Raw genomic sequence first — 144,179 nt, forward strand, 5'->3', positions numbered from 1 at the left:
AGAATGCGCTTCCATGTCTTACTTCAACATCTTTATTGCTTTTGTTCCACAGATAGGAGTCATTAAACTACAGTAACTTAAGCCAAGGGAGAGGGGGAAGGGATTTTGCTGAGGCAACATAGGTATGTAGGCTTTCTGGCAGGAAGACATTAGGGGAAAGGCCATAGCTCAGTGGCAGAGCAGCTGCTTTACATGCAGAACGTCCCAGGTTCAATCCCCACATCTCCAGGTAGAGCTGGAAGAGAACACTGCCTGAAACCCTGGAGAGTGATGGTCAATCAGTGCAGATGATATTGCACTAGACAGATCAATGGAATGACTCCATATGAGGCAGCTTCTTATGTACAAACGTACCTTGGAAGTCGAACGGAATCCATTCCGGAAGTCTGTTTGACTTCCAAAACATTTGGAAACCAAGGCGCAGCTTCTGATTGGCTGCAGGAAGCTCCTGCAGCCAACCAGAAGCCATGGAAGCTGCATTGGATGTTTGGGTTCCAAAGAACGTTCGCAAACACTCACTTTAGGGTTTGCGGCGTTCCGGAGCCAAAACGTTTGAATTGCAAGGTGTTTGGGATCCAAGGTATGACTGTACATAGAAAAAAGAGGGGAGCTGTTCTAAATTGTCCCACTTAGAGAGATATCCATTGTCTCTCCACTATCTTATTGAGTATGAGGGGAGTGACTGTATAGCTTTCCTCTTTTGCTTCCCTTTTCTCTGCCATACTTTCTTCTATAAATTCTAGTCTGTCACAGTTTCTAATTTATACTTCTTCAATTTTGAGTATATGTTGAACACGCTTACGGTTCTATAGGGCCCCACAGTCACCATGAGACACACACCACACACACACTTTGCCTATACAGGTTTCCCCATTCACTTCATACGAGACATAAGCTCCAGATGTATACACAGAAGTGTCTCCTTCATGGCAGTGAATTGGGAAGTGCTTTAGGTGTGAAGAGCTTCTTGTCTGTCCTCTATTTTATTCTGTGAACTGCCTGAGATCTTATGATGAAGGGCAGTATATAAATCAAGAAGAAGAAGAAGAAGAAGAAGAAGAAGAAGAAGAAGAAGAAGAAGAAGAAGAAGAAGAAGAAGAAGAAGAACAACAACAACAACAACAACAACAACAACAACAACAACAACAGCTTTGCCATGCCAAATGTTCTTAAAGCCAATGAATGGCATTGGGGCGGGTATGACTTTGGCTGCTATTCAACTGTTTTACGCAGAGGAGGCTGACTAAAATGAATGAACATGACTAAGGGAGGTCCATTCATTTCAATAGGTCAACTCTGAGTAAAATTTAGTTGACTACCACCCAAGGGGACCAACTTCACCAAGAACTGCTGGCTACTACGGCCTCATGTAAGAATTCATATAAGGAAATGGATGATGGGGATGGGGAACCCGTAGCTGTTCAGATATTGTTGAACTCCAACTCCCAGGTATCCTTGGCCATTGGCCATGCTGCCCAGGGCTGATGGGAATTGGAGTCTGGCAACATCTGGAAGGCCACAGATGTTCCTCGACCTGATCATAGCATTCTGGTGCGCAGCACTCTTGTATATAGAGTTAAATCTCTGCTATCTTCCCAGCCCTGCTGCACCCCTGCTAGACAAAGCCCACATTACCTTTTCCCTGTTAAGAAGGGAATGCAGTTATCCTTTTTGCAGCAGCTCTGCCTGTGGCATGTGTATTGTGCTACCTTGCAGCCCACCGTGCCCTCCCAGGGAAGGAAATGGGGCTTTAATGAGACTCAGCTGTGCTCAGATCACGGACTCCTTGAATTAGTTCTGCTTTAGCATCAAAGGCACGATAAACAGGAGGCCAGGCGCTGCAGGCCGTTATCACTACAGTACCTAGAATCTCACCCGGGGCTTACATAGTCTGTCCCCTTTGAAGGAAAATTCAATGTAACTTCCCATAATCTCAGAGCTCTTTGGTATTGTCAGCGAGACATATCTCAAGGGTGGTAAATGTTCCTTTCTATACTCTGGCAGGCTAATGCCTTTATGACTCCCATACTTAAGGCAATAGAAGGAGTCTAAAAGAAAAGTCTAATATAACCTTGAATATTAGTAGGTCCTCTCCAGCTCAAGGTTATGGCTACAACTAGTGGCCAAGGATGGTGAACAGGTGACTCCTAAGAGTGATGGAAGAGTATGGCGGGGGGAGGCTTTGCAAGCAACCTAATTAACCACTAGTGAGGTACATGTTTACGGTTGTATCCTGTGCTCACAGAACAGGACTTTCCCTTCTTCTCCTCCCACTCAAAATCAACCCAGAATGTTCCCCAGCCCTCTGGAGCAAATTTGGAAGGTGTATAGGGAACAGGAGAAGGCGGCAAAATTCAGCCGCACACATGGAAGTCTGTTGTTTGAATGTGACCACAGCACTGAATACAATCCTTAGTTATATCACCAGTGCTTTTTTCTGATGGGATGCAGGTGTACGCATACCCCTAAACACTTTGTGGATCTAACTTTGGCCTCATTAAGGGGTAGCATTTCAATATGAGTAGGAAATTGAGAGTACCCCTAAACATTTTATTTTAGAAAAAAGCACTGTATATCACTGCCTAGTGCCTACTCTTTATATAGTGCACTAGCACAACACCTAATCATATAGAAATCAAAGTGGCAATTGGGTAAAAGTAAAACTGAATTTCGAAGGGTATCTGCGTTTTAGTTTGAATGTTGGTTCAAGAAATGAGAATTGTTGAAATATGAACGAAATCAAATTCCTCCTCCATCCCTACTTTAAAATGCAGGAATCTCAACTAAAGCATCCAAGACAGATGGCCATCCAACCTCTACTTAAAAACATCCAATGAAGGGAGTCCATTCCACTGTCAAACAGCTCTGACTGTCAGAAAGTTCTTCCTGATGTTCAGTCGGAATCTCCTTTCTTGTAACTTGAAGCCATTGGTTCAGCTCCTACCCTCCAGAGCAGGAGAAAACAAGTTTGCTTCATCTTCCATATGACAGTCCTTGAGATATTTGAAGACAGCTACCATATCTCCTCTCAGTCTCCTCTTATCCAGGCTAAACATACCTCTGCTTTTAATATTAATTTTTTACTATCCTCAGTCTTTATATTTTGGGGGGAGGAGTTTCTCTCTCTCTCTCTCTCTCTCTCTCTGGTGATTTCTTTTTAATACAGCATTTTGATTTACAGGAAACTTCACAGGGGCTACTTTCTTAAGGGAACAATAGCTTTCCTTAGGGGACAGGAGCCTTGGCAGAATATTCTGTTCCAGCGTTTTCAAGAATTATTAGTTGGCTGGAATTCCTGTCCATAATTTAAATAACACATTCTGTATTTTTGAAAGGCCACCATGACTTCTCCCTTGAAATAATAAAATAGCCAGAGGGTGAAACCCCCTCTTTCCCTTTCTTTAATTCATTCATTCTCCCAACTTCAGAATGATAAATATTTTTTCTCTCTCTTTCTGGTCTGTCAGCCACATGGTGCAGTTTAGGGAATAGCCTCCTCCTCCTCCTCCTCCTCCTCCTCCTCCTCACAGCCACAATTCTCCCAGCCTGGTCTGTGCATCTAAATAGGGTCAAGCCAAAATCAACAGCACATTTCATGAAAAACACAATTCTTGTTTCAGTAATTGTGTGGGTAGGAGTCCTGCAGAAAGGGGGGGGGGATATCCACCCATTCACAATTAGGGCACAAAGCTTTGCTCTCACTCTGATTTGGCTTCATTATATTATTGTGCCGACCAACTTTTGTAACAATGTGGCATCATCATATCGAGTCCCTACCACTTCGGGATTGTCTTGGAGAGGTGTCCCCGAGTATTAGTTTTTAAATGGTACTCAGTGTGCTAATCAGGGAAAGAAGCCATTGCAAAGAGGTGGCAAGAAATGGTAAGCAAAGGGCGAAACTTTTGCCTCAACCTTCCCTTTCACCTTGGCCATATTCATAGGTAAAAATCCCATGCAGTCTGCTGCTTTTGTATTTAGGATTCTTTTGGGACATGGCAAATATTTTACATTGTCTGCTAGATTTCCATTACCGGCCTGTCTCATTAAATGCCAGGGACAGAGAAGACAGAGAAGAGGGAGTGTTCATTCAGATACACATGGTGTGCATGACCATCTGCAGGACTTTTTCCAGCACGGGAGGGAGCAAAGTAAATACTCCAAATAAATGAATAAATCAGCAAACAAAAACCAAAAACAAATGTTTGCTGGAGTAGGTAAGTATCTCACTAAACAAGGGGAAAACAAATGCATATCCCCTCGTATCTCAGGTTCGACAACTGCTGTAAACTCTTTCCTTTTTAACAATGAAAGCTGGGAATATGTGCATTATGGTTCATCCAGGGATGAGCCACTGCCCCCCCTCCCTTGCCCTTTGTAGGTATCAGTGCTCCTGCATCAGCAACCATCTCCACCACCATAGCTAAAGGATGCACTAAAAGAAGCACTGGGGGCAAGAGATATCTTGAAGACCCTTTGTCTGCCTTGGGGACAAGATAATGTAATAAAAGACATGCAGTGGTTCTTCTGCTTCAGAAACACACTAGTATGTAACAGCCTTATTTATTTTCTGTAACTCAAGTCAGGTATGAAGGTTGAAATCCACACCAACATTAGTTACTGACTTCTATTTCCTTCTTTGCTTCCAAAGACTACTTTAAAAGTCCTTCAGTGAGAAGGGTTCATTTTAGATAACCTTTAGAGGTTCCAGTTCCAAGGACCAGCTTTATGATAAGTCTTTCTACTGCCACTTCTGCGAAGGTCTGTGAGGTATTTACTGGTGGTCCTTGGAAAGCTGTGAGATCACATGGTGTTGGCTTTGTTCCCTGTTTCCAGCTGCTTAATTGCATTAAAAGCAGCTAAAAATATAGTACATTCTTTCCTAACATTGCTTTTCTGTGTAAGCAATTGCTGAGAGTCACCGCAAACATATTGCAAATTGGACGGGAGGAGGTCCATGCTATTGTGGAGAAAGTGTCCCACTCCACCTAGAAAAGCATAAGAAGAATTCAAGATGACTTTCACTATTATTTATGGTCTGTCCTCTAAACATTCTCAAGGATATCTTTCTCAATTCACTCATATTACCATTGTAATTAACAAGTAGCAAAATATCCTTAGTTCCTCAGTGGTGTCTCAGATTGCATTCTGTGGGTGGGGAAATGTGATACTTGGCTCCAGAAATTGTCACAGGCGCTTGTCAGTGGCTGCCCAATCACACTGGTGTGTGCATCTGTGGAACTGACCATTGTTTCTTCCTTATTGTTGGAGGAGTCAGTTTTCTCAGGTGTGGATTGTGATGTGGAAACCTAACGACTATGGGTAGGATCCAAGTCTACCCCTCTTTTTCCACTGAGCCACCCATGTTAGCTTTCCCCCAACTCCAACCCACCTTCTTTGCCTGCAGGTTTTTGTATCCTCATGAAATGTGGAGGGTTGCATATGGTGGTTGAGATGCAGGTCCTTGCCATGCCTTAGTGAGTGCCTCCTCATTTATTTTTTCCTGCTCTACTCTGATACAATGACTGAACCATGCTTCATGTTCCATCTTTGAGACAGGAATATTAGGATGAGTACTTACAGCAGGCATTCTCAGTTGTGGCACCGTAGAAATGCTTTTCTCCAGACAGCCTTCTGAAGATAACACGTTCTGTTTTTTAAAGATTACTATCCAAGGCTCTTACTCACTTTGCTGCAGCTTTTCTGTTACTACTAGTAGTAATAGTAGTCAGTAGTAGTCAATTACTAGTAGTAGTAACCCACCCACCCTGACTAGAGTGGTAGGCAGACAATTCAAAATACGACACAGCACAAAATCAATGAATATAATTTTTTTAACAAACCACAGCCAGGTGTCAATTTTTAAAATCCATCGTCTTCATAGCCTTGATAGAAGATAAATGTCTTAACTTGACTTTAAAAAACAAAGGGAGTTAGAGATCCTGGGTGCCATAAAAGATGCTGTTCAACTTTATTTTAATATAATTTGTCCCTTTCTTAAAAATGCAATTGTCTTTTTTAAACTCTGCATTGCCTTGAGCACTTTCTGGAACAAGTAACTAACAACCATTTAAAATGAATGCAATCATGGACAGAGTCACTGACAGTCCCAATTATACACCCAAATGCCTGCAGTTCCATGATGTGCTATTTTGAGGCAAACTTTTGCATCTGGCTTTGACATGTGTGTTGCATGTGTCACAGTCTGACGCACAGCTACATAGTGCAATGCGACTCCTTTATTCTGAAATACCACAATATCTATTGTCAGCTTTAGAATTGCTGAATTGGCCACTGTTTCTGATTGTTTCATCAATACATTGATAAGCCTGTATTGCTTAGAATTATTTACAAAACATGCCACTTTCTGGCTCACAGCTGAGTAAGTAAACTGCATCCACTGAAAGATTTAAGAAAAAGAGAGATACAAAACCTCACTGTGCTAGTCTTGATCCATGGGCTGTGCCCAGGGCTGGCCCAACACTTTTTGGCACCTGAGGTAAGCTGTGCCACCAGCACTCCCCAGATCCAAGCCCACGCCCTGGCAGGGTGGGAGGAGACCAGCAGCAATTCTGTGAGTGTGGCCCCTTTCTCCGAGAGTCTTGGTGGAAAGGCGGTGTTCCATGAGGCATTGCTACTGCTCCCACTGGCTTTGGTTTTTGGCTGCATCTTTTGTTTACTTGAAGCCAAGTCTGGATCAGGATCTCCCTGTGGCATATGCTACCTGAGGCAGGTTACTTCATACTGCTAGGGCAGCAAGCTAGCTGCAGGGCTGCAGGGCAGACATGACCACATGACATGCCTTTTTAGCCACCTGAGGCAGCTGCCTCATTCCGCCTCATGGTAAGATCCAGTCCTGGCATTACCTGCTGAAAATCACCCTACTGCTATTTGCCCCTGTAGCTGATTTTTGTGCAGCAATTTATTCAACTAGCAGCTTTGGGGGAGGCTGAATTCCAGCATCAGAATGGTGCGAGTCCTCTTGCACAATAGTCTCAGCACGAATTCACACACATATCCCTCATGTGAGCGTAAAAAGAGGAGGAGCACTAGATTCAAAGATGTGGCTAACATAATATTAGAGATGCTAGAACAGAGGTACCCCAGCTGTGGTCTGCAGACCATCAGTGGTCTGTGAGCTTCATATAGGTGGTCTGCAGCATGTCTGTGAAGAATAGAAAGAGCAGCAGCAAGGGGTGTGTTATGTACTGAAGTTCTCACCCTAGGCCAGCAGGGAGATACTGTATATAGTTATGCAAATGAAGGATCGAAAGTGACGTTCAGTGATTGGATAGTTTTAGAAAGTTGCAACCGTTACCTTGTTCTGGAGCTCTATATAAGCAGGCTGACTGAGCTCTTCAGTTCACTTCTGTTCCAGCTTACAAATAAATTAAGTTAATGCTTTGGAGAAATCGCTGTCGTCTGATATGTTCACCCACAACATAACAGGGTGCAGTGGGTGCTCTGTCATTCTTAGAACCTGGTGCTCCTCTCAGAAGGTGAGCAGGACAGACTGGAAGTGACAGGGGAGGGAGGCACTTGAAATCAGTGGAGAGGCTTAGCAGCAAAGTTAATGGGAGGCTAGAATAAGAAGCTTAATTCATGGATATACATTTCTATGGAATTCAAATTGTAATGCAATAGAATAGAATATATATCATGTCGCATCTTGCAAAGCATGTTGCAATAGCCTACAACAGGCAGGGAAAATATCATTAAGTGCTCCACCAGGACCCTCAGCAAATTTCAAGTTGTCCATACAAGAGAAAGGGTGGGAACAACTATAGTGGGAGACGTTTTGTCCCTTTGTGTACATCTCTTGATTTCTTGCTCTCTGCTTGATGGATCACAATCGAAGAAGTAAACTGGCTCCTTTAGAAAACATTGTATTTGTTATCAAGGTGTCATCTCTGATGCTTGATCGATGGCAACTTATTAGCATACGTTGATATCTTAACTAGTTAATGCTTCAGTCAGCAAATGATGCACATGCATGTGAACCAAACCTTGAAGCTGCAACCACCAAGTGATGGACATGGATGTTTTAAGCCCATAACATTACCCTCTCCACCCATGTGATCTAACATTTAGAAAGGGCAATCGGTTGAGAGCTGCACAGAATAGGAAAGTGCAGCACAATTCCTGTCCAGAGGGCTTGTGATCTGCTAGGGGCCTCAGGAGTTCACACTGCTTGCATTATACCACAGATCCAGTTCTAGGTTCTGAGCAGCTTTCCCCACATAATACTCCACAACAACTCTCATCAGCTTCAGGCCGCATGGTGAAGATTATAGGATTTAAAGCCTGAAATAACTGGAGGACACCAGATGGGCAAAGACTGTATTAGAACATATAACAGATTCAGAAAATGTTCTAACCACGCACCCCATCACACCAGCATAAAGATAATGCATAAAAGGGAATTGTGATGAATTGTGGTTGTTTTGTAAAATGGCCTTCCCACCGCTGAGAAATAAATCCATATTTTTGTATAAATGCATGCTTGTTGCAGCGAATGCAAAACAGAAAGAAGACCCTGGCAGCCTGGATTGTGCTGCCTGTGGGGATCGCAGCAGGATTCTCAGTTCTAGACAGCTATTAAATGTCAAAATGTTGTCTTGATTTTAACAACTCTGAACATCATCCTATGCTGCATTCTTTTGGAATGAATAAATAGAGCATTAAAACCAGACAATTTTCTGTGGTTAGTCTATAACCCATCTGTCCTTTCCCCATTTCAGCTTTGTTGCTAATGTGTATGGCTCTCAGCTGCTGCTGCTGCTGCTGCTGCTGCTGCGGAATACGATGGAAGATTCCGTATAGTTAACAGGCCTTGTCTACTGAGATTTTTCTTGAGGAACTATTTTGAGGTAATTCTGTGAGAGGATGAATGCTCTTCAGGGACCGAGTTCAGGTTAATCAAGGATAAAGCAACAGGCTACATTTCCCCCTCATGTTTGAGGTTTTATTTTCTAAAACCTGTTTGAATTGTCCTCTCTCATTCCCTATCATTAAAATAAAAAAGGAAGAAAGGGTAGGATTCAACTACAGAGTGCCCTACTCAGAGTAGATCAGAGTAGATAGTAGGTCTATTAAATTCAACGGGCCTACTCTGAGTAGGACTAGCATTGGCTATGATCCCAAATTTGCTGCACAAAGCCTTGTTCCAACATTCTCTAAAGGGGTTATGTATGGGGGGTGAGCTTGCTCACTCCATCATCATTCTCACATCTTCACATCAGTTTCTGATTTTTTAAAAGAAGTCCTTCTGAAAATTAATTAGCATTTCAGTGTGATTCTTCTACCATGCACAGTTTTGCAAAGCAGGATGCCCTCATATAATGTGTCTTATGCTATTTTCACTGATATGGGCATTTATATGGGCACTTCAACTTAGTACAGTATACATTACATAACAAGTGAAGAGGATTACAAAATTCAGAGACGTGCAAATTTCAAAGGTTGGCTGTGTTTTATCTTTCTTTTGGGAGAGTTCTGCACAATTAGGCAGGCTCGCCTTTAAATCTGGAATAAATCAGATTTAGCTGGTATACTTGTTGGGTCCTATGGAAATCTGTGGTCATTCATCATGTACTTCCGTCCTGTTGATTTCAACAGGAATGTCACTGCATTTTGCAGAATTGCAAGCTAGTTGGCTTCCTTTTCCCCATTAGTATCTCTGATGCCTCCAGACTGTCCCTATTTTCAGGTGAGACTCAGTCACATCCAAGCAAATTCAGGCTGCACAATTAAAGCAGACGATTATTTAGCCAGCAAGATGACATCACAGCATCACATAGAAGGCCTTCTCAGTAGTGGCACCCTCCCTGTGGAAAGCCCTCCTTTCAGATGTCGAGGTTGTTAAGAACTACATAATTTTTAGAAGACATCTGAAGGCAGCCCTGTATCAGGAAGTTTTAATATTTGATGCTTTATTGTGTTTTAAATATTCTGTAGGCTTCCCAGAATGACTGGGGAAACCCACTCAAATGTGTGGGGTATAGATAATAAAATTATTAGTATTATTATTAGTCAGCCTTATTTAACCACGTAGTAACATTACAGAGAGCGAAGAAATCCTTGCACTGACCACACTATGAAAGGAAGAAAGAAGATTGAACATATCAACTTAGTTGCCTTGGCAACATGACCCCCGCTCCACAGAGTCAGGGTGATGCAAGTACTTCCTTTGCCTTAAGTATGTGACCACATGGTCCGGTCTGGTTGTCTTTGTGATGCTGTGATGTCATAATTCTTTTTCTTCTTGCTGCAAACATTGGATGATGTCCAACACTGGTAATACTCAGAGGAGATTCATTGAAATCAGTGGACTTGAGTAATAAGCCAATTAATTTGAATGAGGCCCATCTGCACTATACAATGGTAACTTGAGATGTGAACGGGATCCGTTCCAGGGCCCCGTTTACATCCCGAAGTGAACGTAACCCGTGTCCACACATCTGCGCATGCGCGGGTCATGCTTCTGCACATACGCATGACATCATTTTGATGGTCTGCGCATGTGCGCACGGCGAAACCCGGAAGTAACACGCTCCATTACTTTTAGGTCACCGCGGAGCACAACCCAAAATGCTTAATCCAAAGCGTATTCATACCGAGGTATGACTGTACATTTAAAACAGTATCATACCACTACAAGTAGTCATGCCCACCCCCCAAATCCTGAGATTCCTCCTCCTAAGGAGGAGACTCCTATTCTCCTCACAATCAGTCCCTCTTCCCAGGGAACTCATGAAATAAGCAACATTTCCCAGAATGCTTTGGGGGGAAGCCATGACTGTTTGGCATGGTACTGCTTTTAATTTACAGTGCAGATTGGCCCAGACTCTACTCTGCATATAATTAGCTGGATATCACCCACCGATTGTTATATTCCTGCATGCCCCCTGTAAAAATCATCCCAAATGAGGGGATTTCTTAGGTGCTTCAAAAATGATTGCAAAAATCAGCCCCCTGTTTTGAATCAGATTTAGTAATTGAATGACTACTGAACTATTGACTGCTTGTGATATTTTATATTTAAAAGTTCCAAAATCAAAACCACTGAGGTGTGCCAATCATTCTAAAATATTCCAGATTTGAATTATAATTTAAAACGATCTCATTCAGAATGTGAATCCAAAGTTTGCTTGACAGTTTCTCATTCACAAAACTTATTAGTGAACCAAAGGTACGTTTTTGGCTAAACTCCTCAAATAATATAACCAGCAGAGTCAAGCGATCAAAGATTCTAGGCTGAATCTTGATCGGATTTAAAGCACACACAATGGGAGCAACCTCCTAAGTTTAGGTACCTTGGGATGTCATCAGATATGCATTCATAGCAGACACAATCCTTTGTCATATTAGCATTTTTTGAAAAGAATTCAATATGGATATGAAGCACAATCAGGAGAGATGTAGCGACTTTTTTGGTAAACAAAGCTTTGCATAAGATCATGCTCTGAAATTACCCAGTACAGATGTCTGCCGTCTGTGCTTACCCTGGGGGTATCTCTGATGACAGTCTGCACTGGCAGGAGGAGAATGCGACAACACTCTGGGCTCAATATGCTGTTTGTTTCCTGCTTCGTTCACCAAGGAGTCAATGTCACTTCCAATCCACTTGGAGAGCACCAGGCCTTGCTGGAAAGCAACACTTAGTCCTTCAGGCAAAGGCAGAGACTTTGACAGTTTTGATGGAGGCCTTACGAGAGCTGAGCCCAACCAAGGAGAGGGAAACAGATCCTGCCTCTTCACAGGGAGGCTGCTACAGGTCCAAAGTGTAGCCAACAAAAGACAAGCAGCGTGTGGTCCAGATAGTTGGTGTTTCCTATCTCTTACCATTCTCATTTCATAGAATCATAGAACTGTAGAGTTGCTATCTCTCTCACTGTAGTTTGTTGCATAATAATGTCAGCAGAATTTTATTTTTATTTTATTTTTTAGTGTAATGAAAAGTGGGGCGCCACCTCTTTTTTGGGGCACAATTTGGCAGCTGCAAAACAGACAAATCAACAGGTGGGACTTTTTTCCTGAAAAAGCTCCACCTATGGATTTTGGTTGTTTCTTGCTATTATGCACTTGTTAAAAGCACATCACCCCTGCACATAAGAAGACATAAAGACTGTTTAAATGGCCTGCTAAAAGCTCAAACAGAGGTAGTAAGTTGTGGACTCAACAGCTTGGCTAAACATTCCTAAAACTTGATCAGTTTGCCAGTTTGACTTCTGAATTTCATAATCAATAACTGCAGAGATTGACCCTGCTCCTCCACCATTCCGATTCTCTGTATTTCTTTCCCTGCATTTCCTCTTGTGCCTGAGAGTAAGTTTGAAAGCAAGGTAAGGAAACTGTCTGCAGACAAACGCCGGCTCCCTCAGCCAGTAAAGTGAGATGAGCACCGTCCGCGACTGGACTTAAGAGTCAGGGGCCCCTTTACCTTTACCTTTTTAAGGATAACTACTGAGCTACTTTGGGGACGCGGGTGGCACTGTGGGTTAAACCACAGAGCCTAGGACTTGCCAATCAGAAGGTTGGCAGTTCGAATCCCCGCAATGGGGTGGGCTCCCGTTGCTTGGTCCCAGCTCCTGCCAGCCTAGCAGTTCGAAAGCACGTCAGAGTGCAAGTAGATAAATAGATACCGCTCTGGCGGGAAGGTAAACAGCGTTTCCGTGTGCTGCTCTGGTTCACCAGAAGCGGCTTAGTCATGCTGGCCACATGACCGATGTCTGCAGACAAACACCGGCTCCCTCAGCCTATAGAGCGAGATGAGCGCGCAACCCCAGAGTTGGTCACGACTGGACCTAATGGTCAGGGGTCCCTTTACCTTTTACTGAGCTACTTAACTATGCCCTTGAGATAGATCCCATGATACCCTGGGAATCTTTCCGAACACACATTATAGGCATAACACCCTTAACAGTATTACAGACTATAGCATCTGCATACAAGGGCAGTGATATTATACTGCAGCCTTTCCCAAGTCGGTGTCTTCCAGATGGCTTGGTCTACAACTCCCATCTGCCCCAGCTCTTGTGGCCAATGGTCAGGGATGGTGGGAGGTGTAGCCTCATACATCAGGAGAGTGGCAGGTTGGGAAGGCTGCCAGAATGTACTGTTGCAGGATTGGGAATTGGACAAGAGAGGTATAAAAGAACTGGTAGGATTGCTAGAGATGACTTGTCTTTAATAGCCCTGGCAAGTGTCTTTCTCCATGTCTTTGGGAAATTTCAGGTAAATGGCCAGGCAATATTCTGCAAAGTGGAAGTCATTTAGAAAAATGGACCTCTCTTTCCACTGCAAACAACAACCCCACTTCTTCTGGAGATGATGTCATCAATTTGTCGGGGGGGCGGGGAAGAATTGCAGTCTGAGAGAGGCACTGGTGTGGTTTTTTGACTCTATAGGCTTGCAGTGTTTTGGGGTGCTGGCTGTTTCTCCAGAAATCTGTTTTCGTAGCAGTAGACTTGTTGGATGTCTGTTGGAGTGCTCCGGCAGTGCACAACCTGGAAATTAATTCAAATGTTACTAAAAGCCATAAGCCTCATCTAGGGATGGGGAAGAAATTAGTTCAGTTTACATTTTAATGCAAACTGACCTAATTCTTACTTCCCAGACCAACAAATGAACTGAAACACAGATAACCTTTGAAATTTGCACCTCCAGATTTTATGATGAGGTTGTCCAGCTGAAAGTATGCGCAAAAATGCAGACATTGGTCAAAACAAGATACAAAGCTACATTATATTAGGCAAAATTGCTTGCAAAAGTCTGCATAAAAGGCAAATTTATTTACAAAAGTGCATATATTGGGAGAATTAATGTGAAATGCATTAATTTTCATTCTGGCTTTGGAATGAAGAATTTATAAATCGATGAGGAAATGGGGCAAACAACTTAAGGCTGGGGAAAATGAGAAACGGACAAATTCACCTATCCCTAGCTTCCCTGATGTACTTGCAAAGGAAACCAGATCTGAGGAAATTCTGTACCCCTTGGGGTAAGTGTAACAGCACCATTTTTAAGTGCTGCAGTATTGAAATAACTTTCCAAATTACCATTGATTTGTGAATATATTTACAATCTGTTTAATTCTGCGCAACCAATAAATCTCAATCACCAGCCTAAAATGGTTCTGAACCCGAGAAAGGGAGGACACTCTGGCATTGAAGGTCTTCTTTGGTTGAGCACTTTTCATGGACCAGCTTAATTTCTGTAGCGTTTTCCTTTCTCAAGTCTTCCTGGTTATTGTTTATTTTCTGTCAGCGATTGACTTTTGCCATCCATCTGGGATAAGAAGCAGATGTACTCTGTCCAACACACACATGAAATGTGACTGATCCTGGGTTGTTTCAGGTCCAAACAGAAAACACTAATGTCCTTCAATGCCACTACAGGAAAATAACGTTCCAGTAACATGGATTTCTCTAGAGACCCAAAGCTTACCGATTACTACATGATATCAGAGTTCCTCTGAGGCGGCACCATGTGACCTCTGACAAAACCAAATCAGGCTGCTGTTGTTATTGCTACTATCAAATAGGAGTGCAACTCATGACCCACCAAGCTAAACACAGATCACCTGCCAGGCCCACTAGAGACTTGAGGAGTGTGCTGGGGCTGTGTACACACTTCAGCCTTCGAAGCTCTGTGGTTTGGGGTTTTCTTAAAACACTTTTGTAGACATTGCTTTGCAAGTGTCCATACCTGCACACTATGCAAATCAGTTGTTAAATCATTGCCATCTGTACACACAAAAGGTGTGTCATCTATGGCTAGCACACACTCCTTACTTTGCTCCCTTTCATTCAATGTCCATTGCACTTCTTTAAAAAAAATCCTGCAAATTTATTGATATACTGGAAGTCCAGTAGCACAGGCTGTACAGGCTGTTGCACCCAGAGGCTTCCTTCCCTTGCACCATGTGGGCAACTTCATGACTACATTTCTCCTTGCAGTGGGAGGGGCAAGGCACTCTGGGTTGTATCCAAGTAGCATCTACTCAGATTAGACCCACTGAAATGAATGGTCCTGAGATAGCCATGTCTGTTAATTCTCAGAGTATGACCTACTTTTGATACAACCCTCTCTGTGTGTCCAAATGCTTCCTTCCCTTGTACCATTCAGGCAACTTTATGATTCCCTATCGCTTTTATTTTGGCACTTCAAGTGTGCTCAGAGGCTGCCTCTTCCAGCACTAGACACAGGTAGTTACTGACAGCTGGTCGCTGAAGAATAGATGCTTTGGAATTATGGTGCTGGAGGAGACTCTTGAGAGTCCCATGGACTGCAAGAAGATCAAACCTATCCATTCTTAAGGAAATCAGCCCTGAGTGCTCACTGGAAGGACAGGACAGATTGTGAAGCTGAGGCTCCAATACTTTGGCCACCTCATGAGAAGAGAAGACTCCCTGGAAAAGACCCTGATGTTGGAAAAGATGGAGGGCACAAGGAGAAGGGGACGGCAGAGGACGAGATGATTGGACAGTGTTCTCGAATCTACCAGCACTGCGGGAGGCAGTGGAAGACAGGAGTGCCTGGCGTGCTCTGGTCCATGGGGTCACGAAGAGTCAGACACGACTAAACACCTAAACAACAACAACATATCTGTTTATTGCAAAGCACTCATGATATGGTATGCTCAGAATCTCCCCGCCCTGGCATCAGGCATCAGGGAACATCACACAGTGTGGTTTATTGAATGAGGAGTGCAAAAAAAGGGATTTCAGACTTCCCATGTATCTGCTCCCTGTTATGCCAATTACTTCTGCTCACGACTCATTGTGGTTTCTTACAGGGCAACTTACAGCTACATTTTGTTAAAAGGCAACACACAAAATAGACCTGCCTCAAATCTGTCATGCTGCCACCACTAGCAGTCAGATAATGGGTTTTCTGGTGTAAACAAGTTTATAGTGATTGAGTCCTTAAGATGATCAAAGCTTTGGGATTTTGATAAACTGGAGAGATTACTTAAATAGCAATACTAAATAATGCTGTGGTAGAAGCCAATACCATTCCAATTATGTTTCTACCCTTATTTTTAAAAGCATAAACACTTAATGGAGGCAGTTTCTGCCTCTCCTTTTAAAGAGTGAAACGTTAGTGAAAACTCTCCCAAAATTCGAAATGTCCAGTACTGTATATTGACAGACATGAGAAAAAATATTTTACAAAAACTGACTTGATTATCTCTGAGGTAATCTGGAAAATCGAGTAGCTTAGATGGCTCTCAGGTTAATCTGTGGTGGTGGGGGGGCGGGAGCTACACAAGTACAACTCAGCAACATCATAAGACCCTCCCCAGAGGAGGCAATCTCAGTTTCCACACAAGGCAAGAGGTGCCTCCGAATGTGTGAGATGGCTTAGAACCGCTCTACTAAAATGCGCTTTCCAAACACCATATACCAACCATGTGGAGATGATAATGTGTGTACAATGACCAAAAAAGGTTTCTGCTAACGACTGCAAATGCACTTTATGAATGGGCATGTACACAACCCAGGACTGGGGGTGGGGGGTGGGGACCATGCTCAGATATCTTGTCAAGCACCTGGAAGACCATAACAGATAGCTGGCAAGCTTGCGATGGTCTAGCCTATGACACGAATGTCGTCTGTTTCTAGGAGTGACTCAGGCTCTTCCTCTCCTCTTTTTCCCATTCAATTGCCATTCTTAAGAATATTTTCCCCCTCCCGCCATAAAGCACATACAGATGTTGTGTGTCTGCCACAATCAGTAGGCTCAGGTGAGTAATGGGGAATGGCAGTCCTTGGCATGTACTTGTTTGCCTTACTGCAATTTCCCCATAATTGCACTTCCTAGCTTTTCAGCATCTGTGAAAGATCAGTTTGTGACACAGCAAAATCGGCCTCACACTTCTCTCTCCCCCTCTGTATTTGGAGGAGAGTGTCCTCCCTTTGGCTTATACAATTTAAATGCGGGTGCAGGAGGCAAGGGGAGAGAAAGCTCATCTTTTATGCATAGGGCTTAAATCTGAATTTTAAAGTCTAGCAAGAACTCAGCCCTTGAAGCTCACATGGGTCTTAGGCAGCTTAATTGCTCCAGTCTAGAGATGAATGAGCACACAAAAGAATGTGCAAAGGGCATAAAGGGGAGGACATCTTTCAAGGTCAAAGTGTGGGCTTCAGTGCAAAGAGATGCAAAAATCATTCATACAGGTAAAATGTCCGTGGGGGATTTCCCTTACAGGTAATGCTTAATCTTCAGTTTCTGGAATCTTTGCTTGAGATGCAACAAGCTATAGGCTCTACAGGAACATTTGATGAAAATCAAGATAACAACAGTGCAGACATAGGCCAAAATCCATTGAATATGAGAAGATGTGAGAGGCACACAAAAACAGTTTCCAGCAAAGCATGTTTCTGCCGAAATCTGGGCTGCAGTTGCCACCTGCTTATGGTTTTTATGGGCTGTTCTTATGTCGGGACCTCTGTCCATAATAATTAGGAAACACATTGTGAACAGAGCTTGTCCATAGTTCCTGTGAAGGCAGAATCGTGTATCTGATCATACTTTAATCAGTGGCTGTCTTGAATTACGAGCTTTTGTTGCCTACAGAACACACCTGCAGACCATCGCTATGCTTTTTTTAAAAAAAGAAGTGATAAAAGTAAGTTACTCTGCAGAGATGGGAATGTCCAGCACTGGTATTCTGAAGACTGAAATAATTTGCAGTACATAAGGGGCTGGATATCAACTGCCAGCTTTCCAATTCTGTATTTTAAATGTAAAATCGAACAATGTTAAGTAATACACAATTTCTTTCTAAAAATATATTGATATCCCCCTTTCCTCCAAGGAATTTATGGAGGACTATATGGTTCTGTTCTCTTACACATACCCCACCCCCATTTTATCCTTACAACAACCCTGTGAGGTAGGTTAGGCTTAAATATACGGACTGGCCAACGATAACCCAATGGGCTTCAAGGCTGAGTGGGGATTTGAACCTAGTTCTGCCCAGGCCTAGTCTAAACACCACACCAGCCTAGCTCTCCGTTACAGTCGTTGTACCTAGTTACTATAACTCATTTGATTAGAGTTGATGGATGAATCTACATGTTTTCCATTCTGCATCACTTTCACATATTTTTACCCAGAATTCCATTCCATTTCTACAATAATATGATTTCCCCCCCAAAAAATCAAAATATCTATTTTAATATGTATGAAAATGTATATTTTCTCTCAAGACACTATTTAAAGGCATATACAGTACTATTAAATTATCTAATGAGAGTGTAGTGTATAAAATTAATCAGCAGTAGTAGTAATCAGGGGTTTTTTTCAGTTGGAACTCACCAGAACTGAGTTCCTGCACCTCTCAGGTGGGCGCCATTGCAATTATAAGAGAACAAGAGAGGCATTCATCTTTTTTCTGGAAAAATAGCACTGGCAGCAATAACATGTAAACTGCTTTTAATCCATTTTTTTAAAATGGCGCTTACATGGAAATCCATAAGCTTTTATTTAAAAAACCTCAGATGCCTTTCTAGAATTAATTTTATGTAACAAAATTTATATACCATTTGATTCTACATGGAACCTCTAAGTGGTTTACAAAAAACAAAAGAAGCATTAAAATTGTCAACAAAGTTTACTTTTGTTATGAAGGATGTGCTTAGTGGGACGTGCAATCTAAGCATGTTTGTTTGTTTATATATTTTCGTCCCACACCTTGCATCAAATAAGTTATTCCAAGTGACTTCCATCCCATAATAGATATAGCAAATAATAAAACATCTATTGAAGGCTTATTTTGTCAGGATTCATCCAACCTGACATCTTCCTGGAAGCAGAGCAAGGGAAACTGGGCCCTCTAGCAGATCTCCACACTGCCAATGATCCTGAGGAACTGTCAGACCATCGTTCCCTGGCTCTGGGGGTCCACATATCAGCTGCCTGGGATCATGGCTATCTCTCAGAGCCTCCCCCCACTCATCTCCCACAGGTCCACAAGAACAGTTGGTGTGTTGGGTTAACTGCACTTGAGATCCTTGGAAGGAAGAGGAAGTGCACGGAAACAGTGGCTCAGGTCAGGGCCTGACTGAGAGCATGAAAAGGGTGTAGCTTCCAAATCCTATGTTAGTTGAGCTGCTTCTCTCAGCATTTGCATCTATAAAAACATTTTAACCCACCTCTCTCCCTACACACACATACAATTGGCTTCTCACAAATATGCTTTAACACTTCTATCGCCAAATTAGCCAACTTCTTGCTGGTCACTTTAATCAGCCAGGAAGAACAGGCAGCAAGCAAACAAGTGGTGATCTTTAACCCTCCAAAGAACCTGTCTACAGACTGCACTAGTTGAAAATTACTTGTATGAATCTGACAAGATGGATCTATGATTTCACCTAAAACTGACTGCAGGTCAATTCAGAATAAGTGTGATCAATTTTGTCTGCAAAGTGTCTACTCATTGCAGGCATTCTAGGTCTCTCCTACAACTCCTTCAGATGTAGAAGGTAAAAGGCCTCTCACTATTTGGAACAGCTCCCCTGGGCAGCATTTCACAGGTGTAATTGTGGTAAGAGTACAACATCTTATCTGCCCCAGAGTAAAACCTTAATGTGTGCTCTAGTCTAGTTGGATCTAGTCATCATCCATGCAATTTCATCACTTTCAGTTCCACAGAAAACTATGGATTTGACTAAGTTCAAATAAGTTGGAAAAGCCTTCTTAGAAGCAATTATTTCACCACTCATTCAATTCTTCTATGCCAGAGGTTGGCCAGGCTTCATAGAGAGTTGTGGGCTGAAGGAAATTTCACTAAAGCCACGAGGAACCCTTCTGGATCCACTAGTTTCTGGATACAGATTTTCCTCATACTATCTCAGCAGAGATTTGGAATGCCAACAAGCCTCCAGCCTATCTGTCCCAAACTCTCCCATCAAGATGTCATATCTTCCTGTCTACTACAAATGCCAAACTTTAAGAATATGAGATAGCCACATTAGTCTGTAAAGCAGCAAAGAGCCTTGTAGGAGAGGCTCATTGGAGATGAACTCCTTAGCTTTTAAGGTGCCATTAAATTCTTCCTTATTCCACATACCCATCAAATATGGTTTGCTATCATGCAGGAGATTCCTTGAAATGGCTTCTTAATGCACCATTTCCAGAAAGTGTCACTGTTGCTTGGTACAAACTTCCCAGTGGCATTCCTATTACATGAATGAAAGAGCGAGGGAGGAGAGGGAGATAATTGTTCCAATTATGCCCTAGATTCCTGCTAAGCTACTTGGTCCGTAGTCCGGTACTAACACGAGACAGTGGTCCACCGCTTTAATCTTATTCCTTCAAACCCCACCAGATTGATTTGCACGGCAACAGACAGAATCCTGAGCCAGCCAAAAGTCACCTGGAAGCAATCTCTCTTAAACCCAGCTCCTTAAAAGCTATAGTCATTCACTTTGATAGTCCCAAATTGCATCTCTTAAGATTTTTTTTTTCCAGAAGACCAGCAAATGGTAAATTGACCCCTGCTAGCCTAACAAAAGGAGACGCGGTGCCTCTCAGGCTATCAAAATGATATTATTCAGTCGCAGAACTTCAGCTTAGAGCAGTCAGCTCCGAAAGGTGATCTGGAGAAGTATAACGAACTTCACACAAAATAAACGTGATGGGTTTTGCTGCGCTTTGCTTTTGCTCTCTTTGATGCTCAAGAAACAGCAATTTTGTTCAAAAAAAAATCCCAGGAAACTGTAATTTTGTTCAAAAAAAGTTCCCAAATTTATGACTGGAGTAAATTAGGCAAATCACAGAAATGCATATTTACTTAATTTGTGTTTTTAACTAAACACAGAAGAGTGCTTATAGATGCAAATATTAGTGTAAGAGGCATTCCCTATGATGCCTTCAGTGCAGCAGAGAAACCCCTACATGGTTCATGGCAGATAGGAAAGGGCAGAAGTAGCTGTGGGGTGGGGTGGGGCTGGAGTCACTACACTAGCTTCCCAGCAGGTTGGTCCCTGCTACTTCTTGGGAAGGACAGGAGAGGAGAGGAACCAGGCAGCAGGGAGGTCAGTGTTGTGGAAATTGTGAGAGGTGACAATTGCAGCTGTTTTGAGCTCTATCCTAAAGATGAGCAGGCAACAATAAGACTGACTGTTGTAGTCTCGGGTATGGTACATGTTTTGATTAGGAGGAGTTGAATTCAAATCTCTGAAGTTTGCTCATGGTGCTGTTAATATGATTAAACTTATTAGAACTGATAGGCTTACTATGGTGTCAGTGGTCAGTATTGTTCAGCACTTGATGAGGCACCAGAACTCCCAAAATTGCTTCTGGATAGTAGGGGCTCAGTCTGCTGTTTGACTACCTGCTTGAGTACCTCTCTTCACTACTATCACCAGTTCCCTCTTTGGTCCTTTCTCTCTGTGGGACTCAACTACTCTTAGTGCTGATGGTTGCTGCTGCTGTTCCTGTTCCTCCTCATTGGTTCTAATGTGTATCATTCCTTTCTACCGTTGTTGAGATTTAGACCATTGAGTCAAAAATGTTAAACTGTCATTCAAAAATGTTGTTTCAGTTAATTGCACACTGAAATGTAGAATGCCTGTATGTATATTTTTGAAGGGTTTAACACTGGAAAATTCCATTGTGGTATACTAAAACTAGAAGAGAGCTTTCTAAGCTTCTAGCTGGGTTAACAATTAACTGTTGATGTTCTCTGTTCTTTCATGTGAGTGTTTAACCTTTGATCATATGAGTAAAGTATTCAGTTGCAGATCTCCATTTTGAAGGGTTTTTGTTCCTAGGCACAGTCAGAGAAGGATGTACTAATGAAGTCTCTTCATGAATGCAGCCTGCAATGCCAGCTAATGGAGTCTGTGTGGAGAGAGAGGCCTTTGAATCTAGGCATGTTTGGAGTCCTATAATATTCCTAAGAAAATGCTGAGCCTATGCTTTGACAAACACATGTCTTATGGAACTATTTGGATGCATCATTGATTGTTTTTGTACCTGCTTTGAAGAAGTTCTGGTTAGTATAACTTTGAATAATAATTTGTCTAGCTTTGAATAATAATTTGAATAAAAAATTGTCTGGACAATTTTTATTCCAAAAGGAGTCAGTTTTTATGCTTCCAATTGCTTTGAGCGGCACAATATTAATATCTGCAATAGTGTCAACTCTAAAGCAAATCTTGTGCATTAAAACCAAGTAAATAGATGGATCACACAGTTTCCAGTACAAATTGCTATCACCTCAGATCTGGTGGGAACCACAAAAACAATGACAGTGAGTTGAGTTGAGTTGAGTTGAGTTGAGTTGAGTTGAGTTGAGCTGAACTGAGAGCTTAAGCTCAGAGATCGAAAACAGTGATGAGAGATGAAATGTACATCTGAAGACTGGTAGTGAAAAGTGATCACAAGCTCTTACTTGTGAAGCATGATGTTTGTGTGTGTGTGTGTGTGTGTGAGAGAGAGAGAGAGAGAGAGAGAGAGAGAGAGAGAGAGAGCGCTTTGATGAAGCTCACTCTTTTGCTCACTTTTAACAAACTTCAGCACCCTGCCTACTCTCCACATTTGTCAATCTCAAGGCTAGCCAACTTCCTTTAGCCAATGAATTTTTAAGGAGAACATTTACCAAGGCATGTTAGTAAATATTCACACCAAAACTCAGGATAACATTATTTCTGACATTTACCCCAACATTTCAAGAACCACCAAATCTCTCCAACAAATAATCCAGCATTCATTTACATTCTACTCTGTGTTTACTTGGAAACTGAAACACTAGTTCATCTTCTTAACGATTTGTGAGCTTCCTGTAATTTTAGAATACTGCTTGTCCCCAAAGAGTGGCACTTATACATTAAATTGGGCAAGATGTGTTGCTGATTCCCTGGCAGGAGGTGGGGGGGGGGTGAGAACATACCTCCCCACTGCTAAAGTATTTTCTAGGAAATAACTTCAATGGAACTTTCTTTTAAGTGTGCCTGTGGAGTATTGCAGCTGAAGTTATTGTACACTACTGTGATGTAAATCACAGACATTTTGACAAGCTCGATCACCCACCAAATGGATCGGGTAATTGTCCTGGGGCTGGATTGTGGAGGAATGGGCACCAGCATTTTTCTGTGTGCACCAGATTTAACAAAATGACCTGATAGAGCTGAAGAAAGCCTATCCAAGGACATAAGAAATAAAGCAGGGAGGGGGCAGATGTACTGGAGTAGCTGTGTTTCAGAGAAAAAACTAGGAGGGCACTGATCCAGGAATTAATGGTTACATCTCTCCCCAGATTTCAAATTTGCTGATTTCTTTGCAGTTCTTATGGCCCTGAGTCATTTCCTGTACAACACAGAATAAAGTAGCACAATGTAATTGTTATACACAAATTGGAGAAGGTCCCAAGCTGCATATTTCTGTTCCATATTTAAACACCGAATGGTTCAGATTCATGATTGGCTAAGGCCAGTTTCTCTTACAGAGACACTTGATTTCTTCAACTGGATTTGAGCAAAGGAAATGTGACTTGTTATTTGTTACACCCCCAAGCCAAACCCCAGTCCCAGTGAATCCCCCCGCTGTCTTTGTTCCCGGTTGTTGTAAATTTCACAAGCTCCATTTTGTCATTATGAATGGTAATTACATCACTGCAGTGCAAAGAGCACAAGTTCTGTGTTGCTGTTATATCTAATTGCTGCAATAAAATTTAGGACTGTTATTGTGTATTTTTCATACGCATAACTTGTCCACAGGCACGTTTTGGTAATTAAATCAATATAAGCTCTAAAATACTAAAGCAGAATTTAATTCAAGAAACATGATCAACATTCTTTATCAAACAATTATTTCATTAGCATGGAGAACCAAAATGATATCCCCTTATCTAAAGTATAGGATAGTACTTGATGGATAGCTGTAAAATAACTGTGAATTTTGGTGTCTTCTACCAAGGCTGGATTGTATTTATGTGAGATAAGTCCTGTGATTAATGATCTGACCAGGAATTGTGGGGGAGTTGGGTTCATTTGTACTACAGCAGTGATCAGCAGATGGTATCCTTTCAAAGGGAAAGGACCATAACTTAGTGGTAAATAATCTGCTTTCCGGACAGAAGGTCTCAGGTTCAACCTCATCCATCTCCAGGTACACCTAGGACAGACTCCTGTCTGAAGATCTGGAGAGAAGCTGCCAGTCATTGTACAAAATACTGAGGTAGAGGGACCAATGGTCAGATTCAGTAAGAGGAAATGTACTACACTGCCGATGAAAACACTACCATCAGAAAAAGCACCCCTCTGATGAGAAATCAAGATAACAAACTTTTTTTTAAATAAAAGAATGGAAATGGTTTATTGAATATTTACAGCTAAACTGTAAACAGATAAGAACATTGGCAGGATTATCATAATAACCTGCAGTTTCATAAGAGTATATATTTAAGTAGATGAATAAATGAACAAATTAAGTTAATTTGGATATGCAGAAGATATTGAAAATAAATTAAAGGAACTGCAGAAAGAGGGGGAAGGAAGTTTTGAAATGTTAAAATGACTGTAAAATTATTGAAATGTATAAACCTGAGCATCGTAAATACAATTTTAAAACAAGAAAAAGAAAAGGCATCCCTCTGTCCTTTGCTGGTTGGATAGCTAGTACCATGGGAGATTTATGGCCATATTTCTTGCAGGTGTGAGATCTTTTCTAGATCCATTACCCCTAGTTTTTCTGAATGCTGATCACACAGAACTATCAAATGCCTCTCCATGAAGCATGAGGCCTCTGCACTGTGCTGTAAATTGGGTTCTATCTACCAGCAGGTCCTCGGCCTCTGGTAAGTAATGTGAGGTAGAGATGCTGTGGGTGGGGGCCAGACTTTCAGAATAAACCACTGCAGTATAATCAGTGGCATTTGGATCCTAAATAACAATATTTTTGCCTTGTGCGACTGGCCCTGGGCTAGTGGTCATAGTGGCCAATCATAGTGGAAGGGGTTCACCCATCTTCAAAAGCGACAGGCCTCAGGAGAGAGTCTGGCACTCACTTGGCTACGTGTGAAGCAACAGAGGAGACTGAGCCCCAAGTGAGTACAGTGGTACCTCGGATTACAGACGCGTCAGGTTACAGACACTTTAGGTTACAGACTCTGCTAACCCAGAAATAGTACCTTGTGTTAAGAACTTTGCTTCAGGATGTGAACAGAAATTGTGCGGCAGCAGCGGGAGGCCCCATTAGCTGAAGTGGTGTCTCAGGTTAAGAACAGTTTCAGGTTAAGAACGGACCTCCGAAATGAATTAAGTTCTTCACCCGAGGTACCACTGTATCTGTGAGGTGTCTGTGTGTTTCTTCTATCGGCAAATCTGAGTGGCTTGCAACATTGTATCTTTTAACATTTCCTTAAAAAGCAAATTGTATTGATTTCCTCTGTCTAGCTTGGGAGTGATTACTTAGTTAATCTACAATGTGCACTGCTCCAGAATCTTTAAAAAAGTAAACAAACAATGATAAAGGCTGCTATACACACTGCCCTCCTTTTATACCAGATGGAATAAGTTCCAAGTATTGAAATCTGTATGTGCATTATTTCTTAGAAGCGGCTTGGTATCAGATAAATGAACAAAGAATTGCTATAAACTCAACAAATCAGTGACATCTGGTGCATTCCCAAAAGCTCCAGAAAGCTATTCCTCCATTTGACTTAAAAAAAACAAAACTACTTGTTTATTACTTTAATATATGTCAGTTCAAACCTCCACTCTTCCCCTAAGCTCCACACTCAGTTTGCCTTCCCAAATAGCTTTGTCTACTCAGGCTCTGCCTGTCCCACACTGTAGCTCCTTTGGTATCTGTGAGGAAGATTTGTAAATAAGCATAAATTAAAACATGTAGCAAGGAATGCGTATCACTCTGTTATTTGCATGTTTGATTCATGCTCAGAGAGTTGCCAAAAGTATCAGTGCGGAAAAAATGCTTAATTGGGTATGAATGAAATCTCAGAAAAAAGGAAATGCACCAATCCACAGTTTGCTTACATACCTTTAATCAGCATTTGATCACTGCTCTAGATCAGGGAATAGCGTACAACCCCTAATAATGGACCAAGAGAGCTGAGGAAAGTCTCTGCAAGGGTTAACAACCAGCTACCTTCAGCATCCCATGGATAAGTCAGTTCTTCAGTCTATTGCCTATAAGTGTCCCTCTAATGTAGATCATGCTTGCCCTCAAAGCTGATCATGGCTATTGTTGTTTTCAGAAGTTACCCTCAGTCAGTGCATAGGGACTTCCTCCCCACTGTCTTAAACCCAACTGATTCCCAGCATTCGTATGATGAGAGTGAAACATGTGGTCTGTACTAGCAGTCACTTCTCAGGAAAGAGATATTGGGATTATGGTGGGTAGCTCAATGAAAATGTTGGCTCAGAGTGGGGCAGCTGTGGGGAAAAGGTGAATTTCATGTTAGAGATCATGAGAAAAGGGACAAAAAATAAAACTGTCAATATCATAATGCTGCTGTTAGAATCTATGATGGGCCTACACTTGGAATACTGTGCACAGTTCTGATCTCAACAAGGATACTGTGTCACATATATATATAAATAAATTATATATAAATAATTTTTTATTAAATTTTATGTTTTACAATTTAGAATACTCATTTAAACATCCTTCAAATATCAATGACTTCCCTTCTTCTCTTTCCAATCTTCTCTAAACGTTTGTTCTTCTTGTTCTCTTATTCCATATGTTAAGTCTGCAACTTGTGCATATTCCATCAGCTTAAGTTGCCATTCTTCTTTAGTTGGGATCTTGCTTGTTTTCCAGATACTGCTTCCAGTTTTGGGTACCGCAGCTTAAGAAGAATATTGACTTGACAAGCTGGAATGTGTGCAGAGGAGGGCAACCAAGATGATCAAGGGTCTGGAAAACAAGCCCTATGAGGAATGATTGAGAGAATTGCATATGTTTAGCTTGGATAAGAGGGGATATGATAGTGATCTTCAATTATCTAAAGGGTTATCACATGGAAGATGGAGCAAGCTTGTTTTCTCCCACTCCGAAGGGTAGGGCCTGAACCAAAGACTTCAAGTTACAAGAAAGGAGATTCCGACTAAACAGCAAGAACAGCAAGAGCTGTTCAACAGTGGAACAGACTCACAGGAGAAGTGGTGGCTTCTCCTTCCTTGGGGTTTTAAGCAGAGGTTGGGTGGCCATCTATCATGGATGATCTAGTTAAGATTCCTGCATTGCAAAGGCTTGGATTAGATGACCCTTGGGTCTCTTCCATGATTCTGCGATTGCATAATGGTACAGAAAAGGGCAACCAAAATAATCAAGGGCTGGAGCAATTCCCCTATTGTGATGGGATGATGAGCTGCTTGTGCGTAAAATGCAAGTCCCTCAGAGTTTGATCAGGTTTTCAAACCTCTGCCTGTGACGGAGCCCCTCCGGCATGGCTGCGTCAATCGCTAGTAGTATCCGAAAGTGGTTGCTTTCGGAATCGTTTCCAACATAAAAGCTCTTTAACGGAAACACGTCTTCTGGACTCTCGGCGTGACAGTTTCCGGCGAGGAGTGGGTGTCCCTATAGGAGGTCCTGAGACCTCCCCACTGTTTTCGCTGGAAGCGTCTCTGAGCCATCCCTCCGACTCACTTTCCCTTGGAGTTCTTGCTCGCCCTCTACTGGTTCCCTCTTCCGCTGCTACTTCTCTCTCAACCTCAATGAGCCTTTGCACCTCCGGTTCTTCCGATGGCAGTTCCCTGACATCCACCTCCCCTCCAGGGCCCCCTTCACCCTCTCCCGTCTCCTCCCCTACGGGCGGTGAGGAGGTAAAACCCCTGAAAGAACCTCCCTCATCTTCCGAAGTCTCGAACACTTCCCTCCACTTGTTGCTGTCCCTGGTCTCTCGGTACTCTTCGTCATCGGAGTCCACTCCCTCTTCCAACTCCGACTCCGCGAACCCTTCCAGTTCCTCTTCCTCGTCGGTGGTGCCGAAATACTCCCTCCTAAACCTTGCTACCGGCTGAGGTTTCCTCGGGAATCTTTGGTGGAACGTTTCTATTAAAACCTCGTCATTGACTTCCTCTGCAGTCACCCAGGTGTTTTCTGACTCCGGTTCCCCTTCCCACGCCACCAAATACTCCACCTGATTTCCCTTCCACCTGGAATCGAGGATTTCCGCTACATGGTTGCGGCGTTCCCTCTCTTCCAAGGCTGGTCCCCTGACGTGCTCCCCTTCACATCCCCCCCTGTATGGTGACAGTAACGACCTGTGGAACACTGGGTGCAATTTCATGTGGTTGGGTAACCGGAGTTTGAAAGCCACCGGGTTGACCTGCTGAATGACCTCAAAGGGTCCCAATCTTCTGGGCCTCAATTTCTTACAACCCCCTTTGAACGGCAACCCTTGGGTTGACAGCCACACTTGATCCCCCACCCTTATGGTTTCACCTTCCCTTCTGTTCTTGTCTGCCTGCTTCTTATATTGTGCCTTGGCCCTTTCTAAGTTGAGCTGGAGCTGATGATGGATCGCTTCCATCTCTTCTACAAAATGTTCAGCCGCTGGGACGCTCCATCTCTCCCCTCCTTCCCCTGGAAATGCCCTGGGGTGACACCCGTAATTAGCCAAAAAGGGGCTCATCCCTGTGGACACATTCTCCGCATTATTGTAGGCAAATTCTGCCAGCGCCAACTTTTCGACCCAATCGTTCTCTCTGTCATTGACATAACACCTCAGATATTGTTGAAGAATGCCATTTGCTCTTTCCGCCTGCCCGTTGGTTTCAGGGTGCTGGGCAGTTGAAAAATTGACTTCCACGTGCAGCAAGCTCATGAGCTTCCTCCAGAACCTGGAAGTAAATTGTTTGCCGCGGTCTGAGATCACCCTCAAGGGAGCCCCGTGCAACCTAAAGATGTGTTCTACAAACAACTTCGCTGTTTCTTCCGCTGTGACTGCATGTGAGCATGCTACAAAGTGGCACATCTTAGTTAACAGGTCTACTACTACCATGATGGCTGTTTTCCCCTTGGACTTCGGCAGATCCGTCATAAAATCTATTGATACCGCTTCCCAAGGCCGTTCTGGTGTGGGTAATGGTTCTAATAACCCTGCCGGCGCCCTTCTTTCCCCTTTGGCTCGCTGACATTGGTCACACCCTCTTACATACTCCCTTACATCTTCCCTCACCTTGGGCCACCAAAATTCCCTGGTAACCAACCACATGGTCTTGTGTTGCCCAAAATGTCCCGCCGTGGGGCTATCGTGCAACTGCTTGAGTACTCTCCCCCTCAATTCACCTTCGGGTATATACAGTGCCCCTTTGTAATACAATGCCCCATTTCTTTCCTCAAAACCTCCGGGGCTCTCGCCCTCCCCCCTGAGACCTCTGAGCTTATCCTGGGCATATTCATCATTTTCCGTTTCCTCTACCAGTTCTCGTTGCCCCACCAGCGCCGCCCCACCAGCGCCGCCCCACACACCCAGCGATCGCCCCCTCCCCCTCCCAATACTCTGGTTTGCGTGAGAGCGCGTCCGCCCTGACGTTTTCTGGGCCTGGCACATAACAAATTTCAAAGTGGAATTTGGAGAATTCCTGTGCCCATCTCACTTGTCGTTGGTTGAGCACTCGAGCTGTTCTCCAATACTCTAAATTCTTGTGGTCGGTGCACACTTGCACCTTGTGTTGTGCCCCAATTAATAAATGTCTCCACCTCCGGAACGCTTCGTGAATGGCAAGTAGTTCCCTGTCATACACCGTGTAGTTCCTCTCGGATTTATTCAGCTTCCGCGAGAAGAAGGCACACGGTCTCCACTCCGACGTACTCCTCCCCGGTTGAAGAAGTACCGCCCCTACCGCCCGGTCGGACGCATCGGTTTCCACTCTCATGGGTTTTCGTAAATCCACATGCAGAAGTTGTTCTTCCGAGGCGAAAGCCCTTTTCAGTTCTTCAAATGCTCGCTCCGCCTCTGCCGTCCAAACAAATTTCTTCTTGCTGCTGAGGCAGTCGGTGATGGGCGCCGTCAAGTGGGCAAAGTTCTTGATGAACTTCCGATAAAAGTTCCCAAACCCCAAGAATCTTTGCACATCCTTCTTGGTCTTCGGTGTCTTCCATTCCAGTACCGCTTGGACCTTGCCTGGATCCATGGCCAATCCCTTGTCTGACAAGCGGTACCCCAGGAATTCCACCTCCTTGGTATGAAACTGGCACTTCTCCAGTTTCACCCACAGCTGGTTGGCTTGCAGCCTGCCCAACACTTCTCGAACGTCCCTCACATGCTGCTTCTCATCTTCCGAATACACCAACACGTCGTCTAAAAAGGCCACACAATTCTTGTAGAGCAAAGGTCCCAGAACGTGGTTAATAAAAGCTTGAAAGCACGCGGAGCCTCCTTGTAGACCGAAGGGCATAACGAGGTATTCAAAGGCTCCCAAAGGGGTGAACATGGTGGTCTTCCATTCATCCCCCTTCCTTATGCGTATCAGATTGTACGCCCCCCGCAGGTCCAGCTTTGTAAAAATCTTTCCCTTCCTTACCCTGGTCAAAATGTCATCAATTCGGGGCATAGGGAAAGCCAGGGGTTCCGACACTGCATTCAGGGCCCTAAAGTCACACACAAGTCTCGGCTTATCTGTTTTTTTTTTGTCCACAAAAAACACTGGGCTGCCCCCCACCGCTCGGGACTCTCTGATGAAACCTCGCTTCAGGTTTTTGTCAATGAACTCCCTCAGCTCCTGCATCTCCCTGTCTGACATGGCGTACAGCTTGCCCACTGGGAGTTGGGCCCCAGGGAGTAGGTTGATTTGACAGTCAAAGGGTCTATGCGGTGGCAGTTTGTCTGCTTCCCTTTCGCTGAATACGTTGCTCAGATCTGCGTATTGCGGAGGCACCTTCCCTTTGTCCATTACTTCCATCCCGGCTAGGGTGACTCTGGCCCCTCCCGGAACCTTCCCCTGCTTGCAGTGTTCTAGGCAATGCGCTGACCCAAAGGAGACCACCCTCTGATGCCAGCCCACTAGCGGATCGTGTAGCGCCAGCCAGCTCATCCCCAAAATGATGGGAGCTCCTCCCAAGGTGGCCACATTAAACGCTATCCGTTCGGTGTGCCTTGCCACCCTCATTATCATCGGGACAGTCTGTTGGCTAACTTCTCCCCCCAACAGCTCTCTGCCGTCAATTGTAGTCACCTGCAAGGGGTTACTTAAAGGGATGGTCTGTATCTGGTGCTCAGCTGCAAACTCCTTACTCATGAAATTACAGGAGCTGCCTGAATCCAAAAGCGCCTTGATCTTTAGTGGGTGTCCGTTTGGCAGTTCTAGTAACACCTCTATCACTAAAGCAGGTCTGGGAGGTTCCGGCGTGGGCACTTTCACTGCTCTTTGGCCTGGCTGTTGTGCCCCGACGGTGGCAGCCAGGCGTTGGCTTTTACTTGCTCCTTGCTTTCCTCTTCCTTTTCCCCAACTGCTCCTGCCATCCCTTGCCATTCCTTTCTTTGTGGGCAGACTCTGGCAAAGTGCCCTGGCTGTTGGCAGAGATAACATCTCTTGGCGCTCTTTCCCTCCTTCTTCCGCCCTTCACTGGGATTTGAAACTGCGCGCGCCCGCGCTGTTCCAACTTCCATCGGCTCTGCCGGCGGGAAAGGTGGCTCTGGAATGTCTGGAATGCGGAGCTCCCTCCAACGGTCTCCTTTCCCTTCCCGCTTTTCCAAAGCCCTCGCCTCCTGGCGCGCTCCTATGGACAGCGCAGATTTGGTCAGCTGATCCATAGACTCCGCCCTGGGCCCCCGGGAAAGTTCATCTTTGACGGCCGAAGAAAGCCCCTCTTCGAAAAGCATCTGGATGGGTTCCGCCGATAGGTCCCACCCCAATTTATGAATCAGCATAGTAAACTCAGTCCAGTACTCACGGACAGATCGGCTTCCCTGCTGGCAAGCCATTAACTGCCTTCGCACCACCCCCTGCTCAATGTCGCTGGAAAACATCAGGTCCATGGCACGAAAAAACTTCCTCGTGTCCTTTAGGATCTCATTATTCGCTGCCATCAGGGGTCTAACCCAGTCCTTCGCCCCCGATTCGAGATGGCCAATTACAAAAGCCACTCGCGATTCCTCGTCGGGGAAGTCATCAAACTGCAGGTTGAGAGCGTATTGCATCTCTGTTCTAAAGGCATGATAGTTCCTGGGATCCCCCCCGAATTTCTGCACCAATCCTGGCACCTTTCTGGCAAGCGGGGTGGTTTTCTCCTTTCCCTTTTCTGCATCCTGAGCCCTCCTCTCCTCAAGCCTCGCCGTTTGCAGCGCCAGCTGGATCTCCAACGCCCTGTACCTTTCTTCCAGGCTTGGACCCCCTCCAGCTGCTCCTGCTCCTCCGGTTCCGGCTGGGTTGCTCATGATGCCTCTCCCTGCACAAGCTGGCTTTCGGAGACTTTCGGATTGCTGTGATGGGATGATGAGCTGCTTGTGCGTAAAATGCAAGTCCCTCAGAGTTTGATCAGGTTTTCAAACCTCTGCCTGTGACGGAGCCCCTCCGGCATGGCTGCGTCAATCGCTAGTAGTATCCGAAAGTGGTTGCTTTCGGAATCGTTTCCAACATAAAAGCTCTTTAACGGAAACACGTCTTCTGGACTCTCGGCGTGACAGTTTCCGGCGAGGAGTGGGTGTCCCTATAGGAGGTCCTGAGACCTCCCCACTGTTTTCGCTGGAAGCGTCTCTGAGCCATCCCTCCGACTCACTTTCCCTTGGAGTTCTTGCTCGCCCTCTACTGGTTCCCTCTTCCGCTGCTACTTCTCTCTCAACCTCAATGAGCCTTTGCACCTCCGGTTCTTCCGATGGCAGTTCCCTGACACCTATGATGAAAAATTACATTTGGGACTTTTTAGTTTAGGGGGGAATGGCAAGTAATGGGGTGGGGGAGACATCATAGAGGTGTATAAAATTAAGCATGGCACAGAATGGCTAGAGCAAAGTTCTCCCTTGTCCCTCATAATACTGGAAATGTGGCCGTCCAATGAAACTGAATATTGGAAGATTCAGGACAGATAAAAGGAAGTCCTTATTTACACAGCACATAGCTGAACTATGGGAATTTGCTAATGCAGGATGTAATGATGGGCACCAACTTGGATGGCTTTAAAAGGAGAGATTGGACAAATTCATTAGGGATAAGGCTATGAATAGTACTCGGAATCCCAAAACATCATTTTTTGGGCCCAGTGCAACCCAGTACACAGACCACCTCCCACATACACACTGTGATTCCTATTGAATACACATAGTTTCATGAGTCATGAAAGAAAAGTTTCTATTTTAATTCTGTACATCTTCTACATTTCTGAACTTAGACCATTGCCTACACAGGGGCTTTGTACCATACTCCAAAACACCTCCCTTTTCGCTATTTTTGCTTAACATAACATCCAGCCAGAATAAGAGGTTCACAAAGCTTGTTGGCAATTCTGTAACTTGTTTTGGTCCTAATTAAGGTATTATTCTGTTGATGTTTTATTCTAGTGTTCCAATGCAGCTGCAAACATTTTGTAAATAAATCGATTCACTTTGAAGCTTTCTTTTCTCTCTCTCCTTTTTCATTGCAAAATCATAAATTATTTCCCATAAGTAAATTTCTCATGCACAGTCACACTGGATGGACAAAGGTGGCTTAGCTGTTCTTAATCCTATAGACTAAAGTTTTTGATGAGTGCTAATTTGCCAAAACTGCTTTCAGCTTCTAGTCACCAGTAGTATGCAATAATAATAATAATAATAAAATCCATGGGGCCATGCATACTTTCACTGAAAATTAGTTGCAGTTGGTAGGCTTTAAGTTGTTGTTTTTGTTGTTGCTTGTGTAAATCTCATTTTGTAAGGTCAGTGGGGATAGTTCACATTCATTTCCAAAGGAGACTTAAAGGGGTTTTGTTTTACTGATCTGATACTTTCACAAGGAAACTTCTGTATGAATTAGATATGTAGGAGTCTTGCCCAGTTTCTCGGGCTCTAGTATCATATTTTCATACTGAGCAGGATGTAAAATAAATGTGATTGGTTGCTTTGATCTACAATTCCACCTCATTTTTCCTCTCATAGTAAAGGGGTGGCAGCCAGGTGCCCTCCCCTCCCCCTCCCCAATCTGCAGACCCAACTAATGCATATCCTCATACACACCAAGCTTGCAGGCAACTGGTTGGCCACTATGGCTAACAGGATGCTGGTCCAGTACATCTTATAAATGGGAAGCCCACATGGATAGGCCCTTCTTTTGAGAGGTCATGACTCACACTCAGTGTGTGAACAGGGTGGGGCCCAGGGATGCGTGACATCAAGGGTGCAGCCAGGAGGTGCAGTTCTGCACTTATGTATGAAGGGCACCTTGTGAAAAGAGCTTGCATTACTCCCACAAGGGAGGGAAAACTGAAGCTGGAATGAAGTGCCACCTAAGGAATCCATGGCAGATTGAGGCTGGGAACCAGACCTCTGGACTCTGTTGCATTACCTCCCCTTCCATCCTTTCTTTTAACCCTCACCAAAGTAAAGAATGAATTAAGGCAAATCCATGCGAGAGAATTCGATTGGACCCTGTGCTGCTTACTTCTGAGTAAGCATGCGTAGGATGCTGCTGCCAGACTCACATGGATGCATGTTTTCCAATGGCAACAGGGCAAATGTAAGTCAGATGTAGGCCCCCAGCCTTTTCAAGGTGACACAAACGAGTTAATTTTCATTGTATCCTGGGGCTAATTGGAAACAGCCCGCATCCCTTGTAAAACATTAAGTCGGAGGGCAAGTGATAATTGTTCACCTGCTGCATGGAGCTGTAAGAGCCTGCACTAACTAGCAGAAGAGAGGAGGGGGTGTCATATCCCTGATCCTATCGCAGCTGGACTTTCTGTGCCTGCCGCTGCAGTGCTTTGACTTTCTCAGAACATTACACTGCCCAGCATCAACGACAATTCATCAAGGGGAAGTGATTGAACTTCACTTGGATTCTAGAACTATGCTTCCCTCCCTAGGAAGAAGAAGCAGGAAAGAGCGATGAAGGACGCTTTGTGTTTCTTATAATCTTAAGTCTTTGTGGGATGTATAGAGAGCACCCATGTTAAAAATAAGTAAATGCCTCCTAAGGTGGGCCAGGTCTCCTGCTTTACAGAGGACATTCCTCTATTTGAATGGCTGTTGGTGGCCCAGTCCTTTATTTGAAGGTGTCCTGATAACAAAATGAATTTCAATAGGGACAAATGTAAGGTTCTGCACTTGGACAGGAAGAACCAGAGGCACAGATATAAGATGGGGGACACCTGGCTTACTAGCAGTACATGTGAAAAGGCTCTAGGGGTCTTGGTGGACCACAAGCTTAACATGAGTCAACAGTGTCATGCAGCAGCAAAAAAAAAAGCTAATTCTATTCTAGGCTGCATCAAGAGAAGTACAGTGTCCAGATCAAGGGAAGTAATAGTATCACTCTAGTCAGTCAGTCACTCTTAGTCAGACCATACTTGGAATACTGTGTCCAGTTCTGGGCACCACAATTGAAGAATGATGTTGACAAGCTGGAATGTGTGCAGAGGAGGGCAACCAAGATGATCAAGGGTCTGAAAACAAAGCCTTATGAGGAGCGCTTGAAGGAGCTGGGTATGTTGAGACTTTTCCTGCTGTCTCTACATTCCTTGATATCTCTGGAGGGTGGGGGCAACCCTAAGAGGTTGTGATTCCTGCCATAAGGTAGGATGAAACATCAACTGCAGCAATAAAATTGATAGCACATTTGCAAAGCTAAGCAGGGTCTGACATGGTTTCAAATTGGATGGGGGACCACGTGTTGAGTTTCCTGCATTGTAGAGGGTTGGACTAGATAACCCTTGGTGTCCCTTCCAACTCTACAATTCTATGATTCAGAGTAAGCTTCTTCCCTCTGATGAGACAAAACAGAACTACTGATTTCCTGTAGCATTAAAAAAATGGCAGCTGCTATCAGGGCGGCCACATTAGTGTGGCTGAGCTGGTGAGGGATCACAAACGGAGCCTGACAGAGCAACTGAAGCAAAGCAGCCCTTGACACTGGAGAACTCATTGGGGAGATTCTGGTGCAATCAGGGAAGTTCATCCATTGCGGGCGGCACACTGTTAAATAGTCACATTCCATCCCTGAGGCAAGCACATTCTGTCCACATCTTCCCCTCCTCCAAATTCTTCATTAAACCTTCGTTGTTTCCAATCTACCTGATGCTGTAATCCTTAGCTATTGCTGGTATTCACTGGTATTCTGCCAAGGCCAAAAACATTGCCAGCATTCAACAAGATGTCTGCCAGGGAGCTGCAGCTCATCTGAAGGGAAATCATATATAAAAAATAAATCTAGTGGGTTGTTTCTATAATTACAGCAGAGCACGGGTAGGGGGTAGACTTTTTTCTTTTCTTTTGTAATTACAGCAGAATGTCACTCAGCTGCAAATCCATGCAGGGCTACAAAGGGAGAATTGTTACCTCTGCCTCTCACCCCCTGTTTTATACAACATACGTATTAACAGCAGAAATCCCTTTGCTTAAAATACAATGAAGTAACTTCAAAGGAGGGGGGGGGTTCCAGCTACCCCATGAGTCTGTCCCTGAGAATCATGTTCAGCCAAGGGATGGAAGAGGATTTTGTTCGATACACATTTTTAAAAATCTACTTCACACCTACTGGGCGAATGCATGGATTGGAACGTAATTATATTTCAGATTCTGCACTTTTCCAAAATTCACACTTGATGGGTATGTGGCTACAGGAAAGAGGCTGTGAGAAAAATCATGGGAGAGGTGTTTCTAGGACTAAGATAAAGCTGTGAAGCTCCCTTGTTAGTTCTGCTACTGGATGCTGCATGCTGCTTAAGTAGTCTTGCCCTATTTATAGTATTGAAATGTGTGGGGGTGTTGTTGTTTTTGCATGTTATATTTTCTATTATTTTGCCGTGTTTGCATGAAATTGTTTTTGTAGTGTTTCTTTGTTGTAAGCCAATTTGAGTGTGATTTTTTGGGTGGAAAAGCAGCATACAAATAAAATGAATGAATGAAATAAAAACAGAAGGTAGTACCTGTTTGTTGTACTGAGAAGACTGCTAAAGTTTTTTGAGAAGAATTAAAAAGGAGAAACCAACTGCAACAATTGCTCTTAAAATCTGATGCTATTTTGCAACTTAACTGGATTTTTGCTTAATCATTGGACCTTACTTAAACCCACTGCCACTGTACAGACACAGCACTTCAGATTTCAGTTTTGCATGTGCTCATTCATGAATCAATCCTGTTTTCATATCAATCTGAGATTTATAAAAAAAAAACTGTACAAAAATCCATATTTAAATACATATGTGTTTTTAATCAATATATGTACTTTTTCACCTATTATGGTACTTTTTATTAGGAAAGAACTGCATCGTAACATTTGGGAAAGTGCAGAATCTGAAATATAATTATGTTCCAATCCATGCATTCGTCCAGTAGGTGTGAAGTAGATTTTTAAAAATGTGTATCAAACAAAATCCTCTTCCATCCCTTGTCTGAATGTGATTCTCAGGGACAGACTCATATGTTTTCCTGCTGCCTTTCATCACAATACCACCTTGGGTGTGTTGGCTGTGCTGGAGGAGGACAGTGCAAAGGTCAAGATGGGCAGATAGGGTGGCCTTACGGCTCAGGATGACCCCCGTTGGCTGAACGGATGAAGCAGCTGGAGATGCTTTTTTGTAACCTTTGTGCCCTGCAGCAAACTGGTCTATGGGCACAAAGCTCTCTATTTCTGTCAGGAAGAGTGACCCTTACTCACTTGCCTTTTTGCTCTCATTTGTTGCAGTTCCTTTCTTTTATCAGATTAACTATAATGAGCGGAATCAAAATCACATGGAGAGGGAAGGAAACACTCCAAACTCTGGACACTGACTTTCAGTAAAGATGAGAGACGTTTATGAAACAAAACAGAACTATTTATTTCTTCATTTTTGCAGAGTTGGGCAAAGCACACACATGCGCAAGGGTCTGACTGGAGGCTAGGGAGGACATGTGGCTGCCAGCAACCCATCTCTCTTTCCACATGTCTCCCTGGTAGCATCTAGTAAAATATCATGAGTCCATCATCATCAGCTCTGCAAAGCTGCAGCCAATGAATTGGACTGTGGGTGAGAATTCTGAATGGGATAATGTCACATCACACATTTTGTTTCCTAGATACTGCTTGGGAGGTGCGCAGGGAGACTATAGGTCAGCAGGAGCATTACATGCTCCTATAAGCCTGTGGTGCATATGCGCCACAGGCGTCCTTCGTTTTCATTTCTGTTTGCTCGGTATTCCTATCTGCATTACAAACAAATTTCTCACACTTGGTGGGTATGTGTGGGCATGTGGTTCTGTGGGTGCAGCCGTGGATGAGTGGGGGGTTACACACAGATCCCAATTCTAGAGTGTAGCTGGATGTATCAGTGTGCATGTGTTCACCCATATGCCCGTTCCATCTGTTTCTGGATTAATATGCCATTATTAAATATCCAAATTTAAATACTTGTTTTGGGATATAGTTTCCCTTAAAAACTGCATTTTAACTCAAACGTTTTTTATTTTGTTTTCTATATTGATTTAACCATGAACTGTGTACAACATTCAAAGAAATGTGGAATACCATGGAGAGCTGCATTCCTATCCATCAGTTTGTCTGAGTAGTACAGATTCAAGACAGTTGACTGCCAAGCCTGTGCTTGCCCTGCCCACCCTAGTCCTGGCAAGTGACAATACCAGAAGGGCAGCTCAGTGGCAGCAGCAGCACCTCATGCACTGCAACAGACTTAGGGAGTAAAGACAATGACCTCTCTCTCTCTCCCCCTGTCTTCCCAGGGAGTGCTGGGCAGGATTTGACTAAACTATTGTTGCATGGAATGAAGTCTGCTCACACAACAGGACTCCCCCCTTCCTAAATCAGCTTTGGTGAGTTGAAGGAAAGCCCAGAAAAGGTTTGTGGGGGCCATGGGGAGTCACATGGGGAGACCTCATTCAATACACACATACCCCACTAAAGTGAATTCCACAAATTGTCTCTCTGTGTGTGCATCGGAGTGTGGTGCATGCACTGTGTGTTGTAAATGTCAGTTTTGTAATTACGTGAAATTTTGTTCTTAAAGAAATCAATACAGTGCTCCCCATGGACTACTAACCTGTCAGAACCAGTCAAGAGGACTGAAGAATAAGTGAGAACTAAAGGACAAACCAGGACTACAGGACAACTAAGGATACAGAAACACACCAGAGCTCAGGAAGCCTTTGTTGCTCAAGACCCCTTGTACTACTTTCTGTCCAGCAGCTAGCCTTGGCAGATGGGGCAGTCCAAAGCCTGAGGGTACTTCATGGAGAAGTTGCTACCTGCGGTTTCAGTGGATCACCGCATGGGGCAACTGTGGACAGATACTGGCAGCTCCTGTGACCAAGTAGCTGGAGTGAATGAGAGCCCATCATGTGAGTTACTTCGGGGTAGAGAGGAAGCAACATAATTGTGGGATAATCCTTATTGGTGTGGGAAACCCATCAAGATCAGGAAGAATAATTAACCACAGCTCATCAGCTTCAACCATGGTGATATGTTGCTCTGTTTATATACATCGTGCCTGTAGAATCAGGTCTAGTGGCCAGGCTGGCTGGGTCCTGATATTTTTTTCTCCATCCCATTGCTTATGGTAGTAAACACATGTGCAAATGCCTTTGCATTTAAGACATATTTGCAGATCTTCATGCGCAGCCCATAAAATGTGGCATGGTGCAGGGTGGGGAGATAAGCTTTCTGCAGTATTCTCAGAAACTTCTGTCTAATGTCTGGTTGCAGATATACTTGGCAATGTGAGTGTAATGGGGAGGTGTATCAGAAAGGCCCTTACTCTCCTTTCCAACTATGGACACCCTGTCATATTAATTGCATCCATACCCTACGAGGCTGATCTCAGAGATGTTCACAGGTGCATCCTTTCTAAGAGCACACAGTGGAGGCACTCTAAAGAGATCAGGACCAGATGTGGAGTGGCAGGCACTTCCTCCACAGGAAATGTGCCCTCAGGTACAGCCCAGGCAAGGGAAACCCAGGACTGTTTAGAAAAGGATGAGCCAAGATGCCTGTGTCATGTATAACTTTCTTGGTTATCACTCTTCCCCATTGCTCTTCCACACTCTGCTTCTGCATTCCTTCAGTTTAGCCTTCTCAAAGCCTTTGCTATTCAGATCACTTTCTTTCCTTGGTAAGATAATGCAATTCCCTCATTGGTTTGATCAACCTACTTCAGATCTCACCCATTTTTGACCCTTATGTGTCAAGGTATCTTGGTGGTGGTAACAGTCACTGGCACAGTGGTGTAAAGGTAAAGGTAAAGGGACCCCTGACCATTAGGTCCAGTTGCGGACAACTCTGGGGTTGCGGCGCTCTGGGGTTGGCTGAGGGAGCTGGCGTACAGCTTCTGGGTCATGTGGCCAGCATGACTAAGCCACTTCTGGCAAACCAGAGCAGCGCACGGAAACGCCATTTACCTTCCTGCCGGAGCGGTACCTATTTATCTACTTGCACTTTGATGTGCTTTCGAACTGCTAGGTTGGCAGGAGCAGGGACCGAGCAACGGGAGCTCACCCCATTGCAGGGATTCGAACCGCCGACCTTCTGATCGGCAAGTCCTAGGCTCTGTGGTTTAACCCACAGCGCCATCCACGTCCCGAGCACAGTGGTGTAGGCGAGACTAAATGCCTTTCCTGGCATCCCAGTGCCGTGTGTTGCTGCCAGTTACTGATGGAGGAGGGCAGAAAAGGCTCCACTGAGACACTCACACCATTCCAAGCTCCCTGATGCCTTGCCCTCATCTCTCCTGGTAACTAGCAGTGACACACAGCACTGAGAAGCCAGGGGAGCAATGCAGCCTCATCCATTCCACCATGCCAGCTACTGCTTCATGACAACTTTGGCAAGATTTTTCTGCTACTTAGATTTTCAATTTCCCCACTGCTTGGTTTTGGACCCTGCGCAGAGGAGAAAGATCAAGCTTTAGAAAACTTTCTTCTTTTCTGGGCCCATGCAAAGTTTTTCTTGAAGCTCAAGCTGAAATAAGTTCCCGATATCCTAGCACGCTGCAGGGAAGCTAGAACACTAGTGCTAGAATGGGGAAGTGCATGTGCTTCAAGGGATGCCCTAAGGCAGGAGTAGCCAATATGGTGCCCTCATGGGCATAGCCAGGATTTTTGTTTGGGGGGGGCACTGGCTGGACTCCAGTTCCCACCATCTCTCATGCCAACTGGGCCTGAAGGGAGTTGGAAGCCAACAACACATGAAGGGCACCACATTTGTTACCCTTCTATTAAAAGAGAGGCAGAAGCCCAAAGAGGGCAACTAAACACATCTCTTGAGAATGTGTTTAGGAGAAGCAGAATGAGAAACTGGGCATGCTTGGATGTGATGTGTCAGAATGAGCCAGACTTTCCTCAGAGAGGCACATATAGCAAGCAGGCTGCGAGAAGTGTAAGTATAGGCAGCCCTGGGGAGCCACATACACAAAATTGTTCACTGCATATACGGAAAAGTTTGCAGACATTTCCCCCCAAGTTCATCAAGATCCAAAGAAAATGAATGCACATCTTCAAAGAATCATCAGGTGAGGAGGAGAGCTTTTACACTGGCATGCAGAGACCAGAAGAAGTTACAATTTCCTTAGAAACAAAGGGAAGAGAAGAAAGACCAATTCGATGATGGCGTACAGGTAGATGTGGCCTGTGGTTCAAAAACTCAAGAGTAAGTCTAGCAGGAATGTAAGCAGAAGTTACAGAGTGATCAAACTGGTGGTTAAACAGCAGAGTCTGCGGTGTCTGAGAAATATGGTATATTCACACATATTTACATCTAAATTCTTCAATGGAGGGAGTGCACAACATTACATCCAAAGAGTATCTCTCATTGCTCCTCTTGTAGCTTCAGCAAGCTTGGGTCCAACACAGCAGCCAATCGTGGCCCCTGATTTCTGAGTGCAGCTCCTATCTACTTCCTTTTTCCCAGCAGCCTTTGCAGAAAACAATTCCTCCCCTTCCACTTCTAGCTTCCCCCCTGTCACCATGGCAACCTCCATTTCAAAAGCTTCCTCCTTTTTTCTGTGGTGACATCATGCCCTCTGTAATTAGTGCTTTTTTCTAAAAAAATGTTTAGGTACTCTCATTTTGACTCAAGAAAATCACCATTTTATAGTTCAAATTGGGGAAAATAAATACAGTAAATGAACAAAAGTACAAAAATTCACAAAATGTTTAGGGGTATGTGTACCCCCTCCCCCCAAAAAAGCACTGCCTGTAATACTGGTGGCTTCTCCCTTCCTTGTCTGATGCTGAATGTCTCACCTTTTGTCAGGGTAACGACTTTGCTATCACTTGCCTTGTTCTTGGATGGTATCTCTCTAAGTTCAGCTTGACTTCAAACCCCACATTTACTGGTTTCAGAAATTATGGGGATAACCCGACACTCATGAATTTTAGGGGATCCTTGCCCCCTAGATGCCCATAACAGTAACAATGGATTTTAAACTACCTTTCTCCATTAAGAAACAGGAAGGAAGTCAAGATGAAATTTTAAGAAGATCTAAAGAAGATAGATTGAGTGACATTCATTCAATCTTCCTTTTCTCTCGCTAGACATAGATTAACAAAAAGAAAGCCCTGTGTGGCGCCCGGAAGGAACTGAATCAAAACTGAAGCACTGTTGCTCAGACAATCCTATCCCTGTTCATCTGCAGAGCGTGAAAATGTATAGCTAGAGCAAATCAATTCTGCTTCACATCCCTTTCCCGTATAAAACGTGGAGATCCGCTTCAGTGTTACATAAACAGCATCCTGCAATTGCATTCTTAAGGCAAATATTATGCCTTGAGTGCTCTGCTAGGGGAAGGGTCTCCATATAAACTAATTACGAGGGGCAAGCCACTTCCTAGAGAGGAAGCAGAATAGTACATTTATCTAAGGGGGCAATTTGCTGTCTGTCTGCTGATTGTTGCACAGACATTGCATACAACAAATGCTGCCATCTATCACTTCTATGCCGTGTAGAGCTGGGGTGATTTATAGTTGGGTGTATATAAATTTTCTTGCTTTAAAAAAACATTTCTTAACCAAGTTATGAAAAAGTAAATTGCATTTGGGAATTAGGAAATGAAATGAAATTTCAGAGAAATGATCATGGGTGGAGTGTGGGCTTGTGTCCTGCTTATCATACTTTCAAAGCAGTTGAGAGCTTCTGCGATTGTGCTTTTTAAATAGAAGAGGTTATGGGGAACCACGAGAGGAATAATGGGTTTTCCTACGACACTTTCTCTCTCATTGTACAAATCCTCTCCAGGGGTCTGTCCTCAATTGCAGTACAGGAGGTGTGCAGTTAAGGTTGCGGTCACAGCTGACCAAGTGCTCCAGTCGCTCTTGCCGCTACCCTGATCCACGCCATCTGGGAATAGCAGCTCTGTGAACTCCTAATAAGTCTTAGTAGCCTTAACAAACTATAGTTCCCAGTACAGTATTATTTAAGGGAAGCCATGGCTATTAAAGGGGCAAAAGCATGTTTTAAATATGCACCGTGGGTGAGACCCTTCCTTGTCATAGCTGTCAAATTTTCCCTTTTCTTGCAAGGAATACTATTCGGAATACTGTAAGGGAATTTCCCTATAGAAAAGGGAAACGTTGACAGCTATGTTCCTTGTTCCTGACATATTACCTCTGTCTGCACTTAACTTGCCTATGGGAATCCACTTTGAAAACTCACCTAGATGAAGCCACTGCATATGAAGGAAACAGACCAGGAGCTTCTATTCCAGAAGAAACCTCATACATGACCAATAATGTCATAATGTATGCATTTCTTCAAAATTGTTTGGTGCAAATAAACCAAAATGAAAAGTTCTTTTTACTTTTCCGGCTTTTCGAAAGGCTATTATGGGCTGGGGAAAATTGTTTGGCACACCCTGCAGGAGGGAAAAACTAGGCCGTGAGCTTGTTCTTGGGCCTGGTTAGTGTCTCTGTGCTCAAAACAAAACAGGAAGCCATGATCGCTCCACACACCAGGCAATTCTCTGGCTGGCTCAGGAACATTGGGTCTGGTTTGATATGTGATCTTCAGGGATTTCCCCTTCCAGGCTCCAAACCAGAGTGGTTCATGTCAGGCCTAGGGAGATTATCAAATGCAGAGCAGCGGGAAATCCATCCTCCAAGACTGAGACATGTTAGATTTCGTTTGTATATTTCATTTTCATGTCTCTTCCTCTTTCCCTCATCAAAACAGACAATCTAATATGCAAAGATTAAAATCAGTTGAAATATCTGCAGTTCCCACATCGCTGTTCATATCATCACGGCACACTTCAGTAAAAGCCAATGTGCTGGAATGTGATGAGAGAAATTTTGTTCAGGCTGCTGGGAAGTCATCTGCATTCATTTGCCCTCTAACTAAAAAAGAAAATTATTAGACATTTGTATTTTATCTAGTTCATATGTAAGCCCAAGCTCTAGGACCTTTATCCATTTGTCTTATGCCTTTCAACTTACTAATAAAATCAGTTGGGTAAGTACATTTCTCTCCCTCACACCACCACCAAAACGGTGGAGAACAAAGCAGTATGTGAGGCATTATGGGAAAATAAAATGGTGCCACCCAGGAGTGGCTTTCAAAATCACCACACACACAAATGTACAAATAAGAAAAAAGACCAAAAAAAACCCTTTTAAAATATTTAAACAAATGAATAATTGAATGAGTGTGATTTTTAAAAGTGAATTAAGACCACTGTGGTCTTTAATAACGACGATGAATTGAGTAACAGAACAAAATCTCACACACACTTATACTGCTTTCCTCCAAGTAACCTTGTGAACGCATTTCAGTTGTGCATTGTAATATCCTAGTGCATCACACATTCTTTTACACATGATTGTCCCTGGCACCGTGGCAGTTCGTTCTCCCTTTTCTAATTTTCTCTTGTTTGGATAGGTGATTTGGATCTGCCCAGCGCCACAACTGTTCTGCACCTGCTCCTCATGTTCAGCGCCTTTCAGCTGCTGCCTCAAAATCCCATTGGCCAGGAGAATCAGCCTCTGAAAGACAATCTGGTTGACCCGATGTGAGAGGGATTTTGCTGGTGTTAAGACACTCCATGAGAAGGGAGGGTTGGTTTGGGCTCCCCCTTCTTTCCCGCTCCTATCTTTCTGATAGAGAGCAAAGGTAGAAAAATGTTCCTTTTAGTGACACTTCATTAGCTTGTTCCCTCTCAACAAAACTAATGACTTGAGGCTTAGTTTAATTATTGCTGTGTTTGTCCAAAAACCCTCCTTGTATCAACTTGGTGATAATGCTTGGTAACGGCCCCCAAGCCGTGCAAATACAAAATTCAAGCAAAATAACAACAATAATGCAGCTTGCAACAGATGGGGCAGGGCAAATGAAGAATCCCAGTGTTGGAGAGTGAAAGAACAATATTAACAATAAATTACATGAACCAGTAGGGGGAGATAGAAAAGCAACATGTCCATCCTTTCTCCTTTAGGAAGTACTTGTTGGTAAAGTAGATTATTTCCTGCGGCACTCATCTCGCTTTATTGGCCGAGGGAGCCGGCGGATAGCTTCTGGGTCATGTGGCCAGCATGACTAAGCTGCTTCTGGCGAACCAGAGCAGCGCACAGAAACGCCATTTACCTTCCTGCCGGAGCTGTACCTATTTATCTGCTTGCACTTTGACTTGCTTTTAAACTGCTAGGTTGGCAGGAGCAGGGACCGAGCAACGGGAGCTCACCCCGTCGCGGGGATTTGAACCACCGACCCTCTGATCGGCAAGCCCTAGGCTCTGTGGTTTAACCCACAGCACCACCCGCGTCCCATCATCATCATATCAGGTGTCTAAACAGAGGAGATAGCAATGACAAAAAGTCTTCTTAGAAGTTCCTACCTATTTTTTAAAAATTGCTTTAGTCATTTGAATTAGGCAAAAACAGCTCCTTGGAATGACATAGAATGGCAGAAAATGCCTTAATCCATGGAGATTACTCCAAATCTGGACGATGCTACTGGTTTCACCTATCTTTGGCCAAAGAGCATAAACTAAGTGTAATGTCGGGTTGCCACTGCATTGGTAGTTTATGGTCCGAATCCGGGAAATACATGCAAATGTCTTAAAGTTTCCCTTTATTGCAAAGCAGTCTCCAGTGGTGTGTATGTACCTTGGCCTACTGTACTTGTGCTTCTGCGAATGTTCGTTGAAAAGTGGGCAGGAATCAGAAGCTGAATTGTAACAAGTATAAGTGAAGTCATGGGAATAGCATAAATCGGTAGAGGAGGAGGAAAGAGAAGGTTTTGAGAAATATTTATGTTGTGATCACACTCTCTTTTGCTTTCTAGCCCAGAAATCGGTCGTTTTTCAAATCCTGCTGCTAATCTCAGCTTTCATTTTAAAACTGTGTTCTACTGTACTACCAAGTAGCAGGGAGATTTTCAGAATTGCCCTAGAGAAACAATTAGGGATATTTTTCTTCCATATATCACAGCTGCTGAAGTGTTACATACCATATTTTCTTTTTCTTCTAGTGTCTTTCGAAATGTTGTCATTTGTTGGCTGGCTGGGTACATGGAGCAAGGCCAGTGTTGTGTGAGCACATAATCCTTGTAGGTCTGTTTTCCGTTGGCACAACATGGCATTTGAAAAACAAAAACAAATATTTGCTTCTCTTCACTAGACAATATATGCAGCAGGATTGAAAACTACCCACCAGTTATAGATACTGCAAATTGCTCCACAAGTTGGATGAATCAACTGGATGATTCAGTCTAACCTATGTCTAACCTACACTGAAGTTTGTTAAGGGTTTTGGGAATTGTAGCTCTGTGAGGGGGAAACTACGGTTCCCAAGATACTTTGAGATACTTCTACTGTGTAAATGTATGGTATGTACATAGCCTAGAATTGGGCCACCCACTCACATACACATTGGAAGGTGTTGGTATTTTTCACACAGCCGAAGGTAGAAGCTTTGAGTTGACTCTGTAGGCCCAAAACATCCATGGCACAGCTATGGAGTGAGTATACTTTATATCACTGGCTGTTGATGGGACTGCTGCTTGGGTTGTGTGTGAATTTGCTTACTGCCCTGTTATGCTTTCCCAGCTCTGTGACATAGTTGGGCACTTTTCCAGTTTAATGTAGAAATATTTTGTATTTATTTTTGTTCAGGTTGCCCAAAGGCTTTACGGGGCATACATTTCCCATGAATGGAATGTTATTAGTGTTAGTAATATTAAATAACACCTGAAAGAGCAATGAGCAGCAAGCAAACACCAATTTTGTCTCCACAGGGAAAGGATTGCATAGTTACTTCCCATTCTCTAAAATGCCATCTGTTTTGCTAGTTACTAAGGAAAGAAAGGAGAAAAATATTCAAAAGACTTGAAGTTTTTCATTAGAGAACCTCTGTTTAGGAAAAGAGTACTGAATACGAAAAAACACATAAACATTGAAACTTTGAATGGTTCACCTGCATTATACTTGTTGAAAGTACCATTTTCAGTGAAGACAGACAAATAATCACAAATTGATGTTTGATCACCTTTGGACTTTATCATATTCTAAATGTCATTCTATATCCCACAGGACTTTGTGTATCCCTGGAATCTTCCATAGGTCAATGTGCTATCAAAGCCAGATTTCCTGCAGAGAATTTCAAAACCTTGTTTAAATGGTGGAAGGAGAGCAATTTTAGTGCCGCCGTATTAACACAGTTCTATGAAACATCATGGGAATATATCCACACATCCATGTGTGAAATATGTATGGTATGTGTTGCTTTCATGGCACTGTCCCGCCTACAGAAGGCAACTCCATTAAGCCACTAATCCAAAGCTAACAATGTTCCAAATGTCCATGATCTCATGAGCAAAGTCTGTCCATGCTTCAATGTTTCCATTTTCACATAGTCTCCCTACCAACACCAGCACCACGCTTTGCTGCTGTGTGGTTGGGTTCACTCATCCTGAGCTAATGGAAGAAATCTTGCACATTAGTACCACCAAGCTCTTTCAACAAGTTCTGATAAATTCCAAAAGTCAGTGAGCTTAATCTTTCATTAGCAATCTGGATAAGTGAGGCCCTGATGTTCCTCACAGGATTGGGCCCTGCAGGATTCCATATGTTCACCAATCTGGCTGCTCTTTGGCTCAGTGTAACATCAAATTTGCAAAATGCCCTTTTTCCTGTAAGTGAAATGCTATCCCAATAAACCTGCTCTTTCTCCTTGATTAGGTGAGATTTCTGCTCTCATCTTTGGGTAGCCTTTGCTGTTGCCTTCACTTTTACTTTCAGTGGCACATCTGGCTGAAGAGGATGGATGTGTTGGGGGCTGAGGTGGTTCCTTTTAATTTCCTTTTCGTATCTTGTAACTTGCAGAAGGAAACAGACAAGAACAAACCAATACTCCTGTCACTGATCCTCTACAATGAAATCTCACAGGGAATATTTTTTGTTGTGAGTATTGTATTAGCTGGTGCTTTTCCCCTTAAGCTGGGAAGCATTCAAGTCACTTCAGAGTCTCAGCATTTAATAGAAGGGGGGGGGGAGTCCAAGACGCTAGCACTTTGCTATTAAAGCAAACCTGAAGATGTGTAAGAATACTGAAAAGTAAATGGAAAATATCCTTGAAAATGTATTGGTTTTCACTGTGGTTAATTCCAACCCCTATCTAGTTATTAGGTTGACCCATGATTTATGAATCTATGGCTGGATAGGAATGTGAATTGTAGAATGTACCAGTATATGTATTTTACAAGCATAATAAGCTGCCTTATACTGTCCCAGGCTATTGGTCCATCTAGCTCAGTATTATCAACACTGATTGGCAATGGCTCTTCCAAGTTTCAGGTAGAGGTGTTTCAGGTAGAACCAGCGCAGCAACAGAGAGGCCAAAAGGCCCAGCAGGCCAGGTAGTTAAACGTCCCCTGGGCGCAGCACCAAGGGCTGCAATTGGTCAGTTGGTCCCATGCCCAGGGGAACGCTCCTAACTCCTGCTGCCATTGGTCCATTTGGCAGCAGGAAGATGACCCAGCCTGTGATAGGCTGGTTTCCCAGGGAGGCCCAGGGCAAAACCACCCACCCAACAAGGGGGCAAAAGGACTTCCCAGCCCTACCTCAAGATGTTAGAGATGGAAAGTGGAACCTCTTGCATGCCAACTCTACCACTAAGCTGTGGAATCAGTGCCCTCAAATGGAAATGATTGACTGGCCTTAAACATGACTCCTTGATTTTATACAGTGTGTCAGAACACCTCCCTCTAATGTCAGAATGCTATTGTTATGATAGAGTGGTCAGTTCATTTGTTGGGGATATAGATTGCTTGATGTCTCTGTAAGAAAGCCTTAACAGCTGTCACCTTGGGATTTGGAACATCGGTATTCTGATGGCACACAGTTCTATTTCTCCATTCCATTTGAACCATGAGAAGCTATGAAGCAGTAGCAGTCGGCAAGGTTGCGGGGAGGGGAACTGTGCTGTTTACGTGATTTCCCAATACCAGAGTCACTGCTGACTACCAAGAGGGAGAGTGGAGGGAAGAGGTGATGGTGGTAGTGCTTTAGTGACCTCCCGTCTGGACTACTGCAATGGCTGCCTTTTGAAGGAGGTATGGAAGCTGCAGCTAGCACAGAACCAGGTTGATGAATGAGGCAGCCTGAAAGTACTGCACTGGGTAGCAGTGAGCTACCTGGCCCAATTCAAGGTGTAAGTCATAACATACAAAGCCCTAAACAGCCTGGGACCCAAGCACCTAAAAGATTGCCTTTCCCAGTAGTCACCAACGCAGGCCCCACTGGTGGTGTTGACTCATGACATGGCCTTCTTGGTAGTGACTCTTTTCCCACATAGGGAGTGCTCCCATCCCCAGTGAAGTGTGTCTTCCCTCCCTCATTATTCATATTTAAGCAGAATTTAAAGCACTCAACCAAGCCTCTGGGGGCTGAAGATTATTTCTAGCAAACTTGAAATATTTGTTTTGAGAACATTTGGCTGGTTTCAAAAAAAACAACAACACAACAACCTGTATTGTTTTGTTTTTTGCCACCCTGGGTGGCAGCAACGTAGCTTTAATGTATATTTTCCAATAATAGAAATGGACATCAGAGGCTGACTCGCTTGTTCAGCAAGTACACAACAAGTGAAAGGATAATGGGCAAATTCTTAAACTTATTCTGCAAAAATCTGGTGCAAGTCTCTCATCTCATTCCCAAGTGGTTCCTGAATATACACTGCTACCTCCAACTCTCTCTCCCCCCCCCCGCCCCCGCACACTTCTCATAATGATCTGGAGCCACTATTCTGATGTGTGGGAAGTATCCTAAGTAAACACCTTTCAGTAAACATTGGGTTTCTGTCCAAAAAGGGAGAGGAAGTCTAATCAGTCATCAGTATTTGGGATTGTGGCATAGATTTCTTGCAACCAGTATAGCTCCTTGGTTTGCATCCAGCAGTGGGAAGAATACTGTGTTGGCTTGAACAACCAGTCTGAGCCAGACATGGAAAGTTGCTTGGCAGCAGCCATGCACAAAATCAGATACTCCCCCTCCATCAAGACATTTCTCATCGTTTTTGCCTTAGTCAGATTTCCACTTTGCTGCACCAACCACTCCACCTCCAAACCTTGTCTGTCTATGAGATTAGTTCCGCTAATTTTTGAAAGCTCCCAGTGTCGAAGCAGAATGGATCTGTCATGAACTCGGTGGCCAGACCCAAATGTTGAAAACCTCCCATGAAAATTTTCCAGGAAATTCTAAAGCCAAACAGTATCGTGTTTTCTGACAGAATCACGGAGAGTTCTTGCATAATGCTGCATATGCAGCCTTGAGTCTAGCTTTTCTTTTCCATTTGCCAACTCAAGCATCTCAACGAAAACGCATAATGTGGTCAAGGTTGCATGCCTTCCTTGTTCTTTATTCGCTTTCCCCTGCAGTTTCATATTCATCTTGGGTTTTCTCTTTATTTTTCTTCTGAGAGGCATGCTAAACCCAGCTGTGCTGCTTCACTTACATCACATTTATTCAAAACAAAATTAAAATGTAAAAGAGCAATACCTTTAAAAAAAGTCATATTCTTGAAATGAACAAGAGGCTGTTTTCAGATTTTTGTTGTTTTCTGTCAGATGTTTCATTTGCTGAGTTGAACAAAGCAGGAACAGGGTATCAGGAGGATTCATTTATTTTGAAAAGGAAAGTTAAATACACATCTGTTCATGAGGGAGTCTTCTTCAGATGTATTCTGAACTTCACACATACACATACATGTCCCACCTGAACTATTCCATGTTCCTGATGTTTACACACTCATTTCTATTTAGATATAATCAGTCTTGTTTTCTTGTTGATCTCTCTATCTTTACTGAATCCTATATGCTTCTCAAGCCTCTTTTATACAGTACAGGAGGTACAAAGACCCTTAAGCTCTTCTCAGGTTCCTCTGCATGATATATTTAAAGCAGTATTATACCACTTTAAACAGGCACAGTTTCCCTCTGAAGAATCCCAGAAACTGTGGCTTGTTAAGGATGCTGAGAGTTGTTTGGAGCTTCAATTCCCAGAGTGATTTAATAATCAGTCCCTCTTTCCAGGAAATTCTGGAAGCCTGTGTGTCTGTCCTACTCTCCTTATAGGATTTGATAAATTCGTGGAGGATTAGGGTTCCCATATTTCAAAAAGTGAAAATCTTTTTCTAGTTTTGCCCAACCTAGTTTATAGAGCTTTTTTTGGCAAAATCACACACACAAAAATGACGCTTTTGAGCTATTTTTATGGAAAATCAGCCAAAACAACACTGCTGACATGGGTTGCCAGACATCCGGATTTTCCTGGATATTTTTGCCGATTTTCACCCAGACACTGCCTCCGACTGCAGTATTCCGGATATTTCTGGGAAATTCTGGACATATGGCAACCCTATGGAGGAAAAATCTATCAGTGGCTACAAACCAGGATGAATATTCTCTACTTCCACTTTTCGAAGCAATGTGTCTCTGAATACTAGTTGCTGGGGAGAAGATTCTCATTGGCAGCTGGATGGCCAGTGTGAGAACAGGATGCTGGGCCATTGGTCTGATCCAGCAGGTTCTTCTTCCATTATTGTGTGTGTATAAGAGAGAAACAGTGAGAGAAAGGTGTCCCCACCTGCTTTTGGATGTGACCCCACCTGATACTGGCTTTGACCTGCCACCGCCTGTATGTGCCCCTACTTCCCGAACATTTTCACTTTAGGAAATGCAGTCCTTGACTGTGACATGTTTGCCCACCCCAATTTTAAAGTGGGGGTGATGGCAGACAAATGGATGTCTTGCATTTGAAACACGTGCTTTTGAAGCAGACAACGGGACTGACTGATGGGGCACACGATCCTGCCTTCCTAAATGACACTATGAGGGGGGAAACTTGGAAAAGACAAAATAAATCAGTGCATAAAATCTGTAAACAAAATAAGTTTTCTAGTTTTTTATAGACTGAGTTCTAGAAATATAAAAAATCCGTAAAAATTAGGAATGGGTTAGAACTGCCTCACAGGAAGTGAGGTATCTAATGAGACCCTTGGCATAATGTGGGTGATATGCACATAATGAATGTACAATGAACTCTGACTGATTCAAGTGGAGCAAAGATTTTATCCATGTGGTGAATTTAACTTTTTGTTTCTCAGTGTTTACTCTCTCTTTTTGTCTCTCCGGCCTACCTTAATTCTAAGAAATAACATTTCTCAATCCCCACCTTTTCTTTTTTAGCTACTGACTTATTGCCCCAGCTAAGGGTCTGTTTTTTTCCACAGGCAGCAGCAAATGAAAATGAAGCTTTCCCATCACATCCGTTTATCATTCTCATTGCCAGAATTAAGATTAATTAGGGTTGTCAGCACACAAGTGAACTCACAAATGTCAATTTCCCCTTTTCACTTTTTCCCTGTCAAAATAAATTGTATAACCATCACTTAATACTAAGCTCTTGTTTCCCTAATAATAGGCTGAGCGTTGAAGCCAAAGGGCTACTAAATGGAACTTCAGGAAAACATGTGGAACTTGAGAGGGGTAAACATGGCTTGGAGAACACTATCTCTACCAGGCTGTTTCTAGGATCAGAAAATGCCCCCAGAGGGATTTATAAGTGGCTGCGTCTCAAAGCAATTGTGGAGAACTACTACCCAGGGAATTGACATTCATAGCACCTGTGAGATAGTTAACATGCAACATCTTCCCACCTTTCCCCTTTGTGCAATTTCCTGCACCCAACTTTCCACAGATTCCATTTACAGGGCAATATCTGATAGCTGGAAACAGATTCACAGCCCACTGTAAAAACGGTGCTGGAGAACAGCCAGTCTCCATCTTTTGTAATTTGCTTATTTCATCAATGAAAAACTCCAGGTGAGTTTATGTGATCAGCTTTCAGGAACAATGTCACCATGTGGTATTTTACTGTTCCTCTCCTCTCCTCGTTACTCATTCCTTACAAAAGCACTCCAAGTAATCAAAAGCAAGATACAACCCTAGCAGGGGAAATTCTAACTTTTAAGAGCTGCATTTCCTGTGTCAGCATTTCCTATGCCTATATTGTGGCATGATATGAAGGGTGGAATTTTATGAATGATTGTCTAAATAGTTACCATTACCTAAAGCAAAGCGGGGTGTACAAAAGAATAGATTCCTGCACATGGATCACTGTTCTGTTACCACATGCAGAGAACAATGCTGCTCCCCCATATAGGCTGCTGTAGAATCTCTCGTAGTCTTTGATGACTGTTTCAAACAGACATGTCAATATTTGATGTTGCCAGCCCTGATGGATGAAAGTCAATGCTTCAATTTATGCCACAATGCAGCAACACTAGGATCCCGAAGGACATTCCTGGATAAGCACTTGAAAAAGAAAGGGAGGCAGAACAATCCAATGGTCAATTGTGCCAGTAACTTGTTAGCACTGTCCTTGTGTTGTGCCAGTTGGCATGTTCCTTTACCTTGACATAAATTGGAGTATAGAAGTGCACTGTAATTACTGTTAGCTTGCATTTTGCAGAATATAAAGCATTCACATGTCCTATTTGAACATATATTTACTAACCCTGTATTTAACAGCCAAGGTATATGAAATGTTGATAAGGTTGTTTGCTGTGTAAACTCTTCTCATAAATATTTCACCTCTTATTCCTACTTAACACCATTTTCACAATGTAGTCCTAATCTAGTGATCCCATAGATCAGCATACAGTCTTCTGTAGGAAAAGGAGGAAAGGGATGTAAAAAATTTCCCATACATCTCATCTCCTCCCATAATGAAGGGTGTGCTCATCTTACCCTATCCCTCTACAAAGTAGTTTTGGATAGAAAACTGCATTTCACAGCATATGTGTCAGAAGGTTTAGTTTTGACTGTCAGCTCTTTACTTTCCCACAGTCAATGTTCCAACCCAAACTCCAAGATGTACACACACACCCTGTCTTATAATCCCCCCATCAACTCAGAAGTCTGTGGTGTAGCAGTGGCACCAGCAGTGGTAATAGTGGCAAGCCAAGTCTTTCAATTTGTTGAAAACAAGCAGAGCTTCTCTCTCGCCACAGTCTGAGGCATTAATAATAATATTACTACTTTGTATTCATATAGTGCTTTCAAATGTTCAAAGCACTTCACATGCACACTCCAATTGCAGTCTTTACAACAATCCTGCAAAATGGGTAGTATTCGTGAGATGGAATGGGTACAGCTGAAAAATACACAGAATGGCATGTTGTGTGAATGCCTGAGATGTACAAATATCATGCAAAAGGGCACTACGGCTGTAATCTGCACTGTACATTTCCCAGTAGTCTATTCTGACCTTCAAAATCTCTGTTGTGTGTCAGTTTGCATTTCTTAGTGCAGAAAGTATTGGTCTGATGTGTAGAGATCTTTCCTATTCTACTTAATTCAAGAGGGTTCTGGAAGCTTCTCTGTGTGAAAGAAACACGCAGAAGGTTCATGATTTTTGGGTTATTCCTTCAGAGAAGCTGAGTACAGCAGGTTTAAACTGGTTCTCTTATCTTTTTTGTCACGGTCATGCTGACTATAAAAGGAAGGCCAGAAGGAACCTGGGTTTCACTTTCTCTTTCTATCTCTTTTCCTTCTGGTATGGTGTTCTGTATACAGTATGCTTAGTGTTAAGTTTAGTTTTATTACAGACGTACCTTGGAAGTTGAATGGAATCTGTTCCAGAAGTCCGTTCGACCTCCAAAACATTCAAAAACCAAAGCATGGCTTCTGATTGGCTGCAGGAAGCTCCTGTAGCCAATTGGAAGCCCCGTCAGACGTTTGGCTTCCAAAAGAATGTTCGAAAACCGGAACACTCACTTCCGGGTTTCAATCGTTCAGGAGCCGAAGTGTTTGGGAGGCAAGGCATTCGAGATGCAAGTTACAACTGTGTAAGTTATTGTAAATTTAAGTTAAGTCTGCTGCAACTGGATTTCTTAAAGACAGTGCCAATCCTGAATGTATTGGATTTGTGACCATCGTGTTCATTTGCCTTCAGTAGCAGTAAAGCTCTGCTGGATGAAATACAATTGCCTCCGGTCTATTTTGGGGCGAATCCTGCAACGTGTTTAAGTTTTTGCTCTGCTAACTATACATTGTAGTTCTACTCTGGATCAATATTGAGTAGAATTTCCATGTCATTGTGTGCCCTGTCCCCCTCTGCATTGCAACTGGATCTTGCAAAATGAGTAATGTTGGTGTGAGGTTGTCCCATTACTAATCCTTCAGAATGACCTGCAACCTCCATCACCAGCCGCCATTAGCAAGTGGGTCATGGGTTGGGCCATGAGGTGGGCTATGGGATGGGCCATGGAAAGCAATCTAAGGGGAGCCAGTAACCTGGAACTAGAAACCATTTATGGTGTGCACACTGCCACTGCCTCATCATCCACTGCAGCAACACTACAAACCTGGTGTTTGCCCCCCCATCTAATGTCCTGCCCCATGCCGGTCCTGCTAGGTGGCAGTGCCACTGCAGCCAGAAGAGTGCACAGTCACAGAGGCCCACCTCACACACCATAACTGCTAGGAACCATTGGAAAAAACATAAGTCGAGACCCATCAGGACTTAAGAAGAAACCAGAAGGCAGGGTCAAAAAAGACTTGAGTCAGAAGTCAGGACCGACCGAAAAATAACAAAGGATACAGGACGACTATGTTGCTCACGCAAGGCTGGACTGGAAAAGGAAGCCCTTTCTACTTTTACCTGTCCAGGTGGATCCAATGGGCAGATGCAAAGTATGTCACTGAGAAGCTGCCACTTGCAGTTTGGTGGTTCAGCCCACAGATCCAGCAGCCCCTGACAAGAAGAAAGGGGAACCTATGTGTGAATGTGCATAAGGCTCCTCCATCCAGTTAGGAACAATGATTGGACACAGTCCAGGATCAAAGGGAGAAGCCCTATGCACACATTCATCATGTTCTCACTAACAGTGAATGCTGGGATAGGCATGGTCATGTCTGTTTTGGGCTCCTGGCCAGTGGGCATGATCCTGCTTCCTCCTCACATGTTTACTAAAAGTCAGTTTATGACTTACTTTAGACCAGTCACCATCTCTCAGTCTAACCTAACTCAATCCTGGATTGTTGTTAGAGATGGGTGAATCTGTTAGTTTTTATTTCTCCCAAGCTGGGGTGGCAAGTCCCATTTCACCACCTAAAGCAAAACAGGAGCACCCTGCTGCTGCCGCTGAAGCCCTCCTTTAACTGTGTTGCATAGCGGAGTCCACAAAGCACCGCCTTCCAGTGAGATCTCATGAGATTTCAATGAGATCTCATGAGATCTTGCCAGAAACTGATCCCGTTGCCAGCACCACTTCTCCAGAAGTCACTTCACCTTGCCGCATGGAGTGACAATACAAGTTGACCTTGCAAGTTTGTATATCTGCAAACAGGAGTGTGTAACATAAAGTTGTTACAGCAAGAAGACTCAATGGCAGAGGCAGAGCTAAAATATGACCATCAACATGGGTAAGCCACTCATATAACACAAACATGGCTTCCATTTCTCTTTTTTCTAATCTTAGATTTAGCTCCACCCATTTCTACATCACCTTGCATGAAAATTTATACACATTCTTGTGTGCATTTCCCCTAATAGATATATTTTTGTAAGCAGTAATAATAATAATAATAATAATAATAATAATAATAATAATAATAAATAAATAATTTATTACTTATACCCCGCCCATCTGGCTGGGTTTCCCCAGCCATTCTGGGTTGCTTCCAACAGGAGATTAAAAATACATTAAAACATCAATCATTTAAAAACTTTCCTAAACAGTTTTGCCTAACATATACAATTGTTCCAATTGTAATGCATTTTTTGCATCACACAGATTTTTAAATTTATAATATAAAGATCCAGAAAATATATAACCACATAAAATATACTTAATTCTTAGCACATACGAAATATGTAGAGAAAAGAGTTGATAGAGCATTTTTGGTACATTATTTTCACTAATACACACATTTTTGTGCATGTGCCCCCTAATATATGTATTTTTGTACATGGTTTTTGGTTGGAGAACTGTATAGAACAGTTTTTAGATTTTGAAGGATAGTTGTGTTTAGTTGGCGTTGTGGGAAACCAGATCAGCTCACATTTAAACCCAAATTTCTTCCCAATTCCTAGTTGCTGTGAGAGTAAAAGTGACAGAGAAGAAGCCTGAGTTCTTTGGGGGAAGGTTGGGATATGAATCTATATTTTAAAAAATCAGACCATATCATTGATACTCAGAATGTTCTTTTTTTAAAAAAAGGTGTATGTGCATTTTCCTTTAAAAAATAAAATCTTGCAGATTAAATGTAAATCAAAGAGAGAAAAATCCACAAGTCAGAAACACAGGGCTCAAGTGCCAGTGTATTTCTGATATCCGACACCTATATGCTTAGGTAGCAGATGGTTTTACACTAATAGCATCTCTCGAAACTCTCTCTGGCAAGATGGAGAGACACCAGAGGGCCACTGCAGCCTGATGCTGACAAGTTTTTCCCTTGACGTAAATCAATCCCAGACCCCATTAATTTGAACAACTGCCCTTGAATCTTTTGCCTGGCCATCGAGAGCTATTATATAACAACTAATTGGTCAATGTGTCCTCTTTAATAAGTGGAGCCTGTGCAGACACAGGATTCAAAAAATGGCTAAGCAAAGTCCCAGCACAAAGGTGAATGGAATTACGTGAAGTTCTCACTTGTTGTGTTAACCTCTGCTGTCCATTTGGGGCAGAAACGTCAAGTGGGAAATGTCCCTGAAGTTTACTCATGGCTTAAGAGGTGAGGGAGTGGGGAAGCATGGAAGTGGGTGAAGAGTTCAGAAAGATTATGTGCTAAAAATAAGCCAAGACCCTGAAAATAAACTAAGCAGGAAGAAATCTCCTGAGTCGATGTAACTAAAATGATCAAAATCTAGCTTGACCACAATTCACTTTTTAAAATGGAAAAAGGGAAGAACAAAGAAGCAATTGTCCAAGTAACATGTAGTACAGTCCCTTCGCAGATCTTGCCCCAAAATCGTAAAATGATTGTTGTGCCTTTTAGTAATGAGCATGTGATACACACAATGAGGGGTTTTTTAGGGTTAATAACTTCATGTATGCCCTATGAAAATTTGATCCATTGTTGGTAGGCTGGATGGTGTAAAAGTGTGGAATTTTGAATACTAGAAATTACAAGTCAGGAGTCAAGTTGCAGCTACAAGAAGGAAATTTGAGTCAGTGGCAGCTACTCACCAAAATCAGAACTTAATGAGGAGGTTTAATGCCCTTCAAGAAAGAGCCTCGGACTCTGCAGTCTGTATCCTGGACCAAGGGCATGTGCAAAACATCACTATAGGATTGGTAGGCTCAAGAACATCATCGTGTTACAGCACTAGTGCTTCTAGCAGATTGGTTAGGGCTCAGAGTCAGATGTTGTCATGTGGTAATGACAAGCCCTTTGCTGGTTCCACCAGAAAACCACCCTAGTTCCACCTTCCATGGCCTCTACTCTACCCTCCACATGGCAGCTTCAAACCTCACTGAGTCAGTGGAATTGCAGCCTCCACAAAAATCACTTTCCTAGACCAGAGGCTCCCAACTGTAGATGCTGTGAGCAGCAACACACACTCTAGAGGTCAGCAGTGTGTAAAGGTCAGTGGGGTGGAGAGGCAGGGCTTTCCTGACTTCCCATCACCAGTATTGCTGCAGCCTACCAGGAGGGAGATGGGAGGGAAGCAATGCAGCGGCAAGTTTGGCACAGGGTAAGTTCAGCAGCGGGGCTGATGGATTTGCTCTGCTGGTGTGTTTGCACCACACCAACTCACTGCTGTCTTGCCTCTCCCTCCCAGTGAGGTGATGCCATTAATGGGAGGTCATGTAGGCACCACTGCCCTGTCATGCAGACCACTACTGACCAGAACCACGCACACATGCACAGCTGTCACACCTGTGTACACACCACAATCTGACCTACACACATGTTCACTCTCCTTTTCAACCAATTGGGCTTGAAAGAAGTGTTTTTGCTTTCCCCCCCCCCAACCTAATTCCGGGGGGCAGGGAGGTGATCTGCACCTGAGGAGGTCAGAATTAGTCTTCCCTCACCAAATCCTCCTCTTCTCTAACACCCCCCACAAACAGAAAAGAATTAGGCTTGGTGATGTCAAAGCAAGAGAGTACTAAGAAAGGCTACAATCCTAACCCACTTACTTGGGAGCAAGTCCCAATGTAGCCAATAGGACAATTGCTTCTTAGTAGACGTGGTTAGGATTGCACTGTCAGCAGGTTACAAGGTGTATCATTTAACCCTGATATTGGTTGGGGTCCAGAGAGAACTTTGGTGGGGGTCTTGCCAGCTTTTCCTTCCTGAAATACTTCTGCAATTCTCATGGAATGCTGCTCTTGGGACTCCACAACTTTCAGAGTATGGTGCTGGGGTCTGTGTTAGGGAATGATCTGAAAAGCCCCCATGGCCTTTGAATCCTGATGCTGTCTGGAATTTATTGGGCAAGAGCTGCTATCTCTGCAAGAAATTCCACTGAAGGTGGTTTTTATTTTATTTTATTTTATTTTAGCATCACTTTTCAACTTTGGCATACAGTCTGCTGTGGTGCAGCTGAAGCCTGGAAGCATACCATCCCAGAATTCCTAGTCTTCTGAACATATAATAATATAATTCAGCTATGCTTACAAATTTGTCAGTGTAGCCCTATATACATAATCTATGATGTGCTAAAGTGTACATAAAGCTGAAAGGCATCATAAGCAGAACTGAAGGTCTGGATGTATCTAAGAGGCAATAGATTTGTACAGAGCAACTAATGGAACCCAGCTTAGGAGCCTAAACATATGAAGGTACTCTGTCAAATGGGATGGTTGTTCTCCTCCCCAGGCCCTTTAAGATGGCAGAGTGAATCTCACTCCTTAGCTTTAGGACCAGAGATCCTCCTCCAAAAGCATGTGATAGCAGATGGCCATGGATCACTACAACATTATTGTAAAAAGGAAGCTATAGATACTCTTGAGGTAATCATCAAGTGCTTTTTATGTGCTTCTCAGTGAATACTTATAAGGAAGAGTGTTTACTTCATGTTGAAGAACAAAGATGTTAATTATTAGGTATAGATTCAGCCCATCCAGGCTGAAAGAATGCATTTGTGTTAAAATTTAGAAAATGAAAGGTGGGAGTCAGGAGTCTGAAAAAGTGTAATTTTTTGGGGGGGGTAGGAAAAGGGGACAAAATAGGCAAGAAAAATAAAATTGAAATAAACTTAGGGAAGGAAAACTTGAGATAGCGACTGGGGGATAATAATGCTGGAAAAAATAGTGTTTTGCTGTGGGGGGGTGTTGAATGTAGTATCATAGAGGCATATCCACTCTTAATGTCTCACTATTGACTCTGGGCGAACATTTTTTGTTTGTTTCTGCAACACCACAAAGCCTGCAAAACCAGCATATAAACCACAATGGAGGGGTGAGTTTTATGTGTATACTACAGGTCACCACCTCATGCCATCTTCAACACTCTGAAAAGAATCTAGCAATAACAACAACAACATATATAGACATTCACAAAGGATGCAAAGAAACGTTTTTATGACTGTGAACTTTTTTTTTAATGCTGTAACCTACCCTGGGGCCTTATAGTGAAAGGCAGGTAATAAGCAAGCAAGAAAACAATCTGAATCCAGCCCACGTTAATTGTGATTAAGTAGCATGAAAAACCCATGGAACAAGTCAGTCACTAGTACTATTGCACTCCTTCGTCACCACTGTCTTAAGTTGGACTGGGACCCTTTATAAATGCAGGAGGCAATGATGCAGTGAGGTCACTTCTGGATTTAATGGTCTTATGTGGGGGGAGAGCTCTTTAGATGGTAGAAGAGGGGGGGCCTTATCACCTTCAAAATGTGGTAAAGCAGCCCTGCTGCATTTAGGGCCCCATCTGCTATGCAAGGACCCTCTTCGGGTGGTAATGTGCATTACCGTACTTTTCTTACTGGTGGGGTGTGTCTGGCCAGTCTCCTAAGAGGGGCCCTGGACATCTGCCCCAAAATCCTCCTCTGATGCCACCGCTGGCAGAAGGAAGTAGACCTGAGAGGAAGGGGGAGGTAAGGGGGGGCAGGGAGGAATGGAAAGAATGTTGTTGGTTTTTTCGCCACATGGGGGTTTACTTTTAATTCTAAGAAACCAGGATGACCTTCCAGCAGGCCTGGGGCAAAGGAGAGACAAGAGAAACCTGTCTCCCCTCATTGGTGTTCCTTTAGCAACAGTCTGAACACAGAAATAAACTTGAGCTGCATGTACAACATACATACAAAGAACATTTAAACCACACACACACACCCCCAAAAGAATTCTGGGAACTGTAGTTTGCCACTCATGGTGGGGCTACACTTTCTAGCACCTTTAAGAAACTTCAGTTCCCAGGATTCGGGGGGCAAATCGGTACAGTGGTACCTCAGGTTACATACGCTTCAGGTTACAGACGCTTCAGGTTACAGACTCTGCTAACCCAGAAATAGTACCTCGGGTTAAGAACTTTGCTTCAGGATGAGAACAGAAATTGTGCTCCGGCAGCATGGCGGCAGCAGGAGGTCCTATTAGCTAAAGTGGTGCTTAAGGTTAAGAACAGTTTCAGGTTAAGAACAGACCTCCGGAACGAATTAAGTACTTAACCCGAGGTACCACCGTACTGTAAATGTATGGTCTGTGTGCAGCCTTCATCCTCTTCTGAGTTGCTATCTAATTTATTTCACTCATATTTTTTAAAAAAGTTTTTTTAAAAATGAAATAATAAAATGGGGGGGCAATCCCCCTTGTTTTAATTGAATTATTCGGCTGCCCTCTGGGGTTGACATTGGGATACATGAGGCTTTTGTGTAATATCAGCAGGAATTCTGCAGACATTTTCTCCCCACCCAGTCCCAGGGAATGGAGGGAGGATTTCAAAGGAGAAGGGAAGGGGGAAAGGGGGGGGAGGAGAAGCGTAAGCTAATAGGGATGGGAATTATTTTGCGATGGCTGGAGGGATAAGAGAATGAGGGCGGAGGGAGAAAGGGAAAGAAAGTCACTGCAGAAACTGAAAGCTGACTCCCTCTAGTAGCCCAAGGCAGTGCTCTGACCTGGGGTAGCTGCCCTTTTAGCCAAAGATACAGACAAAGTTCAGGGCACAGGGAAAGCTGGATAAATAAGAAACATTTATTTGGGGACTGATCCCTCAGCAGCAGGACACGGCTGTCTATTAAAAGTGGAATGGCCAGGCACTCTCTGGAGACCTACTCTGCAAGATTGTTGACTCACACAAACTGTGATGGACACGCTGTGTCTTATACCCCTAAGGCAAAAAAAAAAGCAGCACCGGTTGGCCTTCCGCCCACCTTGTGAAGGAGGGAATCAGGGCCTCTAGTGTGCAGACCTTATAACAGGCACCTCTATATACTATTGTTCTTTGTTTCAGTCTCTTGGTCCTTAAACACACAGAACCACCACTCTGCTTTACAGTTTGTGAGGGGATCCTTAAAAGGAATTGTCTGTGCTCATCTGATGGGAGGTGGTGCTCAGAAAAGGCAATATTTTGAGTGGGGGGGTGAAGATTTTGTGAAGAGACTTTCACATTCCCAGGTAACTATGAAACCCCTAAGCAGCCCTTAAATGTTTGGCATTTTGTTTAAATCTATGGGAAAGGAATGAATAGCGCATGCTCTGAGAAAGAACAGTGTTTGTGTGTGTGTTTTCTAGTTTCTATTCTGAGGCCTCCCTAGACATTGGCTGCCCACACTTCATTGCTAGTTGCAAAGGGATCCCCATGATAATTCAAGTTTTAGGGCCCCCAAAATGTAGGTGCACCACTGCACCCAGAGAAGGATTTTTTTTTAATGAAGAACTTTGCTCCCTCATCTGGCCTTTAGCTGCTGTGGCTACACTGGTCCACACCTGAAATTTGCTGAGGGGATTGTTTCCCCTTTCCCACCCCAACAGCTCCAAAATTCAAGTCTAAAGGTTCTGTATTATTATGGAAAAGGATGCTTCTCAACCACACATTTGACAGCAAACAATAAACTTTGATTTTTCTCACAGACGTGCACATATTGCTTAGCCCTGGGACAAGAAAGATATACTATGCTTGTTATAGTATATAAATCATAAACACACTGAAAGAATAAAAAGAGATATATTTGCAAACCAGCCCACCAACTCCTATAGTCACTTGAGACAGAATATTCTTGGGAACAAACTGTGTTTTGGTGGAAGGCCTACGCAGAGCTTCCTACATAATATGGGCCCATCTGGATGCCAGTTCCACTGAGGTCTGTGCGGGAAAGAGAGACAGCTTCAGCCATAAATCCATTCCTCTGAACATGACAAGTGTGAGCTTTATATTTCAAGGACAGGAGGAAAGGCAGTGTGTGGGAACATTTCTGCCTCTGCTGAACAAATAAGAGAAAGATATAGCAATGCTGTACACAGACTGGAGGCCCAAAAGCACTGCGGGTCTACAGGGTGCTGATCATAGAAACTGGCGTATGTGTAAATTTAAGGAACACAAAAGCAAAGAGCTTTTAATATTCTGTTGCACCAGTGCAATTCATTGCAATCTTTGTTTGTATTGTTATATTGAGTTATATATGTTGCAGCCTCAGTTTACAGTCCATGCAAGTTCAGTTCACATGTAACACTTAACCATGGTTTACTGTTGACAGCATGAACAGCAGCCTCCTACTCTCTCCTCCTCTGACACAGCAGAAAGCTCCCAGCACATAAACATCCACGATTAAACTACCCAAACCTTCTTCTTACAGCCGAACTCGGGAGAACAGTGAATAGTTAAACTATGATTTCTTAACAAGCCAGGATCATAACTACAGCTTGATTTGGACTTGTTTGAACAAACCATAGCTTAAACTAACCAGCGTTCAGACAAGGATTTTTCCAATCCTTGGAGGAAGTGCTGAGGCAGACTTCCTGCTGCTTGTGCACATAGCTCTACTAAATTATAGAGTTGTTTTTGTCCAAGAAGAGCCACAGGCCTACTTGGGCTATAATGTGGGTTGTGCTGTCCATGGTAGGGTTTGTGCCACTTCATACAGCACTGTAGAAACCAACTACAGAAAACACTGAGCTATGTGGACCAATGGCCTAAGACAGAGGTGAGCTGTCTCAGGCCTGGGGGCTGAAAGTGGTCCTCCAGAGCGAGAACTAGCAGGCCCCTGGAACTTCCTGTTTCCTCAAACCATACTCCTCTCCCCAGGTGCACCAACTCCCAGGGGTGGGGTGGGGGTCCTCGGACCCCTCAATATTTGCTGGCAGGGGGGCAGGCCCCCGTAATGTTGAGGGGCAGAGGAGGCTGAGCATGGCATCGTTCGATGGCTGGCTCCTCCTGAGGGTGAGAGAGAAAGTCATGCTGTGCCGTCATGGACTCAGCGCTCAGCCTCCTCCCAACAATGTGACATTGTGTGCACCAGGAGTCACACACATGCAATGTGCACATGATGTCGTGTGCATGTGAAACCCCCCCAACCTTGGGTGCCTCTCCCCCGTGCATGCTCCTCATTGGCCATGCTCCATGCCCTCAATAACTTTCAGGTGGCTGGAATCTGTCTCTGAACTACGATGATGCCTCTTTCTTGCCTGTATGAAAGATGGAGAGAGTGTGTGTGTGTGTGAGTAAAAGCCTGTGGCTTTTGTGTGGTTTGAAAACATACCCTGGTTTGCCTTAATCTGGGACACCATCTTCCAGGTCTGAAATCCTGTGTGAGTCACATGTCCTGCGCAAGACCCGGTCAAAGCACTTTTTCGTGCACAGTGCCCCAAAACACTGGGGGGAGGGAGATCTCAGCCTGAAATCACACGAGAGCATGGCACCCAAAATGGCTGCCATGTTTCTGCAGGTAAAAAACAGGATGTCCTGTTTTTTCCCAGGCAGTTGACAGTAGGTGGAACATAGTACGGCTCTGTTCACTTTTGTCTTTGGCTCCACCCACAGCTGACATGTAGGATCTGGAAGGTTCTTCAAGAGGGATTGTAGCCCTCAGGCTGAAAAAAGGTTCCCTTTTCGGACTTCCGGTCGGCGCCAGCGTTAATGGCGGTCCTTGCTTCGAGCTCCGAAGCAGGACTGCTCCGTGAGTTCGGGTCTGACCCGCTACGGCGAGCGGGGGACCCCTAAAATCACAGGTGCTGAAGCCTGTGAGCAAGGAGATTCGGTGGGCACCTTTGCGCCCCCCGGTATCGCGAAAGAGCCTTTTTAAAGGCTCCGGAGCGGCAGCGGGTGTGAGCGCGGTGCTGAGGATCGCAACCCAGCCCACGGAGCGAAGTCGCGTCGCCATTGACGGAGAGCGCCGATTCCTTCCTGAAACTACCGATTGGAAATAATAACCGTGAGTAAGATCGATAAATAAAGGGAACGGGACTCTAAAATTTAAGAATTTAAGAAGATTTGGCTGAAAACGGGTCAGGCAAAAATTAAGGAAGTCAGCCTCCCGGAACTACATGTTTGACTGAGCAACGAAAAAAGTGAGCTGCATTTAAAGGGATCGTATTTATCTTTCGCAACTTTGTTAACCTGACATCGAAAGAGGACCTCCCCCCCCGGAGAGTGGGAGGGGGGGGAAGAAAAACTGACTTAATTTTGTTTGGTGGAAGAGAGGAGTTTGGAAACGGAAGTTTTCCACTGTCAACACCTCTGGCCAGGCTGCCGGGGTAGCGAGCGCCTGGGAGTGAACTGTCAAACTAGATGTGATACAAAGTAAGATTTATCTGAAGCAAAATAACGGGACTTTAGTGGACAGAAACTGTAATATTTAAAATCGCAACAAAGTAGGGTTTTTACTTGGACTTTCACTTTTGGAACTTGGTATGGCTACTTCTTTCCCTGTTTCTTTGTTTCTGTATTGGATATAATGTACTCCCTCTAGAGGTCTAAAAGAGAGACTGTTGCTGTACTGAGGCAGAAACAGTGGGATTTTCCACTTGCAGCTGTTCCTGTGGGAACGACCTTGAGATATGAGCGGCCCACTGGATGAAATATCAACAAGATCCAAAGCAAAGCAGGCTCAGGCTCAAAAGAAAAGAGGCTCCTTGTCAGGAGCATCAGCTGCACAGGAAAGAACAACAACAGTATCAATGGATTCTATGACACAGGCTTTACTCAGGATAAATGAATCTTTAGAAGCACTTACCAAGCAATCTACAGAGAACTCTAAGAAATTGACAGAATTGAGAACAAGATTGGATTTGAACACAACGACAATATCGTCTAATACAGATTCTATTAATCGTCTAATTCAGGAAAGCACAGAAACAAGGAGAATAGCCGAGAGCGCTAGGAGCACGGCCGAGGAAACTAAAGGGAAATTTGTTCCTATTGCAAAGAAAGTATATGAACATGATGCAGCCTTGGCCCTTATGGAATTGGAGAGGAAAGGCAAGAACTTGAAACTGAGACTGGTACCTGAAGAGGAAGAGGACAAGCTTGGGGAATTCCTTACAGACAAGTTCCAAGAATTCTGGAGTGATGAATTGGAGGAAGAGGAAGAGGATTTCGCAATAACTACAGCCTTCCGGATTGGCAGAAAGCAAGGTAAGAAACCAAGGGACTGCTTAATCACCCTTAGATCCAAGGAAGAAAGAGACAAGATACTGAATCTACATTTCCGGAAGGCATTGGTTATCAAAAATTCCCAAATACAGATTTTTAAAGATATTCCCAGATATTTTTTGGAGGTGAGAACACAATTTAAAGACTTAGTTGACCTATTGAAACAAAACAACATTGAATTTAGGTGGGAATTCCCACAAGGGCTGTCTTTCAACTTCAAAGGGAAGAAAATCAAAATAAAAACAATTCAAGACAAAGAATACTTTTTGGAGAGAAATTTTGAGGACTTTCAGAAAGGAACCGTGAGAGAGAGGGAAATACCGGACATTGCAAACCTATCATTTGGATTGAACCAAGCACCGACTGACGAGGAACAAGAACTTGGAGCAGTGGGTGGGAAAAATACACAATAACAAAATGTCCCTGCAACTTCTGAGTTGGAACTGTAATGGTCTAAACCATCCCCGAAAAAGAGACCAAGTTTTTCATATATTAAAGAAAGAACAGTTAGACATAATCTGTTTGCAAGAAACCCACATTGCCAGGATACACAGGAAACTTCTGATAAATAAGAGATTAGGACTGGAATTTGTTTCCTCAGACAAAGTTAAGAAAAGAGGAGTGGTGATTTATGCCAAGGAAAAATGGGAACCAAAAATGATTTTTAAAGATGATGAAGGAAGATACCTGGCAGTAGAAATTCAAATTCAAGGGGAAAAGATTTTAATTGTTGGGGTTTATGCTCCTAATGAGGGGAAGGCAGAGTTTTTCAAGAAGTTGCATGAGACTTTAATGGACTTTATGGACTTTAAAATCATATTGATGGGTGACTTGAATGGAGTTGTCTCCACAAATATGGACAAAGCTCAAAGACAAGTAATATCCAAGGATGGGAGACTACCAAAGACTTTCTTTGAACTCACTGACAACGTGGACTTGATTGACATTTGGAGAACAAGGAACCCTCTGGAAAGAGAGGGAACCTTCTTCTCTGAAGCAAAAATGACCTGGACTAGAATTGATCAAATTTGGATTTCTAGCAATCTGGCACCAAGAGTGAAAAAAACAGAAATCTGCACAAAAACCTGTTCCGACCACAATGCAGTTAAGATGGAAATGAAATTAACAACGGCTGGAACCTTTAGATGGAGAATGAATGACACCCTATTTAGAGATGAAGAAATTTATCAAAAGGCCCAAAAAATAGTGAAGGACTATTTTGAGATAAATTTGAGAACGGAGGTGGAGAAAAGAATAGTATGGGACGCAAGTAAGGCCGTGATGCGCGGTTTCCTAATCCAGCAGAATTCTATAAAGAGGAAAAAACAAAATGAGAGAAAGGAAAAGATTTTGAAACAGATAAAAGAAGGAGAGAAGAAACTGAGATCTAAACCAAAGTCTCAGGAGATCTTAAGAGAAATAAAATATTACCAGACACAATATATGGAATTGATGAATCAAGAGATAGAATGGAAAATAAAGCAAATGAGACAAAAGACTTTTGAATCAGCAGATAAATGTGGGAAGCTGCTATCATGGCAATTGAAAAAGAGACACAAGTTAAATACTGTGACATCCTTGGAAATAGATGGGAAGCTTGTTAACAAACCGAACGAGATAAGTAACTGTTTTCAAAGCTTCTTTAAAAAATTGTATGCACAAGGGCCTGTAAACGAACAAGAAATGGAGGAATTTGTTGAAAAGTATGGATTACCAAAAATTACAGAACAAAATAAAAGGATTTTGAATGAAAAAATTACAGAACAGGAAATAGAGGGTGCCATTCAGAATATGAAATTGGGGAAATCACCAGGACCAGACCGTTTAACTGCGAAATACTACAAAGCCCTTAAGGAATGGTTAATACAACCATTGAAGGAAGTATGCAACCAGATACTAGAGGGGAAAAAGGCTCCCGAATCGTGGAAAGAAGCATTCATCTCACTTATACCGAAGACAGAAACTGAGAAACATCAAGTTAAGAACTACCGCCCTATATCACTCCTGAATGTGGATTATAAAATTTTTGCAGACGTTTTAGCGAAAAGATTTAAGAGGGTACTGGCAGAGGAGATTCACAAGAATCAAACAGGCTTTCTCCCAGGGAGACACATGTCAGATAATGTGAGGAATATTATAGACATTTTGGAGTTGCTAGATGTGGACATTAACAGAAAGGTAGTTCTGATTTTTGTGGACGCGGAGAAAGCCTTTGACAACATTTCTTGGAAATTTATGAAGAAGAATCTCCATGGGATGGGGGTAGGCCAAGGGTTTGAAAACGGAAATCCTGTGTGAGTCACATGTCCTGCGCAAGACCCGGTCAAAGCACTTTTTCGTGCACAGTGCCCCAAAACACTGGGGGGAGGGAGATCTCAGCCTGAAATCACACGAGAGCATGGCACCCAAAATGGCTGCCATGTTTCTGCAGGTAAAAAACAGGATGTCCTGTTTTTTCCCAGGCAGTTGACAGTAGGTGGAACATAGTACGGCTCTGTTCACTTTTGTCTTTGGCTCCACCCACAGCTGACATGTAGGATCTGGAAGGTTCTTCAAGAGGGATTGTAGCCCTCAGGCTGAAAAAAGGTTCCCTTTTCCAGCCTAAAGCAACCTGCTAACTAGGTATGGAAGCTTTAGGTAGGGAACAGAAGTAGGATATTACCATTTACTAAAGCTATATAACACAACACAAAAAACCAAGAATGATGACTGCCATCCGTGTCAAGGTCCACCTCTCATTTTAGGACTCCTTGGTGGCTTCTCCATTGATGTTGTTGCCAGCCTGCATACTTCTTGGAGTCTGCCTTTTTGGCAGATCATGTATTGGGCCTTTAATGCAACTTCATATAGAAATTAAATGGAATACTATTTATATATGCTATAAAAATTTACTGCCAAGTTGCTATTTTAAAACCCACATAATCATTTCAAGTCACACTGGTTAAAGATTTACAAGATTTTTTTAAAAACTAAAAAAAAAAAACTTTGACAATTTAGCCATCACCACAGAGTCTCCACGTAATAGCTAGCTTATTAACATGCAAGTCTGGAAGCAGGGATGTCTTCAGTTTATTTCTGTTTCCATTTGCTCCACACTTTTGTGTTTATTTGTAGTTTTTAAAATTGCATTCTTGACAAACTCTGTATATCTGGAAGAATTTCCATGTTTTCTTGTGCTTATTTGCACTAATAAAAACATGCTGATTTTCTCAAAAGTGTAACATTTAGTTTAATAATATTTCTTTCTCTTCTCCTGTGCTTCTGCTTAAGGTTTAATTTCTCTGTGTTTGTCTTCCTCTTTCTCTCTTTAGACTGAAAAGGTCTGGCATGGGCTATAAGTAAAACACCAACCCATGTATGCATTCCATGCACAACTTTTTAAAAGCCCTAATCATGTTCTGGTAGTCTGGAAATACATGCTGTTGGGCATGCAATGCTAGGCACTGGGATGGAGAGCCTATGACCCTCCAAATGATGATGGGCTCCAACTCCCATCAGCACCAGCCAATGTGGCCTATGCTCAGGGATGCTCTGTGCAAATGGATCACTGCATGTAGCATGTGCATTTAAAAATGCTCCAAATCTTGGAAAAATGCACTGAACTTTTCTGTTTAGAAATGTAATTTGCTGAGATCCACATCCCACATGTTCAACTCAGGAATATTTCGTTTCTGTATTTTGATTGGATCAAGCAAATGGTGAAACCGGTCCTGAAAGACCTATATTGGCTCCCAGTACGTTTCCAAGCACAAAGTGTTGGTACTAACCTTTTAAGCCCTAAGCAGCCTTGGCCCAGTATAGCTAAAGGAGCATCACCACCACTGTCGTTCAGCCCGGACACTGAGGTCCTCCTCCGAGGGCCTTCTGGCGGTTCCCTCACTGCATCTGCCCTGTGGAACGCCCTCCCATCAGATGTCAAGGAAATAAGCAACTATCTGACTTTTAGAAGACATCTGAAGGCAGCCTTGTTTAGGGACGTTTTTAATGTTTGATGTTTTATTGTGCTTTTAATTCTGTTGGGAGCCTCCCAGAGTAGCTGTGAAACCCAGCCAGATGGGTGGGGTATAAATAATAAATTGTTGTTATTGTTATTATTATCATTGATACTGAAATATTCACTCAAGTAAATTCACTAGGCTTTTCCCCCTTAGAATAATACTGAGCAGAGTAAACACTTCTGTCTTCCTTGTAACAATTTTTAGATTTTATTTCCTCAGTCACTATTGTTCTCCCCCCTCCCCTCCCCTTGCTCCTTTGTGAATTGTGGGAGGTTTCGGTCAGCCTCCTGTAGAAAAGACAGTCCTGAAGTCCTTTGTGAAAATCTGTTTATTTACACATGTAGAAGATGAGAGACAGATAGGATGGGAAAGGAAAGTTAGCAAAGGCAATGCTGGCCCAAGGCAGAATTAGCTGAGGCTTCACTGTAGAATGGGCTGTAGTTTAGCAGTTGATCTCATTCTTTGCATGCCTAAGATCCCAGGTTCAGTTCCCAGCAACTCCAATCTCAGAACCTGAATGAGGTAGCAAGGATGAGGGGCGGGCACTCTGGAAAAATGTATGTAGTCAGTGGTGGCCTTGTCAGACCTAGGGATGGGGGAGAGATTTGATTAAGTTTGCATGTAAAAGTGAACCTATCTAATTTGCAATATGCAAACTGAAGCACAGTCAGCCTTTGGAACCCACACATCTCCTAATCTTTCAGTGCATTTCTGCAGCCAAGTAATATGAGCAAAAATGCATATACAGTGCCAGGGTAAAGTATGAATATAAATGCATATATTTGTGAACATAACATACAAGAATGCATTGTATATGGGGAAATTGCATTAGGAAAATGTGTACGCTAGGCAAAACTGCAAACATCACTGCCACCAGTGGCAGTAGATTCCATAGCTTTACTGAGCACTGGGTGTAAAAGTACTTTCTTTTCTCTTATATGTGCACATGAACTAAGTTTTCACAATACAATACTGAATTCTGATTATGAAAATCCTATGGATAAATGTTCTTCCTAATGTCCATTCTTTATGAGGAGCTCAGTTATAAATCCTGAATAGTTCTGTACAGCATTCAGGCACCCTGGTGGATGGCGAATACCCTCATCCTAAGCATGTTGCTGTACAGCCTTCATTCATTCCAGTAAAACATCAGAAGGCCTGCTGCAGAAACCCAAGTAAATGAATGGATGTTACACAGCAGTAATGTTTGGAAAATTGCAGGCACTGTTTCAGCGGCATTCCCTCTTAGTAGAATGACGCCACAGAGAGATCCTAGTTGAGTAGTCTAGCATCTGTATCCATGTGTGTCTATCAGAAAATAGCCGCTGCCTCAAGGCCTGCGTTCTTCTTTGGGTTTGTTTGCTTTAATTAAATACTGTTTTCAAAAGTATATTTTAAGTCAATATTCAGTAAATATCCTTCTCAGTTTTTCTTTCTTCCTTTCTGCCGCTTGACACTTCTATTCGGAAGGGTGCATTGATTCGTGGATTTGACTTGGTTACCTTGGCAAGTAACTTTGACAAGAGTGCCAAAGTAACTAGGCTAATGGGCCAAGAGCACAAATATTAAGGGGGAAAGAAAGAAAAATGGTTTGACTGACAAAAGCAATTGAAAAAGAGAGAAGGGATGCCTGGTTTATAGAAAAGTGCTTGCTATACTATTTTAATGTTAAAATTGCTGGTTTTCGTTTACCACCCACTGTTCTGCCCAGATGGGATCGCCTAGAGCAGGTATCTAATATTTGTAGGCATTGGAAAGCTCTGGAATTAATACAGTTTGGTGCAAATATCTGTCTAGCCTGATCTGAGTCACCCTGACAGACTACCTTTAACCCACAGGATCTTTGGGGAAAATATTGGTTCATGTCACAAGTAAAACACAAGGTAATCACCGAAAGAGGCACACACTACCATCATCCAAAGGAGAATCTAGAGTGACCTCCAACCCGGAGGAAGTCTGTCCTTTGTTAGGTTCTTCCTGATACAAGACTAGGAACTGGGAAGGACCAGAACTCTATGATCATTCCACAAAGTTGCTACACACAGCTGTTACAAGAAAGAAGATTCCAGCTAAGCATTAAGAAGAACTTTTTGATGCTAAGAGCTATTTGACATTGGAACAGACTTCCTTGGAAGGTGGTGGACCCTTCTTCATTGGAGGTTTTTAAGCAGAGGCTGGATGGTCATCAATCATGGATCCTTTGTTTGAGATTCCTGCAGGGGTTGGCCTAGAATCTAGATGACCATGACCACCTGGGAATGAATTCATTGTAGGGGTGATTAAAATTTAAAATAAAAATGAGTACTTTAATGTCTCTAGGGACACCCCAGTGGTGCATGTGTGGAATTGCACAACATACTAGAATTTGTAACTTGTAGAAATTTTACACTTAATTAAGAGGATCAAATTCTTTAGAGGATCAAATTCTGCAATCCTAAGCACACTTACTTGGGAGAAAGTTCTGTTGACTCACTGCTGAGCAGATGTGGTGAGGATTGCACTTTCAACTTGATTTTGTGCAAAACAGACAAAAAATCCTTATACATAAGCTACTGGTGATACGTTAGCTTTCAGTTACAATTTCCACCTCTGGCTTGCAAGTGATCTTTAATGCAGTTTATTAGGGGGGGAAATTGGGAGGAGGTATGTTTCCAGAAAACACAATTGATTTTTGTTTTGGACAGAGGTCAGGTTAACAATCCACATTCCTCTCTTATTGGGACATAAGGGCAACAAATCGAGCCAAAACATTTCAGAAAAGCTTTACTGCTTGTAGTCTACCTGCTCTGTGTATTTGTGAAAGTTGGCCAGAGGGGATGAAAGGGGGAGAGAGAAAGAGAAGCAAGCACACACACACACACACACACACACACACACACACAGAGGAATGGGCTCCGGGTTGGAAAAAGAAACAACATTGCAAAGGTCAATGTTCAGATGATGGTATCACATCCTCCTTTCATCCCAGCAGTTCATGCGAAGGCCGGGATCCTTGCTTGGCTTTACTTTAGGGAAAACTCTTGCTTTATTTGTTCACGTTGAACTGCTATCAGAGCTCAATGTCTCAGTGTTGTGTTTTAATAACATCAGTTTCCCCAGACCAGATACATATGAAGTCAGTTAGACGAATCTATAAACAATGGATAGTCACGCAACAGAGGATTTTTGATTCCAAGATAACCTCTCTGAGGGCACATCTAGTGAAGCTAAGGCTAGGTCCTTCAGGCAGCCTCAAAGGAAAACTCTTAATTTCAATGGGATGAAGCTGAAATATTTATCATTTAGGGTGTTGCTTCCCCACCCCCTCCTTAGGTTTGTGAAGGTTGTTCAGATCTCCAGAAAAGCATTTCCATTCTTAAAAGTGTATAAAAGAAGATAGCATTTCAGTGCTCATAGAGCAGATACTAGTTTTCATTCCTGACAGACTCAAACCCATGAGACCTTCATTGTGGGTGGAATGCAATTGCACTAGTTTGTCCTAGGTTTCATGTTTGTCAGTTACTTGTTCTTGTTAGATGAGCTGTTGAAGTGACTAATGGTTGCGATTCTTATATCCCAATGTCTCAATGTTTCGATTCTTATATCCCAATAAACCTAACCAAGTTTAGTTGGAAGACATCCTGCTTATTGAACATTCATCCTGATTCACTTGCACCAAGTTTGTGGGGAAGTTAAACAAATTCAGCAGTTTATTGAGCATTCATTCTGATTTGTTTGCAGTGAGGTTATATGATGTTGAGTTGAGCCATTGTTATCCCACACTTTCCAGTGCATTTGACCATCACTTACCTTACGCAGAAAGTCCTATTCTGAGGAGGAGTGGGTTCATTATGCCAGAGCACTGCTCAGCTTTAATTGTGCAATCTGAATTTCCTGATATGTGATTAGATCCCTCCTGAAAATAATAAGAGACTGGAAGCACCTCCGCTGAAGGGCTGAAGTCTTACTCTTAACATAAAACAAACTCAATCATTTTTGCTTGAAAACATATTTTAATTTAGCTTTAATAAGCATGCTGTAATAAGGGAACATAATAAGAAGAGTTTGGATTTGATATCCTGCCTTTCATTCCCTTTAAGGAGTCTCAAAGCGGCTAACATTCTCCTTTTCCTTCCTCTCCCACAACAAACACTCTGTGAGGTGAGTGGGGCTGAGAGACTTCAAAGAAGTGTGACTGGCCCAAGGTCACCCAGCAGCTGCATGTGGAGGAGCGGAGACGCAAACCTGGTTCACCAGATTACGTGACTACTGCTCTTAACCACTATACCACTATACCACATTTATTTAATAGGTAAATAAATTTTATGGCAAAAATGACAGAGTCCTAAGGCACTCAAAAGACTTGCTTGCATATTTATTGTAACCTAGGATTTCAAAGGGTAGAGACCACTTTGTCAGCTTATGTTTTTAACATTCCGCTGTGTTGCTTTTCAAGCAACCTGAAATTCTACATTTAATACCCGGCTGCAATACTGAAAATACATCTGAGTACTGTAAAGGTAAACCTCATGTGGTTTAATCATCCTTTGGTAAAGGTAGTTAGCAGATTTTTTTTTCAGCAGCTGGCCTTAACAATGGCTAAAGGAATAGCCAAAAATTCTTCTGGAGGGAGAGGACCAATTTGGAGAAAGGGGTGTGTCTTTATCCCCCCCCCCCTTTAGACTGGGAATTGTATTATCATGGGGTGGGTGTGTAGATATAGTCACTGGGCGGGGGGACAGAGGGAGAACAGCACCAAGTTTGGGTACAAGCTGCTCACTTAGCAGATCTGATATTGGAGCAATGGACTTTAGAGTGTTAAGCTATAGGCTCCCATCTAGGCTCAGTCTCTCTATCTACTATATATTTTGGGAAGTGGCTTATCCATTTTTTTCTCCATAGTTTTGGATGCCTCTCAAGATATCATCACCAAACTTGGCATGAAGTTTCACAAAGTGGGATCCATGCCAGGTTCCAGTAGTGTTAACAGTATTCTACCTAGAGTCATGCCCTCCTTCTAACCCTGTGTGCATTTTTGCTCACATCAAGGCATGCTCTGTTTATTGTTCATATGTTTTGTTTTGCTGTAACTGGTTGCATTACTTTCTCCTGGGCTATAATACTGTGTTCCAAGTACAAATATTTCATCATGAGAGGAAACCTAGCATGTTGACCTGAGCTATTATGAATTGAGCGGATAACTTTATTTTAACAGGGAGAAGAATTATTTTTCTCATTTTCTCAACTGGAGCATTTTCTGCAAGAGAACTACTGTCTCTTGTGTCTTCATTGCTTCTCTCCTTCCTTCCTCTTCCCTAAAATAACTATGCTGTACTGTAAGTTTTCAGCATTATTGCTGAAAAACTAACACCCAGGATTTCTATTTTCTAATTATAATTGCCTAATCATAACTGCTGCAATAATAGCTGTTTTTAATGTTACCCATCACCTTCCCATTATTCATAGATGGTCCTTTGTTTTCAAAAGATACGGACCAGAATATATACATATATTTAATGGCCTTTGGGCTTCTACTTCTTAAACAGTTTCAAATGCACCCTTGCAGATGGGGTGGCTACTTACATATCATAAAAAGAATTGGAAATGCCACCAACAAAATGTGTGCATGCTCATTTGTATGTATAGATGCACACAGAGAAATTATTGCTGGAATTTAAATAGAAATATAGTATGTCTTACTACACTGGGGAAGGCTGTGACCAGGTCACCAGTGTGCCTCCTCAATCTGCTGTCCATATGCTGACTGTTGATGGGCAGCTTCAAAACTGCTGCTCTCCCTTCTTATGGTTCTTTATCATTAAACTTCAATTGGACCAGGCAGCCCTTCAAAAGGAAGACACCTTCAAATGGCGGAATGTGAAGCCTGACACATGGCCATCCTTCGTATCTAGGGGTATTTGTTATTCAAAGAAAAGGGGCACGCAATTCAAGGCATGCAGCGACTCTCCCTTATGTCTCTCCCTTGGAAAGCTTGTCCTTCTTCAGGACTAGAACTGCAACAGGACAGGTGAGGGGTTGAGAAAGAATGACCTTTCAGGTGCTCCTAGGACCTAGGTAAAGGCTGGGAGAAATTTCACTTGACATGTACAGCCTAGCACAGTGCTGCTCCAGTGGTGGGCTGGGGCCTCTGTCCAATTTCAGTGAGGCCTTAGGGCCTCCTCACTAACCTCACTCAGCTATGACATAGCCTTTTCGTTGGACCAGTAGCAGCCCAGCAGCCCCTACATGCTGAAAATGAGAGACAAGAGTTTACAGTGGTACCTCGCGTTACAGTTGCTTCAGGTTATAGACTCCGCTAACCCAGAAATAGTACCTCAGGTTAAGAACTTTGCTTCAGGATGTGAACAGAAATCGTGTGGCAGCAGCAGGAGGCCCCATTAGCTAAAGTGGTACCTCAGGTTAAGGACAGTTTCGGGTTAAGAACGGACCTCCAGAACGAATTAAGTCCTTAACCCAAGGTACCACTGTACTGTGGAGGAGAAAGCATGGAAAGAGAATCTTCCCTCCTCTGGAGAAGGTGCTGAAGGAAATTAGAGAGAGTGTTAGAAGTAATAGAAGAAGAAGAAGAAGAAGAAGAAGAAGAAGAAGAAGAAGAAGAAGAAGAAGAAGAAGAAGAAGAAGAAGAAGAAAATATATACAACAAATTGGGAATGCAAAGGAAGTTTTTAGGTTGCACTACCCTTTTGTGGCTGTTGGGCACAAATAATTTTCAGCTTTCCCAACTGTGCCTTGGAGTTAGAAAGGTTAAGAACCCACAGCCTAACACATTGCAGTACATTTGTCACAACAGGAGCAGCTTAAGAGAGCAGGATATGATTTGATAATAATGGACCTCTCTGGGAGCCATAGGAGCCAACTCCTGGGGGCCATGGGTGTTTGGGCATGCACAATAATATAACTGTGGGAGCCAAGCACCCACAAAGCCAATGAAAAAAGCCAGCAGGCAGCAGCTGTGCTGCCTCTGAGAGAGAAGTGAGTGAGGGACTTGGTGAGGGGCTCAGGCATGGAGGCAGTCTCTCTGAGCCCTTCCCCATGGAAAGGGGTGCCTCACTGGCTGCAGAGAGGAGAAGGAAGAGGAGTCACTGCTGCCATCCCCCGCAACATAGACATGCGACGTCACATGCACACGCCTGCACATAGTGCATGTGACTTCACATACACTATGTGCAGGTGTGTGTGGTGTCACACGTCCACATTGTGGAAGGGCACTCACAATCCTGAGGACAAGATGGCGCCCCTTCTGGGAGCTGCTATACACCCTGCTCTCCAGACACAGCAGGGCTATAACCTAGGAGTATTGGGGAAAATTGCAGTGCTGTGGATGAGAGTTCTCCTGCAGGTAGCTTGACTCTGCCTCCCCTCAGTGAGTTCTACAGTGTATCTGTTCACAGGATGAGATGTGTAGCCAACGTTTCTCACAAGCTGTTAAACCAAAGCGAACCCTTTGCCAAGTGTTTCAAATGTGCGTATATATCTGTGCTAAGTGGCAGGAGGCATCAAGTAGCTCTTTATAGTCTTTCACTACGAAGTGCTGATGAACAGAAATACCAAATGAATGGCTTCCAGAAACAATGGGGAAAGCCATCACTCTTGTTTCTCTTTGGCATCAGTTTCTCTTTAAAAGAGAGGGGAGGCTGTGGGGGGGGGGGGAGAGAACCAAGGAAGAATTAATTTCAAAGGAAGAAAGCATGTTCAACATATTTTTAAATAACTCACTTGATTTACAAAATAGAGTAATGGGGGCCATGCTCATAAATATACATATATGTATATTGCCCAGAATGCAAAACAATTCCATCTGGAGAATTGGGTATTGTTTTGAACAAAGGGCTTCCACTCCGAGTCATTAATAGTGTATTTTATTAAAGGAAAATTGGCTTCAAAAGCGGTTGGGATTTGTGGGAATAAAAATAAAACTGGGATGAAAGTAATTATCCTCTACCTCGTTCCTTCCCTCATGCTCATTTGTCTCTCCTAGGCACAGACAGCAGCAGCAACTCGGCTGTCTTCTGTTCTTTCCATGTTTGATCTTTTCCTGCCTTTTCTTCTGCTGGATGTTGGCGCCAAAGGGAAGGCGGTACATCATGTCCGCACTCTATGTGAGATCTGTTCTTGTAACTTGCAACAGGAGCTCATCAGAGGGGGAAATGAGATCTCCCAGGAATCCATGCAATTTATTTATTTATTTATTTATTTATTTATTTATTTATTTATAAAATAACAACACAGTGACCAATATTAGATCTATACATTTAGAGATGGACCTTTGGCTCTCTATGACTTCTAGTTGGAAGAAAGGGGAGGTTGCTGGCCATCAACTCAAATATGTCAATGTCCAAATTGTGAAATTAATTTTGAAAAACCAGAAAGCGGTGGAAGCATAGGAACACAGGAAGCTGCCTTATACCGAGCCAGACCATTGGTGCATCTAGCTCACTACTGTCTACCCTGACGGTTAATGACTTTGCAGGATTGCAAAGAAAGTGCTCTTCCAGCCCTAACTGGAGATGCTAGGGATTAAATCTGGGACCTTCTGCATGCATAGCAAATGTGGCCCTTTCCCACATTTAATTTACTACTTATGTAGCCAAAACAGCACCATCCATGCAAAAGAGGAAGGTATCAGCCTCCCACCACCCCGCTTGCAAACATGTTTTGTTTTAAGGGGGGTTAAAGAAGGACACACCCCCCCCAAAAAAAACCCAGGCCAAAAAGAACTCAGCCACAGAGTACTTATTATTTGCTAAGGCAGGGAACGGAAAACTGTTGAAGAGAAAGAACAGAATGGAGTGTCCTGGAAAGGGTCTGGCTGGCTGGCTGGCATGCACCCTGAACAGGAGCATTTGGTTCACACTACAGTATTTTGCTGCGTGTCCCATTTATCACAGGAGTGCTGTCCTTCGTTGTGCCTGTGTAAAATGCCATCTTGTTCTCAGAGCCTGGCACATACTAAATTTTGAAAACAGAATAGAAGATCCTTGGGCTAAGTAGAACAGAGAACTGTTTCCTGTACTTCTTGGCCATGTGGTGGGGGCAGAGATTCTTTTCATTTGAATGCGAGAAGAAAGGCTGTCCAAATGCTGCTTGTCAAAAGCAATCTTCTGTTGCTAAGATGAGATCTCTTTTATGTTTAAGGAATATGCAAAATCCCTCTATCCTGACTGCTCATCATCTCTTTGGGCCATGTCGTCTGCTGTTTATGTATTTCAGAGGGCAGGTAATTATAATTCTGTGGCCAGGTAACAGTCAAATATTTTCCTGTGATGGAGCCTTACATAGAAAGGTCACCCTCAATCCACTTTTCCATGGTCTGCCTCATCTCTCCTTTTGCTTCCAAGACACCGCAAGATAATTTCGTCAGAATCCTGCCAGCTTACAACTAAACCCTTTCAGACCAAGAGCAAAGTTGCAAGAGGTGGTTTCTGTGGTGGGGCACCATGCCGGGACCATAACCACACTTAGCTTTAAATGCCATTACAAGGCTACAGAAAATATGAAAAAACACCATAAATAGACATTTTCAGAAAATCCGTTCTCAGCTGGTGAGATTAAGTAAGACTGGTGTGCATCCTGCTTATAAAATAAGCTGGAAACAAGGTGAAGGACAGCAACACCTATGGCTCAGATTCGCTGTCAAGTGCATACTAAACCAAGTTGAAAGGCTAGAAGCAGCAACATTAGAACCCTGTCAAATAGTCTTGGGCAAAAGACATTGCAAGCTACTATTTCACATAAGACAAAATACACAGTCTCTGTGTCATTGCCATATTTAATCTCTACTGTTATGTACGGATCTGAAATAGATGGAATAGAAATTTATAATACCTTAAGGGCTAAGAGGGGGGAAGCTTTCTTTAACAGAACATCCTTGGCTCATATAATTCACCATCTCTGTGTCATGTGATTGATTTTTAGTCAATTGAAGGGAGGCTACCCATGAACAGCTCTTAACCATGATACCTCAAAGGATCGTCCATGAATTACCGGTAAAACAATGAACCTCTGAATGCCAAAGGGACCTTCATTTTCATTTACTGGCTCACCACTATTGGTCAAAATGCTGGATTACACAAGTCTCTGGTCTGATCCAGCAGGGTAATTCTTACAACTTTTGTGATATTCTACTGACATTGAGGAGGAGGAGTACAAAACTACAGTTTTCAGAGTTCCCATCAGTGATGGTATGCCCAAGCATATTCAGTAGCTTGTAAAGAGTCGGGGATTTAAAGAAAGCCCTTTAGATAATCCTCTCTGTTGTCATTGTACCTCTTCCCTGCCTCCTCCCTAGCAGCAGATGAAAGGTGTAGGAAATGGGAAGGAAACTGGAAAAGGAAGAAGCTGGTGATGGTGGAGGGGATTCCCAGACCTAGATAGTTCTCAGCTTTGGAGAGTTCTCAGGAAAAAAATTAGCATTTCCAAATAAACTCAGAGGCAGACCCAGTTCATTTCCAGATGAAATGAGTGGATTTCACCCATCATTCCAGAAATATAATAGTAACCAGCATTTGCCATGCAGTAACAATATTTGATAAATAGTTTGTAATAGCATTCTGAGTTGTGAATTGAAGTCCTGGTTCAAATATTGGTTCTGTTGTGAGTTCGCTAAATGGCCTTGGGTAATCCACAACCTGTCTTAGCATCAGCTTCCTATCTGCAATATTGATGTTGTAAGAATTACAAGAAAATGTGTGTGAAGCACATCATACATTCAAAAGCAAAATACGAGTTTTATGTATTATTCATTTCTTCATGTAATCAATAAAAAAGGGAAGAAGATGGGTGCACGAAAACAGTATCATGACCAAGACTAACTGTTGCCCTACCAGAGATTCAGACATGACTTGAAGTATTTCATTTTCTAGCCAGCTACGGTCAATATGAAAGTGGGCTGTCTGGGAGTTGAATCCTGCAGAAGCCTTGATTGGATAATACCACTACTTTTCATCCCCTTTACATTCTCAAGTCTATTGTCAATGTGCCAATCTGAATGCTCTTGGTTCAGGGCCTAACTGGCTCTGATGTTTGTGAATCTAACATAAACCTTGTGACTGGAGACTCTTATCATTAGCAACACTCTAGTGAGTAAATTGTTTTCATGAAATGAATGTTAACAGCAGCAAGTTGCCCTCAAAGATTTTTTTTAAAAAATCAACAACAACAAAATACTATGAAGGACATTGATCTGCTGTGAGCACTGACCTCAGCAGAGGCAAGACTACCCTGGACAGCTCCATGCAGGGCTCAGGCTGGAGACTTCATGAGACCAGAGTTAGAGATTGCTACAGCAGCAGTCATCTTCAGGCTGAGCCTTAAATAAGAGCTTAAATAAGAGCCTTCGTTGAGTTGGCAAGGTTCTTCTGAGGCTGGCCATGAGAGCAATTCTCTCTCCCACTGTGAATCCCTGGCTTCAACCTTGGAGGAGAGTCTGACCCAAAAGTCACAGCAGGCAAAATCTTGATTATCCTTCCTATTTAGACATGTTTTGAAAACAGAGGAATCGAGGCATGTCCACAGCTGAGGGATCAAGAGTATTTGGAATCAAATATCAAAGAAGTTGGTTCATTTTAGGTAGGTTTGATTTTGTGAATTGGATTTAGCAATAGCCCTGCTGTGCAGGGTCAAAGGCATCATGCACACGCACAAGTTTCCTTCACTTTCTCCTCCCTCTCCTTCATTAGGAGACACTGAACTCATAACAAATACATTTCACATTGCAAAGCAAACACTGTCATTAGCTGTGCTTTGTTTGGCCTGCATGTGTGTGGTAAAACGTCTAGTAACAGTTGGCAAGGCTTTTGCAGGGAAGCAAGGTTCCCATGGTTAGATCTAAAGCCCAAATACTTGGAACAAATTAACACCAGCCAAGAAAGTGAGGCTAATTACTGGAACATTTGGAAGATGAGGTCTCCCTAGCTTGACACACAAAAAATGAGCAATTTGCTCTCCAGTTCCTCTCTCTTTCTTCCTGTTGTCTCTCTGCTATAAATGTAGGAGATATCGGGGCTATGGAAAACACAACTTCCTGGTCTAGAAACCTCCCAGTCTATCAGGTCAATGTGACCAAAGACTCCGGGTGGTATTTCAGAATTGAGGAATGGGGCCTTAGGAAGCTGGCTGTCCTTTTGTCTATGTTTTCTCATTAGTGGTTTTGCATCGTTGAAAGGCATCTTCATTGGAGGCTCAACATGCTGCTTTAATCTGGGGTGGGCACTGAGGCTTTTGAAAAAGCAGAGTGCAAACAATTCAGCAGGAGAACAGTCATATTTGCTAATATGTTCTTTGGAGAGTGACTCTATAAATCCTGTGGGCCCTGCTGGAACATCTGCCTTTGGTAACATTTTAATGGGGCAAAATTACTCAGAAACCACATTGATGTTGACCTTTGATGCATGTGTGTGTGTACGCCCCCACACACACACATACATACACACATCACATCACATATATATGGAACATATATCATGTGAGGCTTTACAGATAATGCCTGATAAATTATAAGGGCAGAAAAGTACAGCATCACACAAGTCATGACTTTGGGGAGGCTCAATGGTCATTCAGGAAAACCAGTTTGTATTTTATATGGCTCAAATTGATACCACAACATGGGAAAGATTTGCATTGTGTGTGTTGCCAAATATGCAACAAGCTCTGTTTGGAACTCTCTGGATGAGATTTGAGTTTGGTTTCTATGAGTCAAACTTCCTTCCACGTGACTTCTGTAAGTTTGGCAAACACACTTGCCATATCATTGGTACTCAGCTGCACTTGCACCAGACTGGCCCCAGGGCTTAAATAAATGACCTATATGCATTACTGTTCTGCCCCTGCTAGTTCTCTCTTTCTCTCTCTCTTTCAGACACACATCTTTCTGGCAACCTCCACAACCCTATTTATTGGTGGCAATAATTAAAAATATATATTTATATCCTGGTTATCACAGTTGTGCAAAAGTTATCACAGTAATGCAGAAACATAAAAAGTCAGTAGTTAAAGCAGCTACAACTTTGAGTATTAACAACACAGTGTGGGGAGGGGGCTGCCTGGTTGGCATTGACCCATGACAGAACCTTTTCAGTGGTGGTTTCCCATTTCTGGAATCCTCCACCTGGTGAGATGCATCTCCCTCCCTCATTAGTGACTTTCAGGAGGATTTAAAAACATTCCTGTTTACCTATTCATTTGATGGCTAAAATACTATTTCTGGCAACTTTGAAATTACTAAATTACTGTTTAAGAGAATTTATTTAACTGCTTTTAAAATGTATTTTAAAAAAATTAATGTGCTTGCCTTCCTGGGCTCCTTTGGGATATAATAGTAGTAGTACAGTGCTACTACTGATAATAACACTCAGAAGTATGCCCCAGTGTGTTCACTTAAGATTACCCCCATGTAAGTGCACACAGAATTGCATCCAAAGACACCAACTTTTCAACTAATGGAATTGGAGCTAAGAACATCTTACTCTGAACATCAGATTTCTGCTCAAAATTGTTTCTGCTGTGCAAAGTACAGCTACTCTAGAGGAGGCAATATTTCATGTGGAGGGGCACAAGTGTTATTGGGCTAAGTAAAAGAAAGCAACAACAGCACCATACATTTGCCTATGAATCCATACAATTTGACTGCTGGATCTAAATCTGAAAGAAATGGATACGGCGTTCCAGTGCTCAGCACATAGTCCACGAGTAGGGGCAAAGGGAGCCTTTCTTGCTGAGGCCTTGGGGATCAAGGAAAGGAAAGGACCTATTCAAAAATACCCCTGGGAGTATTGTCCAAATCCTACCAACAGTGGCATAGCGTGGGGGTGCGGGGGGGGGCGGCCGCACCGGGCGCAACATCTGGGGGTTAGGGTTAGGGGGCTCAAATCCATGGGTTAGGGGGCGCGAATCCACGGGTTAGGGGGTGCAAATTACTTGCCTTGCCCCGGGTGCTGACAACCCACGCTACACCACTGCCTACCAAGACTAGCCAATACATCACTGGAAAGTACTGGAAATACTGTTAAAATGGTACTAAAACAGGCTCAAACGAGTGCCATTTACACTGCTGCTCTCCAGGCACAAATCATGCAACCCACAATCCACAAGCAAGCAACTTTTTGATATGGGTTATTTATCACTTTCTACTTTCTGTGCTTTCCGCACCTTTAGTAATGAGCTGCCAGTGAAAATACTGATGACGTGCAATGTACTAAAATCCGGCCCAGCTTATTTTATCAGCTACTTTTTATTAGTTTCGTTTGAACCAGGAAAGAAGATGGCGACATGTATGGGTTTGGCCGGCAGCCATTAGAAGTGTATGCTAGTCAGAGATTTGGCTCTTACTGCACAAAAGTTGAATCATAGGATCAGAGACAGTTTATACATGCAGCAGAATCTGTTGATAATGCATTCCTTGATAGGGCTGGAAGAAGGTGTTTTGCTGCCTGAGGCAAAGGACAAAATGGCACCCTCTGCACCTCAGCCAAATCAAACCACAGAAGCCAACCAGGCTGATGGTTGAATCTTGCTTTAACTGTGACTGCTTCTGCCACATCTGAGGATAAGAGATGAGCTTAGGGAGCACAAGGCTGGATTTCCACCACTTCCTACTCCCATGACATTTGCCGCCTGAGGCAATGGTCAGGGCACCTGGTTTCCCTGTACTGTCCCATATCAGTTGGGGGGAATGTCATGTTTGAATGCTCTCTTATTAAAATAAGCAAAGCAACTGTAACAGAATGTTACAGGGAAGGCTGGGTTGAGCCTGCCATTTTGACGTGAAAGAAGTTTTTTAGATGCAGTTGACTGCTGCTCTTACCTGTGTTCTTTCCTACACACATAATTCTCAAAACTATAGCTTGTCCCATTTCTGGCATGACGTTTTGCATCCCATTTCCTGAAGCAAGATGTACAAAACCCCTGCAACTTACATCAAATTCTGATTTTACTAGAATCTCATGTCTCAGATTCAAAGGGTTAAAAGTCCATGGCCACACTTAGGGGCCAATGAGAGGAAGAATATGAAAAGCTCACCCTGCTTTTTTTTTAAAAAAAAAACCCTATCCTGGGAGCAAAAACAGAAAAGTTGGAATGTAGGTGTTGTCTAAGGTTATTTTCCTGCCTCATACTTTTTCTGTGGCCTTCAAGGCACAGATATTGAAGCTTCCACACCTAGTATATCTTCCAAAAGTGCCCTCAACCAACTTCAATGAACTCAATTGAAGGATGTCCACCTTCCATTTCTGGGGTGTGTGGTTCAATCTGTTCACTGTAGGTTGGGGAGCAATTTGTGTTCTCAGTCCATGTAGCACATGAATTAGCTCATTATGAGCCACCAAGCAGAGTGACACCCAAAGGCCATAAAATGTGAAATACCCCTTGGAATTCTTTGTGTTTAATTTTCATTGTACCTCTCTGCCTCACTCACTTCTGAACATTTTCAATCTGTGCCACGGAGATCCCTCTTCCAAGCACAGCTATCCAGATGATATTAATAACAGGATGTTTTCTGCTCTGCTGCTTCTAGAGGATTTCCAGAAGCTGCGTTTTGCTGTGCAGTTAGTTACAGTCATTGAAGCTATAGTGAACTGGTGATAGCACCAGACTCCTTGTAGATTTTGGGAAATACAGAGAATTCAGCTATTTATTGGTTGCATTTGATTTCCCATAGGTGTGGGTATCAGCAAATATACAGGTTTGAGCTGTACATATGGCACTGTGCAAACTCAAGTGGCCGCATAGATGCATTGTGCCTGTGTAGCCAACAAAAGCATTCGATAGTAGGAAATATAAATCGGCCACCTGGTATGCATCAACCTCTCTCAATTTTTCACACATCTCCGCTTGAATCCTAAAGGTCCAATCACTGCATTTTGATTGTTGGGGGAAGGAGCTGTTAACCATCAGGAAATGATCTGAGTCCCCAGGACAGTCACTTAGACCCTCTTACAGCCCCTGTTCTAAGTCCTCTTATTATTGGACATAGTTTACAAGTGGTTCACTATAATCCCTTTAAAATTAGTTTTGCAAATGGGGGGCTGGTTTCTAAAGTTAGCCAGATTGTTGCACAAACAAAATCTTGTTTGTGCGGAGAGAAAAGTATGGTGCCCTGGAAACAGCAAAAATAGACTAGAATGGAAGCAGGTAAGGCCCATTGCTCAACGAGCTATTGAGCAAAATATCAAAAGAGATAGCAAATGATACTCCTCTGGGTCAGATGAAATGGGTTTTAGCCTATGAAAGCTTGTGCCACAATAATGAGACAAGCCTATGCTTGGCTACTCAGATGTAAGCTGTGAGGGACGATTATAACATTTGGGCCTTTTTGATTTAGAGGAAAGACAAGTAAGAGATGGCTTCATAGAGGTGTATAAAATTATGCATGGCATGAAAGTAGGTGGGGTTTCCCTCCCTTCCCTCTCTTATAAAACTAGAACTCAAGCACACTCAGTGAAACTGAACATTGGAATATTCAGGACTAGACAAAAGAAAGTACTTATTCATACTTAACTTATTCCATAGTTAAGTGAACTATGGAATTAACTCCCACCAGAGTCAGTGATGGCCAATATCTTGGATGGCTTTAAAAGAGGATTAAACAAATTCATGGAGGACAAAGCTATGAATTGCTGCTAATCCTGATGGCTATGTTCCCTTATTACAAGAGCAGAATCTGTTCTGCAACAGAATGCAATGCCTATCTCCACCACCACCACCACCACAAACCACAGATAACAGTTGCACAACGAACCCTTCCTTTCTCAGGATGTCCTATATGTTTGTTTTGTTTGTATTTATTCATTTGTTCATTCATTTTTCCTGAGAAAATGTAATCAGAAGTTTGCTGGCTTCTCTAATTACCTTCATGTGAATTCAATTTCCAGTCGAATAACAGTTTTCCTTATGAGATGGGACTGAAGGGAGAAAAAAGAGGATCATTTAATTCACTTCCTTTCACGGTTTCCAAAACTGTCCAACTAAATCTCCCCCACCCAACCACCCCCAGGGTGGTTTGGTAAGTTTTAGGGTTTTATGTAGCTGTGTTGTTGTTCCCTTTGACATTTCAATTAATGGTGCTCTGGATATTGATATCTGCTGACAGGATGTCCTGGGGCCACTGTTGGCACTGTGGGGCCAAGGGGTAGGACTCATAGCTGTCAACTTTTCCCTTTTCTTGTGAGGAATCCTATTCGGAATAAGGGAATTTCCCTTAAAAAAAGGGAAACATTGACAGCTATGGTAGGACTATAGACAGGAAGATGGACATGGGTGAGTTCTGTGGTGTATTTCCCATTTGCATGGAGCACAAGGAGACCAGGCCAGAATTCATTTCTGGAGCACATTCTATGAGGCACAGGCGGCCAATGCAGGGCCCTCCAGATGCTGTAAACTATAACTCCCATCATTCCTGTTTAATGGTCATGCTGAAGGAAGATGACAGGAATTGTAACCCACAATATCTGCAGGGCATCGTGTTGGCTTCCCCCTCTCTGTGGTGTACTCTCCGTTTGCACAAGGAGCTAGCCAGACTGTCACTATTTTGTGGGTAGGATTCTGCTGCAATTTCAAACTCTGCAATTGGAGTTGGTGCTCTTGCACAACAAAACAGCTCTTTTTTTTTAAGGAGTGTTTGTGGTAAGGAAAGTGATGGGGAATTTGCACTGGAACGGTTGTTTGACACAGTGTTGTATAACCTCCTGGCAAACAGTTCTGAATGAATACTTGTTAAACGGTTGGCAATGTTCAGTAAACAGGTAGTCTGCAGGTGGCCCAGTTCTTGGTTTGAGATATTTTAGTGCCTGAGATAGAAAATCCAAAAGGATGCCCTCATTTTTGGTCAACCAAAAGCTGTCAGTTGACACTAAGAAGGCCTTAGTGTGAAGACAGAAGTCTCCCCAGATTCACTTATCTGGAGATATCCATTTTCACAGCAGAAAGCACCTCAGGAAGCTCAGGCAGTAGAGTTAGCAGATCATCAACAGAATCCCAATCCTGCCACTCAGAACCTGGAAACTGCTGGACAGGGCACCTGATCAGGGAAAGGGACTCATAAGAGACCAGCATGACCCTGCTTCATTTCCCTTTAAGTCTTCACTCTGAAACCTGGAGGATAAAGCTGGGATGAGATAACACACACAGCCAACTCATCCAGGCAGATTTCTGATTTTATTAACCAATTCAGCTTCAGGGGGTTGTAAACATGACGAAGAGTAGGAATAGTCCCAGATGCTTAGCCTTTGTCCTTTAATGTCACATCAGACCTCTGCCCCCAAATACTCTTTGCCCATTTGTGTCTGAATGGCGGCAACCAACCCAGCCCCACAGCTCCCTGTCTTTTGAAAACCTCTCTCAGAACTCAGTCAGCCAATACAAAGCAGATAAGATTACAATATAAAAGCTCCCAGAACACTAAACAAAACTCATTCCAGGATTAGAGTCAACTGCAATGATAGCACTGGAGTAACCAAAAACTCCCACAAAACCAGACCTGCCAGTTTCCCACTCAGTCCCCTCCCTGCACTCTTACTTAAAGTTCAGGTAAACAAAGAGTAAGATATAAACATGAAAGTAACATGAAAGTAGCAAACATTTAAATAACATAAAAAATAATGTCAGATTGTGATCAACTGCTTAATCAACTGAAGGCCTTGGCAAACAGAAAGCTAACTGAACCATGGAAAAGAAAACCCAAGAAGCTCGATAGATTTCTCCAAAGAGACTATTGCATAATGTAGGATTTGTTGCAAGACCCTAGTCTGTGCCCTGACAGATTCTGCTTCAGAAAGGGTGGAGCAAAATAGTCCCAGATCATCTGACAGGTTAATGTGAGAGAAATTGTTACTCCTACATGCACACGTCCAGGGCAAAACCCAGCCACAGTTAATCTTGAGAAGTTAATCCCACTGAACTCAATGGATGTGGTTAGTTCTGACTAGGCCCCATTTCCACAGCTTTCCATTGGATAAACTTTTGCCTGGTCACTCCTACCCACTTTCCCTACTGGCTTTCACAAATATGCTCAAAAAATTGCCTGTAGTAGGTATGCATTTGGTTGTTGTAGTGCATGCAACTCCAGCTGTGTGGGAAGCCAAATCAGTTGAATGAATACCAGATATGTGGCACAAAGCCTCCATTAGAAATGGAGCTGGGAATTTTAGACTGAGGCTTGTTTTGTCTGAGACCTATGAGGTTTGCTTTTCCCCTTGGCTTTAATGTATCTCTGTGGGTTGTTTTTGTTTGCTTGCTTGCTTGCAAGTTGCTTTGGGTTGCCCTGGGCAAAATAAAGTGACTAACAAATTTAATAAAGAAATAAGAAGGCTACCTTAGGCTGAATCGGACAACTGGTCCATCTAGCTCAGCATTGCCTAAAACTCGGATGGCTAATATGTGGCCCTCCAGATGCTGTTGAACTACAAATTCCATTCCTGACCATTGATCATCCTCGCTGGGGCAGATGTTGCTGAGGTCCAGCAACATCTGGAAGTCTACAAGTTATTCAGCTTCCCAGGATTTCAGGCAGGGGTCTCTACCCATCCTGGAGATGCTGGAGATTGAACCTGCATGAAAAGCAGCTGTTCAACCCCTGAGCTGTACACTGATATTCACACTCCTGAAATGTTGGGCTCCATATTACAGTGTCAGCATGCATGTTCAGAGTTTCTTGTTTCAAGCATAACTTTCTCGTTTTGCTGGTCCTGTTTTGATTCTGAGCATAATGCACAGAGGTTAAGGGAGATCAGAACAGGGTGGCACCATATTTTATCAGGCTCTAAACCGTAATACTTTCCTTTGCGTATTCTGTTTCATATTCGCACGCCTATAAAAACTGCCACATCCGGGTGAAAGCATTTCTCCAGTGAACCAGATTGCGTTTATGAACTGGAAAAGGCATTCTTTCTCCCTCTCTGTAGGGGGAATAATGTTAACAAGTTGCTTGCGGTTTTCTCCTTCCAGGTTGGCTGATCAAGTCCCTCTCAACACTGCAGGGGTTCTGCAGCAATTTACGAACATTTCATACCTCAGGAAAAAAATATCACAATCAGTAAACGTCAGGGGTTCAGCTCCCCCTTCACCTCAGCTCCATACCCCCATGTAGTCTGTAGCTATGAATGTCTTGTTAGCGGTCTTCTGATACTTTTCCTTTGCCAGTGAAGCCAAATGAATCTCTTGTAATGTTGCCTCTCAACTTGGCTCTCTTGAAATTTACGCATTTTAAAATGCTTCAGAAACAAAGAAAGGAGAAAGCAAACCAATAAACAGAACATAAAAGCTGTCTAATGTTGTACATAATAGCGCAAGATGGAAACAGACTTTCATTGATTTTTTCTTGACATTTCACTTATTAAATTAGAAACTTCTTAAAGAAGAGTCCGGTTTTTTTCTTCTTCATCCAATTAAAGGACTCTAATGAGCATAACAAAGTAACTCTTGTCTATAGCTGGCTGAGTTTGCATGGCAGAAAAATACCATGAAAAGAATGAGTCCTGTGTGGACATTCCAAGAAAAATCATCTGAGGAAGGTTGGAATGGTGTCTTTTCAAACCCTCTTTGGAGGATTGTTTGAGCTAAGGCAAGACATAAAGAAAAATATGACATGGACAGTGCTGATGGTACCAGGATATACTTGTTGTCTGATGACCCACAAGTGCATGCTTACCTTGTCATATTATCTTGCCATACAACCATAGGGTTAATGTGATGTTTGAACATTGATATTCTTTCCCACCAGTCTGTCTACAAAGTATTGAAGTGTTTCTGTTTCTTTTTTTATTTCTTCCAAGCATATGGCCACTTTGTTTCATGCCTTATTTCCAGACTTCAAAGCTGCTGCAGACAATAGATAAGTCATCCAAAACATGCCCACCTGTGCCCAAATCAGGGTGTAGTCTGGTATTATGTTGCTCTCGCCATATCTCCCCACATAATGTGACCTTTATGACTTCATGACTTTCCCTACTCCCACCAATGGAAGCAGAGGGTGTGAAGCAGGGGTGAGATAACTTGTAGCCTGATGATGCCTCACTTGGCATTACAGGGAAGAGGAGGACTGCCATCTATGACTGCAGCTCAGTGTCTTCCAAGGCATCTAGCTTTGCCCTCAAATTTAGGTCCTTGAGGCTTCCAAGGTAGCATTTTCAGAACTGATATATCTTCCACTTGTTCAGTTCAACTCAACAGGAAATGTTACAGAGTCTAGATTAGTAAGGCAGTTTTGGGGTAACTGGTACAGCTGTAGTAATTGCTGGAACCATGGGGGGGGGGACAAAAGGAACATGTGGGCTGCACTTGAATTATTGCTGCTATTTGCAAAATAAAGATGTCTGTACAGGACATTTTTAACTGACGTATTGGGGAAGGCCAAGCAGCACTGAGGAAGATAAATCTACCAATTTATTATAAAGAGAAGTAGCAGAGTTGCACATTCTGAGCCAGCTACAGAGGGGTGACAGTCACCATCACACAATGCATCCTAGTGACATCTCACTGGCCCTGCCCACTTTGGATACTGGCCTACCCAGTATGATAGTTCCAGTGCTCTTAAATCCTGCACTTCTGTCACTAAAAAGAAGATGAAGAATACTTTCAAGGCTTATATTTGGCAATTCAAGTGCTATTAAAAATATCAGCAGCAAATGTCCATTGGCAAATTACTGTTGTTGAAGCAGAACCATCTGGTATGCTTATTTTCTTACCTAAACAATACCAGGGTCCATGAACAAATCACAGCTTGCATCAAGAATGCCGCAAAGATTCATTATATTCATAAATAACTAATTTCATTAATTTAATTTTTTTCCCTTTAAAGATGTCATCTTTATTTTAAGCATTTCTATGCTGTCTTTCTACACCAAAGCATAAAACATGATCAAATAATCTCTAATGTCATAGAAAAGTGAAAGATAAAATTGAAATTACTGCAAGTAAAGTTTCTCTCTTGTTCATTACTTTTTATTCATAAAAGCAGGAAAAAAGGCAGAGCAAATAAAGAATACTTTTGATAACCAAAGTTTAACGTTTCATAAATAGACATTGGCTTCAACAACTGAGCTAACAGACTGATCCAAAGGAAACAATTAGAATGACATGTGAACAGAGCATTAGAAACATTGTATTAAATTGTATGTCCAGAATCCTACAATTTCTGCATCACCCTGTTGTTCTACAGTGCACCAATGAAAAAATGGAAGAAAAGGCATCTCTGCATTTACACTAAGTCCTACACCTGTTGTAGCCTCTTAAAGAGTATGCAGATCTGCTTGCCCTAACGAGGAGATTAAAGTGAACTCTTAAATATGTGGCTACCTGTAAATCCTTGGTAATTAGGGTCATTGAGCATGTGGTTGACTCCAGGTAGCACACCAGTTTAAAGTTAACGCAGGACAGGAATAAATGACATAATGTGGCCGATTCATAAGGATACAATGAGGTGAAAAGAAGTGTCTTTCCTTGACATAAGATTGAACCTTGAACCACTAAATTGGGTGAGTTGGCCCAGGGCAAAAGGTGAAGCTAAGCCACTTGGGGCCCATATTGTTTGGGAAATTAACTAATTAGGAACTTACAGGCATGACGTCAAAGTAGTTTTTAGTTCCACAGCTGGTTTTGCAGTAGCTAAGTTAGTGGAGGATCAGAAGGCCAGAAAGGTCAACTATTCCATGACAGCTATTCTGGTCTCTTCTCCCTCTTTCTCCCTTCCATGATCCTCAGGATGCCCACAGAATTTAAGAAGACCACAGAACTATTTTATTTATTTTCTTTCTTGTTCACTGTAATTCACAACAAAAAAGGGACACGTCCACTGTGTAATTATCAATTATATGAGAGGAAGTTCAATAATAATCAAAACCACTGACATCTCCTTAACTCTACAAACCATGGCATTATTCCCATACTGAATTAATGGAGTCATTAATTGGCTTCATGTGACCACCAAAGGAAGCTGAGATAAACTCAGATTTTCCTTTTGGCTCCACCGGAATACTTCAGAAAGCAATCAACTGCATTGTTTCAGAGATTCAGTTTTTGTGAATGATTGTAGGAGTGAGCCTAAAGAGCAAGAGGTAACAGAAGTTCTCTGTGGATCATTACTGCATACTGCTAAGACTTTTGGATGTTTGAATTCCAGAACTTCTTGTCATCCATCCCTATCAGTTTATATCAACCCTACTGCAAACTATTGACTTAGGTTTGTCCAGCCAACTATTAGTGTCTCCATAGCATCGTTCCCCAGCCTAGTGCCATCCAGATGTTGTTGAACTATCACTTCCATCACCCTTGCTTTGCTGACTGGGGTTGCTGCTCCTGTTGCTGTTGCTGTTGCTGATGATTTATTTAGTTATTTCAGCATACTGATAACACTGTGCTCCAAATCTCCATCTGACTCCTTCCAGCAGCTTCATACAGGCATTAAATAATTTAGAGCATGATGGTATTTGCAGCACAAAAATGTGTGTTATATCAAAGCATCCATCAGATCCTCAGTGTGCTTTGTAAGGTGAAGCAAAAAGATAGGGAGGGGAAAGTAGGAGAGGAAAACACCAAGATTTCTCTCCATTCATACACACACTTCCTTGTTGTTTGGGTGGATGAAGGTCCAACATCTGAAAGGCCCATCTGTTTGTTGCCTTTCATATGTGTTTGCAGCTGAGTCACAGATTAGTGTCACTTTCCATCAGTTCTTAAGCCATTGCTGGGGGAGATATGTACACTAGCAGAGGGATCACACGCATCATATCAGGTCATGCATTCACTGAAGGAAACTGCCTTCTTGCACCAAATCTGACTATTTGTTCATCCAGTAGCAGGAAGCCTCACACAAATATATTTTCCATCACAACAACCCCCCATTCTCCTCCCACCTCCCACCATGTGCTGTTCCAGGGATTTCCTGGCACACACACCCCTCAAAAATAACCGATTTTGGGAGCACAAGGGAAGGAGATGGGGACAGCCCCATTGCACAAGCAGGAGTCCTTGTGCAGGGCTGCTACTGATGGGACTTTCATTCATTGAATTCTGCCCTCTCTTTGTGAAGCATGTGCTTTGCTAGATGTATATCATAATAGCCCTGTCCTGTCTTTCCTTCCCCCCATCCCTCTCCCACCTCCAAAAAAGCTCTAATCCAAATAGATGACTTGTTGAAGGCAGTAGCTAAGGCCTTCTGGAAGAACATCATTTTGTTTCCATCCAAGCTCAACTATTACATTTCTCTTACAGTTGAGTGATAACAAGCAAAGTCTGCAGAGTGAGTCCCCACTGGATTTGCTGACTCCTAGGAATGGGGGAGAATTTTGATTCAGCTCACAATAGAAGGTGAACCGACTTAATTCACACTTTCTGAAACAATATTCAAACCGAACCACAACCATCCTTTGAAATTCGCACTTCTCTGAATTTGGCAATGCAGTTCTCCAGCCATGCAATGCATTTACTAGGGTAAAGCATGCATGAAGATGCAAACATTAGTATCCTGCAAAAAGATGCACGAGAGGCAGAATTGTGCATATTGGAAGAAATTCAAATTATTTTCATGAGAACATTTTTTAAAATATCACCATCTGATGCAGAAATGTGGAAGAACTGAACTTACAATCAGGAAAATGAGAAATCAGAATTGACAGATTTGCCCATTCCTTCTCTCTCCATCAAAAAAAAAAAAAAGACTGACAAGAAGATTTGCAGATTTTTCAGTCCTAAGGCCTGATCATGCTTGAGCTCCTCCTCCTGAGAAGACACTGAGGCTGCAGAGAAGCGATCTGGCTTGCCTCTCCCCTTGTATCTCTCTTCCCTCCAAGCCATTGCACTGCTAAAGGTAACATGGTACAGGGGACATCTCCAGGCAAACCCTTTTACTGTATATCAATTTCTGTTTTTCTGCTGGGCATTCTTCAGACAGATTTCAAAGGGCTGTGTTGCTAATGAAAAACACACCGGCTCTTGAAATTAAGTTAACTCCTTTTATAAAACTTTAAAAAGAGAGAGAAAGAAGCAGAAGATGAAGAAAAAGAAAGGGAAAATATCCCCCTTTGATTTCATTGGGGCAGATATTAGAACCACATTGTTCATCAAGATTCATTCTGCCTTACGAGCAAATATACAGTAGTTATTGCAGGCAAGGAGGGTTTTGTTTTTTTTAATATCCTGCACCTCATTATTGGCCAGCTAGAGTAAAAATCACTGAGAGCGCTGTGTGGAGGACAGATAGCAGCTCAAATAATACTTTTATTTTTAACCACAAAAGTATAGACACAGAGTGACTGGCATAGTTGGGTTAGGAATGGGGAAATGATGGGCCGGTGTACTCCTTCACCCTCACGACGTAGGACTCTCAGACCTTTCAGAATGACAGAGGTTCACCAGTCTTGGTTGACAGCATAAGGCTAAATAGGCGCCACCATACTTACGCAAACCAAAACGTATTGTATTTTCATCAATGTTGGCATTCCCATGAAGCAGCCAGTATCCCATGCCCTAGGATGGGATGAAATAAAAAGTTTTCTTTAAAAAAATCTGATCATCTGTTAAAGGCAGGATGCCAGTTCCAGTGTCGCAGCTCCAGGGGTCTGATTTGATCATAATTAATCTCAGGGCATTTTTTCATCTGGAACTCACTGGAACTCAGTTCTGGTACCTCTCAGCTACCATTTTAAGACTCTGGGTTCTGGTAGTATGATGGACAGAGAATGTATCTCTGCAAGCCTTTGCCATGCCTTGCTATATGGAAGGCACAGATCCAGAGGCAACCACATAAAGGTTATTAGTAGGGTATGGAGTGATAGTGATGATCCAAGATCCCTCTAGTCCAGAGCTGGCCAGCCAGAGGGGATAGCTATGCCCAGCTCCTGGTAGTCAGAAGCATGAGTACACTGTTGAAGTTAATACTTCTGACTACCAGGAGCTGGGTATAGCTATCACCATCACTGGTTAAAATGTTGAGGTTTGTAGTGCGCGATGTGTAAGCACTCTGTACATGGTCATGGTTCCTACTGTTTCTGTAAAAATGAGAGGGGGTGTGGGGTATTCTCTCTGTTTGTGAGAGAATCATTTGTTCCAGAAACAGAGAACAGAGAAGAAGATTCAAGAAGCAGCAGAAGGCTGAGGTTGTTTTGTCTATGCAAGGACATTTTCGGTGGGAACTTCTCTTTGGACATGTGCAGTGTGACAGGAAGTGCTGCTAACAATGGTTCTGTGTAACTTCTTGTAACTTGTTGTGAGTCTCTTGCTTGCGTCTTGTGGTGAAAGAAGCAGAGAGACAGTATTCAGCTCTTGTTGGACTCTAAGCATGCCTTGACCACAGCAGTGGTGAATGCCTGTATATATTTGCTACCAATATGCTTTTATTCCTGTTAAGTAAACCTCTACACCTGACTGAATCTTTATGGCATCCATGAGTGTTGATTGCCTACTTTGTGTACCTTCAGCCTCAAAGATGCTTCTAAGGAAGGAGTTGCAATAAGATGTAACTGCTGAGTATGGATACTGACACACAGCAAATGTGATGCCGGACCCAATCCTTCTAAATCATCCATCAGTAGCTGATGGATTGATCCAACATACACTGCCTATGGACATGAAAGTTCTTTTTTTACCCAGTCATTCAGAGTTTTCAAGGGCAACCTAGAACATACCTTCTTGGGAAATTCAAAAGGCATTCAACCTCAGTAATATACAAGGCACAAATGCAAGCTATTTACTTATCACAAAGGAGTTCCTCCTCCATATGAATCTTGTCATAAGTGATTCATCTTGCCAAGTGATGAATCTTGTCAAAACCTGATTCTAGGGATGAATTGCTTTCAGTAGATGTACTCAGAGAAACTCATGTATCTTATTATACAATTTGTGCAAGTCCTAAACACAGTTTTTGGAAGTGTAGCCAAATGATTTTAGCAGAACATAATCTCAAGTAGATGTGCTTAAGACAGCAGCCTTTTCACTCACCCTTGTTTCGAATCAGCTCACATGCCTTGTGTAACTCATGCCACTGATTACATTACATTCTAATTAGGCCCAGCAACTTTTTAGGAACGTTTCAGCTCCGTACTTCCAAAGATTTGAAGAGGGTCATTGAACAATACAACACAACATCTCTAACTCAGGAGGCGTCAATGTCGCAGCTAAACCGTGCTGATGGTGTTGGCGGGAATGAGATGCCGTTGTGGCATGAGAGTCATTATGTATCCACTTATTTGTTTTACAGGCTCCACCACCAGTCCATGAGCCAAGAGACACAGGAAAACAAATGTCATGTATATATTAAAAAAAGGTTGTGGGGGCGCAAGGCTGAGCATTGGAGGCATTCTGTTCACAAGCCACTTCATACTTTGGAGCTGACCCAAACTGCTGAATTAGTCAGTGTTTGGGAAAAACTTGTTTTCCACAACCAAAACCAAATAAAGGAGAGAGGGGGAAAACTCCTCACCTTAAGGACAGAAAGTTTATAATGGTGGCTTTTATTCCCCCTCTTTGCTGATATCCGCAGGCGGCTTGGAAGGAGCAATGGAGCGATCTCAATGGTAAACAACATCAGACAAGTTTCTTCCCTACTTTGGGTAATGAGTTGTTTTCATCAAAGCTTGGCTTGTTTGATGAGACTAATGGTGAGTCCAAGCCCAGGAGGCTTTCTTCCTTTACAATGTGTTTCAAGAGTTTCCAGGAGTGTAACAATATAAGGAAAGTGCCCAGCACATGCTCTGCTTGCTGTCATATGTATTACACGCTGTTTCTCTCTGCCCTGCTCAGCTACTGGAAGGTGACTTTGGGAACTTTGTCACTGAGCTGTTGTTCTGTAGAGATGTTAAGACCTTGGAAGAAGAAGAAGAAGAAGAAGAAGAAGAAGAAGAAGAAGAAGAAGAAGAAGAAGAAGAAGAAGAAGAAGAAGAAGAAGGTGGTGGTGGTGGAGGGGAACTGAGGACACTTACATACAGTTCACCCTGAGTTCCTCGCTGTTCAAAGCAATTGCTTTTAATGGATAAGGTTTTACACTGATTACAATGGATGTGTCTTGTAGTACAAAGCTGCAGGAAGGGCCATAGCACAGTGGCAGAGTGTTTGCCTTGCAAAGCAGAAGGTCCCAGGTTCAATCCCCAGCAACTCCAGGTGGGGTTGGGAGAGACTAACATCCTGGAGAACTACTGCCAGTCAGTATAGACTGAGCTAGATAGCCCAATGGTCTGACTCAGTATAAGGCAGGTTCCTACATTCCTATGTTCCGACTTCAATTTGCTGCTGTGCTCTCTCACTTGGATTGGTGTGGTGGAAATGCCAAGTTCTAGATTCCTTGAGATAATGCCCATCAAGTCCAGGAGAAGGACTTGTAGCAGTCCAGGGCCTGAATTAAACTAATCTCAGGCATATGTTCCTAGAGATCTAGCTTAAAACTGTCTACTACCTAGACTTCGTGGTTTTGGGAAGAAGGCTAGCCGTGATAGCTGTGTTCTACCTCTAGCAACACACCTCTGAATGTTTTCTACACCTTGTTTGCTCTTCTTTGAAGTTTGGAAATTTAAACCTAGGCTTTATGTGGGGGTAGTAGAGATTAGTCACCTTCACCTGTGCTTACCTCTCAGGTAAAAGAGATACTCTTCTGTGGTTCTCCCATTAAAGGAGGCACTGCACCTGATGAGGAGAAAGGGGCAAGGGGGCCTTGGGTATTAAAAAAACAGATTTTGGGGGGAATTCTTATATTGTGGGGCACTACAGGGCTGACCTCTACAGTCTTCTCTCTATCTCTCTTGCAAAAGTTTGCTCAACCTGTTGTGAAGGACATCCTCCTGATGTAGCTTTCTCAATTTACAGATCTTGAGTTCTGTAACAGTATAATTCTTTGTGTCCTCATAACTATGAATCCTGCCCCCAGCATTTATTGGGGGGGTTGTTCAGCAAGCCTTCTTTCCCTCTCTAGAAAAAGAAAGAAAGTAGGCTTAGCCTACTTTCAAAGTGAATTTATCATTCCATTCCCCCCTTCTATCACTTCCACACCCACTATCCCCTGCAGGATAAATCTGCAGAGTCAAAACAGTGAACATGTTGTATTTGTTACTGGCAAAATTTGGCATTGTTTAACCATGCTGTAAGCTCTTTTTTCTCTTTTGCTCCCTCTTTACCTCTTGCCTTCCCTCACTCTCCCCCACCCCTTTGGAAAACAAAGCTTTTGGGCCACAAGGAACGCTGGAGGGGATAGGGCATGACCTGTGTGAGGACTCTTTATGAAGCCAATGCTCAGGATGTGGGGCTGACTTTACCCCATGATTGAAGTTTTTTTTATAAAGTTCGGAAGGTTAGAAAGAGCCCAGCAGAGAAAGCGACTGAATGAAAGACGGGCAGAAAGGAAGGAAGGACGGAAGCTGAAGAGGAAGGGACACAGGAAAGACTCGCCGTGCCTAATTCTCTTTTAGATAGAGATATATATACATAAAGACATCAATTGGGACATAGAGGAGCAGTGTCCTTAAGAAAACTCTTTCCTCTGAAATTAATTGGTATCATTCAGATCTGTTTATCTCATGTCATGATGTCAGGCCTCTCCCTCAGGGGACTCTGCATTCTCCTTGTGCATTCACTATATTTAGCTCTGAGGGCTGCCTTTGACACCATGGGTAGGAAAGCTCTTTTGGATAAGCTGGTTTAAATGAAAACTCCAGCCAGCACTCACCTTCAGATCCACATTGATGCAGGTGGATCCCCCCCCCTATAGTTTCTAGAACCTTAATCTGTTGTAAACAAATCCAACAAAATGCCTTATGATACCTTAAAAGCTAAAGCTGCATCCACACTATAAATTTAAAGCACTATTATAACACATTAACAGGATGCTTCCCTGAAAGCATCCTGAACTATAGTTAGTTAAGGGTGCTGAGAATTCCTGCAAGAATCCCTATTCCCATCCTCTTCCCAGGGAACTCTGGGAATTGTAGCACTTTGAAGGTAATAGGGGGTCTCTTAACAACTGCCAGTGGCTTTAACAAGCTACAGTTCCCAGGACTATTTCTGTGGGAATCCATGACTGTGAATAGTGCTCTTGCCTTGCTGGAAGTGTGATCGTGCCTCATGCTTACATGGACAGAGATGTGTGGAAAGATGTGTGCACATGGGGTTGTGTGTACAGACCCTTTATTTCTGTGTGGCTGGAATATAACCTGTTGCCCATTCCATTGTACTGCTCACTTTTGCCTCTGACCCCACCCACCACTGACATGTGGCTCCTGAGGGGAATTGTGTCCCTCAGGCTGAAAAACCTTTCCTGCTTCTAGAGATATCTGGATCTATACATTCAAGACTAACACCCTCATAGACTTTATCTGGAAGGCAATGCTTAATTTCTATCTAGTTTCTGTATTTTCTTTTTAAAATCTCTCTGGCACATGCCACATTCCTTAGGACACTTCCCCCTGCTTGGTGGATTCCTAATCCATGATGTGTGTAGCACGTGTAGCACGTTTTGCACCTTTTCAGATTTTGACTTTCCTTCCTTCATTTGTCCCAGCATGTTGTAGAGAGCCAGTGTGGTGTAGTGGTTAAGAGCTGTAGTCTCGTAATCTGGGGAACCGGGTTCGCGTCTCCGCTCCTCCACATGCAGCTGCTGGGTGACCTTGGGCCAGTCACACTTCTTTGAAGTCTCTCAGCCCCACTCACCTCACAGAATGTTTGTTGTAGGGGAGGAAGGGAAAGGAGAATGTTAGCCGCTTTGAGACTCCTTCGGGTAGTGATAAAGCGGGATATCAAATCCAAATTCTTCTTGTTGTTGTTGTTGTTGTACTGGCACTGAAGCAGTTGCCAGGATGGAGCCCTGGTTACCTCTGGCACAAATTAAACCTGCCCTTGTTGTGCAGGAAGACAGTTATCTTCCAAGAGGGTACCATAACTCCTCCTGAAATAAGTCTGATTGCGAGTGACTTGTGCCACAGGACACTGCGTTAACTAAGGAAAGATTTGAATTTGGATTTCCATATGCACACACACCCCTACATAACACTGGCTGAAGTGTGAGGATGATTGAGAGGAATTGAATTTTTTTAAGGAAACAGAGTCCATCTGGTCCAGCATCCTGTTCTTACAGTAGCTGACCAGGTGCCTATCAGAAGCCCATAAGGAGGACCTGAGCACAACAGCACTCTCCTCTCATGCAGTTTCCAACAACCAGTATTCAGAAACAGTACTACCTCCAACAGTGGTGGCAGAATATAGTCACCATGGCTAGTAACCATTGGAAGCCTCATCCTCCATGAATTTGTCTAACCCTCTTTTGAAGCCATTCAAATTGGTGGCCATGAGGAATTGAGTTCCATAGTTTAACTACGTGCTTTGTAAAGAAATACTTTCTTTTGTCTGTGCTGAATCTTCTAACCTTCAGTTTTGTTGACAATTGACATTGTCAGTCTTCAAGTACAGTGGTACCTCGGGTTACAGACGCTTCAGGTTACAGATGCTTCAGGTTACAGACTCCGCTAACCCAAAAATAGCACGTCAGGTTAAGAACTTTGCTTCAGGATGAGAACAGTGGCAGCGGGAGGCCTCGTTAGCTAAAATGGAACCTCAGGTTAAGAACAGTTTCAGGTTAAGAACAGACCTCCAGAACAAATTAAGTTCTTAACCTGAGGTACCACTGTACTGTGAAAGCAAGTGGTGCGAAATCAAATAACGGACATGTGTGTGTGTGCTGAGAACCAGCCTTCAAAAATCACAGAATCTCTCAGTGGGGGGAACCAATCTGGTCTATGTCTACATTATGACAGACCTGTGCAGGAATTGTAACCCATTTGTCTAGAGAATTTGGTTAGGGTTAAGATGTCTGCCACAGATAAACAGCATGTTCCTCATTTGGGGCAAGGTTGGCATGAGCTAGTGTGGTGTAATGGTTAGAGTGCTGGACCAGGACCTGGGAGAGCAAGGCTCAAATCCCCACTCAGCCCAAAACACACACACACCCCACTCACATATGAAAACAAAGATCACCACAGCCAATCACAAACAAATAAGGCCATCCCCAACCCCTCTCACCACCAAAGGAACACAAGTGAACAGCAGAGAACCTTCACAAGCAACGCTGACACCGAACCCTACATACGTTAAGCAAAATAGAAACATCGCCACCCGACCCCACCCCCCCTCCCCCTTTTCTTCCTAATGTCTCAACAAATGAAACTCGCTGGCCAGTCACCATAGCTTAACCTACCTCACAGGAGGTAGGTTGTGAAGATGTTGTGAGAATGAAATGAGGAGGAGAACCATGTACATCCCCTAGAGATCCTTGGAAGGTAACGGTGGTATATAAAGGTATTAAATAATAACAATAATGAACAGCCACCCATGTGAATTGTAGGTATCAGAACAACCCATAAAATACCCCAAAAAGCAATGGACAGACCACTCTCCAGCCAAGTCCTGTGAAAGAAGACATATGAATGTGATAGCTGGAAGACACCTCTGTTCTACCTATTGCACCTCTGTCAAAAAGGCACAGAACCGCAGCAAAATCAAATATAGCAAAGGTATGGATTTCCTGTGATTCTGCAGTTGGCTGGGGTTTTTTAAGAACCATTCAGTTAACAAGACAGTGCATGAGAACAATGCCTAATTAAAATATTATTAGAGTATTAATAGCCTTCAGAGCCATGATGAACTAATTCAGCAGCACTCCACTGGTTAGTCAATTCATGCATAACAGCAGAGGTGCACAGACTTGAATCTTGTGGATCTACCAATCAGAGATACACACTTCCCATTAAAAATCGTGAGCCCAGGAATTTGTTTTGAGCATACAAAAACTGAACCAAGCTCACTGTCCTTCCACACACAAATCTGTTCCAGATACCACACAGAGAGATCTTCCTTTATTTCAGAAGTATAATTTAATGGAAATTTATTTTGTTGCTGCCATTCTTAAAAAACTGAGTCTCAGAAATCTTTGCTGATCTACATCAAATCACTGAGAGCTACCTCCTGGCCACTCTAAACTATTTAAATAATAATTTCCCATTCTTTCTTTCTTTCTTTTTAAAGAAAGAACTGAATTTTCAATATTGGTTTCCGAGAAATGGCTCAAGTGACTCAAGCCTGTCTATCCTCCTGAACACCTTCGGTAAGTTTCTGGAAATAAATTTAAATGAGGATTTAAGTCCAGGAAAGGCTTTTTCCATGAGTCTTTCCTCCCCTTCCATGCATACCCAGTGTATAATGATGCATTTAATTAATGTTAAATGTGCATAGAATTCTCCGGGCAACCAACCATATGATAACCACATTAACACCAGATGAGGTCAACATGTTTATTGTCACTGTAATGAATACCAAAGCAAATAAAAATTGTTGAGTTGTCACAAGAAAGTGATTGCATACTATAGTGCAGCATCCTAACTACAACAAGGGCGAAAAGTCTGCTCACTTACTTCCTAACTGCGGGTATGATCCTGCCAACGTGCAGCAGTCTTAAGGCCCATTTATTTCAACCTGCTTAAATCCCTCCCCGCTGAAATTAATGGGACTTAAAAGTGCCTGACTTTGGATGGATTGTGCACAGTCCCTTTTAAAAAACAAAAAACAAAATCCTTCGGATGAAAAGGGAAAGCGTACCAGTTAACAACATCCACATTATCCATTACTTTGACCCAAGGAAACACCTAAGCAAATAACTGGGAAGTGTCCCCTGGCAATCCATCAATTTTGTACAGTCAAAGACTCTTAGAAAAAAGCTGTATTAAACCAAACGTATTAATAAAACTAAAAAGGCATTTCAAATAGTGCTGAAAGACAGAGTCACATTAAGTCAGAAGGGAGCCAAGAACAGAAGTCCTATGCCCAACATTCCTTGCATCGCCTGAAGCAAACTTTTCCAAGAGTCAAATGCTTGCATTTTCCTTGTTAAGGAATGCCCCTGAACTAAGCTTTTCCTGGGGAGAGGGAGAGAGAGGGAGAGAGAACGGGAGAGCAAGAGCCCTTATTGAAAAGATTATCTTTGCCATTAATAATCCCCATGTAACCGTTCCTTATTAGTAAACCTCATGGCAAAACCTGACATATTTACTGCTTGTAGTAAACTTTATGTATCTGCAACAATATTCATAATCAAGAGCCGGTGACCACAGCAAATCGTTCGAGCCTTGCAAATGATCAAGTGAAAGCTAAATTGTACTGAAAAGACCAGCGTCCTGACAAGTCTGAAACCTTTTCCACACACCAGAAAAAGAGACCTTTTTCCTAAGATGAAAAAAGTATGTTGGAAGGACTGGAAACATAAGAATACATATATATGTGTGTGTTTTACCCCCCCCCCCAAAAAAAAGAAAAAACCCACCCTGATATCACAGGCTGAGCTGAGACAGAAACCTGATCTTTGTACATGAATGGGCAACATTTGGGTCTGTTTTATGTGAATTGCTCCAAGCTGTTTTGGTTAGAAATGTATAGATTTTAAGGTAAGGCAAACCATATTGGCAGTCTAAGTCATATACACTTTTGGAACACAGTCCCCCCGTTCCTTTTCATCTACCAAAGGTAGGGTCTGATACTTTGCTTTCTTTCCTGGGTAAGTTCATTGTCTTTTAAGATGGAGCTGCAGTGAGGACGAGGCATACTGTTCATTTTGGTCATCTTTTCCGCACTGTAGGTTGTATGGAACTTTCTCTCTGATTTCTTTCATTTGTTAAAAAGATCAAGTGACAGTTTTTATGGTGGTGTTTATGGTTTCCTCTCCCCCACCTTTTAAAGCTAACTTAATAATTTGACGGCTTTTTCTCTGACTAGTGAATAATCATGTGGGGGAAGATCACTATTCAAAATAATATTTGCAGGGAAGACAAGGGAGTCTAATACACCATCTGTTTCGCTTGCCTCTTGATCTGAACCGATCAAGACATTGGTGCAATTGAAATAATAACTAAATGCAATTCAAAGCATTTTTAATTATTTAGGGATAGAGTACGATTCTTTAAAAGCTGACTAAAATTTGGGTATTTTCAGGGCCACTTATCTTTAAATGAGATTGTGGAATTAAAAACACAATGTATGGAAAAATATGTAAATAGAATGGTTTACAAGGCACAGAGTAGTTTCCCAGTCTCGTTGCTAATAGGAGCAAGGGTTCAAGATTCAAATAGTCAGTGTTTAACCACCAAGACAAATATTTGGCTTTCTTTTGTGTGGCCCATTTTGCTGATTAAAAATTGGCAACAATGAAGAATACGTGTTACTCGTCATCTAATTAACCCTCTGCGCATGCACACACAAAACCTCACACTTGATATAATTAAAAATAATAACCTTCTAAGTATATACACTAAGATATTATGCTTTCGTAGATTTTCACGGGTACAGGAATGCAGGTTTTGGTGTCCTCGGGTGTCTTCCCGTGTAAAAGTTGGGGTGTCTAGGCGACGTTTCGACGAGGTCTCACTCGTCATCTTCAGGCTGGTGCTTTCGGCTTCTTGTTACTGGAACAGTAACTGGAACTAAGATATTATCCATCAACATAAATTTATGCTGGTTCTTATGTATTATCACTTATTAATCATTCATTCTTGTTTGCCAGTTTTGTGTGGGAGCGTCTGAGTAGTTGTATATTTTACTTATGGCTTGGATATAAATACATGCATGCATATCTATTGCTTTGCAATGAAGTCTACATAAATATTTGTGAAAATTCACATCCTGTTTTGCATTTATTGTTCATCTTTTTCCTCTTTTGATTTTTATGTAGGTCAGAGTAATTTACACCTTATATTAAAACCAATGTTTTTATGTTGTTATCATTCCTCTCACTTTATTTGGTATTCCTATTTTTGTTTCTCTGCTGTCTATTTTTTACGTTTTGTCCATTTTTAACAATGAAAGCGCCTTTATCGATGTCTTTTCTCTATGTATGCAAAGCATTCATGTCTTGGTGCCCAAAATCTTGTAGCAAGTATTATCAAAATTAGTCTCTGAACAGTGTGAATTCCACATGTTAAAAAAAAAAGTAATTAGTTGCTCTCCCTCCTAAGGAGAATAACTTTTGCCACTTTCCTGTTTTAAAAATATAATTTAATGGTTTTGAGTTTGAAATAGTGGATTTCTTTGGAAGTTGTAATATATGTTTTGAAGATGCAAATGTAAGCTTGATTCAGGCATCATTAGTACATAGAACACAAAGAAGTTTAATTTGTCATAATATTTTTAGGAGTATAAATTTGTTGTCATTGCACAAGCTTGTTTGTACGTGTAGTTAACACAGCCTTAAAACAGGTTATTAAACTGCTTTGTGTTGGCTTCTAGGAAGGAAAAGAAAGCTTTTATATCCAAGCCTAAGGACAAAGGGGGTTCTTAATAATAAGCAAAGGGAAAATTGTAAAATGTTTTCTTTAAATTAAAAAACAAATTGAATTGTTTTAATGAATATCCAAAGTCAGGAGAGTAACTTCAGCTTTGGCTTCACTACGACTCTAAGAAAATTTACTTTGTGGTTTCCCTTGTGAGATCAAAAGAATCTAATTAACTTTTCTAGAAGGTAAACATACTTGTAACTTGAAATATCCTCCTGAATTATCAGGGCAGTAGAGTCAGGGCCTCTGTGTGTTGTGTCTTTTGCTTTTTTATATCGTAGACATTTTCCATATTGTGCAGGAAAAAAGAAAGAAACCCTTTTTTCTTGCTTGCTTGCTTTTTTCTTTTCTTTTTTCTGTTGAGGGGGGACATGAGAGGTGAGCTCTATTCTAGGTTGTGGCTGCTTAATCCCAAGGGAATATTTAGATGCAATAGCTGCAAAACTGCTAAGCTGAAACCATTTGGAATATTAATAGAGTATTGTTCTCTTAAGATGGATTTGTTCTCCTAAATCAACTTTAAGTCGAGTCTCTTTAGGATAGAAATGTGCAACAGGGAGTGTGGGAAAGTTGGATCTTCAGATGCAGATGATGGGGAGGGCAGATGAGATAAGGGACTTCTCTATGAACCCCAGGTGCAGAACAACTTGGTGGTTTGCTTTGGGTTTTTTTGATGAAGAAGGGGGAGTCAAGCAGCAGTTCTCTGTATTTTTTCTAGCCAACTAAAAGTCATCCAAAGAAGGAAAGCTGGAGGATGGACTGGAATTGAACACAGTAAGCCTGAAACTTGCGCACATTTAACTTGTGTGCATTCAGCCTTAGCTGCGCGGCAAAAATTGTAAAAAAATAAATAAAGGTGGGCAGGAGGAGGGGGTCTGGGGGAAATAACTTGGGCAATCCCGCCTGCCGTTGAACCCAATGGGTTTTGACTATACACAGTTTTGGCTTTAGGCGAGATTCCTGGAATGTAACTTCTGAATAAATTGTGGGCTTACTGTATAATTCTCCCCAATACCATTCCACATTTTCAGTAGTTTCACATCAGCTACGCATATGTTTCCTGGTTCCATGGATGATTCAGTGTGCAGATTGTGTGGGCCGTCCTAGGATTCGAAGCCCTTATTCTTCCAAAGACTTTCAAACCTTCACAAAAATGAGAGGCAGTCATGGGTTTAGCCATGAAACAACAGCTGATGGGAACTGTGTGAATCACCTCCATGTTCTCTGTATCTTTCTGAGGACAGAGGTATGTTCTCTATGCATGTGCATGTGTCAAAAGCCAATGGCTACTTGCAGCTTCAGAGGGAGATTTGGAATGGTGACACTGTGTCAGGGGGGAAGAGACTTAACCCTTCCCCACTTGCTGTTTCTCCAGTCCAAGTTGATGCTTCACACCCAGCCATTTCCTCCCCAGTAGAGTTTCATATGAGTCTTTTGAGAGAAGTGCACATTTCGTGCTGTGACTGGGAGATGGTGAGTGACTGGAATGGTTTTGACAGGTTACCCAGAGTGATGAAGCAACAGGCAAGGAAACAGGTTGAGCATTCCCTTCCCTTTACTCTCCCCCCGCTTCAAATCCTGACATTGCTTACCCTGAGAAAATCAGCCCTTTGGGATTTTATTACACATAATCTGTGCACGGTATGTAGTTATGGTTCTGAAGTTAAACAAAACAAAACAAAAACCACTCCCATTTTCCTATCTCATAGTTCAGTGGTAGAGTTTGGATGTTGCGCACATAAGATTTCAGGTGCAGCCTGTGACATTTCCAAATAGGGCTTGGGTGAGGTGCCTTTCTGAAACCCAGAAGAGCTGCTGCAAGTCAGTGAATTGAGCTTGAGAGACCACCGGCCTGGCTCAATGTATAGCAACTTCCTAGGTCCCTGATAAAATCCTGAAGAAAATTAATGCTAAGATCAGGCAGGGCCAATCCTACTGTTAAGCAAAATGAGGCAACCACATCAGGCTGCAGATTCAGGCTTTCAACAGCAAATTATTAGTTACTTAGGTTGTAATCCTAACCCAATTTACCTGGAAGTTAGTCCAATTTAATTCAATAGGACTTCCCGCCGGAGCATTACTTAAATCCAAATCATTGTGCTCAGGAATGAGCATTGGTTTGTGCATGGTGTGGTTCATTTTGTAAATGTAGTATGTATATTTATTTATTTATTTATTTAGTGTACCCTGCCCATCTGGCTGGGTTTCCCCAGCCGTTCTGGGCAGCTTCTAACAAAATAGTAAAATACAGTAGTCCATCAAACATTAAAAGCTTCCCTAAGCAGGGCTGCCTTCAGATGTCTTCTAAAAGTCTGGTAGTTGTTGTTCTCTTTGACATCTGGTGGGAGGGCATTCCACAGGGCGGGCGCCACTACCAAGAAGGCCCTCTGCCTGGTTCCCTGTAACTTGGCTTCTCGCAGTGAAGGAACTGCCAGAAGGCCCTTGGAGCTGGTCCTCAGTGTCCGGGCAGAACGATGGAGGTGGAGACGCTCCTTCAGGTATATTGGAAGAACTGAAAATTGAAAGAATAACTTCATGACTTAATTTCAAGAACAGAAGAATTTCCATTGAATAGAAGTTAATATTTAATCTAGGACACCAGGAATTACAAGTGAATCTGGATTTATAGCTTTATGGAAAAGCCAGTGAAGCTGAAGCAGAACTGAGATGCAAGTTGTGAACCCTCAAAAAAAAAAATTGGGGGGATGATGATCCACTGGCTTTCCCCAATTAGAGTTTCGGATTTTCTAATGCCCCAAACTTTAGTTTGCAAGATCCTCCTGCCTTAACTATAAAATTGGATAATAGCAGCTTATGCTATCTTTCAGTCTAGTCCTAAAATGAACTGCTGGAATTTAGAACGGAATTAAATAAGTTTAAAAGTAAAGTGTTTTATTAAAATGATGGTTCTGGACTCTACATAGTTTGTTCCTTAAATCTGCCTATCAAATGTATTTTAAAATCATCTTCTCCTTTCTGATAGATGGGGTACCCTTTTCAACTAGGGACACAAGTCTTGTTCAGTCACTAGAGGACAGCTGTAGAGGCCTGTTTAATTGGGGTGGGGCATGATTTTCCTGCAGACTGCTAAAATAGCCTGGGTGTGGGCAGCTTGCATTTCTTTAATTAAAATATCTGGAGATCCAGAAAGTGTTTTCTCAGTTATGAAAATTCTGATTCTCAGCATCATAGTATTTCAATCCTCACCCAGAAGCCATATTTGGGCTTCCCATATATCGGGAGACATTGTTGCTTCCTAAGCACGGCTCCCCATTTCAGAGAATTGCATTTCTGAAGAAGTCCGTGATGCTCTGCAAAGCTGCACAGAATATTCACATTTACTTCACATTGCCACCTGCGTTGTAATGTTTGACCTAATATTGTTTGACCTAAAGCAGATCAAAGTTCAAGAAAGCTTCACATACACATACAGACCTTTGTGGTATATTTTGAGCATTTCAATTGCCAAATAATGCCACTGACAAATTAGAGGTCAAAACCACATTGAGGGTGCTCCCGTTATATTATATTTAATCCCCATGATTGTGCTGCTCTCTGCATTACCCTCCTGAGGTCTTCTCTTTGACAGGAGTATTACCAAAATAGAGTTTCCCCCATCATATTCTTTGCTTTGAAGGCATTAGGCGAGATTCCACTTTTCCTCTCTCTCCTCCCTCTGGACGCACCCCCCCCCAATACCACCTAAATCTTCTCTGGGGGGTTTAGTGAATACCCAGAACAGGTTCAGACCCTCCAAGTGTCCCTATTTTCCAGGAATGCCCCTGATTTAGAGAAGCCATCCTGGTTTGTGATTTGATCCCGGAATGTCCCACTTTTCCTTAGCATGTCCCTATTTTCATTGGAGAAATGTTGGAGGGTATGCAGTTATCTGACACCCCCCCCCCAAGCTGCCTGAAGGCAATCCTGTAGAGGGAAGTTTTTTAAATATTTAATGTTTAATTATGTTTTTATTTATGTAGGAAGCTGCCCAGAGTGGCTGGGACAACCCAGTAGGATGTGTGGGGTATAAATAGTAAAATTATCATTATGGAATGGGACGTCCCTATTTTCATCGGAGAAATGTTGGAGGGTATGCATGTTTAGGGGGTGAGCAGAGGGGGTACACAGGGGAAGGTGAGAGGGGGGAAGTCTAGTTGCTCAATCAGACTTCATTCTATGCACACATACCTCATGCATAGGTGCACACATACCCTACGTTGGATTCCACCCATTCTTTATTGTGCTTCCATTCTCAACAGTTCAAAGCCAAAACAGGAGTGTAGTGGATACCAGGTAAATTCAATTTCATGTCCTATGAGTGCGAGCCTAAGCACTCTTCAATCAAAGTAAATGCCATTGAAATAAGTGGCATTTGGTTTCAAATAAATGTGGTTAGGAGTGCAGTGCTTGCTGGTAGTGCATTTGACAACTGTGCACTAAAGCACAAGCACAAACATCTAGGAAAGTAGATACTTGGACAATGTATGTACTTCCCCTTTCTCTTTGTTACAATAGCACTACATGCATGATGACTAGGTGGGCGCCACTCACTGTATGCTCGCCATGCCTCACAGGGCAGATTGGATAGGCCAGGGACTACTATGGTCGAAGGCACAAAAGTGTACAAACTGTGAGAGATGGGTGTGCTCCAAATATACATCTGTCCCTATTCAAAACCTCCCTCTGGATGCACCCAAAGGTTCCATGATATCTGCATGGTAGAGATGACATTGCTTCACCGCTATGGTGATAGAACATGGTTGAATGGGTCAACACAGACTGGTTTACTCGGTGCAATTTCCAAGCATGTGGTTTGATTCTCCAGCAGCAAACACAACACCAAATAGAGCTTACAAGCTCAGTTGTTCCCCCAGCTGACTTCTAAATGGCAATATGGATTTCACAAGGATGACATTCCCCACATCCTCAGGGGGGAACCTGTTTTTATTCACACGACGAGGATGAATATGAATACAGGCTTGATTCTTACAAAATCTTGCTGTTCATGAATATCCCTGTCCATAAATTGGCCTCGAAGCTTCAGTGACAAAATAAGAAAACTCGGTGGTAATGGTGAAGATAATGTAATAACAATGATGATGATGGAGAAATGTCATAAATATGTTCGGTCTTCATTACACATCCTAAATCCCAAATTAAATGTCTCAAGAACAAAAGTATTACTTAAATCCCAATTTCCTTTCTAAATCTCACGAACCTCTCCTTTTTTCTGGATATCTGCTTTCAAATGCTGCTTCAGTGCCCTTTGCCATAGCATGCATGAAACAGCTGCACCGCAGTCTTAATCAGAAGAACAAAGATCCCATGCAAGCCTCTTACTGGGAATACCCTAGCTGAGCTTTACTAAGTATCAAATCTACTGAGTTAGGAAACAGCCATTTGCTGGCATTGAGGAATCATGGGAAGCAAAGCTGTGTGCCTTCTCCTACAGAGCACAGAGCATTTATTCAAACTGGCCAGGCCTAATTTGGTGTTTCGGCTGCTTCCACTTGAAAAATAGTCACTGCAGCTTGACTCAACTGGTGAAGAAACAAGATCTGAGGGGCTGAACAGTGATATAAGCCAAATAAGTCTTTTCGTATTTGCAAATACTACATTGATTAATTTTAGCTTAGGTGGAACACAAAGCTACTGTTTTACTTATTGTCACTCATTAGCTACTCCTTATTCATGTAAGTAGCAGAAAATCAAGGATGCTAGCACTCACTGCGTCGTCTTCTGTCTTTGTGTGGCAATTCCCCTCCTGTAGAGAGGTAAATGTGCAAAGCTCTGTGTGTGTGCGTGCGTGTACGCGCAGAAAGTGTGGTTCTTAATAAAGAAAGGCATACCAGCTCCTTTCACCATGGAGAGTCAAAAGAAACCTAGATGGATTTGATTTGATATCCCGCCTTTCACTCCCTTTAAGGAGTCTCAAAGCGGCTAACATTCTCCTTTCCCTTCCTCCCCCACAACAAACACTCTGTGAGTTGAGTGGGGCTGAGAGACTTCAGAGAAGTGTGACTGGCCCAAGGTCACCCAGCAGCTGCATGTGGAGGAGCGGAGACGCGAACCCGGTTCCCCAGATTACAAGACTACCACTCTTAACCACTACACCACACTGCCTCTGTGATTATGTGATTATACAAAACTGACCACAAGAATCAGTTTACTAATGAAAAGAAGAATTTGCTAATGAAAGTTAACTTTCCCCATCGTTTTGCTGGCTTTTGATAACCAGAGATACAGTGGTATTAAGGGCTAGGGTTTTAACATTTGTCAGGGTTATTAATTTATTTTACTGGTTTTAACACATTTAACAAATCCTTGACATAAAGCTGGTTATACTTCCTGTAGATAAAAGCACAAAGCTAGATTATGGAGCAGAGTAGTTTTAAAGGAAAATGAACATGCACCCAATGTAATCAAATCTCTTCCATTCACAGACATCCACACACACACCTCATGCTAGTCCACTCTTTCTGGGACCATCCTAGATCATGCAACGGGTATTAGAAGAGTCATACAATGAACCTGCAAAAAAGGTACCTTTTTTAAAAAAAGGTATAGTTTCATTCATTTCCTACATTTGGGGTTTAGCATCATATATGGATGGGGGAGAAAGTTGATTTGGTTCTCACTTAAAGGCGAATCAAACACAGACCAAAACACAACCATCTTTCACACTTCTCTGAATTTTGCAGTGCCCTTTCCCATCAAAGTTATGAGCACAAAAATGTGTGTACTAGGATCAGGTGTGCATTAAAATGCTTTTATTGGAGCGAACAACCTTTAAAATGCATTCTATCTGGGTGAGTTGCTTTGCAGAAATGTGTGTGCAAGGCAAAATCATGTGCAAGGCTGTGCATATTAGAGGAAATTCACAGATGAATTTTCATTAGGACATAAAAAAAATGCAAACTGATATGGGACAGTAGAGAACTGAAGTTAAGATTGTCATAAGGAGAAACACTGGGAGAAACTGAAATAGGCAGATTCACCCAGGAAAAGCAAGCATCAGTATAGGAGATTCCAGAGTACAAGCATGAAGTCTGTGATAGCAGAAAAAAACTCAGTTGCTTTTAACAGAAAAAATTACATAGATCACCAGTTGCACCAAGTGTACAACTGACTTAAGAATTTTCACCAGTCATCCATTAAGTAGTTATTGTTACTGATATAACTGTAGTGCTCAGATAAGAAATATAAAAATGTATGTTTGCTGCATCCCAAATCCACAGAACTAAGGTGCATCACAACTTCTCTGGATCAAACACTACACAATAGGTTAACCTGGAACTAATACAAAATAAACAAATTCCTTCCAGTAGCACCTTAGAGACCATCTAAGTTTGTTATTGGTATGAGCTTTCGTGTGTGTGCACACTTCTTCAGAATACACACGAAAGCTCATACCAATAACAAACTTAGTTGGTCTCTAAGGTGCTACTGGAAGGAATTTTTTTATTTTTGTTTCGACTACGGCAGACCAACACAGCTACCTACCTGTAACTGGAACAAATACGACACCCTGGTTCTTGTTTCAGGATCAGTGATAAGAATAAAAATTTCCATTCCCCAATTTTGTCTCCATGGTATCCAGAATAAAAATGGCTGGCCTACAGATTTAAGATGTGTTTGTTATTTCACTGCTCCAAAACAAAAGGAGCTTTCATGTCTTGTAAGGAAGAACATAGGAAAACAGGGGAAGGTTCAAGCAGGGAGACTCATCAGCAGATGCACTGCACAAGGATTTCTGCTTACAAAATGGGGCTTTCTGAGCTCTCCTCTCCCACCCCACCCCCACACACCCGGAATTGAGTTGGAAAGTTGGGACAACCCCCAGAACAGTGTGGGGAAGAAACCAAAATGCTTGCGCTTGCGATCACTGTAGAGTGGCACTGAATTCTTCCCATAGGAAACTGCTTTATACAAAATCAGACCATTGGTCCATCTAACTATTGTTGACACTGAATGGCTGCATCGCTTTGGGGTTTCAGATAGGGGACATTCCCAGGCCTACCTGTAGATGTCAGAAACTGCTCCTGGGACCTTCTGCATACAAATCTGATGCTCTGCCAGTGAGCTTCAACCCTTCCCAGATGACATATTTTAAGTGAATGTGATCGTGCGAACATTAGCGCCAACAAAGAAATAATCATTGCCTTAAGATTCTTAAATTTAGATTTCTTTATTTTTTGCTGGAGTTGTATACAAATGAATCTTCTTATTGCTCCCTTTTTTAATTTGTACCGTTCAGTCATGTTTGCATTCCATATTAAGTCAGATGACAATGACCATTTTGGAATCAAATTTAATTAATCCCAGCCAAGTCAGTTCCATCTACTACAATATATGAAATGATTCTGGTGAGGTTGCTGAACCAAACTCATGAAGTGCCAAATGCTAGATTCCAATGGCTTCAGTGGGAGCTGAAAGTATTCAACAGCACCTCAGAGAATCAGTTCCAGATTTACGAGTTGCTACTCACACCGGCCTGAAGTACCCTGTTCATAGTTGCTATTAAACTACTTCTTATAGTTAGTGTTTGCCCCAGAAAATCTCTCCGTGCCCTTTGCAACTATACCTGCCATTCAAATGAATGGTGAAGCTACACTCTGTAAACATTGCTTATTTCATGCAACCTTGGGGGACCAGAGAAACTTCCGGTTCTGTCAAAGGTTGAACAACATGCCTATGGTCCCATTATTCTGTAAAGCCCTGTAAGTTGCTTCACACTTGTCTCATTGCTCTGGTAACAATATAGTGCTGCAGGTATATGGTGGTGGGCTGATGTTGCCAAGTGCCAGTGCTACTTCGGTGGAATTAAATTCTTATGTCATAGCTTTGCTGAATAAATGTGGACCAGGCTTTGGTTTCTCATTGGGAACTTTTAAGAGCACTATTTAAATACGCTGTGGAAGTTATTCTTTAGCGTTCCACAAGCATTTATGAGCCCACTCAACTTTAGCCATGGGCAATCTCGCAGTTTCCAGTGGAACTGCTGACATCAGTGAAATCGCGCCCATGCCTCCAGGACCTATTTTCACAACCCTTGACTCTATGGCAGCTGCTGCTGTCTCCTTGAAACCACTGTGTATTTGCTGGCTTCCAGATGCAACAACAACAACAAAAGCTATGGCATATTAAACTTTTTAAAATAAGATACAAAGTGTATAATTTATTGTAATGCTCTAAAAAGCAGGATCAAGAATAAGAGTATGGCTGAAATCCAGTGCTGCTGTTCCACATGTGGAATGGCTTTTGATCTACAGCAGCCTTCGTCAGCCTGGGGTCCTCCAGATGTTTTGGACTACAACTCCCATCAGCCTCAGCCTCTCAGCCATGTTGTGTGGCTGGGACTGATGGGAGTCAAAGTCTAAAATATCTGGAGGGTTTCAGGTCAGGAAAGGAGGCACTGACATAAGAGGCACACACATACACACCTCCCAATCTTCCACTGTAGCCTCTTCTCTTCTGTTAGGAGATGCCTCCACTGGATCAAAAGCTATAACACAGGCGTCCCCAAACTCAGCCCTCCAGCTGTTTGGGGACTATAATTCCCATCATCCCTGACCACTGGTCCTGTTAGCTAGGGATGATGGGAGTTGTAATCCCAAAACATCTGGAGGGCCGAGTTTGGGGATGCCTGCTATAAAGCAAGAAAATTGGCAGCAGAGGATTCCATCCCTGATTTGCAGATTGCATTTGCATTGGTCACTGAGTTGAGCATTGCCTTTTTATGTTTCATTGGCTCCCTGCCCATAACAAGTTGCTCATATCTGGGCACCACCATGTGCATGATTTGTGTTTCCTGCACAGAGTGGTGAGATGTTACATTCCACTACAAACCACTACAGAGGCCTAGTATGAATTTGCTTTTACACATGATGAAAGTATGCGACACAAGCAGGATCTACTATGAAGGCTTGGCCAGCCCCTTCACCAGCAAGCAGGGCTTCTTGTCCATTTCAATCCATTTGAAAATAGATTGAGATTGTTTCAGCGCTAAGACCTCTCATCGTTTGCTTTGCTAGATAAAACTGTAGGAGGTTTTGGTTAACAAGTGCCAGCTACCCTGAGGGAAACTTCAAAGAAAACCATCTATTGAATGGTTTGACTAGTCTTCCACGTCATACTCATGTTGGATGACCAATTTGCACACCAGGACTACTATGAACGAAGACTGTTGGGTTATTGATGCCTTGAATGGTCCCTTTGCTAAATATCTGCCACTATTTTTGCCCTGCCTCATTTTCACCATCCTCACATAAGCAAGCATCACATTAGGTATCTGTGACTCCACTTTTATATATAGGATTTAGATTCCTAAGCAGCTTGGTTTTAATTTTAAAAATACTATCAAGTTCTGGTGTGATTCTCCACGAAGTCCAGCACTTCCCATTGTCTGTGGAGTCTGAATCAGCCCCAGGTCAAAGTAAGAAGCTGGGCAGAGGAGAGTAGGTAAAACGGATTGGTCTTGCTCTCTTTGTCTGGGATAGAATGTTGCACTAGGAATGGGGAAGAAATTCATTTCACATTTAAGGCCAAATTTCTCAAATTCACACTTTCTGAAACAACATGAGAACTGAAAAACAGCCATCCTTTGAAATGTGCACTTATCCAAAGTTTCTGATGCACCTCTCCAACCAATGTTTCCAGTAATGAATATATTAGGGGGAAGCATGAATAAAAATAAGTAAGTGAAAACTGCATACAAAGATGCATTATATTAGGAGAAAATGCTTGCAAAAATGTGTGCATTAGGAGAAATACACATGAAAATACAGTGGTACCTCGGGTTACATACGCTTCAGGTTACATACACTTCAGGTTACAGACTCCGCTAACCCAGAAATAGTGCTTCAGATTAAGAACTTTGCTTCAGGATGAGAACAGAAATCGTGCTCTTGCAGCGTGGCGGGAGCAGGAGGCCCCATTAGCTAAAGTGGTGCTTCAGGTTAAGAACAGTTTCAGGTTAAGTACGGACCTCCGGAACGAATTAAGTACTTAACCCGAGGTACCACTGCAATGGATTTTCCTGATGGTTGTGGATGTACAATACAAATTGCTGTAGAAATGCGGAGAATTGAATTTAAGATTGGAAACTGAAAGAACCAAAAGTGACAGATCCTTCCATCCCTAGTGGACATTGTAAAGATGCAAAGAACGAAGCTAGAACTGACCATGTCTTGTGTTGCTTCTTAGCATCCAGATTCCACTAATTACTGAGAAATGGGATGTGCTCCCAATATTTTTGAAACCTAGTTTTGTTGTTGTGCAAGTCCATCTTTGAAGCAGTTCCTCAAATGTGTTCAAATGTTCTGCTGTTAAATTTATATCAGCATCTGCAAGAGGCTTGTGGCTGCCATTCAGATGAACACCAACATCAAAAGTTCTAATCTGGTTCTGATGACTTTCTTCAAATGCCAAGTTAAACAGGAGTGGGGAGTGTGAATCACCTTGCATTGACCCCCAAATCTATTTAAATATTCCCTTGGCAATCCCCAGGGTGGAGAACAGGACAACACAACAGTGTCTCTAAGCACTTAAGGACAAATTACTAGAGTTGCTTAGTAAGTGAGAAGGAATTGGCCATTCAAATGACTCCTAGGGCCTGAATATACCGTACTATCCATCCCTCGTGCCCTTTTGACATGGGCATAACTTCCTTCACCAGTGGAATTACTGCTGTGTAAGAGAGATCAGAGTACCATAGCTTCATACCATCTGGCTAAACAAAAGGAAAGATCATCAGAGACATTATATCTCTCTGATAGCTAGTTGCTGGGGAGCAAAAACAGGAAGGGTTACTGCCTCCAATGTGCTGCTTGTAGACTTCCTGGTGGAATCTGACTGGCTGCTATGAAGAACAAAATTCTGGATTCATTGGACCTTTGGTCTTATCAAGCAGGACTTTTCTTATGTTCATATAATGGTTCCCATTAAACAAACCAATTTTTAAAGAGCAAGAGAGATGCTTGTCAGAGAGTTGCTGGAATAAGGTTCTGATTGTACATGTATAAGTGGGCATGTTATTTTAAACCCTCAGGTGGATTTAACTCCTGGCTCCCTTTTCCCTCCAGGAAAGAACTAATTGAATTAGGTTTTCCTTTGTATGTTAGCATTAACTGAACTCCTTTCCCCACTTCTAGTTACAGGTAGGTAGCTGTGTTGGTCTGCCGTAGTCGAAACAAAATTTAAAAATTCCTTCTAGTAGCACCTTAGAGACCAACTAAGTTTGTTATTGGTATAAGCTTTTGTGTGCACACACACTTCTTCAGATAGTTGGTTTCTAAGGTGCTACTGGAATGATTTTTTTTATTTCCTTTCCCCACTCACAAACATACAGCTTTCCTGCCAGATCCCTTTGGAGAGTGACTGATCATTTGGTTCATAGTCACATATCCCAATCAGTATCCCAATCATTCTCCTGAATGATTTTTTTTTTCTGAGTCACCAAGAAAAAGAGTGCCAATAAAGGGTGCACACTTCACAGAGCAGAAGCTGATGAATTTATTGCAGAACGATTCACAGCTGCAAAGCATAGCACAGTCATGCAAATCAATACGAAAGGTTAATATGAAAGGTTAAGGAACTTGAATCTGGCTGATTTATGGCCTCCTGGCTCACTTTTATCCTAACCACAGCTTTGCAACTGCAGTCAGGACTGGTGGAAAAGAAAAAATGAGTATTAAAGTCATTATCCCCCTAACTATAAAACAAAAACTCCCAAATGGCCAGTGAGCTTCAGGAGCATGGCACCTATATAGCAAGGCAAAGTCTTTTCTTCTTAGGACCAAGCTAGTTCTCATTGTTTCTCCAAGTTTTTTTTCCAAAAACCTAGAGAGCATTTCACACATTTGGTAATTTCTTATGAGGTTATTAATTATCTAGTTTGGAGTATGCCCTACGATACTCTTGTTGTTGTTGTTGTTGTTTGTCAGTTATCACTTTTTATTATGATTATGTTTATTGTACAGTGGTGTCTTTTATTAGTAGTATTTTTACTGGCCAACACAGTGGTAAATTTTGAGAGAGTGCCATGAGACATCACCTCCTTTATTAGTACTTAAATGTTGCAGCGATTGTGGGATAGTGGTTAGCGTACTGAACTAGGACCAGAGTTTAAATCTCCACTCAGCCACAAACCTCACCCACAAACCCTGGGTCAGCCATGATCTCTCAGCTTAACCTACCTCACAGGGTTGTAGTGAGGATAAAAAGTGGGGTGCCTTGAGTTCCTTGGTATATAAATGCAATAAATAACATACATTGGATTGATGTTAATTTTGACACTGATCAGAATAATGTTTGGTTTCCACCTCAAAGACCTAGGTTTGTAATGTTCACGATAGCAATCAGTGGAGAGGCAGCCAGTTGATAGGGAGTCACAACTTATACCAGGCTTTTTGTTGACAGGATAGAACAAAGCATTCCTCGAGTAACCAAGCCCCACAAAAATAACTTGGGTCTTGACAACACTTAACTGACAACAGCAAATCAGCCACTTCTGCTATCCTGTGCAGAATCAGTAGTCCAGGTCCCTGTTGTTTTCTGTTTAAAGTGGAATATGTAATGCCCAGCATTCACACACTAGTATACAGAGCCGTCTTTCCTATTGGGCTTACTGGTGCATTGTGCCAGGGCGCTGGCCTCACAGGGGCGCCCCAGTGAGTGGGGGAGCTGCGCGGCTTTGCCCTGCACACCCGCCAGCTGTGCCCTGTCAACCATATGCCTGGCGGGTGTGCAGGTTGCCTCCCAAGCCTCCGCGGAAGAAGAGCAATCCCTGAAGAGGCTTGGGAAAAGGTCAACAACTCTGGGAAACGGGGAAGGCCCCGGAGGGATTTTTGCACCACGGTGCCAGATATGTTTAAGACGGCCCTGCTAGTATAGCTTGGTAATGGTTCCTAACATTTATGAGCAGATTAGAGCTACATCTTCACAGGTTCATGACTTCATCTGCATGAGACAAAACCCATAGTTGCTTGAGCTTCAGGTGTGCCCAGATGTCCATCTGGCCTTGGTGAAGCTCCCTAGGCCATGCATCCATCTGTGGTCAGGAGAGGGCAATCACAATGTTGGTCGCAGTTCTATCAGAGGAGGGTTACCAGGTTGTTCCTATACAGTCTGTCCCACAGCTTTTTCTACCAGTTCATCCCACAGCAGATGAAGGACATGTCTGTGCAGTCATTTCTCCTGCTACTTATGCTCCAGGGGCAAATTCGAATGAGTTTCATCCCCATCTGCCATGCAACAGGAAAGGTGCCGGGTGCTTCTAGATGGGTGTTTATTTTAAGATGGGTGCTACTCATGCATACAAGTTTTTTGCAGGCTCCATATGGCATCAAGAGCATTAAAATGCCAGCCCATGTTTTTCCCCCATTGAATCCAGATTTACCATTTCCAAAGGAAAGCCAAGAAAGTTGTTTTCTTGTTAAGACTGTTGCCAATAATCCATTTGTGATACCTGAATGGCCCGTTTACAGTATTAAGCTCCCATCTGTATTAAGCTCCCACGTAAGGAAAATAGAGGTCTTGTGCCATAATATATAAAGCTACAATATTACCGTATTTTTCTGTGTATAAGACTAGGTTTTCTTCCTAAAAAATAATGTCCAAAATTTGGAGGCGTCTTATGCACGGGGGCCATATCCCCCCCATTTTCTTAAATCAGAGTCCTCAAAAATAGGGGTCGTCTTATACATGGGGTTGTCTTATAGACAGAAAAATACGGTAATCTTTTGGAAATGGTTTGCTTTAAAAAAAGCTTTTCGGGTCACCATTGTTAAAAATGTTGCTAAAAATAGTGACTGGAAAAAATGTATTTTTGTCAGTTTTTAAAAATAAAACATTATAGCATTGTTGTATTATAGGGCTATATCTCTTTAATTTTTTTTTAAAGCCAGGAAAATGTTTTAGTGCTAATTAAAAGATTGATTAAAAAAATAGGACATACCACAAGAGTTATGGTAAATGTGTGCTAAGCTTCAACTAGTCCCACACACAGCAACAATGACCGTATATGTCAGAGCTTTCCAAACTGTGTTGGCTGCAGTGTGTAGGTGTGTTGCGCGAAAGCTCCCCCTGCTCCTGGAAAGGGGTTAGTTTAACTTCTGGTTTGCTAGTAAAACTGAATTACTATGTCACGAAATGATGCGTGTCTAAAAAGTGTGTCACCAACATGAAATGCTTGGAAAGCTCTGCTATATGCACTATACAGTTAAAGCAGTAATATAGCACTTTAAGCAGTCATGGCTTCCCCTCAGAGAATCCTGGGAGCTGTAGGTTGTTTAAGATGTGGGGAGGGTTTAGGGATCTGTATTCCCCTGACAGAGCCACAGTTCCCATAATGGTTTAGTTCCCAGGAGATTATGGGACTATGAGAATTTCAGTATGGTGGTCTCCTGAGAACCCTCAGCACCCATAACAAACTAAAACGAAAGTTCAGAATTGTGCATGCCGAGCAACTGGTACACTTCATATGGAATAATCATAGAACTGTAGATCAGCTCTGCTGCCATATGCCTTAAGCCTGAATGCAAAGACTGAAGAACGAATGTGGGAAAATGAAGCTGCCTTATACTGAGTCAGATTATTGGTTCATCTAGCCCTGTATTGTTTACCCTGGCTGGCAATAGCTCTCTACAAACTGAGACAGAGGCATTGCTAGCAAATATTATTCTAAAAATGCCTGAACCTGGGACTTTCTGCATGTAATCTGTGGACTCTCAGACTCAGCTATGGGCATACAGATGCCAGCAACAGTTAGCACAGCTACTCCCTCTATTATAGGTAGCCATTGTACTGCCAGGGACGCGGGTGGCGCTGTGGGTTAAACCACAGCCTAGGACTTGCCAATCAGAAGGCCGGTGGTTCAAATCCCCGCGACGGGGTGAGCTCCTGTTGCTTGGTCCCTGCTGCTGCCCACCTAGCAGTTCGAAAGCATGTCAAAGCACAAGTAGATAAATAGGTACTGCTCCGGCGGGAAGGTAAACGGAGTTTCCGTGCGCTGCTCTGTTTCGCCAGAAGCGGCATAGTCATGCTGGCCACATGACCCGGAAGCTGTACGCCAGCTCCCTCGGCCAATAAAGCGAAATGAGCACCGCAACCCCAGAGTCGGCCACGACTGGACCTAATGGTCAGGGGTCCCTTTACCTTTACCTATTGTACTGCCGGCTGGTGTTTTTGGGCCATAGCCATATTGTCTGGGGCTGATGGGAGCTGGCGTACCAACAAGAAGGCCACTGTGTTGGGTTCTCCTTCCCTACACATTTCTACAAAGTGGTATTTTTTTAGTCTTTTCACATAACGATAATGTTATATCATTACACAAAGAATAGTGCCTGTTTAGTTAATTGTAATTGGTGTACTGTATTACATTATTACCATGAACGGTGCATGCACATGGTTCTGTGGAAATTTTTATCTTCGAAATGCATCTCAGTGCTGGTCTCTGCCCAAATGCAACGCTGATGACACCCTTCACATGACATCCATTAGAAAACATGTTCCCCGACCAGTTAATTCCAGAACAATTTAGCATCTGCCAACCAATATAACAGAGGAGACCATAAAACTGTCTGTTTACAGATACCTTCCCTTTGTGCACCACAAATAGCCTGTGGGTCAAAAATAGCCCCTTGGGTTTACATGGATTGATTAAACAAATCATAAAGCTTTTAACCTCATTTGAAACTTGAATCTCATGGAGATATCTAATCGCATTGTAGAATGGTACTGATGAACCAGGAAGCGTTTTGTTTGTTTCTCTGCCTTGGGAATAGGCTTTGCATTTTTTAAATTTATTTTTAGCCAATTACAGAAGAATTAGTCCAGAGGAATTTAAATATATGCATATATGCATGTTGCTCAATCCTGCTGCTGTTGTTTTTTGTCTGGAGACTCTTGCATTCTGCTTCACTCAAAGTGATTCAGCTGGAGGCAGTACAACATAGCAGAACACCCCAGTCTGCTCTGACACTAACCTGGTCTTTTTTCATAACTCTGCCAGCTACTAGTAGCCAGAGGTAACTGTCTCAAGATCTGTGGATGAAGGGTGGTATTCAAATTTAATCAACAGCAGCAACAACAACATAAAATGTCCTTCTTAAGGGGCTACTTCCCTTTCCCAACATCTCCTTTTTTGATATGGTATATCACTGGGGGAAACTATTACTGAATTATAGATTCATCTTTTTGTAGTATGAATGGTCTCTATAAATTATCCCTATAAATCAGGACATAAACCCCCTAGATCTCAATGGAGCTAAGTTCTGAGTTGAAATGCATAGAATTTACACACTTAGACTCAGCACTGGTTAATCTTGTAGCAGCTCATGTTATAGTCTGTTTTCCTGGCTGATCTATAGGCTAAGCACCAAATGACACAATATGATAAAATAAAAATGAAAAATATTGTCACATAAAACTGATTGAAATTATGCTTCAAGTCCAGACCAAAGCCCCACACCAGTTTGCCGTCCAACCCTCCACCCCTGCTTTGCTGTTATTTCTCCCTGCTTTGGGGGGAATAAATTGCAGATTTTCAGCACAAAACAGGCACAGGAATCTGAACTGGATCGAGAACATATTCTGGACTGAGCTGACCACTTGAAGTATTCAAAAAAGCTTGTTCATCATCACCATCATCATGATCATGTTGCTTTGAACTCCACTCCCACTATTATCTAGACTCATTGAAATAACCAATGTGGTGCTCTCCATCAGCTCCTGCCAGCATGGCCAATGGTCAGGACTGGTAGTCCAACAGTGTCTGGAGGGCAGTCCTGACCTAGACTCTTAAGTCTTCCATTTCTTTCTCTTCTAGAATAATTTGAAGGTGACTTTTGCTGCAGTTGAATATTTGACAGCTTCATATGACTGCGGCTACATCCATCCATTCATACCATCCATCACAGCATGTATCTTTGTGCCTAAATATTTTATCTTTAGATTTCATGAATGGCAATCCTTGTGGCTCATTTTCTTACTATTGTTATTGTATTTATTTATTTATTTATTTATTTTACCCGACTTTCAGATGCCTCCAAATCTTTTTTCTTCTTTCTGAGCCATATGTACTAAATTTGGCAGCCAAATTTCCTGTGAAACAATATTTCAGGTAATTTCAGCCTAGCCAGATATGGATCTCTGCTTGAATCTGTGGTTTTCAGCTTTGCCTATTCTCTGCTAAGCAGTTTGATTATAGGCCATGTCCCTGACCATGCCAAGCAAACTGAGTGCCATTGTCAGAACTTAATATATGAAGTATTCTCTTCCTTGAAGACTTTGATTCCAAGAACATGCTGACATGCTAAACTTCCAAAAAAATTAACGTGACATTTGAGGATAATGAGAATAATAACCTAAGAGTCAAACTAAAAAAATCTGTGAAATGCATTGATTGGTTGCATTTCACATAGCTGCTTAAAAAAAAAAATTAAGCCGCTGTTGAAGAGAGTCTGATCAGGACCATGGGGCAGAACAGATTAACTTCTATTGGAACAGATAGTTCCAATAGAATTGGCCTCTGAACCTGCTATTTGCTGCAGTGAGGCAAATACCATTGGTGCTATGTTCTGCTTCATTTTACCACTGTTGATGGTAGATTTTTCCTGCTCTCTTGGCTTGCTAGTTGCAACAACATATGTACTTCAATACTCCACTAGGATAGTTAACAATGCCAAGCTCTTATAAGATAGATTAATGTAGAGCCAAATATACTATGGAACATGATACAAGCTACAAGTGAATTTGCCCCCATTTATCCTTTAATACTGCGCAACTGGCTGGTGGTATCTCATCTCTCCTACAGCAATGCCTCGGGTACCACATACCAACACGTTGATCCATATTGTCCATGAGAAGGCCGATCTGACATATTCTACGTCAGTGGCGTTTCTTTAGCCAAGGAAACTGTTTAAGTCAGTTTTTCCCAGTTGTGGTGTAACCACCACTACACTGACACAGAGCAGCAAAAAGACTGGGATAAGGGAGGGTAAGAGAGAGAGAGAGAGAGAGAGAGAGAGAGAGAGAGAGAGAGAGAGAGAGAGAGAGAGAGAGAGAGATATTGCATCAGTCTGGCTTTCCTATAGCATCACAAATTTAACTGACAGTCTATGGGTGTATCAGACAGTGACAAGACATGCACTTATGAAAGAAGACCAAAAGAGATTGTACATGGCTAGGAAGAGGACACTGCATGGGGCAGGGGGAGAATTTACACAGATGTGACAGTAGGAAGGCTGATCTATAACCTTTTCCTGTGCTTATTTAATGGCTAAGAATGTGTGAGCATATATAAAGTTTTCATCCACAGTTAAAATCCCCTTTATCTTATCCAGTTGGAGGATGTGGACAAAACTAGAGTTAGCTGTTATTGGTTCTTATTCCAGCTGCTGTTGGGCTCCCTGTATCTGCTCCACCACTTTCAATGAGCACCAGTCACCACTGATGCCAGTACCTCACTTGTGAGAAATCAATTGTCAAATGAATCATCAGCATTGTCAGAAAATATAGCACAGTTTGTTTTTTTAATTGTTTTATTCCCCTATATCAATACATTCAATACCACTGGTGATGAAAGTTTATGATCAGAGTTGACTTTAGCATAGGAAGAACTCCACAAGTTAGTGGAGTGAAATGTGCAGTGTATTTCCAGTGGCTATTTGCCCTGGTCTACTGGTTGAATTTGCATGATAATTCAAACAGATGAATGGACGACTTAATTTAAGACAAACCTATCGCAGGTCTCATATTCTGCCATATCCTCTTAATCAGGAATGACAAACCTGTGGCCCTCCTTATGTGCTTGGACTCCAAATTCAATCAGCCTCAGCCAGCATGACCAATGGCCAGAGATGATGGGAGTTGTAAGCGAACCCTGAGGGACTATAAATTCCCTATCCCTGCTCAAAGTGATGAAAAGATATCCAACTACTTCTTGAACTCATAATACTTCTAATGAGACAACTTCTTGTCAGCACTGATGAGATCACTACTTAGAGCAGTCTTGCACCCTAGATCAGCACAAGTGTTAATAGTTCAGTCTGCTGACTTCTAGTCCCTGAGTAAGCACAAAGTGGTCAACACAAGACAGGCTCAGAACTGTGTAAGGGAAGGGTCAGGTGTCCACTATTTAAGGTCTAGGGAAACTGTTCAGGGACAACTCTTTAAGGATTACAGAATTTACAATAGATGACCAGTGCTGCATCCTTTGCATGGCTAGATTGTCTAAACCTGTTGTTCCAGACTATCCCTCAAGAGTTTTTATGCATTACTATAGATCATATTTGTTTTAAGGTTAAAGATTCCTGAGTGCTATTGTGTCTGTAGATTCTCCGGTACGCAGACATAAGTACTGCATCTGTCAGTGTCCATGATCTGATTATGTGGGCTAGGCAGCTCAATCCACTGAGAGGTGACTTCAACAATAATTTTATTAAGCCAGTCTCCATATGATTGTCATTTGCTCAGGTGCCCACTGGTAGACATTTTAGATTTCCTCCTTCTTTCCTCAAGTGTTTGTTCCCCAGTTTGTGCTTGTCTTTATTGAAAACATCAGGCTAATAGCAATCTGGGGGTGGGTGGGGAGGCACCCTTCCCTTCCCTTTCCTTCCTGGAATGCAGCCATCAAAATAAACATTAATCCAAAATACTGAGTTTGAGTTATTACTTGCAAGGGTGCTGGGAAAGAAATTTATAGCAACATTACTGTGTCTTGCTAGAAATCTCTTAATGCACCAAAGTGGGAAAGTGTGTGTGTTTTTTATTAAAATGTGGCACTCTATAAATCTGAGTGGCAGAGAGGACACAGGTGGCTTTGCAGCTCCACTCTCTGGACTGTCATTTCAAACTTCAGAGCAGCCTCTGGATCTTTCACTGCATTCCACCACCAAATAAATTTAACCCATCACTTGTCACAAACCCCAAACTTCTCCCACTGAAATCTCTCTGCTGGTAGGTTGTTTGTTAAGATTTCTCCCTGCCATCATTTGAAGTCACCAGGGATAGGTGGCTCAAAACCTACCTTCTGATACTATGTGTAGGTCCTTTCTTCCTTCTTCACAGGAGCATTTGTTTGTAGATCTCAAATCATTTATCCCAGAGGAAATCCACTGAAATCCCAGGGTTACTAATTAAGAAGCGATTTCAGGATTGTAGCTTTAGGGCGCAAGCCTGGGAAAGTTAGATGTACCTAAATCCCATTGTAATTAAAGGGATTTAACCACACTGTTAAATCTTAAGTCCCATTGACCCCATTTCTCAATATTGTTCTCATACACTCTAGACATTACAGCCATTCTTTCCATAGTAGTCTGATAAGTAAGAGCTGTCTCAGCTGTGACAAAATTCCTGCACAGAAACAAGGTTGGCCCAACTGGACGAGCAGGACCGCAGTCACTTGGACAGTAACGATATTATGGATAACAATGAAACCACATGATCTGAGAGGTGCACAATCCCTTGCAGAGGTTGCTGGAGCACAATTTGTAGATGATATGCTATTAGCAGGAAGAGTCAAATGCTGCCCAGGAATTTGAAGAAACCAAAAAATACTGTGATTTTTATATGAATGGTGTAATTTGTGAGTTTTAGGGCTGTGCACACACACACACAAACATGCACATTCCAACCTGACCCAGAGAACACCTGACTAGGCCATGACTAGATGTGGGGGGGCGCTAATCTTTAATTAGGGTTTATTTGGTCCACCATCTTGATTCCACATGGTGCCTGGCATCCAACCATAGATGTAGACATCACCTCCACCTCAGGAATACTTGTACCAACTTGAGCAATGATATCTTCAGAGGTGTCCAAATCAGTACAGTTTGGACCCATCACACCAAAGTCACATTCAGGTTTGCCATCTTGATTCAAAATGGCAGCCAACATCCCAACTTTGACAAAAACCTCTACCCCACCTCAGGAACCCTCATGCTGAGTTTAGTGACAATGTCTCAAGAGGTGTCCAAACTTATAGAGAACAGATGGACAGATGGTCAAACCACTTTGCACAACATACAACAGATACAAGTGTTTGTACTTCAGCAACTTCTACAACTTTGTAAAGGATCCTAGCATGTTCTTCTCAGATCCTGTATTTGCCTGAGGCAGCAAAATGTTTTGAGTTAACACTCTATGAAATCACTTTAGGAAGCAGCTTGTAGCCCATGTAGGCTGTGGACTGGAACCACTGGATGAAGTCATCTGGAGATTTGGCCTTGACACTTATCAATATGCAGATGGAACCCAGTTCTCTCTCTTGTTGACATCGACTAATCTCTGGAAATCCTGAACTGGTGTTTGGCATTGGGGTTGTGTGGGGGTGGGAGTAAACAAACTGAAAGTTACTAATGGTTGGGAGTTCAGCATGTATTGGATGGGGATTGCACTTTCATTTAAGAAGCAAGCACATGACTTGAGGGACCTTCTCAATCATGCCCTGCTCTTGGATGGTCACTCATAGCCAGAGGCATCTTTATCAGCTTTGGATGGTATGCCAGCTGCAATCCCCCCTAGAGAAACTGGACCTAGCCTTGTTCACTGATCAGAGCTAGACAGAATTACTGTCATGATCTCTATATGGGACTATGTTTGAAGATGGCTTGGAAACCCAACTGATTCAAAATCCAACCTCTAGATATTATATGGGCCAACCTGGTCAGATTATATTACTCCTTGGATTAAGCCATTTTCATTCCAACTAGTTTGTTTTGGAGCTCATTTCAAAGTGTTGACATCGGCGCTTAAAGCCCTGTATGTCCTGGGACAAGGTTACCTTACAAACTGCCTCCTCTAATATAAACTTGCCCAAGCATTAAGGTTAGCTTCAGCTTCATGACTGAGCAGCAATTTCTGCTTAGATTTTCCACATCTCTGTATCCAATGCCAGAGCTCAAATATCAGGAGAGCAATTGCAGGCCATCCTCCTTACCTTTTGAGATGGCTCCCTCAGCTGCTGCTTTTAGAAGGCTACAGGGTGCCATGGTTTAACTAATAAATCAAAAGTGGGACATGGATTTCATTAAGAGCTCGATAGAAAGCACTATCATTTAGGATGTAGGGATCAACCAGTACTTGAGAGGTAAGGGATTCATTTCAATTCCCTCTTTTAAAATTTGGCACATGCCTTTGATTTATGTTTCTTTTGCTTTAGCGATTGCTAAACAATAATACAAATCAGCAAATAAACAAGTACGGCTGCAATCCTCTATCTTATTTATGAGTATAGATGTATAAGTTTACTTTGCTAGTGAATTAAATAAAAGGAGTAAGTCAGTAAAATGGAGAAGGACAATAGAAGGAATTTGCAGTGAGGGATGGGAAGCATATATCTCCACCTAAGAGATGTGATGCTAAAGCCAAGAAAAGTTTTGGGAGTTGATGGATTCAACCTGCTGAAATAATGTCGCTGGTGCTTTAAGCAAATATTTCCATCGGCGGGGGAGATTTATCGCTACGGGACGCCTTAAGGTTCATTTTCTTGCGCAACGCTGCGGTGGTGAGCCTCACATGAAAGGCGTTTCAAACGTCCCGAGTCTTTCCCGAGACAGATGCGAGGGCGGCCTTGATTGCATCGGAGCAAAAACTATTTGTGACCAACGGGCAGAGCTTTGCTTTATCTTTTGCAACGGCAACGCGCTCCAAACGTATCTGTTCAAAATCTACCGCGTAACCAAAGCTGCTTGACCAAAGCTCGCGAGACTTGGTAAGGTGGGCCCACGAAGCTTTCTGGGGAAGTTTTAAGACTTTTTTTAACCCCTTCGGCGGATTTCTTTCTCAGGCCGAGCTAAAGCTGCAGCCAGTTTTATGTTTTGCTCCTTCCTTTCAGCCCTGCCTGCGTTTGTTCTCCTGCTTCGCAAAACTGTTTTTTGGAGGGGTTTTGTGGTTCGCAACCTGACAGCGACCTTCTTGGCGCAGGGCGGGGAGAGAGGTGCCTTCGGTGCCTCCCCTCGGGTAAGGGAGGATTTCTGCCAGGCCCGTTAGGTTGTTCCTCCCAACGCCATGGAAATCGGGCATATGCTCCGGATTATCTCCCTCCGCTTGCTAGTTGAGATGTCTTTGGCGTGCACGTTTATTGCTTACCTGGTTATAATTATGCACGCGATTTCCCCTAACCCGAACGGGAAACGGGCTTGATCTTGCCGCTGGGTGAGAGCCTCATAATCCCGAAGAGAGCTCGGGGAATCGAAAATAGCCCGAGCATTAATATTGACAAGGCAACTGTAAATAATATTGCATTCTCTATTTCTGGCTTTACTATTCAGAGAGAGGGTTAATTAAGTGGTCCGCGCTGTCAGTCAGTCAATGAAAGATGATGAGGACAGAAGGAATAGTAAGGATAGTAACGTCCTCGTGGTATAAATAGAGTGGATGCCGGTAAATTAACCTTATAACAATAATATGACCTTGTAGCAATTGTATCCTTGGTGATGAACCTATCAGGACGATGTGGCCCGTTACAGAATGTCATTATTCGTTACAATAACATCCCATCGTACATTTATCATGCAGTTACACTGCTGAAATTCCCACTAGAGTCAATAAATTGGTGCTGGATTCCAGACCAGCCCCTTCCAACGCCAGAGAACGGAAATCAGTGACGCTATTATTGCATTTATCCTGTCACCTAATGGGCAAAAATTAAATTAATGAGAGGTGTTTCGTCTCACAACATGGTAATACAATTAGTGCATGTCTAGCTAACATATTAACAGAATGCTGTAGGTTTTAGAGAGAACGAGAGCTGTGCTCAGCAGACTCCTACTATGATCTTTTGCTCTCTTCCTAAAATAAAAAGGCTACAGTTCGTTCGGGTCTTTATTATTTATTTTCCTTTCCTTCCCTTTTCCACATCCCCGTCAAATGTGTTCTTCGAAAACGGTAACTGTTACCTGCTTGGATCCTGAACGCATTATTCGTCAGGAGGCATTTCCGATGCTACGATGCCACTGAAAAGAGCCGCTCTCCTCAAGAGCGCACGATTTTTAAAAAAAACTGATTTGCAGATAGAAATGGGAAAGGTACCTTCCTTTCTACATCGATTTCAGAGTGAGATAAGAAAGCAAAACGCGGGAGAAGGTTGCGTGTACAAAGGGCGTCTTCGGTTGGAGGAAAGCCGAGGGCGCAACCTCAGCTTCTAGCATCTTAGCAAGAGTGGCCCATTCTGGCAGCGTGTAAACAAACCCTCTCCCACCTTAAAACAACGTGGCTCCATTTTAATTACGACTCAGCCTGCAACCCTGTGCACCGTTACGTGGGAATAAGTCCCGCTCTGAGCAAGCTCGACGCGGCTTCCTTCTGAGTAATGCATGCGTCTGAGATCGCACCAGAACTCCCAAGAAGCGGGCAGCTCTCCATTTGGAAGCGCAGAAAGCGGGGAGAAGAAGGGGAGGTGGGGAGTTTGACAGTGCGTCCGAATACAAGAAAGCATGATCACGGCGAGGACGGGGCCCTTTCTTTCGCAGCCCTGGCCCCTGCCACCCTGGATCTTGTTCTCAGGCTTTGGGTTTCAACGATCGTAGTGGGTGGGGCGATCCTCCGGCCTCCGACAGGTGTACCCGACGGCCGGTCGAGGCCTTTGGCGCTGAACTCCCTCTCTCTTGCGGAGGCCACGCGCTCCCTCCTTCCCTCCCATGCCCCCTCTGCACTGTGTTCCCAGGCCAGGGTCAAAGAGGAAATTCCCAGGGCTTTAGGACACACACACCCCGCCTCCTCCAGGGTGGCAGATGCCACAAAGCGCGAAGGCAACGTGCCAAGAGCCTGGGCGCTTCCAGCGACCTTCGAGAAGGTCACGATCCAAGCCGGGCTTTGGCAACGATCTCCTGCGCTCCTCACGTCGAGCCTTCCCGCTGGCCAATCACCGCGACGGGGCTCCGCGCCGACCCCGCCCCTCGCCTCCTCGGCTAGCCAATGAGGAGGCAGCAGCCGCAGCATCCCCTTATACTGCTGTCCTCCTCCTCCCGGGCAGGCCTTGCGTCCACGTGTTGGGTTTAGGTCCAGTTCAGTGGCGGCGAGCTGCGTTGTTGGGCCTTGATCCAGCATCTCCCAGATTTTATTATGCTGGTTTTCGAAAGGGCATGGGATTCAAAGCTTTTAAGGCAAGACCTATGCTATGGCAGATGTAGGAGAGCAAATGTGTGGCAGCCCTGCTGAGCAGTTGTTTTCTCCCTAGCGGTTTAAGGGTCTGAATTGTTACAGTACGTTGAAGGGCAGAAATCCTCCCAAGAGCAACAGCTCAAATCCAGTTCCTGATGCTGGAGATTGGAAATCAGTGGCGTAAACAGAACTTGCTGGCCTCATCATATGCTGGTTCTGGAGCAGGGTGCCAACTGAATAAAATATTGGGGAGCCCAGGTAAGCCCCACCCCATAACTAATCACATGATGTGGCACAAGCACACTATTTGGATGGCAATGTCCATCAATTTGGGGGGGGAACCCCCTTCAAATATTTTAATTGGGGGGCCAAAGGAACCTTGACCCCTAGGAATTGGCTCCTATTTTCTGGAGGGATGGCTTTCCCAGACCAGCTTGTGAACAGTAACCCCAAGCTTTTTTAGATTGTTGACTTTCCTACAACTTTGCTCTAGTTGCAAACAATATAGCATCGACTGAGTGGTGTAGTGGTTAGACTGTTGGAGTATGAGCTGGGAGACTAGGGTTTGAATTCCTGCTCAGCTTTGAAGCTCACTGGGCCGATCCTTGCACACAAATCCTGGGCCAATCATTGTCACAAAGCCTAACCTACCTCACAAGGTTGTTGTAAAAATAAAAGGGAAAAGGGAAGAAGCATGTATGCCATTTTGTGCTCCTAGGAGGAAATGTAAGATATAAATGTAATAATAAGGCTCAAGTCCTGGCTATGTCTCCTGAGAAGTAAGTCCTATTGAATTTAATGGGCTTACTCCCAGCTAAGTTGGGTTAGCATTAAATCCTAAGTCCATGTTCACTTTATCTTTTGGATCCACATACATAGTACTGTAACTTTCTCTCCCCCTGACGGAACTGGGCTGCTTGGCCTTGAACATCTTAGATAATTTAAATGGCAACGCTTTCCTTAGCATAGAGGGGGACTGGTGGGGAAAACCTACCCATTTAAATCACCTATTGTGTTTTAAAACAAAAAGAGAGAGTTGTGCTTTTTTCTTATTCAGAGGTTGTGGATATATATTTTTTTCCTGAAAAAAAACACATCCAAAAAACAATTTGTTAGCAGGAATGAGCGGGGGGGGGGGGTTGAAATGAAATCCATCAGAAGAAAAACAAAAATAAAGATGGCATCAACGTTTGCTGCTCCTATAATCCAGACAACATGCCATTTCCAATTAAGATGGAATGCCACATTTTAAGCAGGTTGACATTTGCTATGCTAAACATCCTTACTTGGAAGCAAGTAAGACTGTGGTTTGTCAGTCACTGAGCAAAAGTCATATTGAGATAAACCCTCTCCAACGTGGCATAAACAGGGTGGTTAGAGAACAGCCAAGGAGGCAGGCTAGACAGCAGGGCCTTCATGGTCATGGTCCCAAAGTTGTGGAGCTGGTTGCCCAAATGAGAAAGCCAGTGTGGTGTTAGACCTGGGATGCTGGGGTTCAGATTCCCACCCAGCCATGAAGTTCACTAGGTGACCTTGGGCCGGTCACAATCTGTCAGCCTAACCTACTTCACAGGGCATAGCTGTCAACGGTTCCCTTTTTTAAGGGAAATTCCCTTATTCCAAATAGGATTCCTCACAAGAAAAGAGAAAAGTTGGCAGCTATGTCAAAGGGTGCCTTTGATGATACAATGGTGAGAAAGAGAACCATGTCTGCCACCTTGACCTCTTTAGAAATAGGTAAGATAGGAATGTAATAATGAATAATGACATTGGCCTTCATCTAGAAAACTTAAGATGCAGTCATTTCTGCGTGTCAGTGATGTTGATTGTAGTCACATTAAGATCATTATACAGTAAGGTCTGCATTATATTGTTTGTAAGCTGCCTTCAGCAGAGAGAGATGCGGAAAATATGTACACAATTCTGGGGGAACTGGCCTGAACAAGCCCCACTGAAATGAATGAAAGCTGCACAACACAACTCCTTAGCACCACTGTAACCTTCAGAGCTCCCTTTCATTTCAACAGGTAGCACATCTTTTCAGGGGGTTGTGCCTTCTAACATTCTGAATCATAAACACATTGCGTGAAAGGTGGTACTTTGTTTGATTCCTGTTGGAGTTAGAATGAGGATACAATATTGTGGGATGTAAACACAGGAGCAGTCAATGACAACATTCCTAGAGTGTACATGTTAGAACATGGGGAGGGATGTCTGTCCAGCAAGCAGGTAAACTTCCTGGGGACGGACTTCCTCCGCATGTGACCAGAGGTGGGTGTGGCCTCACCTGTGCAGGTAAATGATAAAAGCACAGGGCAGGCAGCCATTCTCTCTCTTGCCTCTCTCTCTGCCATCTTCCTTTGATGAGGATGCTCTCTTGGCTCCCAGCCAAGAGAGGAGGAAAGGACTATCTTGCTACAAGAAAGATTCTAAATGTATTTTACCTTTTTAAGCTGTATGCCTTCTGGGATCATATTGTGAACAGAACGTGAGTAAACTCTTCTATACTTTTATAAAGACTGTGTCGTGTCTTGTATTTTAAGAGGGAACAAAGGGGAAATTACCAGAGTAATTATTATAGAGGTTCTAGCGAACCTGTGCAGACGTTACCATTGCGAACTAAAAGGGGAATGTTTATAGACTCTGCTGATATTTTGGGAACTTGTTAGCACAAGTTGGATAAGGATATAATTAGTCAATATACCCTCTCCTGCACCCCTGAACATTCCCACAAATATTACCTGAACAGTTGTCCTATTGTGGTCTGGGTCCACCTAGACCCACATGTTGGTGTTGCAGCCAATAGCTCCTGGATAAGGATGCACAACCCTCTCTGCATTGGGTCCCCCCATCAACAGTACCTGCATTACCTAGCCAGAAAGGTCTGTAGTGTTGCAGCAGGTGTATGTCTTGAGTTTTGAGCCTGAAAAGTCCTGATGCTTGCTTCTTTAGAAGCACATTAACCTTTTTAAAAAAAAAAACACCAAAATTAATATACTACTTAGTTGTAATAAAACCTCTAAGCAGTTTATGGCAAAAAAAAAACAAAAGACGGCTAACAACAGGTATTTAAAAACACACAAACATAATTAAAATACAAAAGACATGTCTGGGTAGGCTTGCCTAAACAAAATGGTTTTAGGCAGTACAGTGAAGGCACCTGTCTGATATCAATAGGCAGGGAGTTCCAAAGTGTAGGAGCTGCCATCAAACCAAAGACTGATTTCCTACAATGCACATAAGTATTATGCAACACCCATAAACAGTGCCAGTTCTGCAAATCATAGATGAATCATTGAATCATAGAGTTGGAAGGGGCCACAAGAGTCACCTAGACCAACTCCCTGCAGTCAAAGTGGGTGTATATGAAGTAAGGTAATCTCACAAGTAAACTGGCCCCAAGCTGTTGCAGTTTCCTAACAGTAACACCTTGAATTTGGTCCAGTAGCTTATGATGCTTTTTAGTAAACCGTGCCCTAGCACAGTGGCTGAAGACCTGAGCTGTGATATGAGAAATACTAAATTCAAACCTGGTCTCAGCTACTAAGGTATTAGGTTGAGTCAAGTCACTGTTGGGCACAGGTTCTATGTACCATATGGAGGCTAATAATGGTGTAAGAATGACTGGGCTGTAGAAATGCTAATTTTTGTGAAGGCATAACTGCCCAGTATTCTTTCTTTTTTTCAATGGGATGCTGATGTACCATTACCTAAGCAGGTCTTTTAAAATTGGGTCACCTCTTGCATTTCCCATGGTGGAACCCTTTCCATGGCTTTCAGTTCCTAGTAAAAATAAGCCTAGTAGGCGAAGCGAGGTTTACTTTGGGGCTGCTTCCAAGTGTTCAATTGCGTGGGAGCCCAGGAAGCGTGTTGCTTCTGGTCCTATCCAATACAATGCAAACTTCACAGGATTTTGGGGTGCTTCCCTGCGCTTTCTCCCTCCAAATCGATCCCAGCAACGTTTCATTCGAATTCAGTTCGATGTGAGAGCGCTTAGAATTCCGTCCAATTAAGTGGGATACAAATCAGGCAGTCAACGCGTCCATCGCGCGCTCCGACTTCCGCCTTAGCTCTGCCATTTATTAAGTGGGGATCTGGGCAGGCTCTTAGGAACCAGTACGGTGTGGAAAGAGGAGTCTCCGGGATGGTGTTAATGTAAAAAGGGCGGGGGTTCGGTGATGCGGGAGAGAAGATGGAATTCAAGGAGCTTCGTGATTCACACGATGCTTATTACCTGTCTCACCTGTGCCTAAAACCAATCTGAAGAGCACAAGCTGTGTGCTCCAGCCACTCATTTGGCCTGCCATGAACTATTCATTTTCGGATGGGATGAATATTTTCCAATACCAGAAGAAAACCTTTAAAAAGATTCCCAATATTGCAGGGGATGGCAAAGAAAATGATCCTACGCCCCCTCTTTAATTCTAGAGTAGCTATATTGTCTTGCTTGTGATTTTTCTTGAGTAGGTGACTTGAGTATGACACTTGCTAGGACTTGCGTTGCCGAGGAACCCCCTAAGAGGAGGGTCCTTTTAAACTAATCCTCAAACTGGTCAGACAAACCGGATTCAAAGGAGCTGCTTGCACCGTGTGAAGCCAGCGGGACAAAAAGCTATTCGGCCAAATTGTTTCGAGGGAACTGAACTAGGAGCTCTGATCTTACCCATTTTACGTTGCCTTGGAAACCAACACATAACCTGCGCCATCCGATTCCGATACCAGTCACCACCTCTTAGTCTAATCTACCTCACAAGGTTGTTGCGAAGATGAAATGGGGAGGAGGGGGAGGAGAGCCGTGCACACCACCTCGGGCTCTTTGGAAGATAAAGGTGGTTTGGAAATGTAATCAATCAATCAATCCAGAGCCTCAACCCGTCTAACTGCACCCCTGTTCCCTCTAAGACTGAGAGGCACCCCTGTCAGAACGGCCTGCTGGATCCGACCCTCCAGGCCAGCCTTCTGCGTCCTCCTAAGGCGTTTGTGTGACTGTCTGTCCACCAACCATGAAGCCCCAGTGAAAAGAGCCACCACCCGCGTCCTGGCTGGTCCCCAACCTCGGGTGCTCTCTGAAGATGGAGGTTCCGTTTCTCCGAGCAGGGAACTGCATTGACTTTCAGGCTGGCTGAACAACGCATTTAAAAATGAAAAAAATCCTGATCGTGCTTTGCATCTTGAAAGGTCCCCCACCTTCAACCCCAGCATCTCCAGGTAAGGCTGGGAAGACTCGCATCTGAGACCCTGCCTGGAGAATGGCTGCTGGTCGGTGTAGAAACTCATCTCTGATCAGCTTCCTCTGGCCACTCAGGGCATCCTTCCGTCTATCTTCGCTGCTGCTTGGGAACGGCTCTCTCTGCTTATTTTACCCATTTCCAGTCTCTCTCCCTTATCCCGACGTCTTGCATTCGCGCCAGTCAGTTCATTCGGTAGCAATTGCATAAGGCAGCGTCTCCTCTTGGCTCCCCCTGTTTCTTCGGAGGTTTCCCTTTTAACGCCATTTACATTTGGCAGCGATAGGCAGGGAAGCTGCCGGGATTCCCCCCCCCCCCGCCGCCCTTATCAAATATTTTGAAAAGTTATTTCGAGTTACAACCCAGATCGTCTTGGAATCGATCCCCCCCCCCAACCTAAACAATGCGGTAGTCTTTTGACTCTTGATATAAGTAAGGAAGGAAGGAAGGAAGGAAGGAAGGAAGGAAGGAAGGAAGGAAGGAAGGAAGGAAGGAAGGAAGGAAGGAAGGAAGGAAGGAAGGAAGGAAGGAAGGAAGGAAGGAAGGAAGGAAGGAAGGAAGTGGTCCTCCAGATGGTGGTGTGGGACTCTAACTAGCATGGCTGATGGGAGCTGGAGTCCAGCAATTCTGAAGACCCATCCCTGCCATATAACAATAAGCCACACCATTAACCACAATGAGTCCCGTTAACAACAATGGTTAATACTGAATAATTATACTGATAAGAATAAATAATGGGTGGTGGTGGTACAATCGTCTATATCTGTGTCGTGGAGTTCACTCTTTACACTCCATCCTATCAGTCTTGCACCGAAATTGCTGCTGCTGAAATTGGTGGTACTGGTTCCTAGTTGTTGTTGGACTACAACTCCCATCATCCCTAGCTAGCAGGACCAGTGGTCAGGACTGATGGGAGTCGTAGTCCAACAACAGCTGGAGACCCAAGTCTGCGAAACACTAGGTTAGGGTTAGGAAAATTCATGTTTCTCAGCTGAACAGGCTCCATAACTGCTTCTGCCCCCAGACGTTTGGCCCAACGGAGCTCAGGAGGCGGGAATGGGGGAGGGGGCTTGACAAAGTCCAATAAAAAGCAGTTGTGACTTTAAAACCCCTTAGGGTGAGCAGGAACTTGGCCGTCATTGTAACACCCTTTTGAAATAAGGAGAGCGGCACTGCTTTCTAAAAAGACAGGAAACGGAGCTCAGCTTAGCCTGGGTGCTGCAACAACACGGAATGTCTAACCCTTAATCTTAAATGCTTTTGAACTACTTCGAGGTGAGGAACTCTGTACATGCTTGTGGGATCTCGCGTGCCTGGCTCAGATTGAGTCATATTCGCAAACCAGTTAAGAGGAAGCAAACCCTCTCAGAGCAGCGGAAATATATATATATATATATATATATATATATATATATATATATATATATATATATATATTGCTTTCGTAGATTTTCACGGGTACAGGAATGCAGGTTTTGGTGTCCTCGGGTGTCTTCCCGTGTAAAAGTTGGGGTGTCTAGGCGACGTTTCGACGAGGTCTCACTCGTCATCTTCAGGCTGGTGCTTTCGGCTTCTTGTTACTGGAACAGAGCAGGATCTCAGTGTTTGAGTTCCTATAAATACTGTTGAGGGGGTGTGGTGTATAGCCTCCAATGTTCTGGGCAGAGAGGAAGTTCCCAGGCTAGTGTGCCTTTTCTTCTTTTGTTCCTTAATTACTTGAGGGATATCTTGAGTGATTTCTTGAGTGATATCCTGAGTACCACTTAGGTGGGTCATTAGGTGTGGATTAGTTGCTAAAGTCTTTGTGTCTTGACCTCTTGAACTTTGTGAAGAGTTTTTCTGAGAAGATGGCTGTACTGCACTTAGTTGTGCTCTGGCTTGGCTTCGTGTATAGGGGCGAGCTGTGGAGGTGAAATTAGTTCGCATTAGGCTCCGGACTTAATGGTCTTAAATTGACTATCCCGTGTCCCCAACACCTGATAACCAGAGCCTCTGTTCATTGAGATTCTACCTCTTAGAGCTGCCATTGAACGCTGTGGGACTTGCTTACGAGTAAACATACAAAGGCTCGCACCTTTGAGAGACTGTTAATTTGGAGAAGCCTTATTAAGAAATCCCTTTCCGTTCAAACGACAGTCGGAAGCGGGCAGGCATTGAAATCAATGGGTAAACGTTCACCTTAATATTGAGAGAGGCTTCCAATGAGGGCAGACTCCGAAGGGGGTTGAAGTTAAGCTAGTTCCCCCCTCCCCCTTTCATTCTGTTTGTAGAACCAGATTACTGTATATGAAGCTCTCTAAAGACTGCGTATAATCTGGGAGACTTGCGCGCATCCGACACCCCCGCTCTCCCAGAAAGAGAGATCCTCCCAGACCAGGATATTGACCGGAAAGTCTCCTGGACTGAAAAGGAACTTGCTTCCACATAAACTGGGCATTTTGGTTTGGAAGCAAATCCTCCCAATGAGGAGTCCTTCCTTCTTGGAGAAAGTTTTTAGGACCGAGGTGGAAGAAACGAAGAAGTATGGGTGTGTTAGGCCTGTGGGTGCTGCAGTCAACTCTGTATAACAGGATAGGTGCGGTGTAACTGGAGATTCCTAAGCAATCCGCTACCTCGTGTGTGTGTGTGTGTGTGTGTGTGTGAGAGAGAGAGAGAGAGAGAGAGAGAGAGAGAGAGAGAGAGAGAGAGAGAGAGAGAGAGAGAGAGAGAGAGAGAGAGGTGTGTGGATAAATTAACACCCCGATCGTATCTTACAGGGAAATAAATCCCTTTGAAACGAATGGATAGGGTTTCCACCACCACTGTGTCCCTTCCTCCTCCCCTTCCTCTCCATTCCTCCCGACCTTAAAGCTTTCTTTGCCCAAAACAGGGTCGAAGAGCATCATTTGGCTCTCCAGAAAGGACTCGCGTTGCTAAGCGAGCCTCGGCACAAACAGAGATGCACGAGGAACGCCTCGCCTGGGGCAGCTTAGCGCCGAATGTCGTTCCCTGATTTTATGCTCTGCAGCAGCCGCGTGATAAAAATAGGAGGCCTCGGAGCTCGTGTATCAGGTAGAAGGTACCGAAAAGGAGGAGGGCGAGAGCCCTGGGTGAGGCTGTGTGGGGCGCTCCAGACCCCTGCCCAAGCGCCATGGAGGCCTATGAAGGAGGTGTGATGATGGGGAAAGGACGTTCTTTGCTTGAAAAGAAAATGCTTATTTAAATTTAATTTTTTTATTAAAAAAACCAGCTTGGAAAATCATTATCCTCCAAGCAAAAGAAAATTGAGGAGAGATATGAGTGGTAAGGGTGGGTGTTCAGCAGCTCCTGCTTAACTCCTGCTTGACTGGAATGGCTCCAGAAGAACACAGGACCAGCAAACGGACCAAGCTGGACTCTGATGGAGAGCCTCTGGAAAGATGGGTTGGGTGGTGAACAGAAAATAAGAACCGTCGACTCTTAAATGGGTTACTTCTTCCCATCCTGATTACACGTGGACTTGGCGGTCAAGCTCCGTCGATTTCAGCGGAACTTTACTTCCACACTTGTCATAAGGAGTCACACCCGATCTGTTCATCACCTCGAAGTAAAATCCCTCTCACACCCGGTCTTATATTTACTTCGAGGACAATAATTCCTCCTCTGTATTCATGCCATTGCAGAGTCACACCTGATCTGGCCCCTATTTAGTTCGAAGCAAACTTCGCATCCCACCTTATCTTTACACCGAAGCAAAGTCACATCCGCATGCTGGCATTTCAGTGTAAATTTACACCCCGGGCCTTAGAGGATCCCATTGGGAAAGAAGAGTTGAACTTCCTTGTAAGTGGTTTACACATTCTTTTCCCTGAGCTTACTTTGAAGTAAATGCAATCCCCTGGGAGTTAGGCAATTCCTGGTGGAAATGCTTTGATTCATTCTCTAACATGATTTTCTAGTTTTTAAACGTCGTCCAGCTTCTGCAATACTGATACCTGTATCTGAGTTCTTTGTCCTTCTTTCTCTTCCCCGGCCCCAGCCCCGCAAATCAAACCTAGGCATTGCCAGATACTCTGCTCTTCCGGTAACCACTTAGAGCAGCCCATAAGTGCATCAGGAGTCACGCAGTCTACAGGGATAATGCGAGAAGCCAGTCCACATTATTCTGCCTCAGCTCCGCCGCGCATGAGCACAAATGCCCCAGCACTCATTATTAGGAGGGAAGTACAACTTGTTTGAGAACACGCTTTCGTGGAAAGTTCTACTGTGACGTCACTGTGGATTCTGTGGCCTGGTCTATGGAGCATTTTTACTGAAATGACACAGACGGTGCAGCTAGTGATGCCGGAGAGGGGTGGAATTCTGCCCAGGAGCCTCGATTACTTGGTTAAGGCTGAGATCCTGTGCAAATGTACTGGGGGGGTGCATCCTATTGAAATATGAGGAATTTACTTTCAGGTATACGTGGATTGGCTAGAGATTCCCGAGATAGTTGCTGTGTACACACAATACTTTTGTAAAGGGCATTTAAAGCACACAAGGGGGGAGGAGAGAGATGTGGGCACTGTACTTTATCCCTCACAGACCTGCAATTCCCAGCACCCTTAACAGACTTTGTACCCTCCTAGGAAATAGATAAATCTGTGACGTCACAGTAGAACTTTCCACGAAAGCGTGTTCTCAAACAAGTTGTACTTCCCTCCTAATAATGAGTGCTGGGGCATTCTGGATAGCAGAATCCAATCCTGTGCTGTTAGATCCCATTCACTTCAAAGGGATTCCATTTTCGGTGGGCACATGATTGGATTCTCCATCTCTCACACCCAGATCGCGTGTTGCACACGCTTACTTGGGAGTAAACGGCACGGAATTCGCTGGCATTTATCTCTGAGTAAACCACGTGCATAGAATCGGACTGAGCGCGACCTTAAAACTGGTAGCAGAGGGGAGTGAGACCCACTGCACAGAAGACATCTTACGACGGTCGTGCTGCCCCAAGGGAACATCTCCAACCGTTTCCAACCACCCCCCTTCCATCCATCTTCGGCGCCTTGAGCTGCGCAGTGGATTTCGGAGTTGACGCGCGCTGCTTGAGGAGCCGCGGTTGGGTTTTTGGTTCAGTCACTCCAGATGCATCAAGAGCCTCTCCTGATATGATAGTCATAGTCCAACCGCCTTGTAACCCCGTCCGCCTAAACCTGTATGTAAAAAAAAGCCCTTCCCTCATCTCGTATGAGGTCCTTGGGGACAGCGACCTGTCTGGATTCGTTTGGCTGATGAACGTCGATGAAATGCCACGTCGAGCACTGCTGAGGATGCACAAGAAAACCGCCCTCTCCAAGCCGCATTGCGTTAGCGCTGGAGTTAAGCCCCACACCAGATCTCAAATGATCTTTGCATTATTATAATTATTTACTTCTCTAAGCAAGTGCGCTTTGGTCCCCAGCCTTAAACTGGCCGATGGAGCACATTGTATATGATGGAAATCGACGA

At 43.0% G+C, this 144,179-nt stretch overlaps 1 long non-coding RNA gene across 1 annotated transcript; it reads right to left on the bottom strand.

Moving 5' to 3' along the window:
• Window positions 1–71,606: 71,606 nt before the first annotated feature.
• On the bottom strand, window positions 71,607–115,118 carry LOC309359063. The gene is made up of 3 exons (XR_014163712.1): window positions 114,901–115,118; window positions 74,912–75,017; window positions 71,607–71,708 (listed from the first exon to the last, which is right to left on the bottom strand). It is a non-coding gene; the product is annotated as an uncharacterized lncRNA (long non-coding RNA).
• Window positions 115,119–144,179: the final 29,061 nt, after the last annotated feature.

This window comes from Podarcis melisellensis (genome assembly GCF_964234715.1).
Source record: "Podarcis melisellensis genome assembly, chromosome: 1".
In the NCBI taxonomy this organism is placed as follows: domain Eukaryota; kingdom Metazoa; phylum Chordata; class Lepidosauria; order Squamata; family Lacertidae; genus Podarcis; species Podarcis melisellensis.